General features: G+C 41.7%; 1 protein-coding gene across 4 annotated transcripts; it reads left to right on the top strand.

Annotated features, from left to right (window-relative positions):
- The first annotated feature begins 17,986 nt into the window (after positions 1-17,986).
- Positions 17,987-90,589, top strand: LOC147620808 (ABC transporter C family member 2-like). Of its 4 annotated transcripts, XM_086825076.1 has the most exons (28): positions 17,987-18,951; positions 19,216-19,394; positions 26,133-26,172; positions 26,618-26,789; positions 27,836-27,950; positions 51,295-51,375; positions 51,504-51,528; positions 51,601-51,657; positions 70,820-70,885; positions 71,013-71,087; positions 71,173-71,280; positions 72,354-72,488; positions 72,582-72,688; positions 72,795-72,888; positions 73,054-73,221; positions 73,375-73,515; positions 73,650-73,850; positions 74,019-74,117; positions 74,414-74,566; positions 74,846-75,225; positions 75,331-75,511; positions 75,630-75,953; positions 87,700-88,456; positions 88,916-89,037; positions 89,156-89,401; positions 89,523-89,624; positions 89,718-90,039; positions 90,201-90,589. In XM_086825076.1, the coding sequence occupies exons 1-28, from the start codon at positions 18,634-18,636 to the stop codon at positions 90,284-90,286; spliced, it is 4,854 nt and encodes a 1,617-aa protein (XP_086681202.1). In that variant the 5' UTR covers positions 17,987-18,633; the 3' UTR covers positions 90,287-90,589. The 4 variants fall into 4 exon arrangements, with proteins under 4 accessions (XP_086681202.1, XP_086681204.1, XP_086681201.1 ...); XM_086825078.1 differs by lacking the exon at positions 75,630-75,953; XM_086825075.1 differs by having other exon boundaries at positions 18,060-18,951; positions 72,354-72,688.
- Positions 90,590-136,386: the final 45,797 nt, after the last annotated feature.

The following is a 136,386-nucleotide window of genomic DNA, read 5'->3' as shown; positions in this document are numbered from 1 at the left end:
GATGATAATGGCAGAAATCAGGCTTTCTACGCACAAAGAGGATTTAGAGGCAGGGGGAGATTTGCATCACGTGGCCGTGGTAATGGTCGTGGATGGCAGGACAGGTCACCACAACAGAATTTTCATCCTACATATGGTGCTAGAGGTGGTCGTGGATATACACCTCAGAGAGGCAGAGGTAATCCTCGTGGTAGAGGACGTTGGCAAGGCCAACAAACATCTATGCAAAATGTGGAATGCCATTACTGTGGAAAATTTGGTCATATGGCATGTGATTGTTTCCGTAAACAAAATGATTTGAGAGGGGGTAAAGCACAACATGGTGGACATTATGCACAACATGGTGGTGGAAATTATGCATCAAGCAGTAATGATGACAGCACAAATCACTTGTTTGCCATGAAACATGTTGTGGGATCCATGATGTCAAATGGTGAAAATGATGACACTTGGTATATGGACTCTGAAGTATCAAACCATATGACTTGTCATGGTGAATGGTTTGAGCATATGAAGCCTATGGATGTGAAAGGCTATGTAGCCTATGGATGTGAAAGGCTATGTGGAAACAGGAGATGATACCCAACATGCTATCACACATGTTGGAAGTGTACCATTGGTTATGCACAATGGTGAAACAAAGTCTAGGTAGATGTCTTGTATGTGCCTTCTATCTATGAGAACGATTAATGTATTTGATCACTCGTGTGTGTTGATAGTTACAATCGAGGACGGTTGTCTTCTCAAACGGGAGGAATATCACGGGAGTGATATTTTTTATAATATTTTATCATGGGAGTGAATCCAAATAATTATGTGCGATGCATGGTTTATGTGTGAAGCATGGTAGTGAATGATTTCCATTTGTTAGAATTATTTTTGTGAGTGATTCTAAAGTAATTGTGATCTAACATTGTGGACTATGTTGAGTATGGATCATAAGTTCGGAACAACCAAGGTGGACATTGGACGAGATTATCTAGCCGAGCACATGTGTGCTAAACATTTGATTTTATATGGTTTGGCCCATTGTACATATGTTGGGCAAGATTTATTTTTAATGAGATGCTTTAAAAACATTGGACTATGGTTCAATTTTCTAAAAGCCCAATTTTGGAAAAGCTATGCTATTTATGGCTCTAAGGGCTAAATTTATGAATATAATTTAAATACTGTGTGTGGGAGTGGAGCCACACATGTCGGGGGAGAGATTGCACCCAATCTTGTGTTCTTTGATTTTTATGTTTTAGTTTTATGCTATGGTGATGATGGTTTATTTCTTCTATCATTCAATTTGTGAAATATTCTAATCTCCATGTACCATGGTCCTAACAAGATTCATTTCATGTACTTACACTAGATACATTTATGTCTTCTATCTTTTACCATGGTCCTAATAAGATTCATTTCATGTACTTACACTAGATACATTTATGTCTTCTATCTTTTACCATCTTATATGTGTGTGGAATACGCCTTTATGGTATGGGACACTCAGACTCGTTTTACATATGTTCATTTCATTCATTCATTAGATATATGGGTTATGTGTTGATCACATTTTTCCCAGTAGTTTTTTCGTGCCTATCCTAATCTCATCCAATCTTTCGTTCAAACACATGCGATTTGATAGGACGTAGTTGAGAACAGTTGCTATCCCAGGCAGGAAAATGTCCACACACTATGACCAGCTGGACGCGGTCATTTATGTCTCACACATGCTCCTACCCTAACATGCCAGCACATAGCACAGCTGGCACACGCTGACATCGAGCTTGAATCTCAACAGCCCCTCTCAAGCTCATGATGTATTGCCATAGATGAAGATGTAGATGAGCTTGGGCTATCAAAGCTCTCAACACTCCCCCTCAAGCTCATCCCACGTACTCCCACCATAGTACGGAAGTACTCAAACTTCTCCCTGCTAAGTGGCTTTGTAAAGATGTCGGCCACCTGCTCTTCAGTCTTCACATATTGCAGATCCACTGTACCATCCAACACTTTCTCTCTGACAAAGTGATAGTGGACCTCTATGTGTTTGGTCCGCGCATGAAAAACTGGATTCTTGGCCAACTGTATGCTGCTCATGTTGTTACAATGAATGGCAACCTTGCCATCAATAGGCTCACCCAAATCACCCAAGAGATTCTTTAACCATACTCCTTTACATGTAGCAATGGCTACACCCCTGTATTCAGCCTCTGTACTAGATAAAGCAACAGTAGGTTGCTTCTTGCTACTCCAACTCACCATGGCACTTCCAAGTGTAAAGGCATAACCACTAGTAGACCTCCTGTCATATGAGCTACCTGCCCAATCTGCATCTGTGTAGCCATGTATATCCAAGCCTTTACCATGCTCATAGAGAAGACCATAATGTGCAGTGGTCTTTACATATCGCATAATGCGTCTCACTGCATCCAAACGAGATTTTTTGGGGCTCTGCATAAATTGACTTACTAGCCCCACAGCATAACTGAGATTTGGACGTGTGATAGTCATGTAAATGAGACTACCAACCATCTTTCTATACATAGATGGATCATCCAACTCCACCAAAATCAGCTCGCAACTTCACATTCTGCTCCAAAGGTGTACTCATTGGCTTACATCCTGTCATCCCATATTTTGCCAACATATCCAATGCATATTGGCATTGCACTAACCATGTACCTGCATGGTCTTTGATCACTTCAATTCCAAGAAAGTATCTCAATTCACCCAAGTCTTTCATGTCAAACTGCCCACTCAATGCTTTCTTGACATGCATCACATCTGTAGAATGATCTCTTGTGAGATAATCAAGTCATCCACAGATGACAAGTAAGACAATCCCATGATCTGTTTTCTTCACATAGAGAGAAGAGTCTCCTGTAGAAACCTGAAATCCAAGGGAGATAAGATATTGGCTTATCTTATCACTCCAAGCACGAGGTGCTTGCTTCAAACCATATAATGCTTTCTTTAATCTACATACATGAGTGGGATACTTTGGGTGTACATAACCTTCTGGCTGTGCCATATAAACTTCTTCTTGTAGATCACCATTTAGAAATGCATTTTTCACATCCATTTGATGCATTTCCCAACCATTTGCTGCAGCCATAGCAATGACTGCTCTCATTGTTCCCATCTTTGCAACTGGACTAAATGTTTCATCATAATCCAAGCCTTGGGTTTGTGCATAACCCTTAGCTACCAATCTTGCTTTATGACGTTCAATGGAACCATCCGACTTGCATTTTACCTTGTAAACCCATTTGCATGACATTTTTGTCATGTGGTAATGCAACTAAATCCCATGTTTCATTATGAACCAATGTGTCCATCTCAACATCCATTGCCTTCTCCCATACATGCTTCCCAATAGCTTCTGTATAGCATGTAGGTTCCACATGCTTCACCAAAGAGGTCATATATGCGTAATGCATAGCAAAATCTTAATATGTCAACCTGTCAAAACTGGATACCTGACCCTTTGGGATCTCCGCAATGCATGCGGATCACTCTGAACACCTGTCACTCTAGCATGTGGAGGCACATATCTATCCTGCCTTGCACCAGGTGTGCGTAAAACTGGTATTCCAAGTTCATCATCCAAACTCTCTGAACTTGACGACTCATAACCTGTTATGCCAATTCCTTCAACTTTCTTCTTCCCTTTATCCACAACACTACTCCCAATGCAAGGCTTTTACTTTTTAGGATAACGATGGCAAAAAGGATGCACACATCATACTCACATTGTTGAGCCAACTTGATGATTATTTTTCTGGAGAGAAATTTTTTGAAGGATAAGGTTAAATGTGCTACTAATAATTTGGTAGGCAGTGCAACTCTTTGTTGGGATGTTATTAGATAGGGCAAACGCAAACCAAAGTCATGGAAAGAATTCCATAAGCCTATCAAGAAGGATTTCTTACCTCTATCGCATAAGAGTAAAGCCAGACATCAATGGGATATTTTTAGACAGCTTGAAAAGGAGAACATATCAGCATATGTTGACAGATTTTGGCAAACTTTATTGCAACTTCAAGCTATAGAGAGTGCGTGAAAAAGAGCAAAAGAGGAAGTTCATAGTAGGTTTGAAGCCAGTTATTAGAGCAGAAGTGAACATGTTTCATCCTCGTTCTCTTAGCAATGCCATCTCTTTGGCAACAAATTATAAGAAAAAAAATGGATTTCTGAGAGATACTACAGTGACAGATTCTCATATTCCTCAATTTTCTCGATCTAAACATTTTGAGACATTTCAACATAAAGATAAAGCAGACAAGGCCAATGGTCTACAAGTGAATAGGAAGAAAACTAAAACTGCAAAGAAGACCAACAATGGAGATCAATAACCTCATGTGATTACATCGTGTGATTACATGCTACATGTGTGACAAAGAAGGGCATTAAGCATATGAGTGTCCAGAAAAGACAAAGAATTGAGTTGCGGTAGTGAACGTGGTTGGAGACGAAGACAAAGGCGACCCACCCAAACAAGAGGATACTCCCAATCATGATTTCTACCAGTAGACAAGTAAGCCTAAAACTCATACTTATGCATTGTTCAAATTAAAAAAAAAACTATAGTTAAATTCAAATATATTAGTCAAGATAGTTCAATGATTGATATGTATTTTTTATACGTGGAAGAACATACATATTAAACCATTCACTATTAGGACTTGAGTGAATTAACAATGATGTCCATATGTTTTTTGACTGATCACCGAAGAATGTATGTAACTTATTGTTATTTCACATTCAACCTTTAAACTTTAACACCTCATTTAAAATACTTTTTTCAAATTATTATCTTTTCTATTTCAAAATAAGGTTAACCAGGTGTCTGTGAAAGATACTTGTGTTGATGTGTGTGAAAGATACTCATGTTAGTGTCTGCGAAAGATACTTGTAAAGGTATATGTGAAGGATACTTTTTTGATGTCCGTGATGGATAATCTAAGTGATATTTATCTGTGATGGATAACTTATCACAATCTAGTATTGAAAGGGATTCTATCTGTGATGGATATTATATTTTGACTCTCTTCACTTGCTAATTAAATATGCAATTGAGGTCAGTTGTTGCAACCCAAACAAGAGGAAATGTTACGATAATTAATTTATTATTGGGTGATCCAATAAGTGAAAATAATATCTTGGGTGACATAAATGTGATTAAAGAATTACTTGGTTGTAAGTGAATCCAACCAATTGTGACATGTGTGACACATTTAAGAAATGTGTGAGTTTGATTGTGAATGAATCCGATCAACTCTTTTGAATTAATTCTTGATGAGGGTGACCCTATTTGGTTGTGAGTGAATCCAAGCAACTATGACATGAGTATAAACCTTGCCCAACATATGTACAATGGGCCAAACCATACAAAATCAAATATTTAGCACACATATGCTTGGCTAGATAATCTTGTCTAGTGTCCACCTTGGTTGTTCTGAACTCATGATCTATACTCAACATAGTCCACAATGTTAGATCACAATTACTTTATAATCACTCACAAAAATAATTCTAACAAATGGAAATCATTCACTACCATGCTTCACACATGAACCATGCATCACACATAATTATTTGGATTCACTCCCATGATAAAATATTCCTAAAAAATCTCACTCCCATGATAGTTCTCCTGTTTTGAGAAGACAATCGTCCTTAGTTGTAACTATTAGTACACACGAGTGATCAAACACATTAATCGTTCTCATATTAGATTCACTCCTAATGTCATCACACACATCACACGTGTCTTAAAGTTGATCGGATTCACTCACGATCAAACTTTTGCACGTATCACACGTGTCTTAGAGTTGATCGGATTCACTCACAATCAAACTCCTACATTGGATTCACTCACAATGTTTTCATACGCGTGTCACTTGATTCATAAAGTATACCACACATGTCATAGCTAGTTGGATTTACTCACAACCAATAGGCTCATCCTCATCAAGAATTAATTCAAAAGAGTTGATTGGATTCACTTGCAATTAAACTCACACATTTCTTACATGCGTCACACATGTCACAGTTGGTTACACAACCAAATAATTCTTTAATCACACTTAGGTCACCCAAGATATTCTTTTTACTTATTGGATCACCCAATAATAAATTAATTACCGTAACAAATCTAATGTCCCATACCACCAAAATTTACTCCACATATCACTCCTTCAAAATAGAAGTTTGAGACAAAGTGGCCAATTCCCTTTGAAACTTAAATTCTAACACAATTTTTTTAAATCTTAAATTGTTTAATTAATACTTAAAGTAAGAAAAATATTTAAAGTATGCATACTATAATCTACTATTCTCACTTGAGAAATGAAATAGTTCTTCAGTTTTTTTTTCCCAATTTGATCTAATCTTACTGTTGAATGCATGGTTTGCTAGGGTTTATTTTTTAGGTCTTTAGATAGTAGAAATACGTTGGGAAAATGAAGTCAACACATACCTCCATGATAGTATATTAGTGAAAATACCCTCTTGCTTGAGATTTTTATCTTAAGTTGTGAGTGTAGATAAGAACTTGTTCTTCTTTTTTATGGGACAGCCTTAAGCATAATGTGCTTTTTGACAACATCTATAATAACAAGTAAAGCAAGATCTCTTGGACGTTTTGTTATTAATGGAGCTACAAGTGTTGTCGTTAACTTTTCTTAGTTTTTTTTATTGCTTTTGCTCAGTCATTTGAAAAGTTTCTTCTAATTTTTTTGTCAAAGTTTCCGTTCTTTATATAAGAACTCGCGAATAGAGTCAATCTATTCTTGAATTGAGGGGCGTTGTGGTAAATATGCCATAACTTCCACACACTATTGGGTGCAATCTCACCCCCCAAGAAGTGTCGGCATCCTGCCACTTCTTGTGTATTTATGTCTTTATTAACAAAAATATTTCACATGCCAAAAATAGTTACATGGGCTTGCCCTTTACAAAAAATAGGAGTTGCATTTACCAAAAGCTTAAATAAATCCTTCCTAACTAAATCACTAAGGAAACATACATATGAACCCCCAAGGGCTAATTCATGTGCAACCAAATTAATAGGTCCATGCCCATGTATAACAAAAATGGGTGGCTAGCAAAATAAAAAATATCTCGTAGTAAATACCACGACCAAAATACCAAAATCATTGGCTTTCCCACCAAATCCAAAATACTAAAGGGAAATCTTTCCCGGTAATTTCTCATGCTAAATCACTACCATCGTGTTGCCAAGGTGGCGTAAATAATTAACGTGCCTATGTGCTCATGTGTAAAGTGAACATGATATAAATAATTACTATGCCCGTGTATAAAGAGAACATTACATTTCAAAGTTTAAAAAGTTTCCTAAACAAAATATGATGAAAAAGTGATGCATCTTATTTGGATCTTAGCAAAACAATGCCTTGGTGTCACATTATAAACAAACTTTCACATTGACCCGTTTTTGCTCCTATTTAATGCATGAAGAGTAGCATGAACCTTGCTTGCTATATGACCACAAAAGGCAATAATAGGTTTCTCCTTACAAAATGAAGATGAGGTATATACCTTTAAAGTTTTGGCTTTTAATGGACTAGATATAATACTATAAATACTGCACAACCAACTCACCCCCCCAAACACACATACACATATACAACCCTCCCAATTTTTTTTACTATTCCTCTCTCCCACGTCTAAGGCCAAGTTCACAAAATTCTAACAAAAAATCTCAAGACATGCTCTAGGAGGGGCACAAAGCAATGGTTCACACAAGGGTATAACAAAATCTCTAAAGCTTGATTCAAGAAATTGTGTGCAATGTAGTGCTATGTAAAGTGTCTTCCCACAAACCAAAGTTACCTATTAGGATATGTCTTATGTCATGTTTGCACGTGCATACTCATCCTTCAAACAAGATGGACAATGGAGCTCAACATCCAACGTTCCTTTGGAGTAACAAGAGTCACTCCATATGGATTGAAGAAATTTCTTGTGGTCCAAGTAAGTATTGCTAAGCACACCTAAGAAAATAACATCAAGCATTATCATGAAAAGGGGCTTGGAATTCCTTGGCGACGTTTGTAGATGATGGTGGCTAGATGTGGAAAAGTGACCATAGGCTTGCATATGAGAAGATGAGTTGCATTTGGGTTAATGAGTCTTTGTGTGCACCATCATGTTTCTATTGTGCTTACTATGTCAACATGACTCCAGCAAACGACGTGTTAAACTTAGCTAAAGACAACTGCTCGAGCAGATAGAATTTTAAAAAAAACTTTTTATTCTTCTTTGCTTGTTAAGTGTGAATGGGTTTGCACTAGAGTGTGTTTCTCTATGAAACTTGTAAATACTTGATGGTGGTAAAAGGCCTTTCCTGTTTTTACTTGTAAAGCACAATGCCCTCGTCTAATGTATGATAAGCACTTGAAAATCAAGAAGATCATTAAAAAAAAAACTCGTACTACAAAGCACCCAACCACATTGCTATGCATTTGCCAAGAGGTTTGGGTTATCTGATTTTTTGAGCCACAACATGCACTTTTATGGAGAAGGCAACTTCTAGAACATCTAGTGTTAATTAAATCCTTGCATTATTTTCTAAGAGGATTAGACACTCCCACCATTGAAATCATATTATCAATGGTGTCAGCGCGGTAAGACATTCCTCCTAAACTAGCATGATTACACTGCACATTGAGAGGTTCAACGGATCAGGGTTTCACACATGGAAAGTTAGGGTTATGTTCTTAAAAAAAAACATAGAAAAGACAACATTAAGGATGAATTGGGCTTGATAAATAAGAAAAATAGTCCCAAGGCAACCCTTTCTTATTTTTGGGTATTATTGAATGGTCTTGTTTATGATTTTCTAGACAGGGTAAATTGTAGACAGGGTAAATTGTAGTGCATGGAAGAGTGTCCTAAGCTATAAATGCAATCATTAAAATGTGACCATTGTTTATGATTTTCTAGACAGGGTAAATTGTAGTGCATGGAAGAGTGTCCTAAGCTATAAATGTCATGAGAATATATTTTAAGTCCTCTAGAAAAATATTATTTATCCCTCTTGAGTAATTTGGGGACGCCTAGATTACTCTTGCGTCATGCCGGCTAGGTTAATATCATGGGTGACACCACTATAAATATTAATACGTGCAGTATATGACGTATGTTTGAGGCCACCTATGATTATTTCAGTTAGGTTTGTATGGCAGGGTGATTCCTGGGGTACTTACGCCTGGTAGTCATGAGTTGGTGATGATTTGTGCCTGTTTAATATTTGTGGGATTAATTTAATAATTAATTGGGCTTATATTTTCAGGTGATGAAGACTATGGGAATTGAAGAGTTTACTTTGGAAGAAATGTCTTGGTTCATCACATTTCATTTTTGGCAAGCATAGTAGCTTGTAACCTTATCAAATGATTTTTCCATTTTGAACTTTAGGAAAGATACATTTATTTATGTGGAATTTATTAAAGCCTATGGCTTTACCCTAGTCCCAATTTGACACTCTATTTTTGTTAAAGAAAAGTGCCGTGCTCTCTAAAAAGCACATCTTGTATATTTTGGGGACTATGGCCTAATTTTGGTGAAAAAAAAGAATGCTAATAAAGAAATACTCTTGTGTGGGGAGAGGCCACGCACAAGAGGGGGGAAGATTGCACCCAATATGGTCTATGAGCTAAGTATTTTTAATTTTGTTTAAGTGTTTAAATTCCAATTGATTTGATTTAGTTGAAGCTTACAAGCAATGGTTTTTATGATTGAATTAATTCTCTACTTTTCCACAATCAAATTTCTAGAATAAGATTCCGGTTGCAGTGGTATCAGAGCTTGGGCTAGGAGATTTGTGGAGAAGGTAGGAAAGGGCTTCAACTTCTCAAAAATCAAGAAAGTGCAGGAATTTATCCAGTGGACAGAAGGGTGTTTTGTAGGTCTTTACCCAAAGGTCAAAGATTCAAAACTAGATCTACTCTCAAATCCACTCACCACCCTGCAAAACCATCCCTCTCTATCAAAAAGTGGTTTTTCCAAATACTCAGTGAAATCAAAATCTGACCGTATGGATGAAATCCTCATAGCCAAAAACCTCACGGGTATCTCTCAGAAATCAGAAAGCTTCAAGGATGAACAAATCTATAATGGATGGAGCAGATTAAGCATGTAAAAGCCATCAAATAAATCACCAAGGAAATTCGTGGAGAAAGAGGCGCACGGCGGCAGCCTGTCGCGGCGCAAAACAGCGTGGGGAGGAGATTTTTTAAAAAAAAAGCCCAAAGCATAATCACTCCATAAGCTAATCACTTCTTAATCAAGCTTACTTTTCCCAATCCCCATGCAAGTCACATCACTTTTTGAACCTTTACTTTTTCCTATTTTCAAATTTGAAGAGAAATTCAAAGGTTTCCAATTCTGAAAATTTCTGGGTGCAGAAAAGTGATTTACAGGTTTTAAAAAGCTTTAAAATTGCCTAGAAAAGGCCAAAAAATTCCGAAATTGCTTCTGAAAAATTCTGAAAAAATTTCAGAAAATATTACAGAGATTGGGCAAGGTTTTTAGGACTGTTTCAGCAGGTTTCAAAGTTCAAAAAATTTATTTCATCAACAATTCAACTAGCCCAAGACTCTTGAATCACGCGGAATCGTTCGGGATTTGTTTGAGGCGACGAGAATTCAATTCAGCCATTGAACAACGTCTTTGTTTAGCTTCAACCAAGATCAAATTACGGGAGAAAAACAAGATAAGTACTTATTTTTGCTTTATTTATTTACATCAAATAAAGTAAAATTTTATTTATCTACATCATTTGCACAAGCACTATGGCAGATTTGCCTATCTCGCCATCAATTCAAGAGCAACTCCTTTCTTTACAACATCAAATTGTAGAAGAAAGAGAGAAGCGTATTGAATTGGAGAGACAGCTCTCGAGTCGTAGAAGCAAGCGTGACTCAAAGGGCTGTAAATGCTACATTGCAAGCACAAAGGTCACAAAAAGAATCCAAGATTAGTCGGAAAGCTTTCACATTTCAAAATTATGATGGAAAGAAGGATGCTAGGGTCATTTTAGCTTGGCTTAGTCAACTAGATGACTATTTTTCTGGAGAAAAATTTTCAGAGAGTGATAAGATTAAATGTGCAGTCAATCATTTGGTAGACAGTGCAGCTTTATGGTGGAGTGTAATTAAGCAAGGTCGTGACAAGCCAGATTCTTGGAAAAGATTTCAACGGCTGGTTAAAAAGCACTTTTTACCCTCACAATTCAAGTCCAAAGTTAGACACCAATGGGACACTTTGCATCAATTGGAAAAGGAAACTATGTCACAGTATGTAGAAAAGTTCTTGAATACTTTATTACAGGTGCAGGTTGTGGATAGAGTCAGCGAGAAGGATCAAAAAAGGAAGTTCATATCGGGCCTTAGATCTACCATTAGGGCCGATGTGAATATGTTTCGACCTCATTCACTATCTTCTGCAATATCTTTGGCAACTAATTCAGAACGTAAAAATGGTTTTCCCAAAGAGATTAAAGCACATGAGGGTACTTCTTCTAAACCAGTTACTAAATCTTTTTATGCTTCAAAGAAGATGTATAAACCAGGTTATGATAAAGGCAAGGACGAGGCTAAAGGCAACATGAGTACCAACAAGAAAGTCAGTGGTGGCAAACCAAAGACATCTCCTATCAAATGTTTCAAGTGCCACAAAGAAGGTCACATAGCACCGAATTGTCCAGAGCATACCAAGAATCCAGCAGCAGCAGCAGCTCGAGTCAATATGATTGAAGAAGACGACAATGAAGAAGAATCATTCAAGCAAGAGGGTAATTCCGATCTAGATTACTCAGAACAAGAAGGTAAACCTCATGTTCATTCTTTGCTTAAAATAAAAGGAACGATAAATGGACATGAAGTTCTTATTTTGCATGATGATGGTAGTACACATGATTTCATTTCTGAAAAGGTACTTCAAGCATTAAATCTTCATTCTTTACCTACGTACTATAAAGTCAAAGCAGCATTTACTGGAACAAAGTATAATTGCATGCAAGAGGTGAAAAGTTTGGATTTATGCATCAAACCTTTAACAGAAAAGAGGGATTTCTTAGTTGCACCTTTACAAGGGGTAGATATAATTTTGGGTATGCCTTGGAGACACAAATACAATCCTATTATAGACTATGACACTCATAGCATTTCTCTAAGGAAGGACAATGAAGATATTATCCTCCAGTGTCAAGTCAAAGGAGAAATGAGTCCTTTGTTGAGTCACACTCAAGCAAAGAGAGCTCTAAGAAAAAGAGACAAGACTTATATGGTATGGGTTAACCAGCTTGATGCTGAGTCTGACACATCCAAAAGACCAAAGTTTGATCTTTTTATCTCCAAATTTAGTGACTGTTTCATGGAAGATCTGTCTCCAGGTTTACCTAAGTCTAGGCCTGAGGATCATAGTATTGACTTATTGCCTGGAAATTCCCCGCCTTGTAAAGCTCCCTATAGAGTCAACAATTTAGAGCAAAGAGAAATCCAAAGCCAAATAGAAGACTTGCTAGAGAGAGGCCTTATTCGACCTAGTAGTTCACCTTTTGGAGCTCCAGTACTTCTTGTTAAGAAGAAGAACGGAACTTACCGAATGTGTGTAGACTACCGTGCATTGAATAAGATTACTGTCAAGAACAGATATCCTATTCCTAGGGTAGATGATCTTCTTGACAAGCTTAGAGGATCAAAGGTCTTTAGCAAGATTGACCTAAAGTCTGGGTATCATCAAGTTCGTATGACTCAATCTGACATTTTCAAGACAGCTTTTAGAACCCAAACTGGTCATTATGAGTTTTTGGTTATGCCATTTGGTTTGACCAATGCTCCAGCTACTTTCAGCCGTATGATGAATCGTATATTCCTTAAGTTTTAAAGTTTTGTTATAGTGTTCTTTGATGACATTCTTGTTTTTAGCAAGGATCGACAAGAGCATGAACAACACTTGGAACAAGTGTTCAATCTTTTGAGAGAAAATGAATTGTATGTCAATCCTGAAAAGAGTTCTTTCTTTTAAGAGGAGATTGAATACTTAGGTCATATAGTGTCGGCTGAAGGGATTCATGTAGATCCTAAGAAAATTGAGTGTATTGCTTCTTGGCCTACGCCTAGAAACATACATGATCTTAGATCTTTTCTTGGCTTATGTAGTTATTATAGGAAGCTCGTCAAGAATTTTGCTTGTATTGCTCATCCTTTGACTGAACTCCTTAAGAAAGCTACAAATTTCAATTGGACTGAAAAGCAAGATAAATCTTTTGCAACACTCAAGAATGCTTTAACACAAGCACCAGTTCTAACACTACCTGATTTTCAAAGACCATTCTTTATAGTAGTGACTGATGCTAGTAGCAAAGGATTTGGAGCTGTTCTTATGCAAGACAACCATCCTATTGCTTATCAAAGTAGAAAGCTTAAGCCTGCAAAGGAAAATTATAGCACTTATGACAAGGAATTAGCAGCAGTAGTGCATGCTTTGAAAATCTGGAAGCATTACCTAATGGGCTCTGAATTTCTCATCAAGACAGACCAACAAAGCATTAGGCATTTGCTTACGCAACCTCTTATTTCAGATAGGCATATCAAATGGGCAGCTTTCATTCAAAGTTTCCAACCTATAATTCAATATCAACCTGGAAAAGAAAATGTTGTTGCCGATGCTTTGAGTCGAAGACCAAATATCAATAACATTTCCATAATTGAAAGTGAACCATTTGTACTTATGAAAGAAACTGATGAAGTTGATCCAGATTTTTCTCAAATATGGATCAAATTGCGTGAAAACAATTGGACACCTCACGGAAGTTATTCTCATAATGATGGCTATCTTTTCTTTGAGAAAAGATTGTGTGTTACTCAACCTCATAGACAGCTTGTCTTGGAAGAGATGCACCAACCACCACCATTTGTGGGACATAGAGGAGTTTCCGCAACACTTCAAGTAGTTTCTCAAGAATTCTATTTGGCTCATTTGAAGAATGATGTAGCTAAATTTGTAGCTAAATGTAACATTTGCCAAACAATTAAAAGCTACAAAGGCAAAGCTTTAGGATTGCTTATGCCTCTACCTATTCCTGATAGACCATGGGAACAAGTGTCTATGGACTTCATTACTGGCTTTCCTACTACTTCCAGTCACCATGACATGATTTGGACAATAGTGGACAGGTTTAGTAAGCAAGCCTATTTCATTCCATGTAGAAAGACACTAACTTCTCAGCAAGCCGCGAACATATTTGTTAAGCAAATTTTTGTTCATCATGGTCTACCCAAAGTGATAGTTTCTCATAGAGATTCTAAATTTTGTAGTCACTTTTGGGTTGCTCTTTTCTCAAACTTAGGCACTAAGATTTTTCCACGGCTTTCCATCCGGAATCGAATGGATAAACCGAAGTTACAAATAACACTATCTTAGATATGCTTAGAGCCTATGTTTCCCAGCAACCTAGTGCATGGGATAAGTACATACACCTACTCCAATTTGCTTATAATAATACTCCTCATACTGCTACTGGTTGAGCATCATTTGAGATTATCTATGGAAGAGCATTGCCTATTCCGGCTACTAGACTCTCTCATAAAATTGAAGCTGTCGACCAATATGTTAGAGACTTTGATCGCATTCTATCTGAAGTGCGTGATTGTATTGCAAGAGCTCAAGAGAAGTATACATCCCAAGCAAATAGGAAGCGTAAAGATTTTTCATTTCAAGAAGGTGATTATGTACTTTTGAGAATTGAAAAACGTCGATTAAAGAGTGTGGACAAATTTCCTGCAGTTAAGCTAGCGCCTAGATATTATGGGCCATTTAAAATCCTTCAAAAGATTAATGATGTGGCCTATAGATTAGAGCTTCCATCTAATTGGAATATCCACAATTCTTTTCATATCCATCTCTTGAAACCTTTTCGAGGAACACTTCCTACTCACCCAACATATGAGGAACCACCTCTTATTGAAGGAGAGGAAGAAGTACTAGTTCCTGATGCTATCATTGACCAAGAGATAACAACAACAAGGACAGGTAATCAATACTTCAAGTATCTTTTGACTTTTAAGAATCATCCACAAGAAGATGCTAAATGGATGCCTGAGAAATTTTTCCGAGTTTACCCTGAAATTCATCATTCTTTTCAAACCCAGCAAATCCGCAATTGAGGACAATTGCAAACTCAAGCAAGAGGGATGTCATGAGAATATATTTTAAGTCCTCTAGAAAAATATTATTTATCCCCTCTTGAGTAATTTGGGGACGCCTAGATTACTCTTGCGTCATGCCGGCTAGGTTAATATCGTGGGTGACACCACTATAAATATTAATACGTGCGGTATATGACGTATGTTTGAGGCCACCTATGATTATTTCAGTTAGGTTTGTATGGCAGGGTGATTCCTGGGGTACTTACGCCTGGTAGTCATGAGTTGGTGATGATTTGTGCCTGTTTAATATTTGTGGGATTAATTTAATAATTAATTGGGCTTATATTTTCAGGTGATGAAGACTATGGGAATTGAAGAGTTTACTTTGGAAGAAATGTCTTAGTTCATCACATTTCATTTTTGGCAAGCATTGTAACCTTATCAAATGATTTTTCCATTTTGAACTTTAGGAAAGATACATTTATTTATGTGGAATTTATTAAAGCCTATGGCTTTACCCTAGTCCCAATTTGACACTCTATTTTTGTTAAAGAAGAGTGCCGTGCTCTCTAAAAAGCACATCTTGTATATTTTGGGGACTATGGCCTAATTTTGGTGAAAAAAAAGAAAGCTAATAAAGAAATACTCTTGTGTGGGGAGAGGCCACGCACAAGAGGGGGGAAGATTGCACCCAATATGGTCTATGAGCTAAGTATTTTTAATTTTGTTTATAAATGCAATCATTAAAATGTGACCATTGTGGATTGACTTTGGTTTGTGAGGAAGGCTTTGAGTATGAGTTTCCCAAGCTATAAATACGATCATTAACACGTGACTAGTGTGGATTGGCTTTTGGTTTGTGAGGAAGGCTTTCAGTGTATGAGTTAGAGAGGTTATAGTTTGTGTGCCACCAAGGCATTAAAGTGAGTTGGAGAGGATGTGGCCACCCACAATTGGAACTCGGAAGGGTGAGTGTCTAGTGAGCCTCAACTTTATGCCAAGGTGGCGTAAATAATTAATGTGCCCATGTGCTCATGTAAAGTGAACATGATATAAATAATTATTGTGTCCATGTGCCCGTGTATAATGAGAACACTACATTTCAAAGTTTAAGCAGTTTTCGAAACAGAAAATGATGAAAAGTGATGTATCTTATTTGGATCTTAGTGAAACAATGCCTTGGTGTCACATTATAAATAAAGTTTCACATTGACACGTTTCTGCTCCTCTTTAATGCATGGAGAGTAGCATGAACCTTGCTTGCAATAAAGATGAGGTATATGACCACACAAGGCAAGAATAGGTTCCTCCTTACAAAATGAAGATGAGGTATATACCTTTAGAGTTTTGACTTTCAATGGACTAGAGATAATACCATAAATCATAACAATCATTGGGGATCAATACTGCATAACCATTCCCCTCCCACCAGACACAAACACGTATACACCCCTCCCATTTTTGTAAAAAAATCCCCCTATTCCACTCTCATTTCCTCTCTCCCACTTCTAAGGCCAAGTTCACAAACTTCTAACAAAAAATCTTATGACATGGTTTGGCAGGGCCAAAAAGCAATGGCTCACATAAGGGCATAACAAAATCTCTAAAGCTTGATTTAAGAAATTGTGTGCGGTCTAGTGCTATGTAAAGGGCCTTTCCACAAACCAAAGTTACCTATTAGGATATGTCTCATGTAGTGTTTTTACATGCATACTCGTCCTTTGAACAAGTTGGACAATGGAGCTCAACATTCAACGTTCCTTTGGAGTATAACAAGAGTCACTCCATACGAATTAAAGAAATTTCTTGTGGTCCAAGTAAGTATTGCTAAGCACACCTAGGAAAATAACATCAAGCATTATCATGAAAAGGGGCTTGGAATTCCTTGGCAACGTTTGTAGATGATGGCGAGATGTGGAAAAGTGACCATAAGCTTGCATATGAGAAGATGAGTTGCATTTGGGTTAATGAGTCAATATAAGACAAAATCTTCACTGAGAATTTATTTGTTGAGGTGTTCATTGGAAACTATGTACAATAGACTTGCAACATGCACAATTATATATGTAAAAAGAAAATTTCGATCCCAAAAAACAACATATTTAACTCCCTGATTCAAATTTTCATTATAAAATTTTTGAAGTTGCGAGTTTCCCATAGCTTGCTTTTGAATGGATTAGAATGTCGGGGAGTGTGAGAGCTTACATGTTTCTAGAGCCCAAACACACTTAAATCCAAGGTTAACTTTTGATGTTTGACCTTGCCCTCAATTTGAGGAGTGTGAATAGGTAGTCAGCCTTTTTTTTTTGAAGTTCAATATTAACTTTGATGCCCAAAATGGAAAATTCGAACATTTTAAATGCTAAGAATTCCTTAAAACGTGCAAGAAGGGTGTCAAAAATTAACCATGCTTGAATGTTGAGTTTTAATTGTGCGGGCATTAGTCCGATTATACTTACCCCTGCCCACTAGTCTAAGGGGAGCACAAGTACAACCTTTTTGTTTTTACCCATGAATTTTATTTTTCTTAATTTTGGAAAAAAACAGGAATATTCAAGGCATTATAGTTATAGTGCAGCTCAAGAATCTCCAAATTTTTTCAAGGAAAACCTTCAAAAACAATAATAAGTGATTTATTGAGAAAAATGTTTTGTGCGAGAGGGCCCGATATCAACATAAGGTTTCATCGTTGGTGATGTAGGTAAGAAAAGTGAGACCAAAAAGGTTTTGACTTTGGCGTCCGGACATCTGTGGAATTATGGAATTTAGATTGTAAATAAATCGAATATTTAGATTGTAATTAAATCGAATATTTCATTCCAGCCATATCTTTATTTTGAAATTTCAAAATTTATTTATTATTTGTCGATGTTACGGCCTTGCCTTTTCGCCATATCCAAGGAGAGAACTCTGCAGAAACCCTAGATTTCTCCCTCCATCAGAACTCTGTGTCTCTCTAAAGCTTAACTTGAACCATTACCCTATCAAAACCCTCACAGCTTCCCATCGCCATAGCGTTGGTTTTTCAGAGGGATGCTTTCGCTTCATCAGTGCCAAATTCCTGCAAGTTTGCTTTGAAACGCCTTTGCTTCATCCAGAAATCCTAGAAATCTTTGTCCGTTAAGCTTCTTTGATTCTGCAGAAGATCCCAGCAGGCTCCTACACCATTCCTACAAAAATCCTAGCAGGCTCCCGCATCATTTCTGCAAAGTGATCCCAGCACGCTCCTGCATCATTTCCGTAGTAGCCCTAGCACGCTCCCGAAATACAGAATAGCCATTCTGTATCGGCTTGTTACCTTGCAAGTCTGCCCTACGAAGCATTCTTTCACAGAAGTGCAGAATCTGCAGAAAGACTATAAAGCTGCTCGGCATCTTGTCAAAGCTAGCAACATTCCTTCTCAGAGTTTCACCGGACAGATTTGCATTTGTAGTTTCATTAGTTCCATCCTTATTCAAAGACTATGGCATCTTTCTGCAGGCCTGTCTCAGGGGGGGTATGGGAGACTGAGCTTGAGAATGGCTTCGGAGCATACACACCATGCATTGCAGACATCTGCGTTGTCAGCCTCTCTCATGTTGTCCTGTGTTGCTTGCTGGGGTACAGACTTCGGCTTCTGTTGCGAGGCGCAGGTTTGAAGAAGTTTCGCCTGCAAAACCCTCTCATGACTTACATCCAAACTATCCTTGCAACATCTCTCGCGATTGCACCCTTGGTACAGATAACACTTGGCATATCATTTGTGAATGTGGATAATCGCTCTCCTCTCCCACCTTACGAGGTAAATTAACCATCACTAAATTTAAACACACGAGATTACAAGGGGAAATCTTCTCCAAACATGAATTTAGAAGGGTGAAACTATGGATAGACATGAAATAGAAGGGGGAACCCTTCACCGAACATGAATGCGAAGCTCATTTTGACATTTCTCACTACTAAACATGAAATTAGAAGTCCAAGCTTATCCTTTTCAAAGGTTGATCAGGGGAACAAATTTGCATGGTTTTTTAAAATTTTAACTGTTGATCCATGACTTTTTCAGATTGTAACCTCACTGGTGGCGAGCGTCACATGGTTCATGATGACATTTGTGCTCTATCGTGAATCCAAATTATATGTTACAGAATTTCGTTGGTATGTGCGGTTTGGACTTATCTATGTAATAGTCGCAGAAGCCACCATGTTTCGGTTCATATTCGACTTGAGACAGTACTATGATCCGTATGACTCTATTCCCATTCTCCCAGTGAGATATTGTCTGTTTTGCTACTATATTAAAGTTCCAAACGTGTGTGAGACAGAGAAAGAAAGTAATATCAATGTCTTCAAAAGACCCAATGGGTCTATGAGACCAAAAAGTAGTACAATGAATCCATGAGAATACTGAATCATGAAAATAAAACTAGCTATCTATGCCCTGATAACATGTGAATACAAGATATAGATACATCATGGGCTCATGTGGATACAATGTGTGTGAGAGAGAGAAAATTTGAATCCACTCTATCACAAGCCCCCTCTTGCCTCTTTACTGAATCTGTTTGTCGTGAAGGCTGTGTATATTTTTGAGGTCTTAGGCAGGGATTTTTGTTTTGAATCTTTCGATTAGAGAGGATGAGGAGCTTTTGAGTAGTAAGCTTGAAGCTTGCAAATGATACAACAGTTTTCATGGATGCCTCCATATATACACTCACCTCTTTCAAGATGTCTTTGCATATTTATTACCATGCAGCATGGGCCCATATGAATTATCATAAGTTTCTGGCTAGTAACAGGCCTGCTCCATATGGAGGTTTATATATTGGATTCACTTGGGTTTGACGGGACCTCTCCGGTGCTTCGGCTGTCAAGTGGGTATTGATGTTTCCTCTCCTCAACATCTTGTCTTGGTTCCGGAGAGCATTTGCAGTAAGGTTCTGGGATTTAGCTCAAGGAGATCAATCTTGTGATCCTCTAGTCTAGACGGGGGGGGGGGGGGGGGGGGGGGGGGGGATTGGGAGGAAGATTGTGCCGAAGAAAAATCTTTTGGAATCGGTCAGGTAGGGCTTGGTACTTCTGTGAAGCATTGGTCATGGGCTGAACATAGATCAATGCACCCTGTGCGCTAGGAAAGTCACACTTCATGACGACCTGAACCTTGGACACGTTCCCAAAAATCCAAAAAGTTTGCTGTTCCCAATCAATGTGGGGGTGAAATTTGTGAAACCACCAAATCCCTAAGATTGTGTCTGTCCTCCTCCAAGAGTGGCAACCATGAAATCTCACACAAATTCTGTGCCCTGCATGACAGCCTCAAACTTGATACTCATCGTCATTCCTATGCTAAATCTCTCAACCTATTTGTCTACCAAAGTTGGTGGGAAACGGGTGCGCCAAGTGGCCCTTTTCATGATCACATCCTCTGTGTTGTTGTTGTTGAACAAGACAACAACTCTCTTGTCACCTATGTAGCCAAAGGTTTTGAGCAATTCATTGCGATCATACTATGGGTCATGGGTGTCCTGCTTATCTTCGAGCTTCCAGCTGACAATGACGACAATTGTGGGATTTGAAGAACTGGCAACATCGTGGCTGGTATGTGTGGGAGCTTGGCTCACTACTGAAGCAGTGAGGCTGGTAGTGTGGTCTAGACAGGGTGTTTCTTAGGGAATGCCCTAGAAGTACGCCCTACTGAATGACAATTTAAGCATTGCCTCTTCTTTTTATTGGTTCTGCTCATCTTGGCTGAGCCTACCACTGGTCTTTCCTACCTGCGCTTTTGGTATGGAGTAAGTTTTGGCGCATTAGTTGCGTTCTTGGAGCCAACGGCTCCCGTGCTCTGTCCTAGGAAAGACCTCGCTTGGTTTTGGCCCTTGCTGCCGATAGGAATTGCCTTGGGTGCTATGGGCTTTCCACCATTGTACTTCATCTCGGCACTTTGCATGAGTGCTAGTGCTTGTACGAAGGTCGGTGGCTCAAACATACGTACATCCTATTGGATTCATATGTCTAAACCATAAAGGAATTGCCCTTTCTTGTTCTCCGGATTTTGCAACTGTAAAGCCAAGTGAGTGACCTTATTGGCAAATCGGAGGACCGCTTGCGCGTTCTGGCACACTCATTCTTGAGCTGCTCAAAGTAATGAGGTGGTAGAAACCACTTCTTGAGATCGGTAACGAATTGGTCCCATTTATAGGCAGCAAATGTGTCTACCAAGATATAGCTTCCCCTTCTATGTAACAGCTAGCTAACACATCTTTTTCCACATCCGACTTTCTACTAGCAACAATGTAAGCTTCAAATTGATGAATCCGAGAATACATAGATGTGGGATCGAGTTTACCATTATACCTTCTTGTGAAGATGAGTCAAGGAAGTCGAGAATTGCAAGGAAATGCTCGTGCTCCACATGTTGTCTTTGTTCCTCCTATGCGGCAGCATCAATTGCTGATTGCATTCAAAGCTCAAACTCCCGTACTTGTAAGTCATGTAAAACACGGAACTGTTGCATTAAATCTGCAATGGAGTTAGCTGAGGTAGAGATCTGGAAAGGGGTCTATGAAGGGATCTTGGTGAGAATTGGCAAGGGGGGGGGGATTGGGTGAAGAGGAATCTTGAGTGAGACATTTCCGAGCGCTTCCGAAGGACATAAACCAACCATCCTTTGAGGGACAGGAGTCACACCATAATGGGGAGTGCTACTTCGGCGTCTAAACCAACCACACAAGCGGAAAACTATTTTTTTTCTTTCTTTTTTTCCTTGGCTGAAATTCTTCACCAAAAGGCAAAGCTCTGATACCACTATAACATGTAGAAGCTTACAAAAGAGGATTATACAAATACTTTCAGCCCTTGATTCTTGATGATGAATAGCACAATGTACACATTATGGGGTCCCCAATACCCTCTGAAGGGCCCCCACCATGAATGGTGTGTGTTTGCTTTATTAAATGAGTAGAATGAGAGAGTTCTGGCTATAAATAGCCTAGATTGAGCTGACTTGACTTGGATGCTACCTTGGTTGAGATATCTTTCAACCTGAAGACTAATCCCTTGATCTACAGCTTTTCACCTTGCTTTGGTCATTCACTTGGCTTATCTACAGCCCTTGGACTTTAAGCACTTGTGCAGACTATGAGATGGTTTTTCCCCAGTGTTGCCCATCACTTATATAGGCTCTTCGACGCTGGTCAGTTTGCTTATGAGGCTGTCTCCCTGTTTCAGCAGCCCACGACTTGCATAATTCAGCAATAATGTGGCGCCTTTCACACGTGTGTCATTTGTGCTGGCCGACAGGTTATGTAGCTGGCCAACTAGGCTTCCAATGATGTCTCAAGTGTTAAGAATCATGGATCAAGCTCTCCGAATGATAAAACATCTCCCTAATCAAAAACTAATCCTACACCAATGACAACACTAATCTAAGATGGATAGAAATGAAAAAAACTCATCAGGAGTGTGTTAATTAAGATGCACTCAAGTATAATTAGACACCAAGATGAATTAGCTTGGATATATAAAGCGACTTGAGGTAAGTGCAAGTGGTATGTTCATTGCTTGAAATGGCCCCCTTTTATACGAGGAGGTACACTCTTGGGCTTGTACATCAATGTGGGATAATTCTCAACTCTTATCACATTCTCTCTACACCACAGCATAAAGTGATAAGGGTTAAACCCTTTAAGCTACACAAAATAAATAAATAAAATAAAATTTTTCTAATGCTGATTGGATAAGTGATGGTGGGCTTCGATGACGGCGGATGCTCTCTCTCACCCATCAGGATGCTACGCTTGTTGTGCAGGTTTACTTTGACAAGATGCTACTTCACTTGTTGGTTGTGTGTATGTAGGCCTTTTTGCTCAAATATTCTGCTCACACTATTACCGCCAACGACAAAATGGCCTTCAAGAGGTCCAGAGCCTCCAACACATTGTTGGTATTGACTCGCATCTAGCATTAGGCTAGAATGGTGACACATTATGGGCTCACTGGCACTCCCAGGTGGCATGAATCTCCACTGATCAAGGCACCTCCCTATTGTGTAGGTTAGGTGGAGATGAAAGTGGATCTAGGTGCCTAGCTCATGGAGGCCTCTAAATTTAGATAGCTCTCTCACTAGTGTGTGTAGAGAGTACCATGTGGTGCCCTCGTCTTTATGAGTTAATCATTGTGTTTGGTCTCATTCATTATGGTTAATCTCATTATGCTTAGTGCTTATCAACATTTAGTGTGTATGTGAGTGTTAATCCTACTTTAATGCTTAATCCATTTGCCTACCTTGAATCAACTCTCTCATTTCCAACAATTGGTATCAGTGCTAGTTAGTAGTTCACAGTGCTAGTTAGCAATTCACAACATTGCTCAATGAGCTGAACTTGGCTGTTGCTAAGGCATGTGGCCCTGATGGCTTACTATTGATCATGCGTGACATCATCATAACCTATATTCTTTTCACTCTCCTCCAGTCCTCCACTCCCAAGTTTGGTCCCCAAAAAAATGTTCCATACATCATTGTTGGGTGAACCAGAGTATCAAATAGCCAGCATTTGGTATTATGTTCCTAGAATTGAGCCTAAAAACTCTCTCCAAACGAGCCCAAGTAACATATCAGTGGGTGTAGAGAAGTAACATATCAGTGGGTGTAGAGGTTGAGAAAATCGATCGGGCTTGAATTGCTGCCGCTTGGGTTGTGAGAAAGAAAAAAGAAAGAAAGAAAAGATATATTAACGTCTACGGAAGGCCAGATTGGCCTATGAGACAAATCTGTATATAACAAGTCTATGTCCTGAGTATCATGGAAAGAAAAACTGAAATGAAAAGCTAATCCTAGTCATATGTAGCTCACTATGCAGTCACTGTCTAGCATGCTATAGATGTACAATCATGAGAGAGAGAGAGAGAGAGAGAGAGAGAGAGAGAGAAAGAAAGATTTTATTAACGTCTTCCAAAAGACCGAACTCGGCCTATGAGACAAATCGGTGTACCTGTATGGGGTATCCTCTGTCATCCCAACAAAATGAAAAAGTACTGAACTAAAAAGCTGAATCTGGGTGTGCAATAAGTACAATGAGTGGGGGAGGGGATGGAGCTCTACTACTAGGAGAATGCAAAGCTATATGCATGGAGTATACAATCATGATATGCAACCTAGCTAGCTCCATCCTGTACCATACTGGGGGTATAAAATGGTATACATCAATGAAGGGGGTGTCCACAGCTCCGTGAAGAACATGCCTGGGTCTGCTCTGAAGCGAGCCAGTCGCTCTGCACCCTCTCTGTGAATCTGAGCTCTGATCTCTGTCATCTCTCTTTGGTATAGGCGTGGTGTCCGAAAGCCAGGTGTCCTCTGTCTCCTGCGGGCTCTGAGTGTCTTCGCTCTCTGGAGAGTAATTTCGTGCCGTGTAGGGACTGGGAGTGGGATGGATCTCTGAAAAAATGTAATAATTTGTGTCTGTCGTCCCCCCTTTGGAGCTGTCTGAGCTTGTAATGATGTCTCTCTGTGACGCTGTATGTCTAGAATGAATCTCCCCGAGAGAGAGAGAAATGAAATGAAATGTTATATTAACGTCTTCAAAAGGCCATAATGACCTATGAGACCAAAAGTTACATCATGGTGGATCTGATACAATGTCTGGATTAAAAAAAAAAAAACCCAGAAAATGAAAAATAAAGATGATACTACTGGCACCTAGAAAATGAAACTGGAACTGGAAGGTAAACAGAAACCCTTATAGGGTGTGAATATAGTGAGGGGGGGGTACGCTATGGAGGTGAGTGGAATATAGTGAGGGGATACAATATCAATATCAATATATATATATATATATATATATAGAGAGAGAGAGAGAGAGAGAGAGAGAGAGAGAGAGAGAGATTAATGTCTTCAAAAGACTGAGAGGGTCGATGAGATCAAAAAGGTAGTAGTACGTGCTACGTATCTATGATGAATACTAAGCCATGAAAAAGAAAAAACTGTGCTACATAAGCAAAAGTATCCATGTGATGCTACAGGGTGACAATGTGTGGTCATACAGAGATACCATCCTCCTCCAGAGTGGAACGCAAAGCAGCCACAACATCTCCCTTCTGTGATGGGAGCTCACCATGTCACTGAAGGAGATCCTGGATCTGCACCTTCCGGATGGAGGGATGAGGCCTTTGAGATCTGGGGCACATCTGGCTCTCAAAATGGATCGCACACGCTCAGTAGTGACACACTTTGTTCGTGGGGCCAGAGGATCACGTGTCCGTGAAGGCTGTTGTGGAGGTGGCTGGTTCCGCTGCCGCTCCTGCAAGGTTGTGAGAACCTTTAGAAACGTGCGAACGATATGGGTTTCGAACGAGTTTGATCCCCATAGGGGAGGTACTTTCCTGTGTACAAATGTATATACATACATACATACATATAACCATACATACACACATATACAGTATGTACGTACATATGTATGTGTGTGTGTGTATGTATGTATGCATGGTGGGTGTTTGTGTGAGTGAAAAAAATGCAAGGTTTCTAAAGTACCATATGTCTGGAAATGATACGGGTCATACCATACGTCTCACCTTGTTTGACGAGTTTCGAACCAAGTATGTGCTTCTGTCAGGCCACAATAGTTGGTGGCTGTGACCCAAAGAATCTGTGATGGAGGTCTGGGAGGCACCTTGCTGATTCCGTCTCTGAGAGAGAGAGAGAGAGAGAGAGAGAGAGAGAGATTAATGTCTGCTAGAAGATAACAATCGTTTATGAGACAATGGGAGTCCATCAATAGACATTGGCATTTAACAAAATAAAACCAAAACTGGTAAATTTATACAATAGATTGGCCAGAAAAGAAATGTAAAGCTAACCATATGAATTTAGTTTTGGATATTTAGGGTATCATAATTTGCTCATGCAATTATTAAAAGCTATCTTGCCAAATTTTTTCAGCTAATGCTCTTTCTCTCCCCCCAACCCCCCCGGACAACATTTTGCAGGCTGTTTTTTGGTTTATGTGCTGGGTTCTTCTCTCTTCAGGCAAGTCAAAAGTATTTTCTTTCTTGAAAGCTTAATGTTCTGTTCCACAATCTTTTCAATGGATGATGGTATGACTGCTGACTGAGGTTGCTGGAGGGCTTTAGCTTGCAGTTTGTTGGCAACTAGCAATCGGACTGCCTCTAGTGTAGGAATAGGGCCTGTAGAAGATGCCCGTTTTGTTCACTGGGCTTGGCCTTGTGTGGCCCTTTGTGCCCTGTTTCCCACCTTCTTTCACCCTTCTGCTGCTCCTGGCTTGCATGCGGCCCAAGCTTCCATGGTTTGAGAAGATCCTGCTAAAGACATCCTCCTTTTAGTTGGCCACCTGCTCATTGGCACTCCCATCCACACCTCTTCCTCTTATTTGGCCTTAGCTACTCCCATGATTTTGGCCACTTCTTTTGTTTTCCTTTTTCTGCTCATCTTTAGTCTAAATTTTGTGTTGCAGGTTGTTTTTGTTCTGCTGGTAGTTTTTTACTTCCCAGATATGAGACCATATGAGGGTTACACTCCAGTTCCAGCTGCAGACAGTGAGACTAACATAGAAAGCAGTACAGACTACCAACCTCTGCTTGCAGAAGAGGAGGTTTTTCCAGAGCGACGCGCAAGCATCTTTTCAAGTAAGTACACCGCTATTATTGCCTTCGACTCTGCATCTTTTCAAGTATTTTTTAATGGACTTGTCTTGATTTGATGTTTATTAGAGCCACAAAGTTAAAGCTAGTTAACAGCCAAGCAGCAGAGGCTAGCCACAGTTTTGTTACGAGCTCTACCACAAGTCAGCTTCTTTGTGGTGTTGGGCAAGGGGGGAAGGTATGCACAACCTAGATTCTCCAGCCGTAAGAACACCCGATTGGTTTATGCACAGCCGATCAAGAGATGGCTCGAGACAGTTTTCTCTTCAATGATTTAGGTGGACTATTCATGGGAATAGAAGACAGTTGGAAATCAAGCTTTGTGATTTGAAGAGGAGAATGCTTGGACATTTGCATGCCTAGACTGGGTAACAAGTGCAAACGAGGAAAATTAGTGAGGCCAGGCAATGCTTGGACATTTGCATGCCTAGACTGGGTAACAAGTGCAAATGATGAAAAATAGTGAGGGCTGGCAATGGGGCTGGTGCTGAAAGTATGCACATGGTTTAGCTGTAGAAAGCTGCTTGAAAGAAGTCATCACATACTCTGAATCTTAAGAGAGAACTGCTATGCATGTGATAATGATAGAATTTAGAGCTGTATGCCCTCTGGCTAAGTCCTGGAAATGATTGAACACTAGTGCTGATTCTTGAGCAAACAATTGCTAAGACAAAAGAGTTTTTTAACATAGTGCACCATCACCATCACCATCACCATCACCATCACCATCACTAGAGACTGACAAAATGAAGCTTAGCTGAGACCCTTGCTCTCTAGATTCAGCAGGACACAGTGTTTGCCAGATTCTGGAGTAGCATAGCTGGATCAATTGTATGCACAATAATGATCATGAGACCAAATAACACCATTTCATGGCTTATTGTGATGGATGCTGCTGTGGCATTGTCTATACATTCTTTAGAGTCTTGCAGCTGCCGATGTAACATCATACAGCTTGCTGACGTGGATTTTGGATGGATATGACACTCACTTTATCAAGTATCTGGCTTATATGTGTATGTATCCTGCAGGAATTCTTTTTAACTGGATGACTCCATTGATGAAGTTGGGATACAAAAAACCTCTAGTAGATTCAGATATTTGGCAGCTTGATGAATGGGATCAGACGGATGTTCTTTATAACAAGTAAGTGTCAGTGAGTTCAAAAATTTTCCTTACTGCATTGCATTGGATCATAGAGCATGTTGGGATTTTAGTATTATCTCTGCATGTTATCTATTATCAAGGCCATTCATGCACAGTTGCAATCAGCACTCATATTTGAACCCCTCATTTCATAAAGTGCTTAATTTCTTTAGAGTGTTAAATTTCTTAGTGGACGGGCTGAATGAATTGAGTAATGATAAAGAAAGCCATTTGAATATTGATCTACGCATGAGTTCTGAGACAAATAATATGATGAGATGAAATTAACACAATAAAGGTGTTTTTATCAAAGAAATGAATACATATTTTTAGCCTCCGAGAAAGGCATCTCCTTTCTATTCCAATTCCTCTCTCCTTGATTCATTGATTCTTTGTACATGCAGGGACTGTGTAGTACGCGGTCTTATTTTGTTTCCATGTCTTGTGACCTTAGTTTACACATGGATGATATGTACCAAATTTTTGTTCTCATAGACCTATTGAATTTTCAGTAGACGTGAAATAATATTTCTTTCTTTCTTTCATTCTTTCTCCCCTTCTCCTAAATCATCGACCCCTCTATTATAATTTTCCAATCACCCTATTCATCACATCCACACATTAATACTAGGCCAATGTCTCCTTTCTTTTAGCTTTTCCACTGAATCACCAATTTTTTTGCTATTTTGTTTACATCCACATGATGAACATATGCATCAGAATTACTCAAGCTCATAATTGCAAGTACTCTCGTTTTTATTTGCCCATTTATCATTTTCTTCTTCGGTTCCGATGGCGATGACCCCCCATTAGCTTGTCTCCATGAATTTGAGTCTCGTCTTTATCTGCTATTCATGGAAATTATTTCCCCATGAACTTCTCACTTATAAGTGGTGCAGCCATTCTTCTGTCAAGAGAGAACTTGAAACCAGCTAGCTTGTTGTAGCTCGCTAGGAAGAATAAGCGTGCCCCTAAAAAAAAAAACAGCCAGCTTGTTTGTTGGAACCAAACCAATTTTCTAGACCAGCTTGCTAGTTGGGGAAAAGCCAGCTAGCTTGCCAAAGCTCTTACAAATTTTCTTTTAAATGCACTAATTTGAAAATTTCTGCATAAATACCTCTATGAGCAAGTAGATGTTGATGTCCTCTACAACTTTGCGAAGGAAAGTTTCTTCGAATTCTCCACTATTTGTGAGCAACAAGCCCTTCTTTAGTCGCATGTTTTCAGGTATGCGAAATTGCAGCAGTCCACTGTCAAGCCTTGTTCTCCCCTTTGGGTACGAATCTCGAGCTAACGTTTGATGAGCGGCTTAGCAATAGAGTTGAGAAGCTGTACCTAATACAATTTTAAATCATGTTGCCTGCGTTGAGAGTATCAAGCATTATAGTGCCAAAAGGAGAGCCAAACTAGGCAAGATAAATAAACACAGATGGATTTCCTAAACCCTATATTTTCATGTTGTATACAAGTAAATGAATTGAGTAATGATAAAAGACAGCATTGATCAGCACATGAATTTAGAGACACATGGTATGATTCTATGAGTTATATAACTTGTTTCCCTAAAGAAAATGAATACATATTTATAGCCTTAGAGAATGGTATCTCCTTCCTTTCATTGGCTAGACTCTAAGGTGATTAAGCAAAGTACATACTAATCAGCTAGGTACTCATAATTATACTGAGAATACTAAAAAACACGGTAAAATTTTACTAGTTTTGTAGCTCTTTTTATAACCAAGATAGATACATCAAAAGATCCAGAATAAATCCCTCAATCTTCTCCTTGAATATCTCTATCAAATCATTAAATCATCTCAATCACCCATGTGACAATCCACTTGTCCAATGAGATCATCCAAGATTCATGATCTCATACATCAAGGGATCTCTCAACCGTTTCACCCTCTTTACATTTACTTCTCACCAAATAACCTTAGAACCCAAAACCATACAAATAAACATCAAATTGAATAAACCCTTTCCATCCCAAAAATTTAAGGATCATACTCCCCCTCAACCACAACATTTGCCATCATCACATTTCTCAACATTCCCCCTTGGTGTGACACGTCTGTGCGTGCGCACAATCTTACACGTTTGGTGAAACATGACGGACACAACATAGGTAGGAGCCGTGTCCTTACAACATACTCGCTCTTAGTGAGCTTGAGAGACCAATCTTGCTCTTGACACATATCATTCAAAAAATGGTTCACTCCCTATGGCTCAATCTAGCACGTTCACAACAAAATACAAGGGAACAATTGCTGAAGAAGTTGAAGATGCCCAATGCAAAGAAGAATCTGCCGCAAATATCTAAAGACGTTAAGACCCATGATGACGTTTTAGAGGATGTGAGAGATCTATCAAATTCACCCATGTGAGAAGCCCCAAAAAGCCCATGAGTGTGTGACCAACCTGTAATTGTGTGTGAATAGGTGTGGGAACAATACCTTATCTTTAAATTCTTTCACAATTGTGTGTATGGTTCCTTCGTCTTATAGGTATTTTTATAAACAAAGCAAACGAAAGAAAGAGAAAACTTTGCCACCTCTTCTTGACTACTCACACATCTCTCTCTAGTCTAAACTTTAGAGAGGTTGAAGAAGGTTGTATGGTACATTAGGTTGGCATGACATCTATTGTTGGCTGCCCTAGGTGTGTGAGTGTTAAAATTTAAGGGGGAAAGAAAAGTGAGTCCTTCATAATGAAAATAGACTTCATTGCATTGTGTCAAATGCTCTTATACATAGGGCTTATATAGCCATGAGAGGTACACTCAATGTGACTGGATACATTTCTGGGATGACATCACTGCGTATGGCACTTGGTGGTGGATTACATCTTTGATATCAGTCTAAAAGATATTCTATGCAAAATTATTGAAAAGGCTAGGGACTACAAGTTGGGCTTATTACCAACAAACCCCTCCTTAAGACAAACTTGTGAAAGAGACTCAATACATGGATTTAGCCTACAACTATCCTCCTCGAAACAATGAGATAGAGACTCCTCTTTTTTTATAACAATAGGGTGTGTGTACTCTTCTCTTACAATAATCAAGGGAATGGATAAAACAAAGGCTTATAATCCAAAAAGGGAGTGTACAAAAGAGTTAAAATGCATAAGAAACATCAAAGTCTTCAATGCCACCTGTTGCCACAAAGTGGCTTTCCTTTGCCTAGACAATGTGAGTCTTCTTCTTTTTCTTCTCTTGCTTTTCCTTGAGGTAACACCTGCCAGATGAGGTACACACATACAACCAGAGATATGGCCTTGCTTCCAACAAACCTTTCTCAAGGACTATCTCTCCTGCTGTGTTAAGGAGAAATCGTGGACTCATGGTCCAGCAGGCCAGTCAGGGGTGCCACTTGGGTAGGACAACAACAAGGAAGAAGGACCAAACAGACCATACATTCCACATGGTCTACATCATAGGTGACCAAAGGTGGTTGCAATCATAGAAATTACTTGATCTAGAGTACCAAACAACATAAAGAGATAACCAAACACGAACACAATCAATACATATAGGTGGCATGAACCATGTAGAGAACCTTCATAAGCTTCGGAGAACTCCACTTGCTAATATCTTCTCACCATCATCATCACCACTTTGTTGACATCTTCAGCGATCCTCTTTGCAAACACCTTTAAGGCATTGGTAACCGTATCTAAACATATTGCAGCATAAGGTGCATAGAAGGATTCCATTCATACAACCACCACTAATGTGTGTGAGGCAGCGCTAATAGGATGACAAGGAATGTTGAAGAGCTACACTCGGGAGTACGTAGTCGAGCGTTGGCTGAAGTCAAGGGCTCTGGAAGATAGTGGTATTTGTGTGCGAGAAGACTTCACACGAGCTGCAAAAAGGGTGGTGGCAAGCTAGGGAGAGTAGCTATGGTCACTAGTAGAGCACATGTCACCAATTGGCCGACCATTTGGTCCATCTCGAGTTTTGAGTCTCGTTCACTTGAGGCCAGGCCGGTGTCTCATGTGAAGAGGCCAGTATTTTTGCTTAACATGGACGGGAGCCAGACTAGTGCCACGCGTGTATGACCTGGACTGTGTTCTATCCATGGGATTGTCACGCCATGGAAGGACCAGTATTCGTGCCGTGTCTTGCCTATGGGACTGTCACTCCATAGGGAGGCTCGTGCCTGGAACAGTGTTTTACCTATGGGACTGTCACTCCATAGGAAGACCAGGATTTATGTTTTATGTCGTGCCATTTTTGTGCCCGACAGATATTTTGTACTTGTTCCATGAACCGGAGATATGTCCATGATACTATTTGCACATGCACTCATGTTCTGCATGTTTGAAACTGTTTTCGCATGACTTGTATTCTTGTGTTTGCCTGCTTTACGTGCCACTTACTGAGCAGGGACGCATGCCAGTGAGTCGTGAAATTTGCTCTGTCTTCTGACAAGTTTTGTTGCGTGTGAACAGGTGGTAAGTGTATTGCACTTGTTGGTTTAATAGTTTTAATTCTAACCCTTAATGTTATAAGGTTGTAAGTTCACATTCACTTAAAAGTGGGCACCCACTATGGGCACCCACATATGGGCCAAGGTGGGGAGCCACACTTAACCCTTTGTGTGTGTGGGTTGTAAGTTCACATTCTAAGTGTATTGCACTTGTTGGTTTAATAGTTTTAATTCTAACCCTTAATGTTATAAGGTTGTAAGTTCACATTCACTTAAAAGTGGGCACCCACTATGGGCACCCACATATGGGCCAAGGTGGGGAGCCACACTTAACCCTTTGTGTGTGTGGGGATGGGTGCATGGTCACCTACCCACACCACACCATGAAGCTGGCCGCCCCCATGCAAACGTGGGGAGCCGGCCAGCTGTGGTTGTTTACTCCTCTCCAACCTCTACAAAAGGAAGCACCACGACCACCCCAAGAGGATACACATGATTGTGCGCCACCTCCTTCACTCCTTTTGCAGGCGGCTGTGTGTCCATCATCAGCAGGCGGCCATCTCCTTAGGCTGCGCCACCCCCCTTTCCTCTTCCATAGACGGTTGGTGGCTGCACTTCAAGCTGCTGCGTTTCTGTATAACCAGGCGGTGACTGTTCTTAACAGGCTGCGCTGCCTACCACAGCAGGCGGCTGTGTGTTCATCTCCAGCAGCTGTGCTCCTATAGCCAGGCGGCTGTGCACTGCAGCCAAATGGTTGCTGTACCTATAGCTGGTGGCTGCGCATGCTCCATCTCCAGCAGGCTGCGCTTGTTCACCAGCAGGTTTTCCATCTCCAGCAGCAGCAGCTGGGTGTTCCCTTTGCTCTCCAGCAGGCGGCTGCTCTTCCACGCCTCTTTAGGCTGAGCCACCTTCTCCCCGTCAGCTGGCGGCTGTGCTCCTACAGCCAGGCGTTACCTCTCCAAAGGCGACTGCTCTCCTCATCCTCCACTTGCAGGCGGCTACGCCTACTACTCCTCCACAGCAGGCGGCTGTGCTCCTCTGCAGGCGGTTACACCTTCCATCCATAGGCGGTTTCAGGTACTGAAAAGATCACCAAGGATCCCATTTGCACCGGGAAGGAATTTAAGGACAGATTCTATGCTCAGTTTTTGCCACTAAATGCGGAGCAAACTCTCACCCAAAAGTGGGATAGACTTGAGCAAAGAGATAATGAAAGCGTGCAACAGTATGTCAACAAGTTTTGGAAAGTGCTGCTGGAGGTAACTCCTTTTATGCAAATCATTGAGGATGAAAGAAAGAGGAAGTTTCGCTCTGGATTGCAACCACCTTATCGTTTGGGCATTGAATTACACCCGAAACATACTTTGCAACAGCTCACAGCCTCTGCTCTTGCTACGGAGCAATTGGTGCTCAAAATTAAGCAGGATCAAAGCGGTTCAAAGGGGAAAGACAAGGCTGTCCCAGATCTACAAAAAGGTGGACAACCACCTAAAAAGAACTTCTGGGAGACCCACAAGGGACGTAGAGCTGAAAATACCTCATCTAAAGATCAGGGCCCAAAGAAGAACAAATTTGGCTTGACCCCGGAGCAAAGAGAGCAATATGCCAAGGAGGAAAAATGTTTTTCTTGTGGCAGCAAAGAGCACATGTTTCGACAATGCCCTGACCGCAAACCAAAGCACGAGGACAAGCAGACCAAGGCCAATGTACATGCAGTTCTCGATGTGCAACACAAATCATGATGCAAAAGAGCGGATGGTATGCAAGGCTTGGGGTCAAATCAAGGATCAGCCCGCCTTATTCATGTTTGATAACTGTGCAACCGATAACTTCATCTCCATACAAACAGCAGCTGCCTTGGGTATTGAGGTTGAGAACATGGGACCTCAGATTGAAGCCGAAGCTGCATTTGTTAGTAAAGAGGTGCAGGTTACCCCATTGATAGGGAAGTTGCGCATACATATCCAGGGCTACCTTGATAATGAACATTTCTTAGGTGCACCACTAAATGGATGTGATGTATTGTTGGGCAAGCCATGGCATCATAGGCTTGAGCTCCGCAAAGAGTACAAGACCAACATGATTTCTTTTATGCATAAAGGCCGCATGCATTTCATTGATGCTGGCAAAGAAGGGGATTCCATCCCACTTGTATCTCACATCCAAATTAATAAAGCAATCAAAAAGAGTCTTTCTGCGTAGTTGGTTTTTGTTCGTGATAGCATTGTACCAAGTCATCAAAATGTGGATGCTATGACTAATGATAGGCTGAATTTTCTTCATGCATTCAATGACTGTTTTGCTGATACATTGCCAGGTGAATTACCTCCCCAAAGGCCCGAAGATCATCGTAAAGATCTTGTGCCAGGTAGTTCTCCAGCTAACAAACCCGCATACCGTGTGAGTGCCGCACAACAAGAAGAGATCATGAAGCAAGTAAATGAACTTTTAGACAAAGGTTTGGTTCAGCCCAGTTCCTCACCTTATTGCTCTCCTGTGCTTCTTGTTCAAAAGAAGGACGGATCATTCCGCATGTGTGTGGACTATAGAGCTTTAAATAAGCTTACCATCGAGAACAGATTCCCAATTCCGCGTATTGATGACATTTTGGATAAGCTTGATAGTTCGGCTTGTTTCAGCCGACTTGATTTGAAGAGTGGTTATCACCAAATACGAGTGGTGCCACAAGATGTCCATAAAACTGCATTCAGGACAGCCTTTGGATTATATGAATTTTTGGTGATGCCCTTTGGTCTCACTAATGCTCTTGCCACATTTAATCGTATGATGGATAGGATATTCCGACTCCATCGCAAATTCACAGGAGTATTCTTTGATGATATCTCGGTTTTCTCCAAGAATGAGCAGGAACATAGAACTCATTTGGTCACAGTGTTCGAAGAGTTGCGGAAGCATAAACTTTTCATTAATGCCAAGAAAAGTGAGTTCTTCCTTTCAGAGATACATTATTTGGGTCACATTGTATTCAAGGATGGAGTAACAATGGATCCTGCAAAGATAGAGACCATCCGGAATTGGCCAGAATTGCAAAATGTACATCAAGTACGTAGTTTTTTGGGATTATGTTCATATTATATGCGTTTCATAAGGCATTTTGCTATGATAGCCACCCCTCTACATGATCTCACAAAGAAGAAAACCAGTAGAATGTGATGCTTGTGGCGACTGTATAGGAGCTGTCCTAAATCAAGAAGGGCATGCAGTTGCATACGAGAGCCGTTGTTTGCATGCTGCTGAGCTTCATATGGATATCTATGAGAAAGAGCTCTTGGCTGTAATTCATGCCTTAAAGATATGGAAACATTATCTTCTTGGGGTTGAATTCGTAGTCAAGACAGATCATCAAAGCTTGAGATACTTTCTATCTCAAACAAAGCTTTCGGAGAAGCAGATGAGAATGGCAAACTTTCTTTCCATGTTTCATTTTCAGATTGTGCATACTCCAGGAAAGAAAAATGTGGTGGCAGATGCATTATCCAGGAGGCCTTATGTAGTTGCAGTCTCAGTGGCCTCTCATGGGGACTTATTTGCTATGCGAGATTTGTATCATTTGGATGCTGATTTTTGCCATATATGGACTGATTTGATGGCTGGTCATTCACATGCCTCTTATGTTATTAACAAGGGTTATCTTATAAAGGATAATTGCCTATGTGTGGTGAAGGATTTGCGTCCAAAGGTTATGGAGGAATGTTACGCTCCACCTTATGCTGGTCATAGAGGTATCATGCCCACTACACGCATGATTGAGAGATATTTCTTTTGGCCAAGCATGCGTAAAGACATTGAGGCTTATGTACGTGCATGTATTACTTGCCAAAAGGTGAAATTTGACAGGCAAAAACCTCCAGGTTTGCTTCAGCCATTGCCTATTCCCTCGCAACCTTGGGAAAGTATTACTATGGATTTTATTATGGACTTACCTCGATCCCAGCCTGGGAATGATGCTATTTGGACCATTGTGGACAGGTTTAGCAAGCAAGCTCATTTCTTGCCCGTCAAGAAAACCATTAAAGTTGATCATATGGTAAAGCTTTTTCTTGCTAATATCTTCAAGCATCATGGTATGCCTAAATCCATTGTTGGGGATAGAGATCCCAGGACTACGAGCCTCTTTTGGAGGGCTTTATTTGATAACATGGATACTAAACTTGAGTTTTCATCAGCTTATCATCCCCAAACGGATGGCCAAAGTGAAGCTGCAAATTCAGCCGTGTTGAATTTGTTGAAGTGTTATGTGGCAGATCAAAAGATTGCATGGGAGAAGTATCTTCCACTTGTTGAGTTTGCCTACAACAATACGATCCATGCCTCCACGGGAAAGGCTCCGTTTCAGATTATTTATGGCAGAGTGGTTTTGCCACCCATCCTTCGTACAAAGGATGAGATTTTTGCAGCTGATGAATATGTTCGTGACTTGGAAGTAGCCTTTACTCAAGTGCGGATAGCCATTGCAAGATCACAAGATAAGCATAAAATGGCTGATGACAAGTATAGAAGGGACATGCAAGTCAAAGAAGGTGATTGGGTTTTGCTGAAATTTGAGAAGGCCCGGCTTCGGAAGAGGCCAGGACGAGAAGGATCATATCCCAAGCTTTCTCCTCGCTATTATGGACCCTTAGGTGATTCAAAAGATCAATGAAGTGTCATACAGGCTTGCTTTACCTAGTCATTGGAAGATTCACAATGCATTTCATGTGAGTCTTTTTCGGAAATATGTGGTGCCAGATCCTGACGAGCCTGTCATCACAGAAGATCCGCCAGAGATTGATGAGCTTGAGGAGATCCTCCAGCCAGAACAGATTGTCTTTCACAAGGAGCGAAAGCTACCTGCAGGAAAGCTTTCCAGGAGATACCTTGTGAAGTTCAAGAATTATTTGCCTATTGATGCAAAGTGGGTAAATGAGGATTATTTTGAGTGAGTCGTGAAGTTTGCTCTGTCTTCTGACGAGTTTTGTTGCGTGTGAACAGGTGGTAAGTGTATTGCACTTGTTGGTTTAATAGTTTTAATTCTAACCCTTAATGTTATAAGGTTGTAAGTTCACATTCACTTAAAAGTGGGCACCCACTATGGGCACCCACATATGGGCCAAGGTGGGGAGCCACACTTAACCCTTTGTGTGTGTGGGGGTGGGTGCATGGTCACCTACCCACACCACACCATGAAGCTGGCCGTCCCCATGCAAACGTGGGGAGCCGGCCAGCTGTGGTTGTTTACTCCTCTCCAACCTCTACAAAAGGAAGCACCACGACCACCCCAAGAGGATACACATGATTTTGCGCCACCTCCGCTCTTTTTGCAGGCGGCTGTGTGTCCATCATCAGCAGGCGGCCATCTCCTCAGGCTGCGCCACCCCCCTTTCCTCTTCCACAGACGGCTGGCGGCTGCACTTCAGGCTGTTGTGTTTCTGCATAACCAGGCGGTGACTGTTCTTAACAGGCTGTGCTGCCTACCACAGCAGGCGGCTGTGTGTTCATCTCCAGCAGCTGTGCTCCTATAGCCAGGCGGCTGTGCACTGCAGCCAGACGGCTGCGGGTTGCGCATGCTCCATCTCCAGCAGGTTTTCCATCTCCAGCAGGCAGCCGGGTGTTCCCTTTCCTCTCCAGCAGCGGCTGCTCTTCCACGCCTCTTTAGGCTGAGCCACCTTCTCCTCTTCAGCTGGCAGCTGTGCTCCTACAGCCAGGCGTTACCTCTCCAAAGGCGGCTGCTCTCCTCATCCTCCACTTGCAGGCGGCTACGCCTACTCCTCCTCCACAGCAGGCGGCTGTGCTCCTCTGTAGGAGGTTACACCTTCCATCCATAGGCGGTTACAGGTGGCTTTGCACCTCGTAGGTGGCTACACCTTCAACATAGGCAGCTCCTCCACCTTCTCTTCGACAGGCTGCTGTGCCTTGGTGTCCATCACTAGTAGCTGCACACAGACACCTCGGGTATTGGTCTTCCATTTGCAAGCTACAAGTAAGTGAATTCAGATTTAAGTAAAGAACTTTGTTGTAAATCTGATAAAGGATTCTCTCTATGGCAACACCCGTTCGGTGCCGGGTAGTCCAAGCTTTTGGAGAACCACGGTCCAAAGGTGCTGAGATCGGGAGAGCCAGGCGCTAGTACGGGAGCGCCTGTTTGTTCGTGGTCCTGGAACACCAGTGGAGCGCTCTCCGCGGAGTCCAGTGAAGGCATAGGACCGTAGAGACTGGACCACTCAAGTGGTCGCTCTCCTTCAAACATCTACTTCGAGCCTTTTGTTTGGTACTGTATTCATTTGTACATGGACATCATCTGGTTCATTGAACCCATGGAGCATTGTATTTGTTAAATAGTCCCAATAATATTACATATATTGAGGGGGGGGTCGGCCCGTTCTGGCCCTAGTGCTAGTGTCCATCTATTTCATTTCAATTTTCAGTTATTATTAAGTTGTCCATTTCAAATTGTGATATTAAGTTGTGCTATTACGCTTGTGGGTGTCCAATGGAGTCTATTCCCACTTGATGGGATCGGTTTCAGCACAGACCAGTGGGGCACAGGGTCTCGAAGAGGAACAGTGGCTTGAATATGTCAAGCGTCAACAAAATGTCACAGCAGTGCTACTGTTGGTAGAGGTGCTATAAATATGTCAAGCGTCAACAAAATGTCACAGCAGTGCTACTGTTGGTAGAGGTGCTATCCAGAAACAGCCTGATCTAGAAGCACACGCTACCCCTCTCTACCCAGAGCAGCAGCCTCACTCTCCTTGCAACAATATTGGGCGGCGTTGGGCAGCAACAAGGAGGTGTTGGCCAACAAATGTATGCGACCACTTTGGAGGCGGGTGCAAGGCTGTGCACAGATTGTGGATGAAGCTCTGGACAGCTCAGCGTGGAGAGGCAAAGCAAGGTAAAGGGCGGTTGAACCTAGACACAGAGCATAGTGGTGTCGGTTGGCAGGACTAGATAGAGGCGGCATGCGTGCAAATGATGGGGCAATGGTGGGAGCTGCAAAAAGCAAATAGAAAGAAGTCTTGTGGGTTGGCGTGTGGTACAAAAAGGAAATAGAAAGGAGTCTTGTGGGCTGGCTGGCGCGTGCTGCAAAAAACAAGGAAATAGTAAGGTCCTAAAGCAAAATAAATAGAAAACTCCAAAAGGATAATAAATAGAAAACACCAAGCTAGAAGCTCCAAAATAGAAGTCTAAAGGGTAATAAAGGCCTATCCTCTAGAAAGCTCCAAAATAGAAGTCTAAAGGTAATAAGAATCTATGCTCTTCATATCGTGTTAAAATTTAAGGGGGAAAGAAAAACGAGCCATTCATAATGAAAATAGACTTGATTGCATTGTGTCAATAGATAGGGCTTATATAGCCATGAGAGGTACACTCAATGTGACTGGATACATTTTTGGGATGACATCACTGCTTATGGCATTTGGTGGTGGATTACATCTTTGATCTTAGACTAAAAGATATCCTATGCAAAATAATTGAAAAGGCTAGGGACTACAAGTTGGGCTTATTGTCACTAGTGGGCACCATAGACCAAGCCCATGGTGCAGTGTGCTGTCATGACATTTGTTGTTGGTTGCTCTAGGTGTGTGGGAACCATTGGCCAAGCCCAAGGATTATTTGACCTAGAACCGAAACCCTAACGAGGTTTCATAGACCCACTACGCATCGCATGACCGCGATAGATTGTGGCCAGCGACTCAACACCCAACCATAGGTTCAGTGCCTTGAATCACCCCTGAGCCTTAGGTTTAATTGCCGCGAATGTGCTTCGTACCGATGGCCTCAGCCTAGTGTTGCATACCACTAGGCGGAACTGCCTACCTTGCAGCTCCATGGCCATGAGGTCTTGCATGCCCTTGGTAGTCCTCGTGTCTATTGCATGGATACCTTAATAACTCATAAGTGTGTCCCCAAGGTCACTTATATAGCAATAACTTGGCTATTATTACCTTTGCTTTATTTATAAGCTTTTAGTCATTATTAGTCCCAGGCTATTAATTATAAGCTCTTAGCCAATCCAGACCTCATCTTGCTAGCGCCCTTAGTCTACGTGTCAACCCTCCAGGTCTCCACACCCTAGCTAAGCCTTAACCATAGTAGGTATGAAACACGTTTTATACGAAACTTACAAAACATTTCGAACGTCCCTGCCCAAACTGAGCAGTAGATGTAATGTGTAACTTGAAGCTTGATTCTTGAATCTTAACATTGTTTTTATGTGTAAATGCAGCATGTTTTATAGCTTCTATGAGCTGCTTATTAAGACAACATAAATAAAGCTGCATATATATGATTTTTTGGGATAGTACTCCCTCCCCTTGTATGAAACGTTTTCAAAAGGTATGAAATGTTTTTGAAACGCATTTTTTGAAGTGTCTGACTACTATGGCCTTCACCCTAATCTTAGGTTAAACCTAACCCTAATCCTCGATTAGTATACGTTGCTAGCCCTAACCCTAGGCTTTTTGGGACGTAACATACTTTCCTCCTCCTGTTCAACTCATGTTCTCGTGAATGCACAAGGAGACAAGCCTAAGTAAGCGAATCCTTGGATCCAGACATCCGTTCATAGCATCTACTCTCAAGTCTAGTGCCTCTTACCTAGGCCAACGTAAGACTCCTCATGTAGACCTTGCTATAAAGATCTAATTGCTTACTGTCAATCCAACTCTCATCCAAGAGTTGAATCCCAATAGGATATCCAATCTTAAAGTGCAACAAGCACTACCACAACAACCCTCAAGGTCTCCGCATCCTAGCTAAGCCTTAATCCTAATCTTGGGTTAACCTTAACCCTAATCCTCGATAAGTACACGTGGCTAGCCCTAACCCTAGGCTTTTTGGGACGTAACATATTTTCCCCCTCGAGTTCAATTCACATCCTTGTGAATGCTTAAGGAGACAAGCCTATGTAAGCAAATTCTCGGATCTGGACATCTGTCCATAGCATCTACTCAAGTCTACTATCTCTTATCTAGACGAGCGTAAGACTTCTCTTGTAGACCTTGCTACAAACATCCAATTGCTTACTATCAATCTAGCTCTCAACCAAGAGCTGAATCCCAATAGGACATCCAGTCTTAAAAGTGCAACAAGCTCTACCATAACAACCCTAGTACAGACCCACAACATAACTCAATGTCATACCAAGTGGCATCTTGCATTACTTGTTTGCAAACACTAGTCTACTTAATGCACCCATGAACCCTTCATGTTGTCCGGATAGCGACTAAGTGACAGGAGGTAGGTATGCTTGTCAGAAATTGACTTAATCCAGGAGTCGGGATAGAGTGCCGAGTTAGGTAATCTTGTAGTAATGGTCATAATACAACAAGTCCTAGTGCCATGTACTTCTAGTACAATATTCCAACCACAAGATCTCTCTCGTCAAATCCTCATCTAAGAGTGAGCGGAGATTGTGTTTTCATGTATAACTGGTAGATACTCATGTCTACTTTAGGGCAAGCATAAGACTGCCCATCAATTTTTGTGCATGTCCCATGTCCTCGAACAACCGTTCCCAAAATTCCACGCAATCCCATTAATAGAGATCTTGAAGGACAATGGTTATAACTTATTCCACCTCTAACATGTCCAAGGGTTACACCCCATCAAATAGGCGGAAAATGCGCATGTCTCCAAAGTCTGGAATCAAAATAACGCTGTGGAACTACGTCCACCTTGGGGTATCTTTGACCATTGTGGGATCTAACAACATATACAAAGTTAGTGTATCAAGCGGTCCAACCGTCAAAGTGGTCAAACATTCAGTCTAAGACCGAGAAGTTCCAAACTTCTCATCTCTCTTATGTACAATTCTGAGGTTGCCTCATGCATCAATATCATTTGGCCATCATGAGAGAGTGTGATGAATCAAAATAACGCTGTGGAACTACGTCCACCTTGGGGTATCTTTGACCATTGTGGGATCTAACAACATATACAAAGTTAGTGTATCAAGCGGTCCAACCGTCAAAGTGGTCAAACATTCAGTCTAAGACCGAGAAGTTCCAAACTTCTCATCTCTCTTATGTACAATTCTGAGGTTGCCTCATGCATCAATATCATTTGGCCATCATGAGAGAGTGTGATGAATCATAAAACTTGTCACCCTACGAGTAACATCCCAATGCTTAGACAACTAAGAAAGTCCTTTATCTTGTTGTCACCCAAAGACGAGCAGTTCTCCTCACAATTACCAGAGGTTAATTATGCCAAAGCATAGAGTGTCCTAGAAAAGAAACCCGCGGAGCCTCGAGAGGTCCTATAGGGGAATACACTGTGGCTTCCCATACCATTAGAGCACACCCCACATAAAACCTCCGTTAAGCATGATCGTAGATGGACCTCCGTTAAGCATGATATTTGAGGTAAAGTTCATACTTTTTGTATTCTTGTCTTTGCTTGTTTTGTTTTAGTGAATTAGTAATTTAAAGTTTCTTTTGTCTTTGCTAATTAGTCATTCAAAATTTGTTTAGCTTGTTTGTTAGAAATTATTTTGTTGTGGTTCAATAAAGAATTTGTGTGTGCATGTGGGTGTGTGTGATAATTGATCTAGTTATGTATTTGTCTAGTTTTGCAAGTTATTATTATTTCTTCTTGAGTGTCTATGGTCTATATTAAGCTTTCTTATTTTTGATTTGTTTGTTTTTAGTGATTCTCTTCTTTCTTTTAAAATTATTCATAAGTTCAGATTCATCTTGCCTTATGATGGTATATACGATCATAGGTGGAATGACCAACTTTCCTCCCTACAACCTAGCCTTGAAGCAACCAATTCCTAGCTGAACACCAAGGTCAAACCCTAGGTCAATTGGAGGGTCAGTCTAATCCATGCAAAGTGAAGGATGAAAGATACTACCATGTTCACACCTGAATCCTTCTCCTTGGCTTCTGTAGTCAGCTCTATTGGCTGTCTATGAGCCATCCGGAAACCTTGGCCTAGGCATGTTGTATTATGCCCATTACTACAAGACTGCCTAACTTGACACTCTGTCTTGGTTTATGCCAATTTTCGACAAGCCTGCGTGTCTCCTGCCACCTAGTGGCTATTTGGCTAACATGAAGGGTTCATGGTAAAACTAGGTATGATCTCTTCACCGTTTTAAAATGTAATATCCACTCATGTGGAAGAGTAAGAGCATGCAGCAAATTAGATTTCACCACTGTTCGGCAAAGACCTCGAAAAATTAATTAGGGGTTTTACAAAAAAAGCACTTGAAAATAAGCGTCACAACTAGGTTTTGTGAAGTCAAGACCATTGAGCCATTCCTAGACAAACCAATGTGTGCGAATTTAGGTTGCATCCCACTTAGCAAAAGCCTCTTGACACCAGTTGACAACCCTATGGTCATCGATTGGTGAAGGCATGGAGCACCCAACAACCTTGGACCGAACATTATCCTCCCTTTGGGCATCTTGGATAACGCGTTCGTGTTTATCTTCTAGCCTTATTGTTGGTGCCGAGTAAAATCCTAGCCATCTCGATGGCTTCACTTGTTCAAAGTCATCAGCGTGACCAACTCCTCGTTATTGCCAGAGCACTTGCACGGAATTACAATCCAGTGATGGTGACTCCATATATCTCTGGTGCACATGAAGCGTGCATGCTAACTTTGAGAAAAGTAGTGATAGAACGGTGATGGGTTACGGGCTGGAAACAAGTGAAAGGCCAGAGAAAGGATTTGAGGGTGGATGAGAGGGTTGAAGCGAAGTTTGCAGCTTTCGGAGATCAAGAGCTTCGAAGTGGTGTACGTAGATCTTGCTCTAATACCAATGTAAGGTCTCCACAAACCATGCCTAAGGATTATTTGATCTAGAACTGAAACCCTAAGGATGTTTAATAGACCTGACATCGTATGCATCACACGACCGTGATAGATTGTGGCTAGCGACTCACCACCCAACTATAGGTTCAGTGCTTCAAACCACCCCAAGGCCTAAGGATTGCCTTGAGTCTGCATGGTACTGATGACCCCAACCTAGCATCCCATACCACTAGGCGGAACAACCCACCTTGTAGCTCCATGGCCATGAGGTCTTGCACCCCCCTAGTAGCCCTCCTGTCTACTGCGTGGATACCACGTGGATAGCTCAGTAACTCATAATGTTACATGTGGAAGCTCTGAGAGTCTTCTTTCAGCCCTAAACACCATCTAGAACATGCTGATGCAAAAACGCAGACAGAAGGGAGAGTAGAGAGAGAGAGAGAGAGCTGGAAATTCAATATTTCATATGGTACAAAAAGGTACATAATCCCCTGCAGCCATGGGCTGCCTTCTGGAAAGGTAGACAAACCCGAACCCTAGTCCTATGTCTAGACCCAACTCAAAAGGAGTTGAATGAATGAAACAATGAGCACAAAAGCCTTGTATAGGCTTGAGAACACCTCATGGACTGGCCGACTGCTGGTCGGCCAGCTCCTGGACAAATAAATCTCATAAATGCTGTAGCCGACAGGAATATTCCTTGGCCGACAGCCCCTGTGTCCTTCCACAAGATGCTCCATAGTTTATGCTCCAAAAATCTGGTTTTGTTCTGATCTTTTCTTCTTTATCTTGTTGCCTCCTTAGAGTTAGCCTCTGAGAAAAGCATGTATGTGCACATGACACCCCCCTCTGCTAAACTTGATGATGGGATTCCAATCTGCTTCTTGGATGACTGTCATCATCCCATTCTATTCCTGGAGTCCCTTTGTCATCCTTCCTACTCTGGCAACCTTTTCACTGAATGCTCGGCTCGGTCTCCAAATCCACTCTAACTTTGAATAAGATCTATGCATCTGTTCCATCCCGTCCCCATTCCGTTCCTGCCCTGTCTTTGAACATCGTCTTGGTCTTCATTCATGAGAAATGAGTTTGGCACTCTCACTCCACCCCTTGGAGGATCATCCTCCCTTGGAACCGTTGCCCGGAAGCCTTTCCTGGCTCACAGGATTGCCATCCCCCTTTGGGCTTTATGGAACACCACCAACCAACCTCCTGGGAGCTCTTTCTTGTCTTCTGTTCCTTGCCTTGGGCCTCATACTTGTGCACTTTCCTGTACCTTGGACTTGTACACCTTCATATAGCCTTGCTGAGCTTGATGCTCTGATACCAATGTTACATGCGGAAGCTCTGAGAGTCTTCTTTCAGCCCTAAACACCATCTAGAACATGCTGATGCAAAAATACAGACAGAAGGGAGAGTAGAGAGAGAGAGAGAGAGCTGGAAATTCAGTATTTCATATGGTACAAAAAGGTACATAATCCCTTGCAGCCATGGGCTGCCTTCTGGAAAAGGTTGACAAACCGTATCCCTAGTCCTATGTCTAGACCTAACTCAAAAGGAGTGGAATGAATGAAACAATGAGCATATAAGCCTTATATAGGCTTGAGAACACCTCATGGACTGGCCGACTGTCGGTTGGCCAGCTCCTTGACAAATAAATCTCATAAATGCTGTAGCCGACAGGAATATTCTCTGGCCGACAGCCACTGTGTCCTTCCACAAGATGCTCCACAGTTTATGCTCCAAAAATCTGGTTTTGTTATGATCTTTTCTTCTTTATCTTGTTGCTTCCTTAGAGTTAGCCTCTGAGAAAAGCATGTACATGTGTGTGCACATGACACATAAGTGCCCCCAAGGTCACTTATATAGCAATAACCTAGCTATTATTGTCCCCATTATTAGCCCTAGGCTATTAATTATAAGTTGTTAGTTAATCTAGACCTCATCTTGCTAGCGTCCTTAGCCCATGTGTGAACCTTCCAGGTCCCCTCACCCTAGCTAAGCCTTAACCCTAATCCTAATCCTTAGCTAGTACACGTCCCTAGCCCTGTCAAGATGTAACACTAGGATTGGTTGGTTGGTGTGCTTGCCATGAATGTAGCCTACAGGCGCCGAGATTGCTACTGTTGCATTTGAAGCTATGCTGGGAGTAGGGTTGCTGTTGTGCACTCAACAAAAGGGGAGCTTCTGTGTTGATGATGCTTTTGTTGTCTTGCCCATTCAAAAGCTTGCTTGTAAGTACACAAGCTGCCTTGGGACAGAGAAGATGCACGAAGCTTGCCCAACAACTTCTCTCAAACCCTAGCACACAGGGACACGTGTTCTACACCATCAGTGTAAGCAAAGAAATAAAGCAAATCGGCTCACCTACCACGAGAGAGAGAGAGAGAGAGAGAGAGAGAGAGAGAGAAGAAGAAGAAGAAGAAGAAGAATGTATTATCGTCCTCTGGGAGGAGAGAGAGAGAGAGAGAGAGAGAGAGAGAGAGAGAGAGTTATATTAAATGTCTTCAAAAGACCCAATGGGTCTATGAGACCAAAAGTGATACAATAATGTCCATGTAATCTCATCATGGTACAAAAGAAAACAAGGACAAGAGCCATGAGCTGGGAATGTCAAATCCGAGCCATATGATACAAAATGGGATCATCATCATCATACAGCCTATGGAGCTAACCCCTCTGTAGGAGGAGGGGGCCATCAAGGATATCAAGCATGTGGGTAGTCTGTAGAAGGCTTTGCAGATCTACTGGGTGTGCGAATGTGGCTTTTTGCCAAGATCTCCTAAAGGTGGGGCTGATATTTGTGTTGTTGGCGAGTTCCAGGGAGTTTGGATGTCGGGCTCGCTCTATAGTGTCTAGAGTCACACCAGAGTGGGGTTTGGCTTTGGTTAGGTACTCAAAAATGTGTGGCTTGATGAGGCTGTGGTTATGTCATCCATGGCTGGCGTGGCGTCCTCTTGTGGTTGCAAGAATTGAGTGATGGTTTCCTTGGGGCCGGGGTGGATGTCTCCCACGAGATTAATCAGTGAGTCTCTGTGGTGATGAAGCTCTAGTAGGAAGAGGCCCAGGCACTGTTGATCTGGAGAATCCATAATCCTGGATAAGGGTCCGAATCTCTCAAGAGACAGTGGAACCTCCTTTGAATCTCATAATACACGGTGCACCTGCATATAAAGTGCTCCTCTGACTCGACCTACCTCTGACATATATAGTGCATATCCTCTCCTCACGAGGTATCCGCATGGCTCTCCTTGTTTCTATCCTTAGGTGGTGTGATGACACCTGCAACTGGCCCACTGCAATCTGCATGGCATGTGACATGTATATGTCAAGATATTTGGCCCTTAGTATGAAACCATCCTCTGTAATCCTCATGAAAGTATCCATGTAGTACTCCCATTTGTGTGAGAGTGGCTCATGTGTTGTGATCCTGGTATCCTGTATGTATAGTCCCAATAAATCATATCTGATCACTTGGTTCTTGTCAGTCTGAGACAACCTAATGAATGGGAGTCCGGGTCATACTAGAGTGGCGGGAGGTGATCCAGCCTGAGTTTGTGCCTCATGAACCAGTGCATACTCGGCTATACCATGACTTGTGCACATCTGCTGCTAGCTGTTGGGAGGACTGTAGGGCGAGCCTTGGGAGTCTCCAGGGGGCCATGACATTGATCCTGTGAATGTATGTGACTGTCTGGAAGAGTGCCTCTACTACCATGGGTGCTGTAGCAAACTTTGCCTGGAGAATATCACGTGGGGCTGATGTTTTTCTGTGTATCATATGGGCCTCTCCATCTTTTGGCCATTTACCACTTTGAGATCAGGTGCCTAAAAGGGTGCTCCATACATCAATGCAGGAGTGACCAAGGTGTCAAATAGTCACATTTTGGTCCTCAGCTCCTGGAAATGAGCCTGGAAGCACTGCCTCTCCATAAGAGCAAGAGAAGCGTACCCTTGCATCCGTCTAGGCTCTGTAGCATGGCTCATCGAGAAGACTGGTCCGATAAAAGTGACTCCCAAGTACACATATGAGTGCGATCCGCCCATGTAGGTGAAACTCAGTCCAGATGTGAAAAGAGGGGATGTGTTGAAGACCATAACCTTGGTTTTCCCAAGGTTTACTGTGAGATCCGGCTGTGCATAGAAGTCCTGTAATGTGTCAAGATGCCTCTGGAGAGCCTATGGAGAATCTGCAATAAGCACAATGTCATCACCATAAAGTAGTATGGAAACAAGGATACCTGCTAGTGATATGCTTCCCACTCTCTTTGGCCTCTACATCAACAAGATTTTGGCCTTCATTGAGAGAGAGAGAGAGAGAGAGAGAGAGAGAGAGGAGCTGTAAGCGGTAGTCGTTAGCTTAACGAGCAAGAGCAGCATTCTCAGTGCAGCAGCAACATTCAACAAAAAAGAGAGGCGGTGGAATCAGCAACAACACCGTCGATGAAGAAATGGTGCAGGCTACTGAGTATCCTCCGGCAGCCCATGTGAAGAGCACTCCAAAGAATGGCTGACAAAACTCCACCATCCATACTCCAGCTAGCCACTAATGTATGGACTTAGATGGATCACAATACCTGATTACACCAGCTCCAATGCATGTCGAAGGAAGAACATACCAAATCTGTATCCATTGTCTAGACCACCATCTCCCTGTTGAACGTACTCCAAGTATTACATCCACTGAAACATTGACGAAAAAACTCCGGGTGTTGTTAGTAGAGTCTCCAAGAAATGTGTGTCATGAACCTTCTACCGTTCACCAACAAGGTTCTTGTATGTTTGATATGGTTTCAAGATTTTCTATCTCCTTTTTTGTGTAAGGACAAAACCCCACTTTCATCCCACTACAATGAAAAATACTTCTTATAGCTTTATACTTCAAGATTTTCTATCTCCTTTTTTTGATCTACCCAATGCAAGCGTTAGGTGAGAAGAGTCCTCTTGTACTAGCTGAGAAATTGAAGCAACCATCATTGAAGACAAAGATTCTCCACCTAGTGTACCACTGTGAAGATTCTCCCTCAGAGACCGTGTTGGAAACTTCCTCTGTTCATGCCTGTGGCCTGATGCAATGCAGCACCCTTGGTGTGTGCTCAACACTAGAAAACTTTGAGACACACACACACACATGCATCTCCTTCACACATTCTATGGTTTTGAAGAAGCCTGCTCCTCCAAGTGGAGAATATCCTCCTAACCAAGATCTAGCAAAACTGCCTCCTGTAGAGAACACTCTAGATCTAAACTCCAGCCACCCGTGAAACACCGCATATGGACCACCATATGCATGCCGATGAAGGGATGAAAACTCGTCTTTTGGCATGACCTCTAGTGGTGAAGACACATCCACTGACATGTCTTGTTGTGGTGCCATCTGTGTAGAAATCACCTCTGTTGCTACTGTCAACTCCTTTGATAGCTGTGAAGAATCCTCTTGGGAAGCCTACTTCTTAGTCACTATCATGTGACATAAATCTTGCAGTAGAGCCTCGAGCTCCTCAAATTCCTCACCAAATGACAGGTTGATGTCACTCCCCCACTAGAAGGGGCCTTACATTTAGTGGTCAAAAGTTAAAACCATGAGGCAAGGTGTGTTGGGTAGGAAAGCACACTCTAGGCCTAACCAAGCAGCCAACCCACGCAAGTGATTAAGAGGACCCAAATAGTGACCTTTCCCAACCCCAACTTGTGCACTCCTAGGAACTAGGGCTCTACCCTAACTAAGCAGCCAATGTACATTGTTGATGAAAATAAAAAAATTGACAATTCCCTAGGTGCTGATACCAATTGTAGAACACTTGTGCCTATGTGTTAGGGTTTGAGAGAAGAGTGAAGTGGAATCAACACACATCACACACAGGAGTCCTAAAACTTTTGTTCTGCATTATGTAGAAGAAAGTGTTACAACTGGAATTTAAGTACAAGAGATGACTGAGAACGAATACATCAATTTACAGCTCATGCTCTTGCGAAGATCTCCTTGGCCAGCCATGCCACACAGAGAAGCGCTCTGTAGATGTGTAGTGTAGATGCCTAACAGAGAGAATGCAGATGGATATGCACGTATATATATGTTCCTTCTATGCTGGTCGGCCACCTTCATTAATGTCGGCCTGTTATAGTTGCTCATACGTGTGGGTCACCCATGACCCTGCCCGACCGTACGCACCTGGATCGCCATCTTTGCTGTATGTCACAGGTGGATATTCAGGTGACCTGTTTGCGTTGAAGACAGCTGCTCCGATACCAATGAGCTTGTTGGCCTCTGTTGCACTCTTGTTAGGGACACCTTCCTCTCTTCTTGATTTCTTAAGATTTGCAATGGAGTAGCTCTTTCTCTAAGCTACTGCTGACTAATCACACTAATTGCTTCACTAAGCTCTCTAATGAAAGAATCATTTGCTTAACCAAGCTCCACTCTTCTCTAATTAGGGTAACCAACTTGAATTTGTGCAAACTAGGGTGGATCATAATTCCATGATTGAAAGCTCATTAAGAGAGGATTAAGTAAAGTGCACCTGAGCAGCAAGTACTAATAATCATAATGAAAATACTAAAACACACACCATTAAATCTCATTGAATTTGAGGCTCTTCAATAGCCAAGAGAATTACATAAAAAGATGCCAAATACATCCCTCAATCTTCTTCTTGAATATCTTTATCAAATTCCTAAATCCTTGTTCACCCATGTGACAACCCATATGTCCATTAACATTATCCAAGATTACATCATCTCTTACATCAAGAAATCTCTGAACCTTTTCACCCTCTTTACATTCACTTCTCTCCAAATAACCTTAGAACCAAAGAAGCATACAAATAAACATTAAATTGGATGAACCCTTGCCATCCCAAACATTTAAGGACCATGCTTCCCCTCAACCACAACACCACATTTCTTAACATGTGCCTGCGTCCAAAAACTGTCGACTGACAAGGGCAAACTAATCAACATCTGACTGCAGTGCACACCCCTCCTCCCCCCCCTCCCCCCCCAAACCACCAACCCATGCTACACGCACCTGTCTTTTGCCAGCATGTGCCTTCAATTCCCCAATCACATGTTACTCAAATTTGGATATCCTCTCTGCTTGATAGCCTTCCTTCAAGGTGGGAAATGATGTGTACTTTGCAGTTTCCAAGAGAGTTGGGAGAAAGAGCTTACCAAATCAAAACCTTGGCTTTTGAGGGCTTTACACAGAAGTAATGGACGCAGGTAGCTCAAATACATGGAAGTCCTGTGTGTGTGTGTGGGGGGGTGATATCATGTTTTTTTCTTTTTGGTTTGTTTGGGTGAGTTCTTGTATATCAAGCTCTGATTATCTTCTTTCTGCTATAACACAGATTTTGGCTGGGTGGGTTTTTTAAGGTAAGGGGTGCTTGGATCTGCTCTGTAGGCTTCTTTGTTTGAAGTGCACCAAACTGATTTTCTTGCTTGCAGATCGGAAATGATGCTGCTCAATTTGTTGGGCCAGTCTTCTTGAATCTGCTTCTTGAGGTAAGTCATATTCTTGATCATCTTGCTACTGTAGATATCCGTGTATACCTCAGAGTGTTTTTTAGAGTGATTGTGAGTTCAGTCACACAGCTCATGATAGGTGCTCCGTACAAAAAGAGAATGAAAAACAATGGTGGTCCAAAAGCATTGTTATCCATGGCATGAAAGATTAAGAGCATGAGACCCCCTTGTAGTGGGTGGTCTTGGTTCAAAAACTTTTAGCATGAGTTTTTTGTATACTTGACTCAATGTATATGTTGTGAGTAGAGTGGGCAAGAAGGTTGTGGACTGTAAATTAAGAGCAAGAGTTTGACAAATGTTCAGTGGAACAGAAGAGGCAAATGTTGGGTACGACTGTTTTTAGGGGACATGCTTGTGTATAGAGGGGAGGCTCTGCGCGTGCATGTGCACCATTGTGTTTACAGGTCATGCTACTCGTCAGGTCACACCAACGCTGTTGAGTGAACAGAGGAAGGTCTCTTTGTGCATGTGTGTGCACGCGCTTGCATGTGTGCCATGGTGTTTACAGGCCATGCTGCCTTTCAGGTCACACCAACATTGCTGAAGCTGCACAAGGCCGGTCCAGTGAACTCAATTGATAGTTTCCCTATTGCTTCCCACTGTGGCTTACTTCGCCTAATTGTAGCTCACATCTGTTTGCTCTGCCCAACCTCCCTAGCCCCCCTCCCGCCTAGCCCTTTGGCAAAAGGGCAATGACTGCATGTGAGGGTTGTCAGGGCCTTCAGAAACGTGTGAACAGTGTGGGTTTAGAGGGAGTTTTGGAAGTTCGGATTCTCAAATGGGAGGTACAGTACACTTGTAGAAATGTACATACATACATGCATGCATGCATTCATACAACCATACATGCAACATACATACAACCACACACACACACACACACACACACACACACACATGCACATACAATACGTATGTATTTACGTATGTGTGTTTATGTGCGCTTTGTAATGGAAAAATCACGGGTTCTCCCTATGCTACTGCTCTCATTCAAGACTGGAAAGCTTTGTTACATGACCTGCATTGGTCGCGGGCCGCCCCCCCAAACCAGGGAAACCCTTTGACTTTGGACTTGGAGAGCATTCATTGGAGTAGGGTGTTTGAAGTGCCTCTTGCATTATCCTAGCCAAGGAAGGCCTTTAACCTTTCTGTGCTTGGAATTCGCCGATGTTATTGATCAGCATGGTATGGTTTTTTTTGTTTCCTCAAGCAGTCAGACATTGTCATTTGGGATTGCATCATAGGTTGATTTGGAGGGTCATTATGGAGATGATGCAACCATTGCAGCCAGTGCTTGCGCTTCAAGAAGAAGGCTGATTTAGAGACTGGCTTTTTGACAGGCAGCTCCCTAGATATACACCTCTTCCTATTCATTAGCTCACAGTTTCCATGGCGTACAACCTCCTTGTGCACACCACCGCCTCCCCCCCCCCCCCCCCCTCCCCATGTTGGCCCCCCGTGTTGGATTCATGAGCATGTGAATCTTCTATGGAGGATGTCTAAATCCTTGCCTTGGTGGAAAGCGGCATTGGGACGGCGGATATGGAAGAGCAAACTTCCCTTGAAGCAACAATTGTTTCTCTGGAGATGTATTATGGGTGTTTTTTTGGTGGAGATTCTTTTGGCACGTAGACACATTGCTTCAGTCTCATGTAGGCAATGCTCTCACCCACGTGAGACAGTGCCCCCATCTTTCGTGGTATTGCTTCCACTCTTGACCCTCCTTGGACAGATTGCTAGGGCACCTAGGAGCATGATTTCTAGGAAGACTTTTTGGGAGGCGTTTTGGCTTTTTGGTCGACTCTCTCCACCATTGCCAGCTTATGCAGTCTTTCTGGATTGGATGAGATTTTGGGCATTCTAGACTATCTACCATGTCCGGAATTAGCTGCTTTTTTCTAGTGCACACCACAACAGTAGAGTATCAAGGAGAAGTGCGTTTTAGTATTCATGGTGTGCAACATAGATAGCCAACCTTAAGCCTTGGGCATCCATTTCCTTGTGTAAAAAAATTCACAATTTTTGAAACCCTCCAAACCCCACCCAAATCCAGGAAAATTTGCTTTGTTTTTCCTCAAATTAACCTTATTTTTCCTCACAAAAATCAAAGATTTGAAGGAGAAGGTTGAAGCTTGTGTTGAGATTTCAAGCTCAACACGAGCTAACACTTATGATATGCCTAGGTGACCGTTTCCACCACTTACATCGCTGGCGTGTTTGGTAAGATGCTGACATGTTAGATCTTTGCCAGTGATTCTACGGCTGGACTACACCAGCTACTAGTCTACCATTGAGTTATGGCATACTTATCTTGCCAGCTCACTCACTTAGCGTGTTTACATTATGGACCGCATATACATAGTACTTTAGTACTTATGTTGTATTTCCCTTATCTTTTGGAAGAATCCTTTTGTTGAGAAGAAGAAGAACAATTTTCAACCTCTCATCTTGTGTGTTCTCTTCTAGGGTTTGTGTGAGTGTGTGTGTGCTTGCAAGAGCTCAATCTCTCTTCCTCCTTGCATCTTTTCAGCTTGCAAGTGTAGATGAGATGTATCCTGATAGTTCATTGGTTCCCATTGTTCTTATGTTTGACTTGTACTAAAGTTTTGCCTCTACCATTAGACTCATGATGAAGGGTAATCCAAATGGCTTGCCATTTGATGGGTTGGTTTCAGTGCTCTTGCAAGAAGAGCAATCAAGGCAAACACAGATCTTTTATGTGTATTAGGGATCATGCATTTGTTGCCAATCAAAAAGACAAAGTTCAGAGGGTGACTAAAGCAGAAGACTGATCTAGCTCAATCCTTTGGCAAGGATGTGGAGGATGTTGATTTGTGGTGCTGATTGGAGATTGCTTGGGCTGTTCGGGATTTGGAGATCGGGTAGAAGGCGGCCATCACCATTGGACAGCCACCTTGCATACTATTTGCAGCCTCTTCTTCATTTTTTTTCCCACCCACCCTCCCTTCACAAGACCTTGTGAACCCTTGAGATGGCAGAATTGTTTGAGATGGTTGAGAAGCACGTGAAGATCCCTACTCTCCCCACATTCTCGGTGAATCGACAGTTGGACGGAAAAAACTATGGCATATGGAAGGTAATGATGGAGTTTGCTTGGAGTCTTATGACTTGGCTAATTTCATTGTGTGGTTGGTGTTTCACGGCCGGAGTTGGAGGACGGGGAGCTTTTACCCTCTACTTGGAAAGAACGGGAGGCTCGGACACAGTTGTGGGATCGTGTCAATGTCCGTGTGCATTCTTTCATCTTCCTTAATTGCACACCACAGGTGATTAATCATATAAAGCATATGACGATGGCCAGAGGAATTTGGCAGCATTTGGCTTATTTGTATAATAGGGTATCACCCATGAAGCGGATCTCCTTGGAAGTGCAGATGCGGGTGATGAATTTTGTTAAGTCTTCGACGATGTGGGAGCACATCAACATGTTGCAGGCTCTTCAGCATGAGGTTCTTCAGGCTAGGAAGGAGATATCTTCAGAGGACATGGCCATCACGTTGTTGTCTCATTTTCCCTCACAGTACGCAGCATTTTACTCCTCTTTGATCACCAGCGGCGGCAGGCTCAACACCATCACATGGGAGGAGCTTGTGCTTATGGTCTTGGACTAGAAAGAGCGTACGAACCCTCCACAGGGCGGAGGTTCTGAGGCCTTGACTGGCCAACGGTCGAAAGGCCGTAACAACAACAACAATAAGGGCAAAGGGAAGTCTTCATCGGAGAAGTCTTCTGAGAAGAAACTTGATTCAGACCGTGAGAAACTGAAGGCCGAGCGGATCTGTAACAATTGTGGCAAGAAAGACCATTATTGGTGAAAATGTCCTAAGCGGATTACCTCGAAGAGTGCTGATTCTTCAGCTTCAACTGCAAAGACTCCAGCCTTTGTGCACTTGGAGATTTGGAGATTTTGGACACAGAAGCCTCATCTTCTTCGAGCGAGGAGGCTATTGGTTTTCCCGCCAGGGATACTCAGGAGTGGATTCTCGATAGTGGTGCTTCCAAGCACATGACCCCTTCCCGAGAGTTTTTACAGGATCTTAAACGGTAGCCAGGTTGCATTTTCATTCGCGACAATTCCACTATACCGATTCATGGTGAGGGTAGGATGGAGATTATTCCCGATGGCAAAGGGGGGAAGCATTCCTCTCGTGTTCTTTACGTCCCAGCACTTGGTTTTCATCTATTGTCAATTCATGAGGTTTGCAAGACTGGCTTCCTGGTGGAGTTTGACGAGCATTCTGTTGCTCTACGAGACAGAGAAACAGGCTAGGTTGTATGGGAAGGCGGAGTGGAGAACGGTATCTACAAACTCTCGGCACTCTCCTCTCTGACAGGCACCCAGATTAGTGACTTGTGGCACTTCCGTTTTGGCCACGTGAATGTGAATGCGCTGCGGCGGGCTTTCCAGGACCAGATGGTGGATGGCTTGACAGATGTTGGCAGCAGTCATGGACGTTGTAGTTCTTGCATCTGTGGTAAGCAACACATGGAATCTTTTCCGAAGTAGGCTTCTAGGCGGGGTTTGAAATCTTTGGAGTTAGTACACATTGACTTGTGTGGACCTATGCAGACCCCATCCTTGGGAGGTTCTTTGTACTTTATGCTGCTTGTTGATGATTGTAGCAGATTCACATGGGTTTATTTCCTTTCCTAGAAGGACCAAGCTTTTGCTTGGTTCAAGGAGTGGCATGTTATGGTGGAGAAAGAGTCTAGATTGCAGACAAAGACTCTTCGGGCTGACAAAGGAGGAGAGTTCTCTTCTAATGCGTTAAAGCGGTTTTGTACGGAACATGGCATCAAGCGGGAGCTGGCCAATACACGTTCGCCTTTAGAGAATGGAGTGGTTGAGCGAAAGAACCCAACTGTGGTGGAGATGGCGAGGACAATGTTGGAGCATCGTGATCTTCCTCGTCCACTTTGGGGAGAGGGTGGCTACTGCTGTCCATATCCTCAACCGATCTCCGACGACTTCAGTACCAAAGATGACTCCATTTGAGGCTTATTTTGGTAGGAAACCAGATGTCTCCTATTTCCGTGTGTTTGGGAGTGATGCCTATGTTCACATTCCAAAGAAGCAAAGGGGGAAGCTTGACTCGAAGTCCCATAAGCTTTTATTTGTGGGATATAACTCTCATTTCAAAGGATATAGGTTGTATGACCCGGAGTGGAACGAGGTTGTTGTCAGCAGAGATGTTGTCTTTGATGAGCATGTTCCAGCTTCCACTATTGATGAGCCGCCACTTCTTGGAGACCCAGATGAGTTTGAGGACGATTCCCAGTCTATTGTTCTAGCTAGACAGCCTCAGTCAGTTGTTGATGTTGAGCCTGTGGCTGGAGATGAGCCCCAAGAGCAGCAGGAGGCTCCGTGTTTTGTTCGAGTACCAAGGTGGTTGTTAGACACCCTTCGGGAGTCGGGTGTCACGGAGCTTCCCTCCGAGTGGACCATAGAGGACGGACCTCGAAGATCGCATGGAGTTCGTGACAAAAGCCATTCAACTGGATGCCATCGAGAAGAGTAAAACTTGGGAGTTGGTTTCGAGGCCGTAAAACGGTCAGTCATTGGTGTCAAGTGGGTCACTAAGACCAATTATACGTTTGATGGGTCGGTGGACAAGCAAAAAGCGAGACTTGTGGCTAAGGGTTATGCGCAGCGGCTTGGCATCGACTATGAGGATACATTTGCACCGACAGTGAGGATGACCACGATTCGGACCGTTCTTGGCCTTGCCTCTTCTCAGCGGTGGCCCGTATATCAGATGGATGTAAAATCTGCGTTCCTTAATAGTGACTTGTAGGAGGAGGTGTATGTTGAGCACCCTCCAGGTTTTGAGGTTCCAGGATCAAAGGGGATGGTTTACAGGTTGTGGAATTTCTTGTATGGTCTTAAGCAGGCTCTCAAGGCTTGGAATCAGAAGATTGATTCCTTCTTTCTACGGATTGGATTTCAGAGATCAGTTGCAAATCCTAACTTGTATCTCTTTCGGGAATGCGGTTTGGTCACACTGATTATTCTTTATGTGGATGATCTCATTCTCACTGGGGTCATGTGGAGCACATAGCAGTGACGAAGGCTGCCTTGTCAAAGGAGTTTGAGATGACCGACTTATGCTTACTCCACTTCTTCTTGGGATTGGAGATTTGGCAGACCTAGAGGGGGTTCTTTGTCTCTCAGCAGCTGTATGTTTATGAGTTGCTTGAGGCCTTTGGGATGGAGAACTGCAAGCGTATCATGTCACCGATGGACCCGAACACGAAGCTTACAGTGAATGATCCTTGTGAGCAGGTTGATGCCTCTCTGTATTGGAAGCTCGTTGGTTCATTGATTTGGTTGCTGAACACCAGATTGGACTTGAGCTTTTTCGTGGGGCTGTTGAGCTCATCCATGCAGACACCTTTGAAGACTCATTTGGACACAGGATTACGGATCTTGTGGTATCTGCAGGGTACGAAGGAACTCTTCTACGACATTGGAGGGGAAACGAAGGACCGAGTCTAACTCCAAGGGTTGAGTGACTCAGATTGGGGAGGAGATCTAGACACGAGGAGATTTGCATCAAGCTACGGATTTACCCTCAGCTCGGGAGCTATTTCATGGAGCGGCAAGAGGCAACCACTATTGCCTTGTCGTCTACAGAGGCAGAGTATTGGGCTACTTGTGGTGCTGCTTGCGAGGTTGTGTGGTTGCGGAGGTTGCTTGGTGAGATTGGGTTTCCACAGAAGGAACCCACGGTCATCCAATGCGATAACCAGAGCTGTATCGCTATTGCGCAGAACCCGGTCTTCCATGCCCGGACCAAGCACATAGAGGTACAATATCACTTTGTTCGTGAGAAGATTTTGGCTGGTGACATCTTGCTTGTTTATTGTTCAACGGAGGACAATGTGGCGGATCTCTTCATGAAGTCTCTACCTCAGGCTATGCTCCGGCAGCACTCCAGCTCACTAGGGTTGGTTCCACATCTAGGAGCTGAGAGGGGGTGTTAGTAGTCGTCTACTGTCTGTATAGTATACCAGAGCCTCTGTTGTGGGTGTGTCCGCTCATTTTAGGTGTTCCTCTATTTCTCCTCACTTTCCATAGTATTTTCCTATTTTTGCTGGGTGTGGGAGGATTGTTTTTTGGCTATCGGCTATATCTACTGCTGGTTGACTTATTTGGTGCTACTCGACCTGACTTATAGTGTTGGCGGACTGAGGGTTTTCTAGCCAACTGTGTTTTTCCCTGGTCGTGAGTATCTCTGACTGCTGTTGGCCTGTTTTGGGCTGGCCGACCAGCAGCCTGGGGCCATATATATTGGCCCTGGCCCCCCACACTTGTCTTGTATCATTTCTGGGATTTTCTAGTGTATATAGCGAGTTTATACAGCTTCTCTCTCCCTCTCTTATCTGCGTTTTGCTCTCTACAGTAGTTGTCTTCATTTCCGCTGTGCATTCTGACACACACATGCTATGACAGATGGGAGCTATGGCATGCTCGCGTCGGTCACTTGGAACTTTGGCATTTTGTTGCATCTTAAAAGGCAAGATAATGGTGTTTGAGTTGTCGCAGCTTGAGGCTCCCGTTAAGACATGTATGCGAGAGATGCATTTTGGGCAAAACAAAATGCAACATACATCATTTCCAAAGGATGGATCATTAAGGGCTGTCTAGAACTTATAGCTCATACACTGTGATGCATGTGGTCCCATGAGGACACCATCTATTGGGAGATATCTCTATGTTGTCCTTTTATTGATGACTACTCCAGGTACACGTGGATGTATCCATTAAAGGAGAAGTCAGAGGTTTTTATGTGCTTCAGACACTGTTTCAATGGCTGAAAATGTGTTTGCATGTAAAGTTGGCCCTCTATGTACAGATAGAGGGAGGGGTGTATGTGTCGAAGGAATTTCATTCATATATGGCTGAAAGAGGCATAAAGCATCAATGTATAGTTCCCTACACACCTCCGAAAAATGGTGTGGCTGAGAGGAAAAATAGGTTTCTCATGGAGATGGTGTTAGAAGTCATCTCCTGTCTAGATTTATACACCAGGGCCTTTGTTGTGGGTGTGCCCGCCCTTATTAGGTGTTTTATCATTTTTCCTCACTCCCCGCATTTTTCTCCTATTTTTTCCCATTTTTCTGAGGCTTGGGAGGGTTGCCAGAGGATGCCAGGAGCACTCCAGTGCTGGCCGACTGTATGTTCATCAGTCGTGGGCTACTGGGCTGCTGGCCGACTGGATTTCATCAGTCGTGGACATTCATGTGCTGGCCGACTGCATTTATGCAGTCGTGGGACCTTTTCATCAGTCGTGGGCACTCTTTCTGTTGGCCGACTGCCCTCTATGGGATGTATATATAGGACCCCAGCCCCCATACCTTATTTGTATCATTTCTCGGGATCTTCTTGTGTATATAGAGCAGAGTTACACGCCTACATCTCTCTCTCTCTTGTGCTGTTTTTCTGCCTGCGTTTTTGCTCGTGTTCCCAGATTTGGTCATCATCTCCGCTGCGTATTCTGACATGGTATCAGAGCCTAGGCTCTAGATAGGTCTTGGGATTTGTGTGAGCAAGAGGGGGACTGTTTTGTGGCTGATTGGTGGACTGTTTGGACTGTTCGGGAAGAGGAGAAGCAAGAGGAAGGCGGGCTGATTTGCTGGACAGCCACTTGCAGGTTTTAGTTCTTCTTTGTTTCCACCCACCCACCCTTTTCAGAGGACATCCCCGCAATGGCAGATCTGTTTGAGATGGCCGAGAGACATGTGAAGATCCCGACACTCCCCACGTTCCCGGTGGACCGTCAGTTGGACGGGAGCAACTACGGCATATGGAAGGTGATGATGGAATCCGTTCTGGAGTCTTACGACCTCGCCGATTTCGTCGTTGTTGGTGTTCCACGACCAGAAGTAGAGGAAGGGGAGTTACCGTCGATCCGAAAGGACCGGGAGGCCCAGACACAGATGTGGGATCGTGTCAACGCCAGGGTCCGTTCGTTTATTTTCCTCAACTGCACACCACAGGTAATCAATCATGTCAAGCACATGATGCTGGCCAGAGGTATATGGCAGCATTTGGCCTCACTTTACAACAGGGTATCGCCCATGAAGAGGATTTCCTTGGAAGTACAGATGCGGGTTATGAGCCCTGCTAAGTCGTCGACGATGCGGGAGCATATTAACAAGCTGCAAGCTCTTCAGCAGGAAGTTCTTCAGGCTGGGAAGGAGATATCGTCAGAGGACATGGCCATAACGTTGCTGTCACACTTGTCCTCTTCATACTCAGCATTTTACTCGTCGTTGATTACCAGTGGCAGGCTCAGCACCATCACGTGGGAGGAGCTTGTGCCCATGGTCCTGGACCAAGAGGAACGATTCACGAACCCTCCTCAGGGTGGAGGTTCGGAGGCCTTTACTGGCCAACGGTCGAAAGGCCGTAACTCGGGCAAAGGGAAGGCTTCATCGGAGAAGTCTTCTGAGAAGAAGTCCGACGCTGACCACGAGAAGCTGAAGGCAGAGAGGACCTGTAATGATTGTGGCGAGAAAGGCCACTACTGGAGGCAATGTCCCAAGCGGAAGACCGAGAAGGGTGAAGACTCCTCAGCAGCAATCATGAAGACTCCGGCTTTTGTGCACCTGGAGGTGATGGACACCGATGCTTCATTTTTTTCAAGCAGGGAGGAGATTGGAGGACTCTCCGCAACGGATACTCGGGAGTGGATTCTCGATAGTGGTGCTTCCAAGCACATGACTCCTTCCCGTTCCGGTTTACAGGATCTCTGCAGGCTTTCTGCTCATATTCTTACTGGGGATACGTCCACTATCCCAGTTCACAGTGAGGGCAGGATGGAGATAGTTCCCGATGGCAGGGGGGGGAAGCATTCCTCCCAGGTGTTGTATGTTCCGGCACTTGGTTTTCATCTGTTCTCAGTGCATCAGGTTTGCAAGACTGGCGTACGGGTGGAGTTTGATGAGCATTTTGTTGCTCTCCGGGACAAAGCAACAGGCCAAGTGGTTTGGGAAGGCGGAGTGGAGAATGGAGTTTACAGGCTTTCAGCACTCTCTCTCCCAGGTCCTCAGGATTGTGATGAGTGGCAGTCTGGTAATGGCTACTCAAGTGTGGATACGCTGCAGGTGAGGGCTTTCCGAGACCAGGTGGTGGATAGCCTGCCAGTAGATGGCAGCAGTTGGCAGGAACTTTCCAGTACTGATGTTGGTAGTTCTTGTGTTCGTGAGTCAGAGGAAGCTGAACAGGTCACTTATGCTCTGATGTCTCGTAGTGTTCGGGACATAGAACTTCTAGTTGTTGAGGATGTTCTTTCCACGGGGACCTTTCGGAAAGCCAGGCAGGTGGCAGGTGCTTACTTGCAGAAGGAGGTGGTTTCTCGAGGCTTTGTGGTTCCGGATTCAGAGGGGGTGGTTGATAGGTTTCAGAAGGCCTTGCGTGGTCTTCAGAAGGCTTCCAGGACTTGTTTGTGCACCGTAACAGGTGTTGATCCTTGTGAGCAGTGTGATGTCTCTTTGACTCAGAAGCTGTATGGTTCATTGATTTGGTTGATGGACACCAGATTGGACGGGAGCTTCCTGATGAGGCGGTTGAGCTCATGGTTGCGGATGACTCTTTGGGAGGCAGGATTGCGTTTCGTGTGGTTTCTGCGGCATGCGAAGGATCATGGACTCTTGTACACAGGAGGGGGATTGTTGGATGGAGTTCGAGTCCACGGTTGGAGTGACTCGGTTTGGGGACGAGATCCGGACACGAGGGGGATCTACTTCAAGCCCAGGAGCAGTTTTACGGAGCAGGAGGAGGTTACATTGCAGGTTTGGGCTTCCACTGGAGGAACCCATGGTCATCCAGAGGCACTTTGTTCGTGAACGGATCGTTGCTGAAGACATCTTGCTAGAGTTCTGTTCGACGGAGGACAGTACGGTGGACCTCTTCACGAAGTCGCTCTCTCAGGATCTGCTCAGGCGGCACCCCAGCTCCCAGTGGTTGGTTTCACAGCTAGGAGCTGAGAGGGGGTGTTAGAAGTCATCTCCTGTCTAGATTTATACACCAGGGCCTTTGTTGTGGGTGTGCCCGCCCTTATCAGGTGTTTTATCATTTTTCCTCACTCCCCGCATTTTTCCCCTATTTTTTTTCCATTTTTCTGAGGCTTGGGAGGGTTGCCAGAGGATGCCAGGAGCACTCCAGTGCTGGCCGACTGTATGTTCATCAGTCGTGGGCTACTGGGCTGCTGGCCGACTGGATTTCATCAGTCGTGGGCATTCATGTGCTGGCCGACTGCATTTATGCAGTCGTGGGATGTAAACCGGCCTCTGATAGAAAGCAAAGGGCGGTGAAACAAACACTCGCACATAAAACACTTCAACACCATTGAGGACCTAGAAAAGGAAAACAAACAGGGGGAGCTAGAGTGCTCCTGCAAAAAGTACACGGACACCGATTGGCCCCAAATCGCAGTGGCGCCCCTTGCGGTATTTCTTTAATTGATTATAAGAGCTTTGATTACAATATAAGGCTAGTAATTTAGCCGTCCCAGTAGAACTCCTGAAGCCTGCAAAGAACCTGCATCTGGCTTCTTGTCCACACGGCATCCACAAACAAGTCCAGCCATTGTTCATATCAAAAGATCCTTCACATTGAGTCTGCATACAGAAGCTTTCTCCCATGATCAAGGCTGCCACATCCATCCATAGCCTCTCACACTATGAACAGCATCACACCCTGACCATCCAGTGCTTCTGCATCACAACACAGACTCCCAAACTGTCTCTCAAAAGAGTACTCGCATCACAGCACAGCATACCATACAGTCCTCGACACACCTGTACAAACCCTCTCTACCTTCCAAGGGTACTATCCATCTCTGTCATGGATTCCCTGACCCCTGTCTTGTCAGTAGCAAGGCTGTACCAAACATGTGTCCACTCCTGTACCTTCTGCCTGCATGTGACCTATCTCTTGGAGAAACCCAAAAACATGTTTCTTCGAGAAAACCTACGACCTGTTTCCACATGAAACCCTTAGGCCTGTTTCCCTTTGAAACATCTGGCAACATAGAGATGCCCATAACTGTAGTTCCCACTGTTCCTTTCTAGCAAGAGAAAACAATCTGCTCCATGAACACGCAGCCATGCGAGCTTGCTTCACTCCCATGCCAAGAAACATAACCACATGACCTGTACTTGCAGCCAAAAACCCAAGCACATGGCTGAATTTGCGACCAAACAAAAACAGCCCATAAACTGTCCCAAAACAGTCCTGAATCAAAGCATAGAAAGGCTGAAAGTTCCATCTGATGAACGCCATCGACATGATGTCTATGTTCATGAAAAACCAGCCCCTCCTTTCTGTAGAAACATGGCGTCCTCCAAAAAGCACACACATGGCCTAGCTTTCTATGCGCCGCCTGTATCCTGGTGATGCGCCGCCTGCAACAGTACTCAACCTGCAGCCACCTGTACGAAAAAGTGTGCAGTTGCCACCTGAATTCAGCTGTCGTACAGCCTCCGTACTGGACTGTACCTGCTGTCCGTACAGGCCTGTAGTTACTGTTCCAGCCGCCAGCCCAAGACCTGCACAGCAGGTGCCAGAATCTGCACAACCAAATCTGCAACATGGACAGTACCTGCAGACAGCCGCCTGGCCTGCCACGTGGACTGTACCTGCACAGCAGCCGTACACTGCCACGTGGACTGTACCTGCAGTCCAGCCCTTCCATGCGCAGCCATGCATCTTCTCTTTCCAAAGAGCTCATACGTGGGTATGCTGCAGTCGACTCTTAGCCAGATAGAGAGAAAGCCCACGTGCTGTTCATCCCCATGCTTCCTGGCAGCCCACCTCTTCCAAAAAGCACACCACCCCCACAAGAGTTAGGCGCCTCCTGCTTTTTCTGCCCAGAAAGCACACGTGGCCCCAAATATAGCATAAGGGCCACGTTTTTTTAATGAAGGGCTTAATAAATGATTTTAAAGGTTTTTAAACCTTCAAAGCTAAAATTCCTTTGTCCCCTTTCACACATGGGGTTATCCACACATGGGCTTCCATCTTCACTCCCACCTGATGCCATTTCACACTGTCCACCATGTCCCCGTGCACATCTGCATCTTGTCCAGAGAAAAACACAGGGTCGTGACATACCCCCCTCTTGAAAAATGGCAAGCGTCCTCGATTGCACTCAATGGCACAGTAAAGCATCTTATGAGCAAAGACACCCATATGGCAAAAACAATGGCCTTCCAATGCATCTGGATGATAGAACAATCATCCTGCACAATAAGCCACACTATCCTGTTGCTTGTTCCTTCAAAACCTACAGCAAAAGTCTAAAACCAAATGGAAACACGTTAACTGTGTTAGCCAAAAACAAAACCATGCATCATTCTACATATGACACACATATGCATGACACACACATGCATTCGCAAACAATATGCTCCTCAAAATGCTCTACCTACTCCAAAGTAACAGTCTAAGGGCTGCTCGCAAGCCTTACGCCCATGGGCATCCCGCAGGACCCACGAGTGATGGTAAAACATGAGCATATGCAAGCACTCAATGCATCCAAACACTACATCTACCAAGTACTTTCCCACATATGTCTCATGGCCATCCCGCAGGAGTCACACCCATGAACATAATAAAGCACTTGATGTATCATACCAACATACATGCAGCACATGACACAATGCAGAGTATTTCCCAATGTATTCTCAATGATACCAGGATCCAATGGCACCAGAATACAAAAATACCTCTACCTCAAAAAGTGTATGCATACATGCACAAATAGAGTTTGATCCATATTTCCATGAACCAAACCAACTCTAGGACTGCTCGCAAGACTTATGTCCTCCATAGAGTTATCCATAGTTGCAGTTAGAGTTCCAGATGCGCGCGACTGTGAACCATACTCAACCATCATCTCATGTGTCTAGAACACAATATCATAGAAGTCCCATAAGCAGATGTACTGTCAGCCTCAGTACCTTCGGGTGAATACAAAGATGTCACCAAGCGACTCCTAGATAACAAATGAGCCTGTCTGTAACAACAAGGGAGCGGAGGTGCTACCCCCCTCTTGAGCATCAGGCAATGCTCCAGACCCATGCTCTGCTGAACCTGAATGAGCCGTAACAAGAGTCGACTCCAACTCAAAGGCATCAAGATAAAGCTGCAACTCCTGAGGTGAATCTTCTAAGTCACCCTCCTCCATCCACTTCGCATCCATCAGTGAACCTCCTCCATCCACTTCGTATCCATCAGTGAACAGCTCTTGAACTTCACAGGATAGCGACGGGAAACTTTATCCTGTACCTAATGTGCCAGTATATGCTCAGGAATAAGAACCTCGTCAAGTTCCTCCACTTCCATCTGAGCCTCATCTGATACATCCTCAGGCACCCAAAACCTGCTTGCACTCCACCCAAGTGATAAGCACAAGTCCTCGATGAAGCATAGTAGATCACCACTGCTAAACATAGAAAGAAACTGTCTTCCGAACCCATGAAGCCTCTATGAAGATACCACCGGTGACAAATTGTCGAAAGCCATAGCCTTCAACGCATCTCCTGCACCATAACACTTCAACTGCTTCTTGTTCCTGGCCGACTACTTCTTGTTCTTGGTGTCTTTTCTCCTGAACTTCATCTTCAGCTCTTGCTCTTCACCTCATATAGGCAAAGACACAAAATCCTGTACTGTGTCCTGCACTTCCTTTTCACTTTCCTCATGTTGAAGCTTTTGATGTGACAACCACGGGCTCGCCTCCTTGAGAAAGTCGACGATGTGTCCCGGCAAACGGAACCTTGTAAACCGGCCTCTGATAGAAAGCAAAGGGCGGTGAAACAAACACTCGCACATAAAACACTTCAACACCATTGAGGACCTAGAAAAGGAAAAGAAACAGGGGAGCTAGAGTGCTCCTGCAAAAAGTACACAGACACCGATTGGCCCCAAATCGCAGTGGCGCCCCTTGCGGTATTTCTTTAATTGATTATAAGAGCTTTGATTACAATATAAGGCTGGTAATTTAGCCGTCCCAGTAGAACTCCTGAAGCCTGCAAAGAACCTGCATCTGGCTTCTTGTCCACACGGCATCCACAAACAAGTCCAGCCATTGTTCATATCAAAAGATCCTTCACATTGAGTCTGCATACAGAAGCTTTCTCCCATGATCAAGGCTGCCACATCCATCCATAGCCTCTCACACTATGAACAGCATCACACCCTGACCATCCAGTGCTTCTGCATCACAACACAGACTCCCAAACTGTCTCTCAAAAGAGTACTCGCATCACAGCACAGCATACCATACAGTCCTCGACACACCTGTACAAACCCTCTCTACCTTCCAAGGGTACTATCCATCTCTGTCATGGATTCCCTGACCCCTGTCTTGTCAGTAGCAAGGCTGTACCAAACATGTGTCCACTCCTGTACCTTCTGCCTGCATGTGACCTATCTCTTGGAGAAACCCAAAAACATGTTTCTTCGAGAAAACCTACGACCTGTTTCCACATGAAACCCTTAGGCCTGTTTCCCTTTGAAACATCTGGCAACATAGAGATGCCCATAACTGTAGTTCCCACTGTTCCTTTCTAGCAAGAGAAAACAATCTGCTCCATGAACACGCAGCCATGCGAGCTTGCTTCACTCCCATGCCAAGAAACATAACCACATGACCTGTACTTGCAGCCAAAAACCCAAGCACATGGCTGAATTTGCGACCAAACAAAAACAGCCCATAAACTGTCCCAAAACAGTCCTGAATCAAAGCATAGAAAGGCTGAAAGTTCCATCTGATGAACGCCATCGACATGATGTCTATGTTCATGAAAAACCAGCCCCTCCTTTCTGTAGAAACACGGCGTCCTCCAAAAAGCACACACATGGCCTAGCTTTCTATGCGCCGCCTGTATCCTGGTGATGCGCCGCCTGCAACAGTACTCAACCTGCAGCCACCTGTACGAAAAAGTGTGCAGTTGCCACCTGAATTCAGCTGTCGTACAGCCTCCGTACTGGACTGTACCTGCTGTCCGTACAGGCCTGTAGTTACTGTTCCAGCCGCCAGCCCAAGACCTGCACAGCAGGCGCCAGAATCTGCACAACCAAATCTGCAACATGGACAGTACCTGCAGACAGCCGCCTGGCCTGCCACGTGGACTGTACCTGCACAGCAGCCGTACACTGCCACGTGGACTGTACCTGCAGTCCAGCCCTTCCATGCGCAGCCAGCATCTTCTCTTTCCAAAGAGCTCATACGTGGGTATGCTGCAGTCGACTCTTAGCCAGATAGAGAGAAAGCCCACGTGTTGTTCATCCCCATGCTTCCTGGCAGCCCACCTCTTCCAAAAAGCACACCAGCCCCACAAGAGTTAGGCGCCTCCTGCTTTTTCTGCCCAAAAAGCACACGTGGATAGCATAAGGGCCACGTTTTTTTAATGAAGGGCTTAATAAATGATTTTAAAGGTTTTTAAACCTTCAAAGCTAAAATTCCTTTGTCCCCTTTCACACATGGGGTTATCCACACATGGGCTTCCATCTTCACTCCCACCTGATGCCATTTCACACTGTCCACCATGTCCCCGTGCACATCTGCATCTTGTCCAGAGAAAAACACAGGGTCGTGACATGGGACCTTTTCATCAGTCGTGGGCACTCTTTCTGCTGGCCGACTGCCCTCTATGGGATGTATATATAGGACCCCAGCCCCCATACCTTATTTGTATCATTTCTCGGGATCTTCTTGTGTATATAGAGCAGAGTTACACGCCTACATCTCTCTCTCTCTTGTGCTGTTTTTCTGCCTGCGTTTTTCCTCGTGTTCCCAGATTTGGTCATCATCTCCGCTGCGTATTCTGACAGATGGCACAGTGCATGGTATAATTTTATGACTTGGCTCATGGTTTTTGGTTTGAGGTATTTATGTGTGTCACTTACGTGCTGAACAGATGCCCTACCAAAGGCCTTGTAGACCATTATGCCTTACGAAGCTTGGAATGGCAGGAAGCCCTCTACGGCTCATTTGCATGATTTTGGTTGTCTTGCTTATGCTCTTGTGCCTGAGCAACAATGCAGTAAGCTAGATGATAAGGTGGTTAAATGCATATTTGTGGGGTACAATTCAGAAAGCAAGGGGTGTAGACTCTACGATTTGGCCACAAAATGGATTTTGGTGAGTAGAGATTTTGGTGGATTTTGTTTTTGTGGAAAACTGAGTTTAGCCCATGCTTTCATGAAAAACTAGCTAAGTGTATTCTCACAGGACACATTTGATTTACTCCTACGTTTGTACGATTTGGGTCAGCCATTTACGGAACAGTAAAGTGCTCAACATGGTGCTAAAATTTAGCCCCTAACAGCTGCGAATGAGCCCCCATTGGCTGAAAATCAGCCCATGTTACAGCCCACAGTTCAGCCCATTGATGAGGGTGTTGTGGAGGATGCATTGAATGAGGGACGGACAGCCATTCAAGAGTAAAAAAGGGTGCCAAGATGGCTGTTGGATACACGTGATAGTAAAATCACGGCTTCTTTGTCTAGCAGGACACTTGTAGGTTCTCATTATGTGTCTAGTTATCATGTGGATCATGCTCTCATTTTCAGCACATCAATGATGAGCATAGCTGAGACATGTTTGATTTAGGATATTCTTGAGTTACGAAACGCACCACGTTCGTTGAGTATTGACACCACGTGGGATATTATTGCTAGTATCATGGCATGGCATATTTGGAAGACTTGAGGTCTTCTAGGGTATTCAGGTTTATGACACCCAGTGTATTTTCTGTATATGGAGTGACATCCTTCACACTCTTTTGGCCCTGCACATAGGGATCTTTTAGAGCTGAGCAGACAAAACGTAGCAGATTTACGAGTGGAATCATGGTATTTTCTTCTCCTCCAATCCTACGGGACTTTTATGACAGCTAGTGCCCAAGATTGGTTGATATCTCCCTACCTTTTGGTTTGAGATCTCCCTTTGCGTGATTCTATTTTACTTAATATAAATCTCTTCTGAAAAATAAAAATAAAAAAACTTTTTTTTCTTTCAGAAAAGAGGCGTCTTTTCACTAAAATAGAATCTCATTTTTCAGATCTCCCTCTCTTTATTGGAAAATGAGATTTTGCGAAAGGAATGCATGGGACTTTTTATAACTTGAATATTGGCCAAGATTTGGTTGATGAAATCACTAAGGTAAAAGGGGGAAGATATCATCAGTCCTGCCTAGGACCAGGAGGTCCTAGGCAGGACTGATGAAATCACTAAGGTAAAAGGGGGGAGATATCATCAGTCCTGCCTAGGACCAGGAGGTCCTGGGTTCACAAGGTGCTTCCTCGGCGGCATCACTGGGTGAATAAAATGTGCCTACGGGCAGTGAAAAATGGTAACTACGGGAGGATCTTGGGTCTAAGGCTAGTTGGAAAAAAAACAAGAAGAAGAAGATATCATCAATCCTCTCCCTTGATTTCTGATTTGTCCATGTCCTCCTCATACCATTAGCTGACCATTGCCACTTGCTTTCAACCTCAAAAGCTTTTATAGCCCACCAGCGGCCCTTACTCAGATGGTCACTTGACATCAGTATCACTTCTCTCAAGAGCAAGATCCACTCTACAACCTTAACTTGTCTATCCTACTGGTTTCAAGCAACACTCTGTTTACACTCACAAAAAAAGCTTCTCTTCATAGCGGCACACTCCACAGAACAGCTCAATAGAACTTTCCCTATACAGTCAAGTCCATCAAAAAAAGCCTCTGGAGTCTGAAGGCACCATCGCATAGAATGGATGGTATGATGAGGAATATAAGACATGACATTTGATCTGGAATGAAGAATTCAACCAAAGCCAACCAAACAAAGGAGTATGTATACAGGGGAGGAGTGTGCAGCCAAAGGGAGATCTCCTTACCTTTTGGCTTGAGATCTTCCTTTGTATGATTTTAGTTCACTCACTAGAAGTCTCTTTTCTGGAAAAAATAGTTCACTATTAGTCACAGATTTTGCAGCCATTTTGTTTTCTAAATTAATTAGTAAAATTTTCATGCTTAGAGGTAAACATGTCTCTGAATGGCCTATACTGCGAGGTAACCTCAGTTTATGGATTGTAGCACTCTAATGCTCTTTATCTTGACAGTCCATGCAAAATGGAGATCCAACATGGATCGGGTACATTTATGGGGCGTCAATATTTGTTGGTGTGGTATGTGGCTGGTGGTTGATGCTATTAAGTTTTTTGCTTGCTAATTTTGGCTTTCAAATACATTCATGGCTGTCGAAGGGAAACAATAATTCTCATTTTCAACAGTTTCTCTTGTTTCTTTGGATAGACTGGTGGTGTGCTATGTGAAGCACAGTACTTTCAGAACGTCATGCGTGTTGGGTTTCGTATCCGGTCTACCATGGTTAGGTTTTCTCTCTGATACTCCAGTTCCTGTAAGACAGACATGTAGGAGAAGGAAGTTGACTGGGTATTTTTGAGCAATGTAGATTGCTGCTGTTTTCCGGAAGACCTTGCGACTGACCCATGAGGGAAAAAAATGCTTTGCATCCGGAAGGATCACTAATCTCATCACAACAGATGTGGAAGCTCTACAGGTATCCTACATGTACATGTTATCTTGTTGCTGCTTGTTGCTGTTGTGTGCATGATTGCCATCTATCCTCATTCCTGACATAATATTTAAAAGAGAATTCACAACTTGCAATCCTGTTAAGGCTAATAGGGAAGAGTAGAGTGTAGTCCTGCAGTTATAGGGCAACAAGGTAAAGCTGCGGGCTTTGCAGGGTACACAGAACAAGCAAGAGCTTGGGCAGCAACAGGTATATGTGCATTTATGGAGAGATGTGAGACAAACTTCCCACTTGCAGAGAGGTCGTTGGTTCATGTGCCTTGGGGTACACTAGGAGCTATGATCAATTCATGGTGCATCCTTTATGGTTGATTCATGGTTAGGCTGGGAATGCACTATGAGATGGGCTGCTGATGCTAGACTGAGTAGCTCTCTTGTTGGAGTGACACACTTTGTGGTTGCTCGCTTAATGATTATGCCTAATTGATTTATATGGGTGCCTTTCTAGTTAGATTGGACCAGAGGAGAATTATTGCAGGTTATATTGTTTTCCAGATTCATGCGAAGAAAACACAGGCACATCGCGTTCACACATACACACACAAGCATGCATGTGCTAGGCGCACACATGCCCACACACGCGCATGCGCACGCACGCCCCAGACACACTTCAAGTCCCTCCTTCAGTCACTCCCAAGAAGCATGCGTCCACCCAAAAGAAACTCGTTTAGCAGGATTATCAAGTTCAGTAGGTTGGACCCTTTTCATATATACACCTTATGAATTTAGATAGAGCCTGCATCGAAATTGCATCTTTGTGAATAGATTCATTTAGCAACCAGCCTTTGCGCAATGGAACATGTGACTAGATTTGCACTTTTTTAATGCATCGGAACTTAATTAGACCAAATAAATAAATAAAGACGGAGTACACAACATCCTGAACAGAAATTTCTTGGGCTTTCTTATTTGAGATGAGATGGGTGAGGGACAGGATGATGAAAGCCAGGGAACCATTGACCAAACACAGTGCCTCATTACATTTGTTTTCCAGCTCATACATGCAGCAGCTCATTTGTGTGTACTCCTCTCCTGCAGCAAATCTTGCAACAGCTACATAACCTCTGGTCTGCTCCAGTTCGCATCACTGTGGCCATTTTCCTGTTGTATTTCCAACTTGGATACTCATCTCTTGTGGGTGCATCGGTGTTGCTGCTCTTGTTCCCTGCACAGGTAAAATGTCAGTTAAGACTTATCAAACGTATGGAATCTACAGGAGTATTTGCTCGGTCTAATACAGGTGGTTATATATATATGTATTTGCAGACATTTATCATAAGCAGGATGCAAAAGCTTACAAGGGAAGGTTTGCAACGGACAGATAAGCGCATTGGATTGATGTATGAAATACTGGGCGCCATGGACATCGTCAAGTGAGGTCTCCTTCATTGTTCTGTAGATAACAATGTTTCGAGCTTTTTGATAGGAAAATGATTGGTGGATTAAAGCAAGAAGATTAAGAGTCCTTTCAATTTGCAGGTGTTATGCCTGGGAGAACAGTTTCCAGTCTAAGGTTTTGGATATCCGGGTAGATGAGCTTGGCTGGTTCCGGAAAGCACAGTTGTTAGCAGCAGTAAGTTAGCTTATAGTGGCATTTGGTCTTAGGTTGTGCTTTCCATGAGCAATTTTATTTCTACTCACATGATCACAAGCATACAGAATGGCCTACTTTTTTGCGGATTCTTCACTAGGATTGTACCTGAGCAAAATAACAGAGGTTTTGAATGTTTTAATGCAGCTAAACAGTTTTCTTCTGAATAGCATGCCCGTCTTCGTGACAGTCGTTGCCTTTGGGATCTATACTCTTGTTGAGGGGGATCTTACCCCTGCAAAGGCGTTCACTGCACTCTCTCTCTTTTCTGTGCTGAGATTTCCACTTTTCATGTTTCCAAACTTGATCACACAGGTAATGTGCTTATGCTAGCAAGTAACTGTGGGGTTAACCTCTGTGCATTGATCTGTTCATACAATTTAGTGATGTCTTTAAAGTTTACAATCACATGCTCTTTTGTGAGTAATGCAAGCTCCCGATGGTGTTCTGTTGCTTGTAATTTTGCAGGCTGTAAATGCCAATGTATCCCTGAAAAGGTTGCAAGATCTGCTGCTTGCTGAAGAGCGTGCGCTAGAACCCAATCCCCCTATTGTACCTGGGCTTCCTGCCATATCAATAAAAGATGGGACTTTTTCCTGGGACCAAAAGGTTTTTCTTTCTGTGCTCTCAGATGCCACCAACCTTTGTAGAGCTATTTTGATAGTTGGAGCTTGATAGAAAGTGCAATTCAAAGTAGGTGAGATCTTATTTCTCAGACTTGTGAAGTTGGTTGTAAAATATAGGCAGAGGTACCTACCTTATCAAACATCAATCTGGAGGTTCCTGTTGGAAGTTTGGTTGCTATTGTCGGTGGAACAGGCCAGGGGAAAACATCTCTTGTGTCTGCCATTATGGGGGAGCTGCCTCCTGTTACTGTCTCAGAATCAGTTTTAAGGGGAACTGTGGCCTATGTTCCTCAAGTCTCTTGGATTTTCAATGCAACAGTAAGTTTAAGGGCATCTGGAAGTGTTGGTTAAAAGTTCTTCGTGCACCATTGTAGCTGCGATAATTATAAAGCATGTGAAGACGTCAACTTTTATACAAGGGAGGCATCCTTAAGTGTAAATGGATGATTATTTCTCTCAAGTGTGTAACCTGTTTCCCTCATGCAGGTACGCGACAATATTTTATTTGGGTCTCCCTATGATCCACAGCGGTACAAGCGTGCGGTCAGTGTCAGTGCATTGGATGTAGACCTTGAGTTGTTACCGGTAAGTCTCACATCCTTTGACTCCTGGTATTGCTACCATAGGTCAAATCTTACTTTGTGGTAGACAATCAGCACTGATGTTGAACAGTGCTCACAAAGCTTGGGAGTTGCTAAGCTCTCTAATGAGCTCTTGCTTGGTGGGTTTCAGCAGAGATTAAGCTCTACCAAGCCATGAGATCGGCCAATGCTATGTTGATAGGCATGCATTGAGCTTCTCCTTAAGGTTGTGTGCTCTCTTCTTTTTTGAAGCCAATCTGCAACAGTTAAAAAAGAACTTGAAATGTTTATTGTTTCTAGGGCGGTGATCTAACGGAAATTGGTGAGCGCGGAGTCAACCTTAGTGGTGGGCAGAAGCAAAGAGTTTCCATTGCTCGGGCAGTGTATGCAAATGCAGATGTTTACATATTCGATGATCCTCTGAGTGCACTTGATGCACATGTGGCTCGTCAGGTTGGTTTCGTGGTGAACTTACTTCTACACATGCAAACCTTGATGTGCTGCTGCACTTTTGTAGACAGGTGTAAACATCTGCACATTTTCCATGCACACCCATGCACCACTCTGCTAGAGCTACCTACGTTAGCACAAGACCAGTTAAGTAGTCTGGATGTGTATGCTCACTTGTTTTGATTGCTTTGTAGTCTTGTTCTCGCAAAGGGATGTTTTGTATTCCAGGGAATCACTTGCCTTTGATGTTCTGTTGAACTCATTTATGACTCAATTTTGCAGGTTTTTGAAGTGTGTGTTCATAACGAACTTCAAGACAAAACAAGGGTTCTGGTTACTAATCAACTGCACTTCCTTTCTCAAGTGGATGAAATTGTTGTGATACATGAGGGGATGATCAAAGAGCAGGGTACTTATGAGGAACTTATGGCATCTGGACCACTTTTCAAGCAGCTCATGGAAAATGCTGGAAAGATGGAGGAAGGCTCAGAGGTGGTCAACACTAACAACAAGCCCAATGATGTGGTGGCATTGAATGGGAAAATGTCCAAGGATGAAGGTGCTTCTTACAAAGACCCTGTGAAAAAGAAAGAAGGCAAATCTATTCTAATCAAGCAAGAAGAACGTGAAACAGGAGTTGTAAGCTGGAATGTCCTTGCAAGGTGTGAAATCAACACAGACAGTCCTGTTAGAGTGAATATCGTATAATGGTGGTTCATTTGTTTCCAACCAAACTCCATATCAACTTGTAAGTTTTGGAATTACAGGTACAAAAATGCATTGGGTGGATCTTGGGTTGTGTCTGTCACGTTTTTTACATACATCATGGTGGAGGTGTTTCGGGTGTCTAGCAGCACATGGCTGTCCCTTTGGACAGACACTGCATCCACAGCATCTCATAGTGTCTTTTTCTACAATGGCATTTATGCTCTGTTATCTGTTGGTCAGGTAATCTTGATCATCTTCTGCATCATCAATAATTAACACTAATTACTTACTGTGTTGTGCGCGTGCATGCGTGTGTGGTTTTATGTGCAGTTAATTGTTTTGTATTTCTGTGTGACAGGTGCTTGTCACATTATCAAACTCCTTTTGGGTGATTTTGTCCAGCCTTGTAGCTGCCAAGCGCTTGCATAATGGCATGCTGGCTTCAATTCTCCGAGCACCCATGTCATTCTTTCATGGGAATCCAATTGGCAGAATAATCAATCGGTTTGCTAAGGACACGGGAGACATCGATCGTAACGTTGCTATCTTCACCAACATGTTCTTGACCTCTATATTCCAGCTCTTCTCAACCTTTGCATTGATTGGGATAGTTAACACATCCTCTTTGTGGGCTATTCTTCCACTGCTGATTGCATTCTATGCAGCTTATGTCTATTATCAGGTTATAATTCCTACTGGCCCTCGTGGTTCTGTTGCATGTGTTTTTGGGTTTAATTGGGGGTTTGCTTGCTCCTGCTGTTTGGTCAGTCTAGATTAGATTGGGCTCTATCCTTATTCTATGGGATGATACCCTAAGCTGGCCAATGGCTATGGGACATGAAGACATCCAGCTAACCTGGTCTCCGGGTGAAACCATTTGCTGTGAATCTCGGGAAATGATCTCTGATAGTACTGCATCTTGGTAGGAAATGGGCCTACCAGTGTGATCCATGTGTCGCGTGTGTATAGCCTTAGTAGGCCGTATCGGATCACCCAGTTCCTGTCCTCATGTGTAAGCCTAATGTATGGGGAATCTGGATCATACTGAAATGCAGGGAGCCAGGCCATCGGTAGTCCATGTGTGTGAAACCAAGTGAGTACTATGCCATACCAAGATGAATGTTCTCCTCTGGCTGCTATCTGCTGTGATGACTAGTGTGCAAGTCGGGGGAGTCGAAGTGGATCCATCTCCCTCTTCCTCACCCTCTGTGTATAAGTGTCTGTCTGGAACAGGGCCTCCATCAACATAAGAGCCACATCAAACTCTGCTTGGATGATCTGGTGGGGCACATATCGTTTGCGGCGTATCATCCTTGATAACATCATTATCTGTGGATGCTGTATGCACTCCAATCTGCTGGGGATAAATCTGGTGCCTAGGGAGCTGCATACATAAGTGCCGGGGTGACTAGGCAGTCAAAAAGCGAACCCTTCATTCTTGGCTCCTGATAATGTGCCTGGAAACACTGCCTCTCCAGTACGGCTAGAGGAGGAAATGATCTCTGTGGTACTGCATCTTTGTAGGCATGGGCCTATTGGTGTGATCCATGCATTATGTGTGTATAGCCCCAATAGATCATATCGGATCACCTAGTTCCTATCCTCATGTGTAAGCCTAATGTATGGGGAATCTGGATCATACTGAAATGGAGGGAGCGGGTCCATCTGGAGTCCACGTGCCTTAAACCAAGTGAGTACTGTGCCATATGAGGATGAATGCTCTCCTCTGGCTGGTATCTGTTGTAGAAATGAAATGAAATGAAATGTTATATTAACGTCTTCAAAAGGCCATAATGACCTATGAGACCAAAAAGTTACATCATGGTGGATCTGATACAATGTCTGGATAAAAAACCAGAAAATGAAAAAATAAAGATGATACTACTGGCACCTAGAAAATGAAACTGGAACTGGAAGGTAAACAGAAACCCTTATAGGGTGTGAATATAGTGAGGGGGGGGGGTACGCTATGGAGGTGAGTGGAGTACAGTAGAGAGAGAGAGAGAGCATCTAGTAAAGACCCAATGGGCCTATGAGACCAAAGTGATACAATTATGTCCATGGTGTATCTCATTATGGAACAGAAAATAAAATAGAACAAAATCAAAACTCTCTCACTGGAGTGATACAAAACTGTCCATGGAAATCTCACCATGGAATACAAGGAACATGAAACATGAGAGGTGCATCAGCCCCCAAAAGATGGTATACCACTCCCTGAAATATCAAGCATGGGGTGAATATGTATGGCCGAGAGGTCTCCCTCAGCTACGTCACGCAGAAAGGTAGCTCGATGGTGATGAAGCATGCCTTGGACCTGGAGCTGATGAGGGGATTGTGGCTGATGTCCAGGGAGTCCGGCACACAGGAATGAGAGGGAAACAAAAAAAGCAAAAAAAGATATTAAGCGTCTACTAAAGATCCAATGGGCCTATGATACCAAAGTGAGACAATAATGTCCATGGCATATCTCATCATGGAACGGAATTTAAAATATTTAAAAAACTATCTCATTGGAGAGATACAAAACTGTCCATGGAAATCTCATCATGGAATACTAGGAGCATAAAACATGAAACACGAGAGGAGCATCAACCCCCAATAGATGGTATACCACTCTCCAAAATATCAAGCATGGGGCTGAAGAGTATGGTCGAGAGGTCTTCACGTGGAAAGGTAGGTCGATGGCAATGGAGCATGCCCTAGATCTGGAGCTGATGAGGGGATGGAGGCCGACGTTCAAGGGGCCGGGGGCATCGGGCATGTTGGAATGCGGAGGCTCGGTCCAAGGTAGCTCTTGTCAGGCCAGGTGAGTCGGCAATAGCCCAATTTGGGTCCACGGGATCCACTATATTGGTATCCTCCTCCTCCTGGGTTCGGAAGAAACTAGTGATGGTTGGCTGGCGATGGAGGAGTTTGGGGCCAAAGCTCTCTCAAGGAAGTGTCCCTGTGTCTATGAAGCTTGAGCAGGAAGAGTCCTAGGCAACGCTCGTAAGGTCTCCACAGACCACGCCCAAGGATTATCTGACCTAGAATAGAAACCCTAACGAGCTGTCACATAGACCACCCGACATCATCATATGCATCGCATGACCGCGATGGATTGTGGCTAGCGACTCACTACCCAACTGTAGGTTAAGTGTCTCGAACCATCCCCGAGCTTGAGGTCTAATTGCCCCACGAGCCTGCTTGGTACCAATGGCCTGGAGGATTCACACATGGACTAAGGGCCCTAGCAAGAAGAGGTCTAGATTGGCTAAGAGCTTATAATTAATAGCTTAGGGCCAATAATGACTAAAAGCCTATACATAAAGCATGGAAGAAGATAAATAAAGCAAGGGCCAATAATAGGCAAGTTATTACTATACACGTGACCTTGGGATCACTTATTAGACACAAGAGGTCAAGTAGTCACGCCGTGGCTTGGGGCTACCAAGGAAGCGTACAGGATCTTGTGGCCATGGAGCTGCAAGGTGGGTGGTTCGGCCTACTCGTATGGGACGCTAGGTTGGGGCACGCCCTAGCTAAGCCTTAACCCTAATCTTGGGTTAATCCTAATCCTAATCTTGGGTTAGCACATGCCCCTAGCCGCAATATTAGGCATGTCGGGACGTAACATACTTCCCCCCAAGGTCGCGTATAGAGTAATAACCAGGCTATTATTTATAACATGCAGAAGCTTACAGAGAGGATTATGCTTCAGATAATGAATATTCAGCACTTGGGTCCCTGACGATTGCACAATGTCGTGGAAGTAAGAGTGCAAGAGAAAAGAAACAAAGAAAGAAAGAAAGAAAGTTATATTAACGTCCACGGGAGGCCGAATCCGACCTATGGGACAGATCAGGTACATCCATTTACATTCCACTCTGGGTATCGATGCCAAAGAGGCATAAAACTGGAAAAAAAAAATAACTCAAAATGAACTCTTAATACTCTTAAGAGTTTAAATTACAATGGGTTCTATTGCATCTAGTTCGAAATTGAGGTTCAAAATAAAAATAGCTATATTTCATCCATGGATGGATTTGCTCTTGAGGGGGGTGGGGTACGGAATTCTTTAATGATTGCTTGTCCTCCTCTATATATTGCCCATTTGCCATTCTTTCTTGCTTCTTTAACTTTATTCAGCTCTGCTGATTTGTTCTTGAGTTGTAGCGGGGTGAGTTCATCAGCTATCCATACCTTTGTCCCTTGGAGAGACCTTGTTTGCTTCATCACTGCTATTTTCTCATTATTGTCCATATAGGAGACTTTTGCCTGTGTACCCTTTACTATAATAGAGATAGGGTCTCCTAAGTCCACGAAGGGGACTACTTTGCTCAGTTGTGCTGTAAGTACATCTGTATCTAATATGTAGTCTTCTCGAAGCTCTTGAGCTATGTCTGCCCTATCCCAGCCTTGAGGAAGACCACCGACTCTGATTACCTTTTTGTTACTTTCCATTCGTTCCTTTTCTTTGACCGCTGATATGACTTCTTTAACAAAATCTTGTGAGTTAACTGAATTTACCTTTGAAACATGGTATGTCATTTCTGTTTGTAGTGTTGTAGGTATGGGTCCTTCTCGTGCTTCCTCTTGCTTCGTCTTCATGGCTTGCACTTGCACTTTCAGTTCGCTGATTTGTTCATCTTTCTTGATAGTCTCGTGTTTTAGTGCTGCTAATTCTCCCTGGAGTTTCTTCAGTTCTTGCATGAGGTAGGCTTCCCATGGTGTCGGCTTGCTCACGGGTGGAGGAATGGGCGGTAATCGTGAAGCGGTGACTGAGGCAAAAGACTTCTTACTTTCCATGTGTTGCTGCTGATAAAGGAGAGGGCTGTTGGTGGAAGGAGTCCCCTCTCAAGGGTACCCTCTCCCCTTTGGGGGAGACTCAAAAAATGCGACCTACAAGATGCTCAGCTACAGGTGCAAGAGAGAGTTATGTTGCTGCCATGGGGGCCTGAGCAAGGGTGGGTGGGGAAAGGCCTCGAAATTCAGAGGGTGGGTGAAGCGAAGAGAGAGAAGGCCGGTGGAAAGAGATAAGCGAAGAGAAAGGGGGGGGGCGAAATGCAGGGTGGGTGAAACGAAGAGAGAGAAGGCCGGTGGAAAGAGATAAGCGAAGAGAAAGGGGGAGGCGAAATGCAGAGGGAAAGGGCACGAAATGCAGAGGGTGGGTGAAGCAAAGAGAGAGAAGGCCGGTGGAAAGAGATAAGCGAAGAGAAAGGGGGGGGCGAAATGCAGGGTGGGTGAATCACAATAAAGATGTACACCCGATTGGGTCCCAAATATCCTCTGCAGGGCCTCCACCAAGGATGGTGTATTTGCTTTATTGAATGATGAGAAAAAGACTAACTTGTGGAGATCTTCCCTTGGTTGTAAACCTTCAGCCCCCACCAAGGATGGTGTATTTGCTTTATTGAATGATGAGAAAAAAACTGACTTGTGGAGATCTTCCCTTGGCTGTAAACCTTCAGCCTGAAGATGACCTAGTAGTTCACCTTTGCGTTATGCTTCCTTTGGCTGTCCTCACCCTTGGAACACTTCAGCACTTTGTGAATTATGAGATGAATAAAGCCTTGGCTAAGCCATGCTTATATACTAATCTAGATGTTGGTCGGTGGTTTCTAGAAGCTGTCAGCCTGTTTATTTTGCCTTCCACACGACCTGTTTATATGCCATATAATGGGGCGCCTTGCTATTTACTGGCCACCGCGTTGCTGGTTGCTACCTGGCAGCCCTTGTGCACTGGTTGCTTGCTGGACAGCCAGTCGGCCAGCCCTGCATGGGCTGGCCGACTGGCTGTCCAGCCTCCAAGCCTTCTAGGCCTGGCCGACAACTAGTCCATGCCCACTAGGGGCTTGCTGGCTGGCAAATTCCATCCGTGTGGATTGGATGTGGGACATGGTTCCTTTCCTGCTCAAGGTGTCGGCCACTGGGTTGGCCTCGCTTGGAAGATACCTGATTATTCCACCAAACTGCTAGTCACTCCAATTTGCGCTTGGCATCGTCTGAAGCCAACGCAAAGCCTGGTGATCTGTGCGAACCTCAAAGTTGCGCCTATAAAGAAAATGTTTCCAATGCATCATGGCTTGTATCTGTTAGAATGCACAGCGGAAATGAAGACAACTGATGTAGAGAGCAAGACATAGATGAAAGAGAGAGAGAAACTGTGTAACTTTGCTATATACAGCACATAAAATCCCGGAAATGTACAATCTGGAGTGTGGGGGCAAGGGGCCATTTTATATGGCCCTTGGCTGCTGGTCGGCCAGCCCATAAACAGCCGACAGCAGCCGTGGCTGCCCACGACCAGCAAAAGGCTCAATCGGCCAGCACTGAGGGATAGTCGGGCAGCACCTGAAGGCATCCGACAGCCCATACACACCTCCGGAAAAATAGGAAAAATATACGGAGAGTGAGGAAAAATGGGAAGACACTAAAACGGGCGGGCACACCCACAATAGAGGCCCTGACATAGTGTATAGGCAGGGGATGACTGCTAACAATATCATCCCGAGAAGTTCCCGGTCATAAACTGAGAAGTTCTTCTATGCAGGGATCAACTTATGGGACATGTAAGCTATTGGATGCCCATTCTGTTGCAAGACGGCTCCGATAGCGATGTTACTTGCATCGGCGATCACTTGAAATGGGTCATCCTAGGAGGCTAATGCTAAACAAGGAGCCTTAGATAATGCAATCTTGAGGTCCTTGAAAGCCTATAAACCCCAAGGAGTCATCTTAATCTTTTGCCTCCGAGTCTTGACGCCTTTAAGCAGATCAGTCAAAGCCGCCGAGATGTCGGAAAACTTGTCGATGTGGGTTAAATATGCTTGGCAAATACCCACCGACCTAATGTCATATGCTGTTTTCGGAATCTCCCAATTAAGGATTTCCACCACCTTTGTAGGATCTAATTGGATGCCTTACGACACTGATTATATATCCAAGGTAGTGAACCTTGTATAAATAAACTTCTGATTTCTTCTCATTGGCATAAAGCTCGTTGCTTTCTAGCAATGTCACCACTTTTTCAATGTCAATGTCATGTGCTCTTTCGTAGCTGAGAAAATCAATATGTCGTTCGAAAAAGATGAAGATACACTACTTTCCTATCAAGTCCCTAAAAACCCATACCATCATGCGGTTAAACGTAGTTGGGGCGTTTGTTAATCCAAAAGACATGACCATGAACTCATAGTTGGATCGCTCAGTTCTCAGAATGCAATTTTAGTGATTTCCTTGTCCACAATTCTTACCTAATGGTAGCCACTTTTGAGGTCAATTTTTGAAAACACCTTTGCTCCATTCAGCCTCTCTAAGATATAATCAATCCGAGGCATAGGGAACTTGCTCTTTATTGTCAGCTTGTTGAGCGCTCGATAATCTTTGCAAAGCTGAGAGGATCCATCCTTCTTTTTCATGAAAAGGATGGGGGTTGCGAATGGAGACACACTGGATCATATGAAACGGGACTATAGTAATTCTTGGAGTTGATAGTCCAACTTCATCTCCATGGCCTTGCTCAGGTGGTATGGAAACTTACTGGGGGGTTCGGAACTTGGGAGGAGCTCACTTTTATGGTTCTCCAGTCTAGGTGGGGGAACTTTGGGAGGCAAGTTGTCCCCAAGAAAGATCTTTTGGAACTGATCATGTAGAGCCTTGTACTTCTCCGAAGTACTTGCCACTGTCTGGGCGGTCTAAACGTAGATCACCACATTTTTGTCCTTTTGTATGACAAAAGAAACACCGCTCCCCCTTGTATTGTTCCTACTCTTTAGGATTGATCTTACCACTTGTCTTGTTGGCTAGAGTCTTCTAGTCTGGAGTAAGGTGAGGTCCGTTGTTTGAGTTCTTGGAGCCCGAGGCTCCTGGGGTAGACCATGACCGGGTCTAGTTCTGGCCCTTGCCAGAGGCAGTGGTTGCCTTGGCTACTCTAGGCTTGGAGGTCTCTGGTTTTCCATTGTTATGCTTCATCTCGGAGTGCCTGATCAAAAGTCTTTGGTTCGAACATACACACATTCCACTGGATTTGCGTGTCCAAACCGTAAAAGGCAAAGCTTGGATACCACTGTGTAACATGCGGAAGCTTACAGATAGGATTATACTTCAGATAATGAATATTCAGCACTTGGGTTCCTGACGATTGCACAATGTAGCAAAAGTAAGAGTGTAAGAGAGAGGGGGAGAGAGGCGAATCGCAATAAAGATGTACACCCAATGGGTTCCCAAATATCCTCTACAGGGCCCTCACCAAGGATAGTGTATTTACTTTATTGAATGATGAGAAAAAGACTGACTTCTAGAGATCTTCCCTTGGCTGTAAACCTTCTGCCTGAAGATGACCTGGTCCTTGACCTTCAAGTTCACCTTTGCGTTATGCTCCCTTTGGCTGTCCTGGCCCTAGAACACTTCAGCACTTCGTGAATTATGAGATGAATAGAGCCTTGGCTAAGCCATGTTTATATAGTAATCTAGATGCTGGTCGATGGTTTCTAGAAGTTGTCGGCCTGTTTGCGCACAACCTGTTTATATGCCATTTAATTGGGTGCCTTGCTATCTACTGGCCACCGCCTTGCTGCCTGCTGCCTGGAAGCCCTTGTGCACTAGCTGCGTGCTGGACTAGCCCTCCATGGGCTGGGCGACTGGCTGTCCAAGCCTTCTAGGCCTGGACAGCCAGTCCATGTCCACTGGGGGCTGGCCGTCTGGCCTCTTGCCTCCTAGAGGCTGGCCATTAAGGCCTATGCCCTATAAGGGCTGGCCACACATGCTTATGGGCTTTATGGGCCAAAGCCATGGCCCATGGGCTGCCCTCGCTAGCACAAGTGTTAGGTACAACCCAACACTATGCAAATCCTACATGCAACTACATGTTCTTCTTAGTCGCCCGGCATCTGGCTAAAGCCCAACACTCGGAACACCTTTTATCATTCCAGAGGTTGACTCATAGTAAGGACTGGCACTGTTCCATGTGCGGGACTTGCACACTTGACCAAGACCATGTACGGGACTTGTACACTTGACCTCGGATGCTTAAAGTGGAACCTTGGCTGACTCGTCCCGGACTGGGGCTCACAAGGGACCAATTTCCACTCCAGGTCCTGCACCTGCTTGTATAGATATGTCCACATGGCATCCAAGTGCGGGATGCACGTGACATTATTGGCTCTTGCTTTATTTATAAGCTTTTAGCCATTATTAGCCCTAGGCTATTAATTATAAGCTCTTAGCCAATCTAGACCTCTTCTTGTTAGCATCCTTAGTCCACGTCTGAACCCTCTAGGTCTCCACTTCCAAACTAAGCCTTAATTGTAATCCTAGGTTAACCTAATCCTAATCTTGGGTTAGCACACGCTAATCCTAGGCATGTCGGGACGTAACATAGTTCTCCCTAAGGTCACTTATATAGCAATAACCCGGCTATTATTGGTGCTTGCTTTATTTATTAGATTTCATGCTTTATTTATAAGCTTTTAGCCATTATTAGCCCTAGGCATATTAATTATATGCTCTTAGCAAATCTCGATCTCTTCTTGCTAGCGCCCTTAGCCCAGGTGTCAACCCTCTAGGTCCCCACATCCCAGTTAACCCTTAACCGTAATATTGGGTTAGCACACGCATGTTGGAACGTAACAACGCTGGTCTGAGAAGTCAATGATCTTGGTAAGTGTGCCAAATCCCTCATGGAACAAACAGTGAAACCTCTCGTGGATCTCATAGGATATTGGGGAGCGGCATATGTAATGCTCCTTTGTCTCAACCTCTGCGTGGCATAATCGGCAGATCCTTCCCTCCCTGGGTCGCAGTAGAGCTCCCCAAATCTAAAGGTGCACTTAGCTCTCCTTGTCTCCACTTTGAGGCGGTGGGATGAAACCCATATTTGGCCAATTGCAATCCACATATGGCATGGAACATATGAACACTTAGGTAGCCCGACTGCTAGATACATCCATCCTTAGTGAACCTGAGAAAGTGATCTCTGTAGAAGTGCATCTTTGGTGGGAGCTCCGAAGGTGTGATCCATGTGCAGTGGGTGTAGAGGCTGAGAAGATCTTATTGGATAATTGGGTTGGTGTCCTCATGGGAGAGCTAGAGAAAAGGGGAGTCCCAACTGTACTGAAGGGGTTGGAGGCGGTCCATGCAGAGCCTGTATCTTGAGAACTAAGTGGAAACTCGGACCTACCATACTACAGGTGGCCCATGAGTGCTTGTTGTCTCAAGGACTTCAGGGCAAGCCTCCGGTACTTGTGGCGATCCATGCGACTGATGCGATGGAGGCATGTGATTGTTTGGAAGAGTGTGTCCACTACTATCGGGGCTGCAGCAAACTCTACCAGGATAATCTGGTGTGGGACTGATGGTTTGTTGCAGATCATATGGGAGACAACATGATGTGGGGCCTCTCAACTCGTTGCCAATCCTCATTGGATAAATCTGGTCTCACGCGGATAAATCTGGTCTCAGAAGGCTGCTTCATACATTATGCCAGTGTGACGAGGGTGTCAAAAAGCCAACCCTTCACCCTGGGCTCCTGGAAATGTGCATGGAAACACTGGCGCTCAAGTAAGCTCAAGGCTGCATATCCCATTGTCACTCTGGCATGTGTTGCATGCACCATGGTGAAGCATGGGCCTTTGAAAGTGACACCAAGGTAGACATAGGATAAGACAATATCCTAAGGATCCCCTCTGTATGTGAAGCACAATCTGGATGTGAAGGGGCGGGAGGTATTGAAGACCGTTACCTTGGTTTACTAAGGTTATAACAGTGAGGTCCCATTGAGATTGCAAAAATCCTGTAAGCCATCCAAATGTGTATGAAGCCCCTCGGCTGAATCTAAAGGAGGATGATGTCATGTGCATAAAGTAGTAGGGGGGTTAATATGCCTGCTAGTGTGGGACCAGCCCCGCCTAAACTTTCAATGAAGCTTGAGATCTCATTAATGTAGAGGCCAAAAAGAGTGGGTGATAGAGGGTAGTGTCGTTTCGCCCCAATAGTCTCCTACGATGTACCTCTTGGGGCTCTCACTTGTCCGGGGAACTCATAGAGGGCGATGATGCTCCAAACCATGTTAGATGGGACTCTTATCTTTTGTAGAGGCTGTAGGAGGTGGGCTCGGGGTACTGTAGTAGTTGTAAGTCCTTTGATGTCGTGCTCTACCCTCAATGACGGAACGATGAAGAGGTGATCAAGGGTAGAGTAGCTCCTCCGAGGGCTTGCCTATCTTGAGGCTCTGCATCCCTGTCTCTTTACGAATGAATTGAGCTCTGCCTCTAGCACTGATCCATACAGTTTGGCCAATGTGTGGCCAATCATAATTGTCTTGTAATTATTAGGATCAAGTGGATCTCCGGCTTTGAGGATGGGGATGATGGTGTTAGCTGACCAAGAGGGTGGAAATCCTTCACAAAGGGCTCTACTGAGCATGTAGGCTAGTAGGGGTGCTAGGGTATCTTTGGCATGTAAGATGTCCTGGTGGGCAGTGAGTCCCTTGTGATCCTGGGCCCACCCATTACGTAGTATACAGATGGCCTTGAGGACCATGCCCTTTGTGAAGGTGGAGGTGGTGAGGCGGGGATCCAGTGGTGGGGGTAGAGGTGGCTGATGGGGGACATGATAGAGGGATCGTGCATAGGAGTGCCATGTGTCCAGGCATGTGATAGGTGCAGGGGGCGATGTTCTCAGAATTTCCTCCAAGCCGTATAACTCATCCTCTTTCCGAACATAGAACTCCACCACTTCTTTCATTTGCACATGGCAATCTACCAGGCCAAGCCACCTTGCAGTTCCATGGTCAAGCGCAACAGATTTCTCAACGCCTCACCCCATCTCACATTACACCGAGGTCCATTTTGATCACGAGCTTGACCCTGTTTACACCGACCACATCCATCACCACCAAAAGGATGTGGATCCTTCTGTCCCCCTACCTGCCTTCACATCACAGCTCACCACCATTCTCCACACATCTGCCGGTGGGTGGTGTGCAAGGGCTCTGTTGCTATCTTTTTGCTGCTGCATAAGGTTCTTGGTGGGCTTGCGCTTGTTGACAGGTACTAGAGCAGTTGCATCTCTTGTGAGCACAGGGCGGGATGAGCTGGACAGTGGGCCACTTGACTTTTGTTGCAGGGTGTTGCGCGTCCAGCCGTGCTGCCAGCTACTGAACTGTGACCTGCTTCTGAATGGGGCTGCTGTAGTGGACATTTTGCTGCTAAACCGGGTTGCTACCGGGCTGTTGTGGTGGACTGTTGGCCGCGCTTTGCTGCTTAAACTGGGCTCCTGTTGGCAGTGGGCTCCAAACAGGACTAAACTGCTAGGGTCAAGAGAGAGAGAGAGAGAGAGAGAGAGAGAGAGAGAGAGGTTCCATAAACTAGATAAGCCCTTTAAACTAGTTTTTTTAAAAAATAATTGTGAACTTCATGACATTTTTCGTTTTGCTTGTTTGCCAGTCTACTGCACGAGAGGTGAAACGATTGGATTCAATAACGCGCTCTCCAGTGTACGCACAGTTGGGGGAAGCGCTTAATGGGTTGGCCACTATTCGTGCGTACAAAGCTCAGGAAAGGATGTCAGAAATCAATGCAAAGGCTGTTAATAACAATACACGTTTCACCCTCATCAATATGGCTTCAAACAGGTGGCTTGCAATACGCCTTGAATTCTTGGGAGGCCTGATGATATGGATGACTGCCACCTTTGCTGTACTGGGTAACCAGCGTGCGAGTAACGAATCTTCTTTTGCTTCACAGATGGGATTGCTTCTTAGCTATGCTTTGAACATAACAAGCCTTCTGACCTTCACCTTGCGTCTTGCAAGTATTGCTGAGAACAGCTTCAATGCAGTTGAAAGGGTCGGGACATACATTGAATTGCCCCCGGAAGGTGCGCTTGTAATTGAGGACAACAGGCCACCTCCTGGCTGGCCTTCTGAGGGTATTATTGAGTACAGGGATGTTGTCATGCGGTATCGCCGTGATCTACCTGCTGTTCTGATTGGCCTTTCTGTTAATGTTCGGTCTAGTGAAAAGATTGGTGTGGTTGGCCGCACTGGAGCAGGCAAGTCAAGCATGATCAATTCGCTCTTCCGCCTTGTTGAGATTGAGAGTGGCAAGATTCTTATCGATTCACATGACATCCACAAATTTGGATTGAATGATCTGAGGAAATCATTGGGAATAATACCACAAACACCGGTTCTGTTCTCAGGTGTGCTAAGGCTTTTGCTTACATTTTTTTTTCGAACGCACGTGTAAAATCCCAATTCCAAGAACTTGGGCTTAACCCATGATCAACTCACAGCATGCGCGGGATGCACATGCATATAATAGTGGAATGGGTAAGGCTCAGTCCCTAATTCACCCCCCCAAACCTAGAGCCACGGATGCAATTGGAAAGCACTCATGGGCATACCCCGGAGCTACATAGAGATAAAACAATGCATCTACGATCCACCTGTGAGAAGGTAGCTCTGGTGTCCATACCACACCCCCTTGGAATGGCTTCGCCCACACGGGCTAACCTCGGTAGACTGGTGCCGATTCATAATCCTCAATCTCACACATGCATGTGCATGCACGCGTGCATGCGTGCGCACACACATTAGCTCGCTTGTGAGACCATTTGGAAGTACTCCTAATACTTTAAACCTTTTGGATAATGTTGCAGGCAGCATACGTTTCAATTTGGATCCTTTCAATGAACACAATGATGCCTCAATTTGGGAAGCACTGGAGAGGGCTCATTTGAAAGACGTCATCAGAAGAAATTCTCTGGGTCTAGATGCAGAGGTTCTGTTCTTTTTCCTGTCGTTTGCTTATTGACTTCTATAGTTATTAGATGCAGAAGAGTTTCAATATAGACAAATTGAAATGTTGTTGATTTGTACCTCTTGCCTGGTCAATGCAGGTGGCAGAAAGCGGTGAGAATTTCAGTGTGGGTCAAAGGCAGCTCCTTAGTCTTGCTCGTGCATTGCTACGAAGATCCAAAATACTTGTACTAGATGAAGCCACGGCAGCTGTGGATGTTGCAACGGATGCCCTGATTCAAAGAACAATTCGTGAAGAGTTCAAGTCCTGTACAATGCTGATCATTGCTCACAGAATCAACACCATAATTGATTGTGACCGTATACTTGTTTTGGATTCTGGACGGGTATGCTTATAGTTCATCCTTGGCTTCAATGTGGTTTCTTATTTTTTATATGGTAATTCATTCCCCCAAAAGTGCGATCAGTAATGGTTCATTGCATCGCTTATGTATTTTGGCGGTACAGGCATTGGAAATGGATACACCAGAACAGCTTTTGTTGAATGAAGGCAGTGCATTCTCCAAAATGGTTCAGAGCACAGGATCCGCGAATGCACAGTATTTGAAGGTAGGAGCCTTCACTAGTCCATACAGATCTTTTTTGTATGTTTCAGGATTGACTTTGATTATTTCTATGTTGATGCATGTTGTGTATGTGCAGAATATTGTTATGGGTGAGGCTGATCTCAAGGCAGACATCAACAGAGCAGCTGAAGAAAAGGAGCGGAAGTGGGGTGTATGTGCGAAATGGGCGACTGCTGCTCAATGGGCCTTGGCTATGAGCATGGCATCCTCTCTTCAAACCTTGGGAGAAATTGCTGAAATAGATGGTGACAACACCATATTGGAGGAGGCAAGGAGTGCAGTTCGAACATTGCAGGATGTACTGCAAGGCCGACATGATGATGCGATCGCTGAGGAGTTGTCAAGGCGGCAAGTCCCCAGAGAGAGATGGTGGTCGGCATTGACCCGTGTTATTGAAGGTTTGTGCTTTCTGTTTTGCCAGCCTTTTGGTCTCTAGGAGGAGCATGCTGCAGGCCGCATTGTTACAACCATCCCATATATCTACCCCTTCCTTTGATATTCAAAGCTGATGTGTTGTTTCCTCTAATGCATGCATCATTCTGGACCCTTTTACTGGCAGGTTTGGCATTCATGGTTCGCCAAGTGAGAAACCGCCTGGACCACGAGCCACTCGAACTCAATGACGGGATTCTGGAGTGGGAGTAAGTACGAAAATTCAATCAAATTCATGTTGTAACAGAGGTGATATTATGTCAGATTATGCCAACTGAGGGTTGGCATTATTATTATTATTATTATGATTATTATGTTTTAATAGTGTACATTTCTCGTATGCAAACGTGTCCACAAAGGACAAGGAATTTTCTTAATCTTCAAGGCAGAAAAGAGGAGGGGATATCCATCCCTCGAATCACAAATCGAAAGGGTTTGTGAAGTTAAAAATAAAGAAATCCTTCCTAGGTTTGTTGAATGGATGAAGAAAATCAAAAGTAGAATTTTGTTCGCACATCTCCGGAGTTTAGCTTGCCTATATATGGAAGTGTAGTTCAGTCATTAGTGTGAGTGTGAATGCGGTGTGTACAACTAAGAAGGATGGCATCTAACGGTGTGTGAGCTTGAGTTAGACTAAAGTACTTCAGTTTGAAGTGATCGCATGCGCATAACATTTTTGGAAAACTTTGCATCAATGGCAAAAAGAATCAAGGCCAAAGTTGAAATTCAAGCTCAATGTTCACAAGCAACATAGTCGATTCTGCAAGCTAGCGATTTCACAAGATCCGAGGCACTTTCAAGAAGCTCCCCAAGAATTTCTACACCAAGCTGCATGTTCATTTTTGTGGGGCAAAAACTCTCATGTGTTGGTAGAACTAACAAAGAGTAGTTATAATGTTGAATAGTTTGAACATTTCCAACCTTGTTGTAACCATTGATATGAAAACATGTGCCCACAATGTCTATACACATTATGTATGGTGTGAATAGAGTGACGTGTCTGCACATGTTGTGTGTCCAAAGACGCTTGCATCACTCTATTCACTCAGACATATTTGTCTATGTACAATGTTGTGTATGTTCCATTAAGTGAAATATGGACTCTCATTTTTACTTTTTATTAATAAAGATTTTTACACCTCCTCTCTCTAAAGAAATGGGTTTATAGTGAAAATTTTGTAAATCAAATCAAAAGTTGACGGAGATTGTACATTTGGAATCTACTTATCGAGACCTTTCGAATGATATATAGTACGATGAAAATTTTGATTATTCAAGAAGTCCCTAAATTGGTGATGATGTGGCATGTCTCGTCATCACCAATTTGAAGACTTCTTAAATATTCAAAATTATTTTATCATGTTATATATCATTGGAAAGGTCTCGAAGAGTAAATTCCAAATGTTCAAACTCTGCTCACTTTTGAGTTGATTTGTAAAAATTTCACCATGAGCCCATTTTTTTAGAAAAAGGAGGTGTGAAAATCCTTAAAGGATAAAAATGAGAGTCCATATTTTACCTAATGTTACTTTTTAGTTTGAATCGTGTTTCCAGTGAGTATATACACTCTTTGGTCTCTTGGTTTGTGCATAGACAAATACGATAAAAAGGATGAATAGATATCCATGATAAAAAGGTTGAATGGCTACCTACGATAAAAAGACTGAAGAGCTGAATGGCTAAAGGAGATCTAGGCTAGAATCAATATATCAAAATAAATGAAGTAAATTTAGCTGTTGACTATTTCAAATTACTCTAAGAAATTTTTAAATATGATAAGAACTCTTTTCAAGTGGATTGCATATTTGGTAATATATGCATGAAGCATATTTGTCTCTGCTTGACCATCAAGCTACGGATGATCGTTCGTACTTATACTCAAAGTAGCTTGCTCATTAGATGGACCTTAAATTCTTCGCACTACTATGACACAAGGTTAGGGCATTTCAGCATCAAATCCTTGTTAATCCAATCTCGGGTCTTGCTAGGACATGATAGTAGCCTTAGACTCAAGCTTCAGTGTGGATATAAATATCTAAGTTCTTCAAAAACTTGTCTAAATACTTTGTGGATCTAACTCATGGCTACCTACCATGCTTGAGCATAGTGTGAGAACACTTTCACACCTATCCAATTACACACTAAACACTCGGCATTTTGACCACACCAAATTGATAAGTTGAGGACTTTATCTAGAATATCAAGCACTTAAGGTTTGTGACTTTCCATAAAATTTGAGCTCGTTATTGGAGGCCAATGCTAATATTAATTACAAGAAACTATCACCTCCATTTGCAGGAGGTTAATTGGGCATGAAGGGTTCATCCTTGCGCACTCCATCTCAGTACATAACCCAAGAGACTCATTTGGTCGCTTTGGATCAGCACTCACTCTTCGTACCTTGGCTAATTACTTCGAATTAGCACTCTGTTTTAACAAGGAAGGTGATGATTGCTAGAAAGTGCACATGCGTACATGAAGCCATGCATAGCAGTAGAACGATTAAGTTAACCATTGGGCACCTGGTACTAGCATTAAGATTAAGATTTGAGTGTAATCATTTCAGACTAACATCAAATTTCTTGTGGTTTTCCTTTGATCTCTCCGGATTCGCTCCTAGTTTTGAGTTTTCTTTTGAACCACCTTGTTAAACTCTAAACTCAATATCCATGTCAAGAGATTCCTCTAGATATAGTAGACTATGTCCGTAAGCACCAATGATTAGCAAACTCTATTAATAACGTAGATTATGCGGATATAATCTACATAGCGACTATGCACCACGAAAACAAAAGCCAAGAAATTGAACTTTTATGTGTTTTCCTTGGTGTCTCATATCACCAAGGTCACAAGAGCCTATGTAGAACATTTGATGTCCCATACCATCAAATGATTACGAAAACTATTGTGACAAAAACTGAACCTTCTTTCTTTTGGTTGGATGATTTCACATACCCAAAACCCAAGAGTGATATAAAAATTATCATTTGTATAAGGCATAATTTATGGACAGATTAAAAACTTTCTTTCTTTTGGTTGGATGATTCCACATCCACAAAACATCCTTGAGGATTAAACCTCACCTGCAGATCCTGCTTTTAACCATTTATCCAACAAAAATCAGGTTCTTTGTAATATTCGAAACATGAAGTACATCAGCCAAGTACTTCATTTTGCCATCCTGCATAGACGTAGAACTTTACCAACATGCGCAATGGGATGCGCAGTATCATCACCTGTTTCTACATAACCTGGTTTTTCCATTTTCTGCATATCTCTAAACGACTCAGCATGAAGTTAGTCATGTGGTTAGAGGTGCTAGAATCCACATACCATATATCTTGAGATCCTGACACATCTCCTGTAATTATGGAACTAAGCATGTGCTGCATCACAAACAGCTGCTCACTTCTGTCATCACCTCCATGTTTGCTAAATGATGCATAGTTGCCTTGCTGCAACTTTCCACTTTTAATATCATTCTGCTTTTTGTAGTAGTCCTTTGCCATGTGTCTTGGTTTGCCATAGTAATAGCACTCTGCTATTTACATTTTGATTTCTTTGCCAACCACCTCGGCCTCTTTGGCTCCCCCTGCCTCTAGACTGGCCTCTTCCACCTGTGTATGATTGCTATTGTGAATCATTAGACTATTATTGTCTAGAATTTTGATTTCCTTGATGCCACCACCTTGGCCTCGACCACGGTCTCTACCTCTATCTCTACCTGAATTAGAGTAGAAGGCATGTTCCAATGTGTTCTTGCTTTGTGAAGAATCCTCACCTAAAGCTTTCTCTTCTATGATCAGCATAGATATCAAGTCTCGAAAGTTGGGAATATTCTCCCTAACTACACTGGAGGTCTTGAATGGCTTGTCCTCTTTGCCAAGCCCATTTCAGATACACTCACCAAATCATCATCCTCCACTGATACATTAATAGATCCAAGGGATTCAACAATGTCCTTGATCTTTAAGGCATATTCATTGATGGACATGCTTTTCTTTTTCACAGTATGCAACTCTTGCTTTAACTGCAACTTCCTTGCCTTTGTGTTAGTATGGAATATCTGAACCAGATTCTCCCATGCAACTGTTGGAGTGTTCGCATCCTGTATGTGTCCTATCATAGTGTCTGCTACACTAATTGAAAGCCAGTACATGACCTTTCTTGCATCCTTATTCTAATCCTTGAATGCCTTTATATTTGCAAGATTGGCATTCTCCTCAGATAACTTTGGAGGCTCCTCATTGTCTCCTTCTACATAATCCCAAAATCTTTTACCCATTAGGAAATTGGTCATTCTGAACTTCCAGGCATAGAAGTTATTCTTATCCAGCTTCTCACTAAAATAATAAAATTAATTCCATCAGACATATTTTCTTGCAGCAATCAAATAACCTTCCATCAGACATATTTTCCTGCAGCAATCAAATAACCTGCAAACAGACAACTTCTATATACAACCTGTAATACAGCAGTGTCTCCTGTAATTGTTGCAGCAGCGGTACTTTAGCATAACCTGTGTGTCGGCAAATGTGACCAGAGTACATGTACACATATCCAGTATCAACAATACATGTGAAAACCCTGTCTGCACTTCCAAAATGCACTACTGTACTGTAATAACCAGATTTCGCAGAAACAATTCTCTACCAGAACTTCCAGAAAACTATCGAAAATACCTTGCCATGATGAAGCGGGGCCCATAACGCGCTCGAAATGCGAATCTAGCTTAAAAAATCTTTGTCCAATATACCTGCTTTGTAGCTCCATTCCCGCGAAGATAGCTCCTCAATTGGAGATGTGTAGCCCCTAGAGCTACTGAGGGGGTGTTGTACCTAAACCAAGATGGGGAAAAAGATGATGGTTACCCATGCAGTACCGCTTCCTTTCTTGCTTGTTCTTTCCTCTTGCTTACCTTCTTAGCTCTCACACGAACCAGGCTTTGATACCAGAAAGAGAATGTGAGGGAGAGGGAGAGCTTCAAACCCTAGCAAGCAAACACACACACACAAGAGAGAGATGGATAGCTGAATTTTCTTCTATCTTCTTCTTCTCTACTCAACCAACATAACATAAAGATAAGAGTACGCACTATATGGGTTTGTACTTAACTACTACAACATACAAGGGTCGGTCCATAATGTGAACCCGACTAAATGAGCTGGTGCTATAACTATGCCAATCTCTAGTAATCCAAAATAGTTGTCACATAGCCTGTCATCCCACTGGCTGCATATCACCCATAATGTCACCAATCATGCCAGTGGTGTAGATGCGGAGGCTATCACCCAGGCGGGTCATCAATGTCCGCTGTAGCACTAGTTGAGCTCGATATCTCAACAAGTTGGAGGTAACTATTAAGAAGTATGGCTACAACATCACCAATGACTAAATTTGAACCAATGCTTGTTAATTATTGTACAAGAGATTTGAAATTGTTAAGATAACTAGAGCAAGAGGTTTGAAAGGATTTATTTCCAAAGCATAAAATTATTGTTTAAGAAAATTCTCACCTTTGCACCAAAAATCTTTATGAGGTTATCCCATACTTCCTTGGAAACCTTTTGAGATCCACATGACATAAACTCATCAGAATACCAAAAGTACAATTTAGGTCACATGGCACTTACTTTTCATGGTAGGCCGTTACAAATATTTGGGCTTGGTCCAAAACTACATGCCTAAACCATGGAAACATATCCACATAGAAAACCTCGTTGGAACGAGAAGTGAGGATATAAGAGAATCCAAAATATATACCCTGCGATGAGCTTCCCATGGGAGATTTGATAAAACCTGGCTGCATAGATAATTCACATTATATTACTTTGAGAAAGCATAACACTTTAAATTAAAGTTTAGGGTATAGACATAGCAAACCCTAAAATAGTATGCATAACTCTATCGTTGAACTCCTTGTGCATTTTGGATAAGACATCAATCTCCTCCACGTCCAAAGGGAAGTATTGAGGAGTATTTTAAACCAAAAACCTCACAACAAAGGAGGGGGCCAAAAACCTCAAAGCTTCAACATTAAAATTATGCATTTCTAGCATGTCAGCTTCTCTCCTCGCCCTTTCAATACTCTCCCTATTAGCCTCCCTTTTTATGGCTTTGTTATTGGTCCTTTGTACGTTGATCCGTGTATCACATAAATGATCGACCTTTGTATCTTCAATGTGACATTAACTCTTTCCCTCAGGGGACGGATCTCCAAGATACCTTTCATATTTATGTCAGTGAGGTTAACTGGCTCTAAAGTCTTGTCATCCTTGAACCTAAGAATCCATAGCAAGTACATTTCCTTTGACCTCAATGTCATTTTATGTGCATGGACAGCTAGAACATAAGTGTCTTGAAAATTCTCAATGAGCCAATCCTTGGCACCCTTCTACAAGCAACCCGACGTTGAGCCTTGCAAATGCATACCAATGTGGTTCCTTTCACAAATGGATCTAGCAAGGCGCTGGAATGGGAGCTTTGGAATTCTACTCTGCATGTGCCTTTTGCACCTTTTGCACTCACGTAAAATAGACCTATGCTGCTCGTACCTTCGAGTCCTCATTGACCGAAGGTTAGATATATTTTTCTTGATGTAGCTTTCTGACCTATTTTAGGATCTTTCAACGAGGATGCCCTCACAGCCCGATTTGTCTGTGCCATTTATAAAAAAATCAGACGGATGGCTTAAATGACTAACTAAGAAAAAGTTTGAATAAAAATCACTACAACGCGATATGTAAACGACACACATTCAAATCCATACATCATGTTGTACTATACATTCACAATCAAATAAACTCAAACATGCAAAATAGGCTCAAATGACAAACAAGAAAAACATTTCACTACAATGTGATAGGAAGACTTCCAACACATTGAACGCCCATATCGCGTTGTATTGAATTCACAATGATAGAAACTCCAACATGCAAAATCGGCTCAAGGACCACTAAGGAGAAATTTTGGATAAAAATCACTACAACTCGATATGCAAACCACCAACACATTCAAACCCATATATGCATCGCGTTGTACTACATTCACAATTAAAAGAACTTTTGTTACATGACACAAAATAGGCTCAAATGACAAACCAACACATTCAAACCCATATATGCATCGTGTTGTACTGCATTCACAATCAAAGGAACTCTAGTTACATGTAAAATCACTACAACGTGATATGAAAACAACCAACACATTCAAACCCATATATGCATCGCATTGTACTACATTCACAATCAAAGGAAGTCTAGTTACATGCAAAATAAGCTCAAATGACACAGATGATTTTTTTTGGGGGATGAAATTCACTATACAATGCGATCGGAAGACCTCCAACACATTGAATCCCCCATATTGTGTTGTATTGAGTTCACAATGAAGGAAACTCTAACACGTAACATTGTCTCAAATACCAAATAAGGACAAATTTTGGATACAAATCACTACAATGCAATATGCAAACAACCAATACCTACATTCACAATCAAAGAAACTCCAACTCACAAAATATGCTCAAATGAAAAACAAGGATTTTTTGGGGATAAAATTCACTACAATATGATAGAAAGACATCCAACACATCGCAGTGTATTGAATTTACAATCAAGGAAACTCTGCATGTTAAACACCTATTTTACAAATACGTGTACCAATAAAGGGAACTCCACATGTTAAACACCTATTTTACAAGTACATGTACCAATCAATACAATGCGAGAAGAGAGCCCCTAAGTGTGTTTTCCTCACATTCTAGTGATTGTACTACAAGAAGAGCAGTGTTGCATTTTTTTATTAGGAATCTCTCGGGAGTCCATGCCGAAAAGGCGTGCCAAGGAAGAAGAAGATATGAGACAAGTTGATAAACATTGGATTGAGAAATGAAAACTTACTTGTCAGTAGAATGTTGTCCATGAAGAGATGAGATGGTGTAGAAGACGAAGAGCAGATCACGTCAACGAAGATAGAAAAAAATACGACATGTTGTTGAAGAAAAGATCATCGCCGAATTCGACAATAGGGTTTAACAGAAGAGGTCCCACCTTAAGTAAGTGTGATGCTGCATGATGACATCAGAAGTAATGGTGTTAGGTACATATGGCATGCAATGATGATAATCGAATACATGAGTGATACGTGTCTATCACTCATGTGAAAGAATGTGGATGGCTGCCAATGTATGCTTGCGACATGTAAAGATCATGGGATAACCCACGCACTCCCACATGCATTATTTATAGCACGAGTTTCAAAAACTCTTGGCTTTTTTTCCCATGAAACTGTTTTCTTATACTCTTGCTTCTCTATGGTGTGACCGGTGTTGGCACTTCTCTTAGGCGATAATCTTCTCGATCTGTGAGACAGTCTCCAACCCTTTGCCAATTTTAAGGTGAGTTCTCAAGTCTTATTTTCATAATTTAAAAATAGTTTTGAGCATCATTCCTATACCTATGCAAATCATGTATATTGAAATTCAATAAAATGCCATGTAAGGCTTTACCCTAGATCATGTTGTAGTGGCTTCCAATATACAAGGTCAGTAGAGCACAAATTTGGAACCCTATGGGCAATCATTGGCCCATACTCATATTTCAATGAAAATAGGCGTGACGCCGGTTTGTTGCATATTAGTGCAATATAGATCTTGTATATTGCAAGTTAGTACAACTTAATATAAGGCTTCCCTTGCCAACATCCAACCTAAATCACATTATATTGACTTACAGTATACAAGGTCTTCTTAGCTTGAATAAGGAACCCTAATCGTTGGCTCATAGTTGTGTTTGCTTAAATTTTAACAATGTAAACCAGTATAACTTGAATGTGGAACCTTATGGCAAATTGCTGGCTGACCCATAGTTGCATTGTAATGAAAAGTTGTAGTATCTCTCACTTCTCATGCATATTTGTGCAATGTACACTGTGTATATTTCGATTTAGTACAATGCCAATTAGGGAAAATTGGGGCTCCAAATGGGCCCTTTAAGGGCTTTCTCTCTTCTTATGAAATCCCGAAAAAGTGAAAAAATAATATTATTATATTGGGTATCTCTCTCTTCTTTTCAAACCTAAATTTGCCTTTTTTTATATTTTCTAAAGATATTCAATTCTTATTTTATTCTAATGTGCTTAAATTCTACGAAACTTCAACCATTGCAAGTGAAAATTGATAAATGTGAAAAGCTAGTGCTCTATAAAGTAAGAAAGCAAGTACCTATACAACTATATTTCTGACATAATTACAACATGGAATTAGAAGATGTTGATAAAAAATAGCGGCATTTCTTAAAAGAACTTAAATACACCTTCTCACTTCTATATCCCTAACGCATCCCTTCGTTACCATAATTAAACTAAGATGCAGGGTTACATAGCCACCTCCCGCACCCAACCTCTTTTGAGAAGATATAAAGCAATGATATGTGGCTTCTTTGATCACATGATAGCTTCACTACCAAGGCTGAATATGAACCTTATGTAGACCTATGGTCTTGAGTATTGCCTGCCTAACATGCAAGCAATGAGGAATCACAGGTATGAGCAACATAGGTGTATCCTTCCTGAATTAAATAGAGTGCTCAGGCACTTACAAAGTGTCATTTCAAGGCTTCCATTGCAGTCATTGTTAGATCCATTTGTGATATTATTAAATCGATATTCAAGTACGTGAAGCCGTGCAAATCATTAACTCGGAACCAGTACTAGCCAAAATTTTGCAACAACGTAATCATGCAGTAATCACTAATCATAACAAATTTAAGGGCCCAACGCAACTCAAATAGAAGAGTGTCAGCGTCCTCTCTCGATAGGTTGCTAGGGGCCCACGATTAACAAAGAAAGACACAGACAGAATCGTTGCCATCACACAGACAAAGAAAGACACAAACAGAATCGTTTGCCATCTCACACACACTCAAGATAGAGAGATGAATGGCTGGATGAGAGAGAGACTCCCACCTTCACGGTATTAAACGAAGGCGAAGCCATCATCCCACAGGCGGTGGGCAGCACCCACAAGCGAGGAGGAGGAAGTCATGGGGGAAGGTTGCTCCTGCACTTAACGTTGGCGAGCTGGAGTTGCGCCTTGCACTGTAAAGTCCCTGCAGTGGTGCTTAGAGCGCTGTTCTACGCCTTCATCTTGCCCGTCCATTGTCCTGTGCACCGACGACCAGTGCCCGGCTTGTTCTCTTGCGGTTCTCTCCTCGTGGCGTCCCCAAACAAACATCCAAACCAAGATGTGAGGTCCAAAAATTATAAGGTTTTCTAGAAGTTACATGGGACATCACCCTGGTTTTTGTTGAGGTGGAGGGTGCAGTTGGTAGCATCGGGCATGCAGCTCTTAAGCACGCAACAGTTTACGTAGGCGGGTAACTGGCCCGATGTTGAGTCGCAAGTCACATACGCTGTGTCGTAGAACTCCAAAGTGCAAAAAGGACCTCTGCAGGCTAGCAGAAGCTCAGCTGCCACGTTCAGGAGCTTAAGCCTCGAGGCTAAAGCTTGGTCGCCTAGGAGGTTGGCCAACCAAGAGCGCCGAGGTGTATGGTGAGAGCCTTTTTGTCCATAGTGGGTTGATTGCTTACGAGAAGGGCCGTCTAGCATACCTATGCGTTTAGGGCTTGAGTTTTGTGCGCTATGGAACAAGCTGAAGATGATTTGCTGCTGTTATGATGAAATGCACTACAACGTGATTTGGCCATTGAGAAAATTTTCAAGGGGCCATATCGCGTTGTAGTGAGTTCACCAAAATCGATTAACATCAAGGCAACAAGGGCTACTTCAAGGCGAAATCAGACTATGTAAGTGTGGAGCTATCCAAGGAAGCGCTGCTGGGTGCCTTTGAGAAGCCGGAGGCCAACCCGAGCAAGGGCTACATGATCTTAGAGCCTTACGGAGGGGTGATGGAGAGCATAGCCGCCGACGCCACTGCTTTCCCACACCGCGCAGGCACACTGTACAACAGACAGTACTAGGCAGTGTGGAGCGCAGACGCCGACCAGACGGCGGACGCGCCGCTGATAGAGTGGCTGCGCGAGTTGTACGCCTACATGGGGCCGTTTGTATCCCAATCCCCGCGGGAGGCTTACATAAACTACATCGATTTGGATCTAGGCGCCGCCTCCACAGGTCGAGATAGTCGGTGACCCGGCTTTGGAGCAGGTATTGAAGACGATTTGCTGCTGTTGCATGTTTAGTGTACTGCACAAACGTTGTAGCGAGTTCACCAAAATCATAAAAAATGACAGTGCCCTTCCTTCACCACACGCTTTACTAGATCTGCTCGATGCCCCAAACAATTCCTTCTATCTCGCTTCAAGCACAACAGCTTCCTCAAGCTGTGTCGTCTTCATCACCCCTGCCAAGGCTGATGATGGGAGAGTCCTTGGCGGCTTTGGGTAGACGACGGGCTTGCGATTCTTGTGGTTGTACTTCTTTGGCCGGCAAGAGGAGCAACCAACGCTGCATGACAAGGCTGCGGCTGTCGTTGAAACAAGAGAGCACGCCATGGAGGCAAAAGAAAAACGCAGCACTAGAACTCTAAAAAAGAACAGCAAACGAGACAGTCATGACGAATACAAGTGAACTTTCACCACAAAGCGATTTGGCCGTTATTTTTCAAGGGCGTTGTAGTCTATTACAAGGGCGAACTCATTGCTTTTCTCGTTTTTTTTTTTGGGCTATTTAATGGTTTGTAGTGCATTTCAAACACTTTTTAGTGCTTTTTTGACTTCTCTGGTGTCACGATCATTACAACGCGAGGAGTCTGATCCAAGACCTTTCCGTGTGTCATATCGCGTTGCAGTGAATCTCTATTGTTTCGCCAACTTCTTTCCCAATTCTTGATATTTTTGTGAATTTATTTATATTTTACATTTTTGTGCCCTTTGATTTTTTAAATATTTATCTCCTTCTGCTGGATTTAATACAAAGTGAGAAGGAGGAGTCCCTCATGTGCTAGGCTTGCTCATCGCGTTGTATTGCATTGATTCAATACAACGCAAAGAGGAGGGGACCCTCTTGAGCTAGCATGCCTGCTTGCACTGTAGTGATTAACGCTACATTAGAGCAATGAGAAAAGGCATTTTGAGGCACTTACCCGAGGAAATTAGAGGCAATGTCGCTTTGACCTTGATGACAAAGAGTAGGCAATGTTGTGGGTAAGACACACAAAGAAGACCTCGAACATAGAGTAGGTGATGATGATGTGAGCAATAATGACTTTGTATGCATACATACAGTAGACATGTGAGGTGTGATGATGAGCACAATTAGTGTTGGTTTTTTGGGCACAATTAACCTTATGGTATTAGGTTCTTTAAGGCTATTTTCTCGTAATTATTGATTATTTGTACATCATTGACCCTTTTGATAAGAAATCAGCACAATGTGATATGTGATATTGCTCTTTAACTTTGACCCTACATCACATTGTATTGAATCCCTCAAGCCGCGTGGTCCTATTAGTGTTCTTGAAGGTTAGTTTCTCTTAAATGTTGATTATTCATACACTATAGGAAATCAACACAATGGACTACAAGTCTAGCCTCATATCGTATTGTATTGAATTCTTCAAGCCTCGAGTTCCTTATAGGGTAGTTGTCTTATTTTGTTGACTATTGTTTTACACATCTGTGTAGTCATGAAATCAATACTTGCTTGTAGATAGATTTATTCGAGATTGAGGAGCACCTTCTAGATGAAGTTGTAGAGACTCCTCACAAGAGAAATTATTTGACTTCCCCTATATAGAGTAGGCAGCATCATCATCATCACGAGGTAACACATGTTCTCTTGCGATAAGTCCATCGACAACTTGATTCTAGCTAGACGCTCTTTTCTTGAAGAGAAAGAGCACCACCTTCTGAATGCATTCACATGGAAAAAAATCAATCTAAATCTTTTAATTCATTGAAAAAATCTAATGACTTTAATCAGATAACCTTATGCAACAAAGATAAAAACATTGTGAGTATTGTAAGATTTTTTTCTTAACACTTTACCCAGGAGGCGATTTTAGAGGAAATGGAGATCATTAGATGCAGAGTCCCATAACAACATGATGGCTTTAGCTGTGGTTGGAAAGTGTGCTACCACGCCATGTTGTTGTGAGAGCCTAATATGCCATATGCGTTTGTGCCCCCTCCAAGCCAAGACCAATTATGGCTTCATGTTGAAATCTAGACATTTTCAAGGTAAAGGAGCATGGATGGACGTGTGGTTTCCATTGAAGAAAATAGAAAGAAAAAAATGCAAAAATAAGAAAGAAGTAACATTTATACAACAACATATAGACCAAAGATAACTCTTGAAATTTTATTATGGATATAAAGGTTACAATCTCAAGGTGATTCCACAACCTTTAGGATATGTGGTTTGATATAAATAGAGCAGGTTCTGGAAGCTTCACTCCTGCTTCTCATTTTCCTACCATTTAACTTAAAATAGAAATCCCTCGATACATCACTACACATCAATTGGATCTCTTGTCTAAGAAAGGCCAATGGCCAATGGTTTTCTAGATTGACTCAACCTGGTAATTAGATTACAACATCTATCATGGAAGAGTGAATTCCATCACGCATGTCTTGATCCAAGCTTTGCCAAACTCCTCTCCATAGTCTCCATCTTATGTAACAAAATCACATGCATAATGTTTGCCTTCCAATGAAATACCTCGTTAAAAAAACAATCAATTCTAAAAAGTAACAGATATCACCCTAATGATGTTTGTGTAAGAACAAAACCCATTTTTGGCTAGACAATGGTGGTAGTGGGATAGACTCTAGTCTATTAATGTAAGGTTCCTCCCAAGCCATGTATGCATGTGTCTCTTTTAATATAGATTTTAAGAAACAGAAAGAGAGTGCACTTAGAGAAGAGTGAGACAATAAGGCTAGAAACATTAGGAAAGTGTTAGAATAAAAATATTAGCTCCAAAAATCCTAAAAGAAATAAGAAGACAAGAATAGTTCTATTAAGAGATAAGTATCTCCAAAAATAGAAATTCGAATTTAGGTGATAGGAGGTCATATTTAGAGTACTTTTACATATTTAGAGTTCATGCATACTAAAAATGTGGAAAAGCAATGCATTTCTAAAGATAGCGCGTTTACGGCTATACACAGACGTTTTTGTCTATTTTACCTATGCTAGGTTGTAGGCTAGATGGCTTCCGGTTCTTTTGATTGGTTATATGACCATATTCTGAGTTTGTATGAGAGAGTTATGGCTGAAACAATTTGCTTCTTCTGTCAGGGTCTCTACATAGGGAAAACTCTAAGAAAGAAGCAAGTAGCATCAAGGTAATCCTAGAACTTGAGATGTATATATCCCTTCATTCTTATCTAATCTCTTAGAAGAGAAGGTTAGATTGCTATGGTCTTTCGCAGGAAAAGACCAAAAAACTCCATAACTTTTCTTTTAAAGAAAGAATAGTATGCCATAGCCCTGCAAGACAAGGCTATTTTGCCATAGACCTTCAAAAGAGAGAAAAGTCAGAGTACGAGTAAGAGGAGATAAATATTGGGGATGATCAGATGATTTCAATCGTAAGAGAAGGTATTAGAAGACTCTCTATTCTCATATATCAAGTTCTAAAACTCTTATTAACGAGCAAAGACAACAATAAACGATAAATTTCTATAAGGTATATATATATTTTTATTTTTTAATTATATATCATTCTTAGGGGTTGAGGTATGGCCCGAGCTTCTCTATTAATTGTTAATAGTGATCTATTTGATTGATTTACTAGTTAAAGTTTGTATTCTTTTAAACAACCGCATATGCCTTAATAAAGAATGTCTTATCACAATCTCAAGTCGAAATGCTAAAATCTTTGTGAAAAGGATTGTTTTCTTAAGAAGGTAACATGGATTCCAGTCCTATGGTTTAGTTGAGTACATGGATTGTTATCTTGGTTAAATTAAGGTACAGGTATAACTCTCCCTGCCTTGACGCTGCTCCGTTCTTCTGCTTGTATAGCCAGACGGCGAAGACGTTAGTAAGGCCCAAAGTTGGCCCATGGTATCCCTCATACCTTTGGGAGAATGAGGTTTGCCGATTGAGGCGAGTGATTGTGATGCTGCCTAGTTTTGAGGGCCCAGGCTAGTGTGCTAAATTAGCCCACCCTAGTGAGGCTGGAAGGCCGAATTCTAGATCATCGGTAGTATAAAGAAAAAGAATAAGAGAGCCGGTCTGGCTTGTATGAAATTGATTCATGTATAAACTTTTTTTATAAATCTTGTTTTTGGCATTATTGTACTGTGAAAAAAGGCTGTTTTAACAAACCTTGTGAAACAGTGTGGTAGGATTAATTAGAAAACAAATTGACGCATGAGTAGGGTGGAAAGTGGGAGGATGGAATGCCCCGACAGCACCATCCTATGGATGGGTGGACCCGATTAGTCGGGTAGCTTTCCAACATATTAAGTGAAAGCCCTACGCTAGATAAATAAGTTCTTGGGCAATTCTATTCTAGAAGACTAGGCCAGCGGCTGTGCCTTGCATGGATGAGGAAAAAAGCGTTGTCTCTAGGAATCAAGACTAGTACTTGCCCAAATTATGATCAATTACCCTATGGGTGATTTGATGTTTAGAAGATCACACTCCCCCTACGGGATAGGACTAGGTCTTACCTATGAATCGTATCCTTGAATCTCTACATGGTCAAGGTGTCGATGGGTAAGAAATTTTCTCTAAGTTAAGACTTAGTGGACTATCTTAAGTGTTTCCCCTATTTTGGAAGGGGAGAACCTTACAATCAGCATTATCGTTTGCATTATCTAAAACATACATGGAATTATAAAAGAAGATTCCTTGTGTTGTTAAATGACTGGGTGGGTTATCATATAGCAATATGCCTATCTCTATATGGAAGACATTGATTCTTCCGCTGATGCACTCTCAAATTTTCCACTCCTCCACATTCAATCCAAATATAACTTAGCTACAAGAAATTTTTAATTCTTAGCTATAGAGCACAAAACAATTAAGTATTGAACACAAAAAACAAAGACTACTTATTGAATCTTACTTTAAAGAAATATTGTAAACCTTGTACTTTGTTTTCCTTGTAGTCGAGTTGACAAATAATCTTGTAAGTTTTCACAAATGACATCATGGTCAAGAAGATTAAAGAACATAACAAACATAATAAAATCACAAAAAATCATGATTAACAAACATAGCTTAACAAAATTTACCAGACTATTAAGATGGAAGAAAAAAGTAGCTGAGAGAAGAATAAGAAGAGATGAAGCCGATATGGTGGAAATAAGTGACGCTGTAAGAGAAATGAAGAGAACTAAGTTCAAATTGTGGAGAAATTCTTCAATCAGACTAGCTTTCAATCAATATGGCCTTCCTTTTGGCATACGTTTTGGTAGGTGGTATTCAAACCTAACATTCTTCTATTTTGAGTTTTATGCCAATATATTTTATTCCTCTTTTTTTAGCTCAAAATTGTGGAGACCATCTAATAAGAAATATCCATGTTACATGGATCTAGAATCCAAGAACTCTCATTCGTTGGCCTTATATTATTTTAATGGGATCTAAAAGGGCTCGTTTGGAGCCCGAACTGCCCCTAATGCAATATCAAGATTCACTTGCCAACATCCATCGTAAATTGTGTTGTACTGACTCTTACACTTTAATTACAAATCTTCATTTTTCTTTCATTGATATGTAGTTAGCCATTAGGAACTCAATGGAGTCTTTTTGGGCCCTTTAATTTGCCATGAGGTTATGGAAACGTTTAACTTTTTGACAAATAGGAGCCCGCCATGTAAGCAAAAACCAATGGTTTGTAAGAGAGGTGTAAGAGTGGTCAAAGGGTGTACTTTTTTTCCCAAAAAGGGGAGGGGGCAATTTTACAATTTTCGGACCTCCATAACTTCTACATACAAGCTCCGATTTGAGCAGGGATTACAGATCCGTGATCTATGCATCAAGAGCTTTCCATAGATATGTTACATGATATGGTTTTATCCGCTAGATTTTAAATTCCATTTTCCCCCCAAAATTCAAATTCAAATAAAGTAGCCGTTTTGAAGCTTCAAATTAGAAAACGTTTCTTCTTAAGAGAAAAGGTTTGACTCCCTTAAACTGCCAAATAAAAGGGCCCAAGAAGACTCCATTGAGTTCCTAATGAATCATTTTCCTATCTTTTTTCTACTTGTAGATGCATCCTTTTGAGATCAAGGTCGAACCTAATACTGGTTTTGAAGAAACTCCTAAGGAGAAATTTTTCAACTTCCTTCACAACGTCAATCAGCACCATCACCAACCTCAAATAGCATCTATGTTTTCTTGCAATGTCTCCATTGAGGATATGATCTCGTCTGGATGCATGTATCTCCAAGAGAAAGAGCAACAATACCACCTGAGACAACTTCAAATGATAGAGTCATCTTGGACAATGTTCAATATGTGCATGTGGTAGACGATCTTGTTTCTTCCATATCCTTAAGAGATAAGGTAAATAGTGATATTTCAAAGGTGCTAGAGGATAAGAAGAAGATACACAGTAAGTGCTGGTACACAAGCGTAAATGTCATCTTGTTGACTACCACTATGGGTTTATTTGCTATTTTCATCTGCTCTACTACTTGAGGATGAGAAAGTTTTAATAGCAAGAGGTGAGGAGAGGTAAGAGGAACCTTTAAGAGTAGAAGATGATGAGGTTCATGAGGTTACGGAGGAGATAAACTTGGCTGTGGAGAGGGACCTTAGTGAGAAGCTTGATATTGATGCCCTCAGAATAGAAGACACCCAAGTTGTTATAGCGCTTAAGAGGAGCCCGCTATGACAGAGGAAGAAGAGCACATTTTGACCTTATTCCTTCCCACATATCCAATAGGTGAAAACCAATATGTCCTATTAACAGATATTCAAGCATTATTGACATCAGGGGGAGGACTACTGTCTCGCCAACCATCATCACACAAAATCTTGAAGAAGATGATGATTTCCTCGATCGGGTGTGGATAAGTTTCTTCTACTCGATTTAAATGTCAAGGATAATGACTTTCATACTCTTGTTAAGACATTATCAAGGATGCTATTCACTATGAAGTCAACCTTCCCACTGAAGAGGAATTTCAAGATATGTAGCAACAAAGACTCAATATTTCATAATTAGGAAAGGAAGAAGAGTCTTCATTCATCTAGGAGCCGAGTCATCAATCAACATATGGATGTACAAGGATGCTATTCACTATGAAGTCAACCTTCCCACTGAAGAGGAATTTCAAGATATGCAGCAACAAAGACTCAATATTTCATAATTAGGAAAGGAAGAAGAGTCTTCATTCATCTAGGAGCCGAGTCATCAATCAACATAATGGCCTTCTTGGTTCTTTGGTGGTGACAAAAAATTTCTAGCCTTGGCTCCACCAATTCTTGGTTTGTATGACATATTTCTATTCACACCTGACCTCTTCTCATCTTTCTTCATTTCCACTTTCCCTTTGTGTAGACGCATGCATGAAAGAATCTCCTCCACTCTCTAACACACTGCTTGGGCCTCTAACGTCGGTCGCAGCTTATATTCATAAATCAAATCTTACACAATTTTGTAGAGATGGCATGTAGTGTACAAGGATGAACATGTGTTAAAGGAATGTCAAGTATAGGGTCCAGCTTTGGATCCACCCTAACCATTTTTCTACCATCCCATATGAATCGATCATGAATTAGTGCACCATCCTTCCTAGTATGTATATTCCATGCCTTTTTTTCATTCTTACCCTTTTTCCTTGAGCACATGCAATACAAACAAGTGAACTCTGCATTTGCAGAGCATTCGAGACAACAAACATGCATTTTAGTGTCTTTAGATTACCTACAAGATGCCGTTCCACTGACTAGTCTCCAAAACCATCCACATGTAGAATTTCACCTGCTTTTTGACGTTGAACCATAGTAGGAATCTTTGTTAGATTGAAAAACATCTTTAGGATCTTATGATCCTCTTTTGGAATCTCAAATGCTACGAGCTACCAAATTTCATTTTCAGATTGAACAAAGTACCAAGAATCACCTAGCTTTATGTGGAAGGATCTAGTGCCCTCTTCATCAATGTCAAACTTACTCTTTTTATCTTTTGTTTCTTCACAATTTCACTCATCAAGTTTTAGTATAAATTTCAGTGTGCCACCATATTCTTTAATAGACATATCATAAAACTTCACCATTGCAGCTTACAACTTGCACACATCCAAGACATAATTGTTGTTTGGATTCAGATCAAAGTTTACTTCTTTAGCAAAATGCTTGAATATATGCAAATGAACTATGTATTTAGTTCAAGGACATTGTTATTCAATTGTTGCCTTACTTTTCTCACACTAAAAGGGCACGGCAGTGGAGTTACCCTTTTGTTTTGCAACACATACTAAAAACCAGCATCCATTTGTTTGTAGATCATTGTATAGGATTCTCTACTTAGACAAACTTTGTCACAAATACCTTGAGATTCAGTTGTAGTAAATGCATTCTTCACATCTTGCAATCATGCATACATGAGATCATCACTAATTTTTCTAATTTACTTTGAATGAGAAAGTGTAGACTTCACCATCTTTCTTGATAAGACTTATGAGAGTGCTACATTGTCTTGTTTATAAGGTTCTTCAACTTGTCAGTCCCGGCATGTATACGACGTTTGTAGTTTCCACTATTTTTTAACCATGCAGTAAGTGGTCTTTGTTCTCTAACTTATGCATCCAAATTAGAGGTGGGCCCATGTTTGAATATCTTCTCTAATACCACTTTTAATTTTTTGTTCTTGGCCTCTAGATTCTTTGTTTTTTGTTCCAATTCATGGTTTTGCAAATGCTAAGCGCATGAACAACTTCTACCAACTCATTGTATTCACTCTCCTTGTTAGACAATCGAACATTTAATTGCTTGATTTGAGCTTCCTTCATCATTAGCATCCTTTGTGATAATATTCAAATGCTTTGGACCTGACTAGCCTTGTTGTGTAACCAAGCAAGCTAGCATTGCCCTCACAAACATACTTGATCAAATAATTTAGGCCTAAAAATTTAGGTGGTTGTTGGATCAAAGGATCAAGTGGGTAAATTGATCCTTCCACCCATATATCAACATGCTTTCTCCCTAATTCCCTGGCTTGTTGCATTACATAAGGGTTAACCTTACAAGCCTTTATTCTATTATAGAGAGAAGAATACTCATCATCGAGGTCCACATGTATAAATCACTTCTTAGAATTGTTTCTTATGTTCTACAAACCAAAAAACAATACTGAAACTCTAATGAACTCCTTCCTTTTCAAAAAACATAAGTGTACTAAAACATTATCATTAATTTCAGACACTTGCGTTTCAAATAACATTAAAATTAATGCCCTCTAAATATATCCATACCTAAATTAAGAACTATAGCAACACTTATTGATTCCCTTACTGATGCAATACCACTTCCTGGAAGTAAAGAACGGGTATAAAAAATCAATAAAGTTAAATATGACTTTCTGGTTCCACTTGAAGGTACCAGAAAGTCAAATCCCTCTTCATTGTTGTCCATGCATAAATAGAATGTGAGGAAACAGGAGATTTAGATGAAACCTTAGAGGCTTCCTTGAGAGATTGAAGATTTGAAAGGAGGGGAATGGAGAAGAGTGGCTATTGAATGTAGAAAACTTGCCCAGTGACAACCACCATAACTTCATGAAAATGCACTAGAATAGAGCTTAAGCATGTTTATAGGCACTGAAAATAACTTTTCAAAATACTAAGTTTGCTTCAAGCTATATTCGAGTTCTTTTAAAAAATACCACTATATGTCCAATCAACATCTTTGAATTCCATGTTGTAATTATGTTAGAAATATAGTTGCATAGTTACATATGTCAATAATATTCTCGTACTTGTTTTCTTACTTTATAGAGTACTAGCTTTTCACATTTATGATTTTTCACTCGCAAGTTACATGGAATTTAAGCACGTTAGAATAAAATAAGCATTGAATCTCTTTAGAAAATATGAGAAAAGGTGAATTTAGATTAGAAAAGAAGAGAGAGAAACCCAATATAATAATATTATTTTTACACTTTTCCTAGATTCCACGAAGAGAGAGAAAGCACTTAAAGGCCCATTTGGAGCCCAAATTTCTCCCAATGACTTGTCATTGCTTTACCTATCTGTGTCATTAGCCATTGCTTGTTTGGCGTTATCATCTCCACCTCTTAATCTTGAGCCTAGACACAAGATCCACTCCGCTAAGAATAGACCTGACAGTAGGTTGATTAGAAACAAGGACAAGATAGTGATGTCTTCGCTCATAGAAGGCATCATATTGCCCTTTAGTGGTAAACCTACACATTTCTAGAATACCAAGTATGAATTGCACACTCTATTAATAGGAATAAAGCAAACTTTGGTAATGGAAATTGAAAACATTTTTGACTCACTTGGATCGAGTAACCCCTCATGTTGTGTTTTGCAAGGTTAAAAGAAAGTTTTTGATTTCCTCATCTGTCATTTTGAGAGAAAAGATAGACTTAAAATAAGCTATGTGTAAAGGAAATAACCTCCAAACCCATTAAAAAAACTAAACTAGACTTTTTACTTTTGCCAATCAACTTCCCATTTGACCTTACTAGAATCAAGGGATGGAACCAATCACACACTGAAAGTGAAACAAAGTTAAAAGTTAAAAATAGTAATAGCAATAAAGGAAGAAGTAATCGAGATAAAATCTTAGATCAGGCATTTCAATGCAACACGATCTCGAACTCTACGAATGCTTGACTATATTACAAGATCAACCAACCTAGACAAAGTGATACTAAGCTTTAACAAACAAGGCCATAAGCTCTAAACATCAAAAATGTGTACAAGTTCTCTTCGTGAGAACAATAAAGGGCTTTCCTTCAGCCATATGTTTAAGTTGTTGATATATCCTCTTACAAGATCATGGGAAAAAGCTTATGTAAATTTGTCATGAGTCTTGAAGCATTCTCCCAAAAAATACCATGTCAAAAATAGTCTAATTTTTTTTATGAGTCTTGAAACATTCTCCCAAAAATTACCATGTCAAATAGTCTAAAAATAAATTGTAAATATCTAGTAAAATGACATCTATTAAAGGCTAAAAGACATCATCTTTACTCAGGGATTTTACTACATGTAAACCTAGTATATCATGTATGTTCAAGGTATATATCTAAAACTCCTTATCTATAGATTTTACATATAAAACTAACCCTTTTTCAATACAAAGCTGTTTTTTTTCAAAATCCTTTTAATGGTGCCCTTTTGTAAATAAATTTCTCTCAAAAAAATAAATAAAAAATGTCTTGTTGAACTCAGGTGTGCTAGGTTACATACTTTGAAAGTGAATCCCCTAAACATCTCTGTAACCAAAAGCTTCAAAAACTATGAAAAATCCCCGAAGGGTTCACCTTAAAATATGTAAGTGTAGCACATGAGTTCATCAAGAGGGGTTTATTAATTTAATAAAGTTACATAATTACATTTATAGGAGGGGATTTTTAAACCAAATTTGAAAAAAATCTATACGTTTATGAAGAAAAAGGGGTCATTTTATTCACAAAAGTATGTAAGTGTAAGGGGTTTTTAAACCAATTTTTTAAAAATGAAGAAAAAGGGGTCATTTTATTCACAAAAGTATGTAAGTGTAAGGGGGTTTTTCAAATGCTCCTTGAACGCACATGATATATAAGATTTCTTAATAGTGAACCCCTGAGAAAAAAACTTAAAGAATTTGTGACTTAAAGACACCATGGATCATTGCTTTCGAGTTGTTTTTTAAAATTTGCATCAATCTCATGTTTTCATTACTTTTGTCATCTCTTGTTACCCTTACAACTTGTCAATTTCATCATTGTTCTATTAATTTTTTTCACATTTGTTTAATTTTTGCATTTTTTCCAAAAAAGAAAACAAAATACTCATTTAAGCCCCCAATGGGAAAAATTGGGAAAAACAAATACTAGGTGAAAGTGTGCCAATTAGCCTATTGGCACATGTGCACGCACGAATGGACAAGATGATCACTTCATTTTGATATGTGAATTGAAGAGGGTTTCGCATTATAAAAATTCTAGTTTTTGGCATAAAAAGGAAACCAAAACTCTTATTTGACTCTCAAAATTGTTGGATTTGGTATATCTAAACACCAACATTGAGTTTGCAAAACGCAAATTGATCAATTTACATGTGTGTATGCAAATTTTTGAAAGAATTTGGAACTCATTTGTGCAATGCATTGAAGGGGATTCCCTCTTTGCAAAATTTTACATTTTTTGGTTTGCTAGATTAATCTTCACTTGGAGCGTAAATACCTTGCAACCTCTCCATTGCATTTGCAAGCTTTGATTAGCCTATTGTTTCACTGTGTGTGTGTGATGTTTTTTTAGGAACAAACACATAAGCCAAAGTTTTGATTAATTCATTGCATTATTCTTTAACTTTTGTTTTTTTTTAAATTTAGAGGATTGCTTGGATTAATTATGGATTAGATTTAAATAAAAAAAGAATCTTAGCATTTAAGACAATCTTAACTTTGGTATGAAACCCATGTGACATTGGTTATAAAAAGGAAGGGTAAATGAAAAGGGTGAATTGAATGGTGAAAGGGTTTTGTCTATTTTCTCTCTCTACTTCCTCCACTTTCTCAATTTATTTTAAAATTTTCTCCCTTGTCCTCTCTTACTCTCAATTTATTTTAAAATTTTCTCCCTTGTCCTCCACTTTCTCAATTTATTTTAAAATTTTCTCCCTTGTCCTCTCTTACTCTCACTTTTTTGTTCTCTCTCTCTCTCCTCTCTCTCTCTCTCTCTCTCTCTCTCTCTCTCTCTCTCTCTCTCTCTCTCTCTCTCTCTCTCTCTCTCGACTTTCTTCTCCTAGTCAAAAGACAATCATTTGAATTTGACTTATTTTTTCTTCTCCTTCTTCTTCCATCCTTTTTATCTATTTTTCTCTTTAGGTATTTCTTTTTAGTTTTGTTTTTTCTTTAATATATGCATATATATTTTTTAGTATTTTATTAGTTATTTATTTTTATCTTATTTTAAATCTAGTAAAAAACTCCTCCCCTTCTCTCTCTATTTGTGTATGTTTTGAATACATATAAATTTTCTAGTTATTTATTTCTCTTCTAATCATTATTACCATTATTACTACTATTAAAGCAAAAATAAACTTCTTCTTTTTTGTCTACACATTTTCTTCTACTATTTTTATATTACATTATATCTTATTTTTATAGTCTTTATATATATATATATATATATATATATATATATGTATGTATGTATGTATGTATGTATGTATGTATGTATGTATGTATAGTTTATTTATCACCTCACCAAAACACAAATAAATAGAAAAAGGAGACAAAAAAACAAGAAAAAAGAATTAAAATTTATCTTTCTTTTTTCTCTTCTTTTCTCTCTAGGGTTAAAAATAAGATGCCTCCATGAATATATAAGTCTAGGTGGGTTGCCGACTATTCCTTCTATATAAATCTAAAACTATAGAAAATGGGGTGAATATTTTTAAAAAATTCCCTAAAAAAAGGATACTACGTGCTACTCATAGGCTCCCACAATAGTTCACCAATAGTGCAAGAGACCTTAGCTTCCACACAACAACCCCTAGAAACATCAAAGGTAGTTGCGCGCGTGAAATCAAGAAAGCTTCATTGTTTGCCAATGGAGCAACCATGCGACTGGTTTTCTAAGAGCATCCAAAAGCTCTTTGTGTGCCACGCCTAGTATTTCCTTCCAAGCCATCTAGTCCTCCAAAGGAATAAGAAAAGATCGATTAACTTTCTAGGCCTAACTTTAATGAAGTTCCATAAAAAGCAATGGAAAAAGAGAGGAAATCTTTGGTTATCCCAAAGGCTACATCTAAATACACCAGCCACAATGCTAAATACATCCACATTAAAGCTAATGTATTTAGTTGAAAATATCCACTTCAAGATGAAGCATCATAGAGGAAATGTATTGAGTTGCCTAGTGAATATGGGAAAGTTTTCTTTGGTGCTTTAGAGGTCTCCACATAATTTCCTTTCATTTTCTAGTTGGTGTCAATGCAAATACCAGATTGAACCAAGTGATGTAAGAGTAAAGGGAAACAACAAAAAGAGAACAAAAAAGGTTTTTGGTTGGTTAATAATTGTTACCTTTGATGATAACGAGCATTTGTATGGGAGCCTTTTGATCATACATGCAGGTAAGTTCAAAGGTCCAATCATCCTTGGAGAGAGAGAGAGAGAGAGGGGGGGGGAGCCGAGGGAGAGAGAGAGAGAGAGAGAGAGAAGGGGGGGAGCCGAGGGAGAGAGGAGGATATAACTTCCATCACGCTCTTTGAAGGAGAAAAAAAGCTAGCTCCTCCTCCTTATCACTAAGGTGCAATTAAGAAAGTTCTCTATTTTACAATGAAATTGAAGTTCATCTCATCAACTTGCTCATCCTCAATGAGATGGATGGCTCTAAATAAATCTATTTCTAGAAATACTCCATCATTGTTGTCAATTGGTGGAACCGGTTGTCTTGTAGTAGTAGAAGGTAATTCATCCATGTTGTCATCCTCTTCTAGCTCTAGCATGAGAGCTGTCGATGCATCATGATCATACTCAGCTTGAATCTCTTCTTCTGCTGGATTATCTCTAGTGTCTATTTCTCGTTCAAGATGTATTTGCTCAATGAATACACCTTCATCCAATCCTAATCCCGTGTGAGCCTCACCTACTTCCTCAAATAGTATGTCTTCTTCTTGTTCTTCTTGTTGTTCAATAGGTGCTAGTGGTGTATGCTTGATCTGGGGGGAGTTCCTCAACCTCTGGCAAACAGTCAACTACTATTTTCACCTCTTCAAATATTTGTTTTCCACATGGATTTATTTGGATCACAAAAAACCATTTATGATTTGTCGGGTCTTCCACAAAGATGACTTGCTCACAGTGCTCTGGTAGCACAAATGTGTCCCTTTGGTCAGTTCATATCTTTGTGCGGTCTACTTGAAGAAATCCACACTTGTCTTTGTGTACAGTTACTTGCGCCCCTTGAGTTACCAACTTGAACCATTTCACATCAAAAATAAACATATCAAACTTTCTAAACCCAACCTTGATATATATCTTGGATTGTTCCACAATAATCTAGCATGCCTACTTCAGTATTGCCATCACTTGCACTTAAACGACTTTCTTGCATGAAATTAACCTTTACACCACAATCAAATGTTGTTCTCTTTTCATCTATTCCTTCTACTCGAAAGTGACGTCCGCGTGACCAAATTGCCCTAAACTTATGATACTGCAAGCACAATAAATAAGTACTTTTATTGTATAAATTCACGAAATCACAACATAAAAGACAATGCATAGATATCTCTAACTCACATACATGGAATTCATAACCATAGGCAAGCTCCTCCTCCTCATCACTTACTGATTCACCATTGTATTTAGCTTGTAGTATGGTTTTCTGGAGCCATTTATTAGAAGGAAAGTTTGGAAGAAGTGCAAGTTTTGTTGGGTATACGGTAGTGTGTGGGTTGTTCGACTCCTTCTAAAACTCGAACGAGCTTGGTTCCTTACCTTCACTAAGTTATATCTCTCGATCCATTTCTCCATAGCATGTGAGTTTAAGATGAAAAATTTATTGATCTTCTTATGCAATGCTACATCCATTTCTCCATAGCATGTGAGTTTAAGATGCAAAATTTATTGATCTTCTCACACAATGCTACATCCATTGTCCTCACAAGGCCTTTCCCTTGTGGCTCTTCCCCAACTAGTCGATCATCTTCTTGTGTCCATAATCTTGGCATATCAGGATTAGACATACTAAGAAATTCAGTTATATATACAAGTGATTCTTGAACAAGCCATCTCGTTGCCATATACCTTCAGGACGAGCTCTTTGATGAACAAATCCTTTAAGTTGTGCAATTGAATGATTAAAATACTTGTTGGAAAGTATTTCTCAGCCATTGTAATAGCCTCGATGGAGTTTAATCGTGCTGCTTCCAATGTGTCTCTACTAATCTCTTTCCTTGATATCCAATGTACCACTGCACCAATTTTGTAAATTGTTGCTCTAATGTCATCGTTGAGGTAATCCTTGATGGCTGTAGGAAGCATGAATTGCAAGAATTTGTGCTAATCATGACTCTTCAAGCCACTAAGCTCATCATCCTTTGTAAATACTCCCTTCAAGCTATGCATGCATGCATCCTGTAGGGGTACGAAACTCATTATTGCACTTCTTTACATGCCATTGCTCTTCCTTTGTCATGACCCAAGGTGCTTTTCGTAGCTTCACCTTTCCATCTGCTCTATTTTGGGCCCGTAAGTGGTGCATACGTTGAACCTCTTGTAAATCATCTCATTGTGCCTTGCTCTCCTTTGCTCCTATGATGGTTTTCCAAAGCACCTTGGCTATATTCTTGAAAATGTGCATTGGGTCAAGAAGATGGTTCACTAAAAGGTTATTCTATTATGGAAGTTGATGGAAAATGGATAGACGCTTCATTCGTGGAGGTGTACAGGTTGGATCCAGCTCCCATAAGGTCTTCCAATCACTGCTCTTCCATATGCGAGGAGACCTCCCTAGAAATCCCTCACGAAAAGGATGGCCCACTGGGAGATACTTTTTGTGGCTCTCGTATACTATCTTCTTCATAGACTTTGAGTATCGAGCCTCAAGTTGCGGCCCACATAATGGACATCCATTATACCCTAACACTGAAAGCCTGTAGAACATCAAAACATATTGTAGCAAGTAAGTTTGGAATGACAATCATGACTTAACATAATATGTTAACAAGCTACAGTACTACCTAAGCACTCTCCATAGCCAGGCCAATCATGCATAGTCCACATAAGTATTTCTCTCAATGTTAGCGCACGTTGTCCAAACCTCTTGGAAATATCATGAGCTTCAATGCCCTCCCATAGAACACGAAGCTTCTCAACTAAAGGGGCTAAATACACATCCATGTTCTTCACCTTGTACTTTCCAGGAACTATCAAAGACAATAAAAGATGCCCTTTTATCGCTAGCCATGGTGGAAGATTATAGTTAGCTAGACAAACAGGCCATGTAGTCCATGATGAACTTCGTAGACCAAATGGATTCACTCTATCCATCGCTAGTCCGAGTTGAATATGGTGAGTCACCTCCTAAAAGGCTACCCACTTCTCTCTTCAATGTGCTTCCATGCAAGGGAATTTGCGGGCACGCGCGTAACATCATCTGTGGACCTAGTGTTACAGTGCCAAGTCATCAATCCTGCAATGAATTTGCACTTGAACATTGTTTTAATCCGAGGGGGATGATGGGAAAGTGTTGTAAACATTTGCTGGTACCCTTTCTCCTTGCACATCTTGTCTATATCTCGATGTACCATAATGCGGACATTGTACTGCGTTGTTATATTCTTGTTGATAAAGAATACAATCATTTGGACAAGCATGCTATGTGTTGTAGTCCATGCCAATCGAGTGCAACATTGCTTTTGCTCGTCGACTACAGTCCACTGGCATCTCATTATCTTCTAGCAATATTTGATGTTTCAATAAGTTGTTACACAAAATAGTCAGGCTAAGAAAATGCATATAAAGGTACATAAGTCACTAATTGCATATGATATCATCACTTACACAAAAAGTTTTGATACGCTTGTATATCAGACCATCCAAAAATCGATTGCAAGTTCAATATGGTGGATAGGCAAGCGCGTAAAACACACACATATGCTTCACGATATAGTGGAAGACAAGCAAGCCTACGTAGCTGTTTCTCTTCTTGGGAAGCGTATTCCACCAGTCGTGTATTTTCTTCTACCCCTTCGTGTTCCAAACCTTGATCTTCTGTTCCATCGTCGTGTAAGATATTTATCATGTCATCCATGTCATATTCTCGTATTTGCCTAAATCTGCCTCAAGTTCCTTGGACTGTTGGATCACCTCGTTTTATTAGTCTCCATCATTCAGGGGCTAGATATCCACTGGTTCATCATTGTTGAAGCGCACATTTCCACTAATTAGATGTTCCAATCGCTCCACCGAAAATATTCTCCATTTTTTTGTATGATCATTGCAAATTCGTCGACGTCAAGCCACTTGGTATTTGCAGTGATGAGTACATGGGCGAAGTGTCTTCTCCTCTAAATCAACAAAATTTGAGGGTGTGGCATCATCCATGGTTTCCATATTGATTTGCAAAATGGGAACGAATGCTTATTTTTGGAGGGGAATCCTCCCTTAAGTACTTGTAGAAGGTGGTAGTCAGTGATAGGTAATTTGAAATGTCAGGGGCACACAAGATCTAGAAAGATTTTGAATTTGAATGAAAATTAGTGATTATTGAAATAAGCGTCGAAAAAGTCGTCAAAATATCCGTTGTCAAAAAGAGCGTGGGAATTTTATTTTTTCAAAGTTTATTTCCACGCTATTTTCCACGGGCTTTTCGATGCTTTTTTTTCACAATGACTTCGATGCTTTTTTCCATGGTTATTTTGACGCATATATCGACGACGTAAGTTTTTACTGTAAAATAGAACCTTTCTTTTTTCTATGTTTTTTTTTCGTGCGCGTGTGTTTTAGGTATGCCTCCTTTTCCCTCACTCCCATTTCCTCTTAGTTAAATGTACATGTGATTTTAAATTTATGTGTATGTAATTATGGATAATTTTCTTGTTTTTTTGCTTTCTCATTTGTTTTGCAGGTTCTTTCTCTCTCCCAAGCTCTTCTCCACCTCCTTCTTTGCTCTCCCTCCCCTCCCCTCCCCTCTCCTCTCCTCTTGGTTGTTAAATTGGTGTGTGTGTGTGTGTGTTGAAGGATAAACCTCCTTGTGTTGAAGGATAAACCTCCTTCTTTGCTCTCCCCTCCCCTCTCCTCTCCTCTCCTCTTGGTTGTTAAATTGGTGTGTGTGTGTGTGTGTGTTGAAGGATAAACCTCCTTGTGTATCCATGATATTCACTTTTAGGGTTTTATATTACTAATTCTTTTGTCAACCTTTTGTTTTGTTTTGTAGGTCTTCTAATCCTCTCTTTCAACTTCACCAAAACGAGGTAAATTCTTTTCTCTCTTTCCTCTCTTTTTGATTTTGTATATATGCATTAGGTTCTTAGGGCTTTTGTATGTATCCTTTCCTCACCCTTTTGTTGGTTTTGTAGGTCTTCTAATCTTCTCTTTTAACATCACTAAAAAGAGGTAAGTGCTTTCCTCTGTTTTCTATCTTTTTATCCTCTCTTTCCTCTATTTTTATCTACCAAAAAGAGGGGTTTTGTTTTGTAGGTCCTCTATACATAGAGCTTAATGCATGCATAGAGCTCCAATCATAGAGCTTAATCTATGCATTAAGCTCTATTTGTAGAGCCTAATGCATAGATTAAGCTCTATGCATGCATTCATAATGCATAGATATATATGCATAGATTAAGCTCAATGCATAGAGCTCTATGCATGCATGCTTAATGCATAGTGCCGGGGTATGGTTTAGTTTAGGATAGTGGGGCCTGCATAGTGCTTTATGCATAAGGCCTCATGCATGCTTTATGCATAAGGCCTCATGCATAGTTTTATGCTTAAGGCCTCATGCTTAAGGCCTTATGCATAGTGCTTTATGCATAAGCCTTATGCATAGCTTTATGCATAAGGCCTCATGCATAGCTTTGTAGATTTGCATATAAGCTTTATGCATAATGTTTTATGCATAAGCTATATGCATGCTTTATGCATAAGCCTCATGCATAGCTTTATACATAAGGCCTCATGCATAGCTTTATGCATAAGGCCTCATGTATAGCTTTATGCATAGGCTTTATACATAAGGCCTCATGCATAAATGAATGAATGTTGAGGGATAATTCATGTGTATGCTCTTATTAAAGTGTCCATGTGGGCTTTGTTATGTGTGTGTAGAAACATGTCTCGCACTCAAGATAAGACACTGGCTTACTCTCCATATGCCATGTCACCTAACCAATTTATGGGTTTTTTAGCACAAGCTACACCTGAGCAAAGAGCAATAGCACAACAATAGTTTGGGAGAGGGGCAGGCACTTTGGCCGCACCATCGAGCACCACCACCGCTAACCCTAGTTCACCTGTACAAACCCCACAAAGAGCCACCAGAACCCCTCCCTTAGGTTGCTCGTCCACTTGCAGAGGACAACGCTCGAGTAGTGGAGGTGGATGCAGTTGTTGTCCAAGTGGGGGCACAGATGGGTCTACACCCCTACGTGAGTGTCCTTCCCCATCTAGCACTAGAAGCACTCCACGCTCGTTTGATCATCGTGACATTTCGACACATAGTCCACACCTGCCCCGATGGGGAAAAATATTACACAATTGTTAGTGGCAATGTGGTTTTGGATAATGTCGGGCAAGAGATGAAGAGCCGCATCCGCGAGCTTTGCCACATTATCTTTGCAAATGACTTTATGACTTTATGGCCAAAGTTGGATAAAGATAAGAAAGACAGAGTCATAAATCAAATCAAGGATGAGTACAAGCCGGTCGACGGTAGTGATAATGTCTCCATAAGGTGGATAAAGGACCACATGGTGGACGTCATGAAACATTGGCGAGAAGATGTGACTAGGAGAGTGAAGGCAGGGGGTGAGAAGCCTTGGTACATGAGCACCGAGGATTGGAATGAGGAGAAGCAAAAGCATGCAAGAAATCCCCAATGCTACAAGCAACAAGAGGATGCAGCCAAATCCCGAATGGAGAGCGTAGGAAGCTCTCACCTTGGAAGTAGCCGTTCGGATGCATTCCATGTCTACTTTGTAAGTATCAATGCTTATCTTATATATTTCATTTGATGTTATGTCTACTTTGTAAGTATCAATTCTTATCTTGTTGTTTTTGTACTTTTAGAATCAAGTGGTTGGTCGGCCGGCAACGGGAGAAGAGGAGGACATTGCTCACCGCCGCCGCCATAACACGTACTTTCTTTTGGAGAAGCTTGAGTGAGAAGGCACCAACCTCAATTAGGGACACATTGCAGATATGGTAAGTGCGGCAAGCCTTAACCTTATGATTTATATACTTGCTTTGCCATATCATGTTAGATTGTTGTTTTGTATACCAAAAAAAACGTCTTGTATGGTTTTCGCCACAGGGACCAATGCCTGACCCTAAGTGAGGGCTCCACATAGAGTGGCCTTGCCCATGTCTTTTCTCTTGTACATACATATTTTGGTCAGCTCACATCTTTGTTTAAGCTTGTATAGCTTGTATGCAACTACTTTATGCAATTTTGGTCATCAAGTATAGCTTGTAAAGCTTGTATGCAATTTTATGCAACTACTTTATGCAATTTTATGCAACTTTATATACAATTTTATGCAACTACTTTATGCAACTTTGGCTTATCTCGTCAAAGCTTGATATGTAAATTTCACATCTTGCAATGTAATTTGGCCATTGTTTACACGTGTGAATTGTGTACCTACTTTGTAATATCAAAAATGTTATGGCACTTAACTTTTTCAACAAATTCACTTCGTTCTTCACATCAAAGTATAGTTGCCTTTGGTACTCTATAAGTTTGGCATAACAGTGCATCCAGCTACAAGATTGCACCTGGATCCACCATTATGCCAAAAAAAAATTAATACTTGCACGCGTCGAAATAATTGTCGAAAGTTTCCTGCATCCGTCGAAAAAAGCGTCGAATGTCCCCTACATCCGTTGAAAAAAGCATCACAAGTCTCCTGCATCCATCGAAATAGTAGTCGAAATGTCAATCGAAATCAGGATCGAAATGTCAGTCGAAATATCAGTCAAAATCAGCGTCGAAAAATACATAAAAAAAAGCGTGGAAAACATTATTATATCGACGCATATATCGACGCTTATTTTGATATTTCCATTTCGATGCTTTTTTTTATGCATAGTTCAACGTTTCTGGGATTTTAAGCTTAGCATCGAAAAAAGCATGGATAATGGCCCTGCCTTTTGTAGTGGTGTTGTCAAGTCCAGTTGATCTTGGGCAGCTTGACATGGAAGTAAAGCATTGGTTATTTCATCCCACTTAGGATTGTCCAGTAAAGGTAATAAGAGGTCAGGTTTACCCATCTTCCTAACAATTGTCATTGAACCCTGATACAATTGATGCATATATGGAGGCCCCAATATATGTAGATGGTAGAACTATCCTACGTCTATCATTATTATATTGACCCCATCGCTTATACTAACCATATTTGCAAGTCCTTGGTATACTTCAATACGCTGCAATGCTTTTTGGTTATTATATATCCATACCAATCTTGATTCTTCCATGCTGCTATCTATATGCATCAAGAATGTATTGTTACAAAAATTGACCCACCGCATAGAAGGCAAGAATTTGTATCTTCCCTTATTTGTAATCTATATGCATAATATTGCCGTTGAGTTACTGTCTTTGCCTCCTCATTAGATCCTTGTATATCCTTAACATGAAGTGAAATTTCAACATGCAAACCATCCTCTCCTTGAGGATACAAAAGAACATATAAAAGAGACAAGTTAGATATTATTTTTATAGCACTTGTGCAAGAAATTATTTGAATATCTCTTGACCTACATGAAAATCATCCCGTTGACCCGGCATGATAGCAGCTACCCCACTACTCATAGGAACCAAGTATTTCCTTGAGGTTGATTGAGCTTCAGTGATGACCATTCTCAATTCTTCATGTGGATTGGAGTATAACATTTCTCTCATTATATATGAAATGCACACGTTGCTAGGATTTTTTGAGCCCTAGATATATGCTCAACAAATGAGCCTACCCCAAACCCCTGGACAAATAATAAGGCTGTAGATTATGATTTGAAACCTTAGGAACACGACCATTGCGTTGCCAAGAGTAAGCCCAAATGCATAAAATCAAAAAATGGAAAGAATATTGATAATAAAGGAGATAGGGTGGCACAATTTTTCTAGAAGAAGTTGAGGTCACGATGGACTTCAAGAAGGGGAAAATAATATTTTTTGACACACGGGGCATGGATCTTGAACAAGAGATGGGAGAGTGTGCACGAAGTGAGAGACGACCATAGATTGAAGAGTGCAGTGGAGAGTGTGTCTCCTATAGGATTTCTATGTCTAGTTGAAGTCTGTAGGTTGGAGTACCTGTACTTGTTGAAGGTTTGCTATGGGAAGACTAGTGCAGTGAGAGGACTTGATTGAATCAGAGCAGAGGCAGTGTCTGCAGTTGCACCATCTCTATCAGAGACATGGTCCAATCTTGATATCTTCTCGACTGTAGAGCTGCTAAATATGAAGTTCTTTGGGGTCTATATGTGGAGATCCTTGAGTATCCTTTATGTTTTTTCTTATTATGATGATGCCCAAGGTCTCACAGCTATTAAGACTGAATGTATATCCTATCTATCTAAAACAGTGTTTGGTCTATATCAGTCGTATGTGAACTGTGCATGAATAAATCGTGTTTTGTGATGGTGAATGAATTTATTTGATTAGGTTTATAATGAGGAAGCATTGGGATGCATCTGCATGATGATGTGGTAAATTCATGCTGAGTCTGTGCTGACTTAGTGGGTCAGCCACCAGCAGAGGAAGTTCTTGTATGAATTGAAGGTCAGTTGACCATCAGCTATGATCCGCCAAGGATTTAGGGGATTTGTTTTAGCTCATATGTGGTTCAGGGAGGAGTTCATGTGGTGGTGTTGGATGTCAGGTCAGTCAATCAGTATTCAACAAGTCAACAGGGCTTGAGGGCTGACTAAATTTCTAGGTCAGCTCAGAATCAGCTAGAGTCCATGGAGCATCTAATCTGTTGGATCTTGATGTGGTTCTTAGTGTTTTGATGATTTGGAAGTGTCGGTGGATACCCAGGAGAGGAGAGATGTGTCAGCTAGCTGTTTGATTCGAAATCAACATAGTTAGCAGTCAATTTTGGAGTCAAGTGTGGACGGTTGCTATTAACAGAGAGTGTAAATGTGATATTTATTTGTTTCTAGTGGAGCGTACAGGTTGGAGGAAGCTAGAGGACGTGTGTGGAATGTTTTTGTTTCAGTTGAAGGCTTCATAGTCAGTTGGTGTTGATTCTGATTTGAGTCGGCGGTCCCTAGTCAGCAGGTACAGTTAGAAGGGTGTCAGCATAGGGTTAGCAGAGGATGGGGAAGGGATTCAAGAAGGTCCTAGGGTCATGGAAGGAAGGTTTACTGATGCTAGCGGATATTAGATGAGATTGGAGGACCCTTTTCTGTCAGTAGTCAGTATCATCATTATGAATTGGTTTTCGATCAGTTGAAAGTCAGTTGGGGTGCATTTTGTTTAGTACAAGGTCAGTGGTGGTCAGCTAAGGGCCTGAGAGTGAAGATCAGAGACTTTGGAGGTCTGTGTTGACCTAGGAGGATAGCTCGAGGTATCAATTGGGTTGGTTGGGAGGGTGTTGAGAATGTCAAGTGTTTGCTTATTTTAGTTGAGGGTCAAGAGACATCATCTGGATCATTTGGTGCCCTTATTTGGTGTTGGTGTTGGTGTTGTGGTGCTGGTCATGGTTCCCTCCTCATGGTGGGTGGAGTGCCTAGACGGGATATAGATGTAGGTTTTTCCTAGACGCTTCATTGTTTTGGTGCCCCCATTGAAGATGTCTTTCTAATCACCCTTCAGTTAGTGTTTTGCTTATACTAGGTAGGTTGTGCTAATAAAGAAGCCATAAATCTGTGGAGGGTATGGGTCTGAAGATGTTCAAGCACTTATTTACCATGTTAAAAGGGAATAAAAACATATGCGGATTAAAGATGATGTGGCTCGAGGAATGTTTCTTACACTGAGGATTACAGGACTTGCAGCTCTTTGGCATTCTACCTTGCCAGATTATCATGTGTAGAATAGCTCGAAGCATTTATCCAAGGCTCTGCTTCACAGGTTTACAGGCAACAAATTGCTGACTTCCAGTTGAGATATGAGGATGCTTGGTTTCCATATCTTGAACCATTTGATGGTATGGATATTGTGCATGAGTACTTGCAGCTTATGTGCTTTATGGATACTTTAGATCCGGTGTGGAAGCTAAGAGTGATTAGGCATAAATGTGATAGTTATGCTAGGTTCATTCATTAGGTAATTTAGCGAGAAGCCAAGTCCATGAAGAAGAAAGGAGTCTCCTGTGAACAGGTTGAATCAGTTAGAGACTCCAAAAAAAAGTGAAGAAGGAGATAAAGACGCTAGGGGGGATAGCATGGATTCCACCTCAGATTGTGAGATATCTAAGGATATGCAGGATTCAATGAGAAGCTCTAGATCTACGGATTATTAAGAGACCTTATTCCAAAGCAATGATGAAATGCTGGTTGAAGATGATATTAAGGAGCTTTTTGAGGTGGGTGATAGATTAGAAGTGTTTCCTTGGGAGGAAGAAGAAATAATGGTCAGAGATGTATGTCTGGAATGAGAGGATATTAGTGTGGACTCACTGTATGATAACCAGATTGTGGATGAATGTATGGACTTTGATAAAAAGTTGTGTGATACTACTAGCTTGTTTGATGAGAGTGGGAACAACATCAATGACAATGAGTTCCCTTTAGAAGGAGATTTAATGCAAAGGTAGCGCTAGAGGAGCAAAGTGCATATATTGTAAATGATACTGAACTTGATACGATTTTGCATGATACTCTGATGGACTTTCTATATGTTGATATGGATGCTAAGCAGGTTGATGCTTTTGAAGTGTTGAGTCTTGTTGAAACACAACAAGATATATATGTGGAATCACGTGCAGGAGAATGAACCAAAGGTGAGGAAAGAATTGAAGGATAATATGGATGATACCTTAGAGGGTGTCTTTGTGTTGTTTGGAGGAACTGTAGGAGTGTGCGATGTTGAGTCGGTTGATACTTTTGTGGATGCTAGAATGCCATGTCAATATGATAATACGGTTTTGGAGACTATAAGCCAACTGTGGCATGAGAGAGCTGAAGATGTTGACCAAAGAATACAACAGGTTTATGCCCTAATGGATATTGATATATGTGTCAGCAGCGAGGAAGTTGTTGAACAATGTGAGCAAGTTGTGGGGTGAATAAGATGAGGATGCTAATTAGAATATGCAATAGACTACTGACTTAGGTTTTTACATGATAGAGTTGAAGAAAAATTGGCTGGGACGACACTTTTTCCTGATGGTGAAAATGTTGCAATAGTTGAAGCTAAGCCCTTGGAGATGGGAGATGAAGATACCCAAATAAATAGCTATAATGATGTAATGGTAAGTTGTGACTTATATGATGCTGCAGAGAGTTTAAAAGAAACTCAAGACTTAAATGATGACTGGAATGTTGTGAAGAATAAACATAATGGTATGCATGCAGATTCTATTTTACAAAAATGGTTTGAGGAGGCTTATATGCTAGAGAAAATTATCATGCTTATGTGGATGTTTTTAGTACTTTGTCTATGCCCAAGGTTTCTAATGATGGTCTAGATGATGGGGAGGCAGGAAAAGGAGGCTGGAGAATAAGTATATAAGGATGAATATGTGATATTATTTAAGGAATGTTTGTATCCAAGTATTTGATCCAGGGGGATGATGGAATTCTGAATCATGCCTTATATTGTAAATAGAGTTATACAGAGGGGTTTGTGGAAGAAAGGAGTTTGAAGCTCAATGCATTATGACACATAAGATAAATTGTTGCCAAAATCAATGGTTGAGCATACATGCTCTAACTCTACAAACTATGATAGGGTTTTCTGAGCCCTAGATATATTCTCAAAGAATGAGCCTACCCCAAACCACTGACAAATAATAAGGCTGTAGATTTTGATTTGAAACCTTAGTAAGATGACTGTTGCATTGCTACTGTAAGCGCATATGCGTAAAATCAAAAAAATAGAAAGAATATGGAGAATAAAGGAGACAGGGCAGCACAATTGTTCCAAAAGAAGTTGAGGCAACGAGATGAGCTTCAAGAAGGGGAAAATAATATTTCTTTAAACACGGGGCATGGATCTTCGATAAGAGATGGAAGAGTGCAATGAAGTGAGAGATGACCAGAGATTGAAGATTGCAGTGGAGAGTGTGTCTCCTACAGGATTGCTATGTATGGTTAAAGTCTCTAGGCTTGAGTACCTACAGTTGTTGAAGGTTTTCTATGGGAAGACCAATGTAGTGAGAGGTGTTGATTGAATCAGATCAGAGAGTGTCTGCAGTTGTAGCATCTCTAGTAGAGACATGGTTCAATCTTGATTTCTTCTCACTTCTTGTAGCTGGATGAAGATGAAGTTTAGAAGTGATGTCATTGGGGTCTATATGTGGAGATCCTTGAGTATCCTTTATGTTTTTTCTTATTATGATGATGCCCAAGGTCTCAGGGCTATTGACACTGAATGTACATTCTACTTATCTGAAACAGTTCGGGTGTTTGGTCTATATCAATTGTATGTCAGTTGTGCATGAATAAATAGTGTTTGTGATGGTGAGTGAATTGATTTGATTGGGTTTATGGTGAGGAAGCATTGGGATGTGCTTAGGGCTTGAGGGTTGACTGAAGTTTTGGGTCACCTGAGAATCAGCTAGAGTCCGTGGAGCATCTAATGTGTTGGATATTAATGTCGTCTTAGTGTTTTGATGTTTTAGAAGTGTCTAAGATTACCCACCCAGGAGAGGAGAGTTATGTCAGTAGTTAGCTGACCTGCTGATTCAAAATCAGCATAGTCAGCAATTAGTTTTGGGGTCATCCGTTCCTATCAATAGAGAGCATAATATGTGACACTTATTTGTTTCTAGTGGAGCCTAAGGGTTGGAGGAAGCTAGAGGACACATGTGGAACGTTTCTATTTTAGTTGAAGGCTTTTAAGTCAGTCCCTAGTTAGGTACACTCAGATGGGTGTCAGCACAGGGTCAATAGAGGATCAAAAAGGGGTTTAAGAAGGTCTTGGGCTCATGGGAGAAAGGTTTGCTAATGCTAGAGGATATTAGAAAAGTTTGGGGGATAGTTTTCTGTTAGCAGTCAGCATCAGGATTTTGAATTGGTTCTAGGTCAACTAAAAGTTAGCTGGGGTGAATTTGTCTAAGCACGAGGTTAGTGGTGGTCAGTTGGCTGAGGGCTTGCGAGTGAAGATTAGAGACTTTGGAGGTCTGTGCTGATCGAGGAGTACAACTAGAGGTACCAATTGGGACGGTTCGGAGGGTGTTGAGAGTGTGAAGTTTTTGCCTATCTCAGCTGAGGGTCAGGAGACATCAGCTGGGTGGTCTGGTGCCTTTATTCCATTTTTAGAAAGAAGTGTTCAAAAAGGTAGACACCAAACTTAGTATGAGTACATATGAACATCCATAAAGCAATGGACAGACAAAAATGGTTAATCAAGTCCTAGAACATATGCTTCGAGCATATGTTAATCATATTAAGCAAAACAACTGGGATGAGTATCTTCCATTATTAGAATTTGTTTATAATAGTGCTAAACATTCTACTATCAGTTTTAGCCTCATTCATATACTAATGTATGGATTTCAACGTAGAGCACCCATAGGTGTAGGGTTACAAAAAGAAAAAATGCAAAGTGTGAAAGACTTTCTCAAAGACATGCAAGGTACTGCTAGAACTTGTTGATGAGACCTGCTGCCTCTCTTTCCATGGTTGAGTAATTGTTCTTAGCGGAAAGCATTTGGGTAGCATAGTAAATAAGCTAAAACCAACCCCTTTCTAGCTCTTGCATTAGGGCACTACCAATGGTCACATCAGATGCATCCACAAAAACATGAAACATTCTCTTCTAGTCTAGAGGTTTAAAATTTGGAGCTAGAAACATGATTTGCAAATATCAAAAAGCTTGTTCACATTGAGAACTCCGTATGTATGGAACATTTTCTTGGTAAGAAGGTATAGTGGGTAATCCACATGTATCGGAGAAACCTAGCATGCCATTTAATTTGACCCAAAAATCTACCTAGCTCCTTGAGATTATGAGGAGCAAGCCAGACAATAACTGCCACTTTTTGAGGAACAATTGCCAAGCCTTCTACAAAAATAATATGGCCAACTAAAGCACCATTGTTGACAGTAAAAGCACACTTTGAGGGATTGTGGCTTAATCTATTTTTACAACATCTTTCCAAGCACATATTTAATTGATGGAGATGTTATGAACGTTTGCCAAACACACTGAAATCACCTACAAACACCCTCATGAATGTTACCAAATATTCATATAAAATTTCCTTAACCATTCTTTGAAAGGTGGCTAGGGCATTCTTTAAGCCAAAAGTCATGACATTTGAGGCAAAAACCCCCAATTCTTTGACAAAGGCTATTTTCTCCTTATTCTCTAGAGCCATTCAAACCTGGTTGTATCCACTACAAACATTAAGGAAAGAATACATTTCACGACCTCCAAATAGCATTGAAAAGGAATCTATAAAATGGTAATAGGAAAGGATTTGAAATTGTTGCAATATTGAGCTTTTTGTAATCTACACATACCCTCAATTTACTATTTTTCTTGGGAACAATAACTAAACCCCTTACTCGTCTCGTAGTCTCCCCCAAAGGGGCTAGGACCCCTCCTCCCTCTCTCTCTACCCTTGCCTTTCCCTCTCTCTGTCTCTCTCCCCCCAAAAGGGGCACCTACCACCCCTTCCCCCCTCTTGCTCTACCCTAGGCCTCCCCCCCCTTCTCTGCCCCCTTCATTCTCCCCACCATCACTCTCCCCCCAAAGGGGTACCTAGCACCCCTTTGCTTCTCTCTCTCCTTCTCTCTCTCTCTCTCTCTCCAAAGTGGTGCCTATTGCCCCTTCCCCCCTATGTCTCTACCCTAGGCCTCTCTCTCTCTCTCTCTCCCTTCTCTCTCTACTCATCTTCCCTTGTCTTCCTTCTCTCTACCCTTGCCCCCCTTCTCCCACCCCCCAAAAGGGATGCCTAGTGCCTTCCCCCTTCTCTCTCTACTCTTTCAATGACTACTTTTAAAAGGCCATGTTTTTTCCTTCAACCCACCACACATGGTTAAAAGGCTTTGGTTCAAGAGTCAAAACTTTAGAGCCCAAGACTTTCAAACTAAATTCTCCCTTTCCTCTTAATCTCAAAGGCTAAGCCTTGGCTATTATGGCTAGAACCAAAAAGTTTGGCTCTTGGGCCAAAACATTTCAAATCTTGGAATTTTTTTTCTCATGCATCTTGCCACAATGAAATTGCCTTTTTGTTACGCAAGTATGCTTGTTTAAAAAATGTAGGGCTTAAGGTAGCTCTATTCTTCTAGGCAAGATAGATTCTTTAAGCCAAAGCCACTCCTAAATATGTTTAGATTTTTTAGGATATAAATTACATTTGAGGGATTGGAAAGCTAACCACAAATATACAAGATTATTTTAAACTTTAGCTGAACGGCGTTAAAGCTTAGAGCAGGTTTCTCTAGGTGGGATAATCTTAAATTGGTTACAATGTTTAAGAACAAGAATGCTCTACTCCTCAACAGGGGATTGAATAGCTTTGAGGATCCATTAGTTGTGCTAGTATTTAATCTATAATATTGAAAATAGGGAGGCCAAGTCCTCCAAAACCTTTTGGAGAACAATAAATATTCTATTTGATTTTAAAAGCAGATGTATGATGAAGGTCACTTGACCACCAAAAAAAAACCAAAAAAGATTGTTTAGGAGATCAATCTGTCCTTGAGGCCTTTGTATTAAACAAACATTCTAAAGCATTATTGCAATCAATGTGCAACAACAATTTATTTTCTTTTCTAATATTTTTTTGTTATTTATATATCAACATAAATAGCATGTATTTACACTTATATAGTAGGAAATGTCCCTTTAGGTAACTAGGAAATCTATAAAATTTCCCTACCTAGGGGAACAATTAAAAGTTCCTTGTGGATCACCAGAAAGAAATATAACAAATACATACATATGAGAATGCTAAGTAGGGAGCACAACATGCATACATATAACAAATACATACATATGAGAATGCTAAGTAGGGAGCACAATATGCATACATATAATGGATTGATGCACTATGGTTTGTCTATTGACTCGTTTGAGAACCCATACAGCCTATCCAATCCCTAAACATATTCCTGGAATGGATGCCCAATTCTGCAAAAAAAATCTATTCTCCCCATCATATTGGGTAGTTGGCTCCAACTCCTTATGATCAGTATTTCGAGCATCACAAGCCTTGTGTATTTGCCATCCACACAATCTTGAATCGCCCTCATAGCTGCCTCGGACTTCAAGTTGAGGTCCTCCTGGTATTTGCCCACTCAATTCCGGATTGAAAGAGACATTGAATACTGCAAGTTCATAAAGTTGTGAGAGAGTTGTGTTGGGTATGGATCCTTGTAGGACAAATCCAGGGATTCTAAGTGACTGAGATTGCCAAGGCTGGGAGGAATGTGGCCGGACAAGTGGTTTCCAGAGAGATTTAAGGTCATTGAGCCACAAGAAGGTTCCCTAGACTCTCTGGGGGATGGCTCCTGTGAGCTTATATTGAAGGAGAGCTCGATCACTGTCAAGTATGGTGCTGATGTCCCGAAGGAGGTCGGAATAGAGCCAGTGAGTTGGTTGGCTGTGGTTGAGACTGAGGACACAGAATAATCTCACCAAGCAATTCCTGCAGATCACCTTCAAGCCTGTTGAAGCTTAAGTCCAAAATTTTCCAACTGAAAGTATTGGCTATTACTCTGGAAAACCTCTCGACCAAAAGTGAGAATCTTAGACTTAAAATCCGTCTTCATAGGAATCTTTTTTTTCCTACATGCAATGAAAATTCCCATGGAGTTAGAATTTCAATGCCTAGCTACACTACTCTTTCCATGGAGATAGATGAAAATCTACACCCCACTCTTCTCCTATCCTTGGGTCTCATGCCCACACACACACATAGTTTCATTCAATCCTTTTTTTAAGAGTTTTTTCTCTTTCCTCCTCGTCAATATTACTTTTAGATATTTCTTTTAACTCCCAATCTTTCCTCTCCCTTCAAGGAGCCTTATAAGAAGACCCATTATTTTTTCAAGTTTATTTTCTTACATGCTTACATACCTATAGATACACACACTTATATATATATTATGTATGTATGTGTATCTATAGGTATGTAAGCATGTATATATAAATAGTGTGCATGTGTGTGTGTGTGTGTGTGTGAGAGAGAGAGAGAGAGAGAGAGAGAGAGAGAGTACATGTAAGATGTATTTATTTGAGAGTGAGCACACCTCACCACTCATCCCTACCATTAAAATTCAATCTAAAATTTAATTAATTAAAATTATATATATGTGTAAATCTATTTAAGTGTGTGTGTGTGTGTGTGTGTGTGTGTGTGAGAGAGAGAGAGAGAGAGAGAGAGAGAGAGAGAGAGTTTCTATGTGAGAGAGTGTGCGTGAAGAGAGAGAGAGTGTGTGTGTGCATGAGAGAGAGAGAGAGAGAGAGAGGCTGAGAATTTCTATGTAGGAGATAGTTTATGTGGGAGGAGATAGTGTGTGTTTTCATTAGTGTATGTGTAATGTGTACATGTGTGTGTGTGTGTGAGACAGAGAGAGAGAGAGAGAGAGAGGCAACAGATAATTTTTACATAGGAGATAGTTTGTGTGGGAGGAGAGAGTGTGTGTTTAGATTAGTGTATATACGGTGTGTACATGTGTGTGTGTTTGTGTGTGTGTGTGTGTGTGTGTGAGAGAGAGAGAGAGAGAGAGAGAGAGAGAGAGAGTATATACATGCATGTGTGTACATCTGCATCTATGTGTAGAATGTGTGTACATCTGCATCTATGTGTAGAATGTGCTTGTGAGAGAGAGAGAGAGAGAGATGTAATGAGGGAGGGTGAAAAGAGAGAAAAAGAGAGTGAGAGATAGAGAATAAAAAGTATCTTTTAATAAAATATAAATTAAATAAAAAACATATATGTTTATGTGTGTATACATGTGTGTGTGTGTGTGTTTCTATGTAGGAGATAGTTTATGTGGAAGGAGATAGTGTGTGTTTTCATTAGTGTATGTGCAATGTGTACATGTGTGTGTGTGTGTGTGTGTGTGTGTGTGTGTGAGAGAGAGAGAGAGAGAGAGAGAGGCGACATATAATTTTTACGTAGGAGATAGTTTGTATGGGAGGAGAGAGTGTGTGTTTAGATTAGTGTATATGCGGTGTGTACATGTGTGTGTGTTTGTGTGTGTGTGAGTGTGTGTGTGTGTGTGAGAGAGAGAGAGAGAGAGAAAGAGAGAGAGTATATTCATGCATGTGTGTACATCTGCATCTATGTGTAGAATGTGCTTGAGAGAGAGAGAGTGAGATGGGGCAGACCTGGAGAGAGAGAGAGAGAGAGAGAGAGATGTAATGAGGGAGGGTGCAAAGAGAGAAAAAGAGAGTGAGAGATAGAGAATAAAAAGTATCTTTTAATAAAATATAAATTAAATAGAAAACATATATGTTTATGTGTGTATACATGTGTGTGTGTGTGTGTTTCTATGTAGGAGATAGTTTATGTGGGAGGAGATAGTGTGTGTTTTCATTATGTGGGAGGAGATAGTGTGTGTTTTCATTAGTGTATGTGCAATGTGTACATGTGTGTGTGTGTGTGTGTGTGAGAGAGAGAGAGAGAGAGACGATAGATAATTTTTACGTAGGAGATAGTTTGTGTGGGAGGAGAGAGTGTGCGTTTAGATTAGTGTATATGCGGTGTATACATGTGTGTGTGTTTGTGTGTGTGTGTGTGTGTGAGAGAGAGAGAGAGAGAGAGTGAGATGGGGCAGACCTGGAGAGAGAGAGAGAGAGAGAGAGAGAGAGATGTAATGAGGGAGGGTGAAAAGAGAGAAAAAGAGAGTGAGAGATAGAGAATAAAAAGTATCTTTTAATAAAATATAAATTAAATAGAAAACATATGTGTTTATGTGTGTATACATGTGTGTGTGTGTGTGTGTGTGTTTATTTACATTTATATATACATACATACATATGTATGTATGTATGTATGTATGTATGTATATATATATATATATATATATGTTTATGTATGTGTGTGTGTGTTTAAATGTGTGTATGATATATCTATCTATATATTTAAAAGTGACAAGTTATCACCCATCTCTGCACATTAAAATTTAATCAAAATTAATTAAATTATGTCGATGTTTGTATTTATATTTTTAAATACATGTATAAGTATATGTGTCTATGTATAGGTTTATGTATCTAAAACATAATATTGTATATACTATATATTTACATATGTGTATGTGAGAGAGAGAGAGAGAGAGAGAGAGAGAGAGAGAGAGTGCGCTTCTATGTGTGGGAGAGTGTAAGAAGAGAGAGGGAGTGTGTGCATGTGTGTGTGTGTGTGTGTGTGTGTGTGAGAGAGAGAGAGAGAGAGAGAGAGAGAGAGAGTAGGTGTGCATATGTGTGTGCATGTGTGTGAGAGAGAGAGAGTTTCAACATTTGAGAGTGTGTGTACGTGATAGAGAGAGGGAGAGGGTCATGTGCATGTGCATGTGTGTGTGTGTGTGTGTGTGTGAGAGAGAGAGAGAGAGATGGTTGTAGAGAGGGAATAGTTCTTTTCTGGAACCTTGGTCGGTCGTAGTAATGCGCGGGTGCAATACTAGTTTCTTTTACTCCCAATCTTTCCTCTCCCTTCAAGGAGCCTTATAAGAAGACCCATTATTTTCTCAAGTTTATTTTCTATATTAGAGATTTTTTCTTTCATTTTTATATCCTCATACTCATTAAGATCTAAATCTTGCATATCTATTTCATTTGGTCTTATAATATCCTCTTACATGTGGAAAGAGGACATCGGGTTTTATAATATCCTCTTCCATGTGGAAAGAGGACATTGGGTTTTTCCCCTTCTCACCATTTTCATCCTTACCACCTTGAGAAGCCATTTCCTCTAACAACAAGCAAAATGAAAAATTTCTTACAAAGCAAAAAAAAAAAAGGCAATCCAGATTCAAGCATAGCAAATGACCACCATACCTGCTAAGCCTGATGACACCAACAAAACAATTTGATGTGCAATTAATGCATTTAGTCCAAACATGCCCATCGTGCTTTTGATCCATACCAATCATTGTAGAACTTGCTCCACAAGGAGGAAGCTCAAATGCAATATATCCATCAAATGTAATGGGAAACTCCTCCACTTGCCACTCGTCTTTTACACTACACAAGGCAAAATGCAAGCTACTATTCAATGGCACGTTCCCTATCAAATCCAACACATTCTAAACAGTAGTATTTTGTGCATGTTCTGCAGAACCACAATCATCTTCAAGAACAATTGGAGCTATTCGTGTGCCCTATTCAACAGTCGCTTTACAGAAGGAAT

Source organism: Cibotium barometz, chromosome 31, assembly GCF_041138505.1.
Source record: "Cibotium barometz isolate CiBa-2024 chromosome 31, ASM4113850v1, whole genome shotgun sequence".
Taxonomy (NCBI): Eukaryota; Viridiplantae; Streptophyta; class Polypodiopsida; order Cyatheales; family Cibotiaceae; genus Cibotium; species Cibotium barometz.
Note: the sequence above shows the minus strand (reverse complement) of the source record. Positions and strands in the feature narration are given on the sequence as shown.

Coding starts and splice junctions, on each gene's coding strand:
- LOC147620808 (XM_086825075.1), top strand. CDS start 18,634: ATGGCATCTTTCTGCAGGCCTGTCTCAGGGGGGGTATGGGAGACTGAG. Junction 72,889..73,053: donor AAGCACAGTTGTTAGCAGCA/GTAAGTTAGCTT, acceptor GTTTTAATGCAG/CTAAACAGTTTTCTTCTGAA. Junction 89,038..89,155: donor CTCTGGGTCTAGATGCAGAG/GTTCTGTTCTTT, acceptor TGGTCAATGCAG/GTGGCAGAAAGCGGTGAGAA.